Genomic DNA, 130,220 nt, shown 5'->3' with positions numbered 1-130,220 from the left:
TGAGTATCTTCACTGGTGATTTCTCTTTCTCCCATTGAACTGCCTTGCAGAATGGCTTCTTCCAGCTTTCTGTCAGCTGGTCTACATGGAGGAAGTTATCAGCTCAGTTCTAGCAGGATTTCTCAGTGGCCTTGTAGCCCAAGTATGTGGAGTCTTCAGCAATAAGGTCTTGCCATCTATTCCTGGTGTATCCCCAGAATTTTACCCATAAATATACACTCAACAAAAAAATTCTTACATAAGAGTCAGGTATGATGGCATGTTTACAGATCCAGTTGTTTGGGAGGCTTAGGCAGGAGTTTAAAGCCAGCCTGTGCAACATAGGGAGACCACATTTTAAGAAAAAAAAATAGCTGGGTGTGGTGGTGTATGCCTTTAATCCCAGCACTTAGAAGGCAGAGGTAGGAGGATCACCATGAGTTAAAGGCCACTCTGAGACAACATAGTGAATTCCAGGTCAGCCTGGGCTAGAGTGAAACCGTACCTTGAAAAACCAAAAACTAAAAATAAAATAAATTGTAACAAATCACTAAAGGACATGATACAGAATTTCATGGCAGCATTATTTGTAACAGTCCCAAAGTGAGACAGGCCCAACATGAAAACAATACAAAGCCTATTAATAAAGTGAAAAAACAAAGTGTGATACAATCACAGGCTGTGGTAGCAGGATCACAGTAATTTTGAGGCCAGCCTGGGCTACAGAGTGGGTTCTAGGTCAGCTTGGGCTAGATACAGTGAGACTCTCCTTCAAAAACAAGCACAGAAAACTGTATGGGGCTGAGGATATGATTTGGTTAAGTGGTATAATGCTTGCCTATTATGCACAAAAGCCTTGGGTTTAGGCTGGAAAGATGGCTCTGTAGTTAAAGGCTCTTGCTTGCAAAGTCTGATGGCCAGGTTTGATTCCCCAATGCCCACATAAAGCCAGATACACAGGGTGGCATATGTGTCTGGTGTTCTGTTTTCAGTGGTAGGAGGCCTTGGTGCACCCATTCTCTGTCTCTCTCTCTCTCTCTCTCTCTGCTTGCAAATAATAAAATTTAAAAATAATTAAAAAAAAAAACCCATCTGGGTTAGATCCCTAACACCACATAAATGGGGCATGGTGGTACACCCCTTTAATCCCAACACTCAGGAGGTAGAGATATAAGTATCAAAAGTTCAAGGTCATCTTCAACTACATAGCAAGTTCAAGGCCAGCTGGTATACATGAGACCCTAAGAAAAGAAAGAAACAGAGAAAGGAGAAAGAAAGGAAGAAGGAAAGAAGGAAAGGAAGAAAGAAAAGAAAGAAGAGCAGGGAGAGAAGAAGAGGAGGAAGAAGAGAAGGAAACTGGGTATGGTGGCCCATGCTTTTAATTCCAGCTCTAGGAAGGCAGAAGTAGGAGAATCAGCCATGCTAGAGAGAGACCCTACCTGGAAAAAAAAAAAGAGAAAGAAAGAGAGAGAAGGAGGGAGGGAGAAAGGAAAAAAAGGAGGGCAGGAAGGCAAGAAGGAAGGAAGGAAGGAAGGGAAAGAAAGCTAGCTAGCTCAACTGCTTGTATGACCTACTCTTTGAATGTTGTCAAGCAGCTTTCTATGATAGAACTCATACCACAAGGATGATCCTTTGAAAAAAGTTTCATTCTACTAATGGAATTTAAACAGATAATGACAAACTTTTAACACTTAGCTAGTACAGTTGTTCCCAGTAATTGCATGCCTCAATTAAGTCTGTTATCATCACATATTTTCTCTCATCTACAGAACCAAGGGGAACTACTCATATAAATATTTAAAATATATTTTAGTTTGTTATTAATTACAAGGGATGTCAATTGCTCTGCTATGTAAAGCCATTTAAAAGGAGAAACTTCAAAGGATAAATAATGTGTGATCTCCACCCTTCCACCCACACTGTGCTCACTGAATGTCTTCCTCAAATGAACGAGAGCTGAGTCACTCTTTGTTTTATAGCAGGCGTTGCATTGTTGGTGCAGTGAAGTTATATGGACTGAAGTCCACGTGAAGGCATGGACATTCAGATATACATTTATAGTCGTGTCACCCCGTCCCCCAGCCACTAGACAAAACAAACAATCAAGTGGTAGAAAGAAAAGAAGGCAGAAGAGGCTACACTGGAAGTGAGCTAAGAAAGAGCCTTCATGTTGGAAGGAACAAGGAAGCTAGTGTCAGATTCAGGTCATCACAGAGGCCATCAAGTGTGGCCATCAAGTCCGGCCCCTGCCGGCCCCTCCACCTGCCCCAGTCAGCATACCATACATTGCTGTGTATTAGGAGTAATGACACTTTCCTAAGAGACTTTTCAATGACCTCCACTCCCAATGCTCCAGTCCCAAGTGCTTAGCTGGCCTCTGCCTAATAGCTCTCACCTGAGCGAAACTGAAGTGGGGTGCCACTATGGTTGCTCTCACAACTGGGTCTGGGTCTGTGAAGAAGGCGGAAGCAGGGCAGGAACAAATGGAGAATAGCATTTCCCCCTCAGCTCACATTTCTCACAACACTGCTTATCTCTGCCAACTCCATGTGATGAAATTTGGCCCAGGGATAGTCCTCCAGGGAAAGAGATGGGAAGGGTCAGTCCTGGATGGAGGCCTGTCCATCTATTTGCACAATGGAGCAATGTGGGTTTTTTGTTTATTTGTTTGTTCTCAGTTTTTCAAGGTAGGGTCTTGCTGTAGCCTAGGCTGATCTAGAATTTACTATGTAGACCCAGGCTGGCCTTGAACTCACAGAAATCCTCCTACCTCTGTGTGCTGAGTGCTGGAATTAAAGGTGTGTGTCACCATGCCCGGCTCAATAGGGTTTTGTTGTTGTTGTTTGTTTGTTTTCTTACAAGGTGACTAATAGTAGTTTTAGTCTACTATTCTAGTTTCCCCCAAAAAACTCACTTCATTAATGTTAGAAAAGTAAAATAATTAAAGTATGTAAATACTAAAACTCTCTGCTAGTGTTTGAAATGCTCGCCTTTAGTATTACATGTTGGGTAAACTATGATCAGCTCAACTTGAAATCTGACAAAGTGCTTTGTCTTCCAAAGAATGATGAAGTATGAAGTCATTTGTTTGCAGCTAATAAACTAGTTTTAGCTCATTTCAGGGAGATTTTTAATGACCTAAATATGTTACTTAAGACCTACATTCTCAGGCTGGGAATACAGCTCAGATGGAAGAATGCTTGTCTGGCATGCATGAAGCCTTGGGTTTAATTTTCAGTACAGGGGTAGGGGGAGATCTAGACTTTCATATTTGTAAGAATTGGTCAATATCTTCATTTTATGCCAGATATCCAGAGACTGGCTATTTCATACTCTGTTTTCAGACTAGACACTGTGTGAAATGTTGATTTTGGAGGTTGTGAGGACTCATCTAAACTAAGCACAGAGAAAACTGACACTTTGATTCCTTGAAAAGTCCTGTTTCTAATGGTGGCTCACATTTAGAATTTCAGCACTCAGGAGGCTGAGGTAGGAGGATAGCTGTGAATATTAGGCTAGTCTGGATTATAAAATGAGTTTCAGGTTAGGTTAGCATGAGCTAAAGTGAAGCCCTGACTCAAAAGATAAATCCTGTTTCTTAAAATTAGTGATATTTACATTAGTTATAATTTAAATCTTTCTTTTTTTAAACTTGACAGTTTTTTATTCCTCTATGAAGTCTTTTTAAAAAAATTTTTATTAGCATTTTCCATGATTATAAAAAAAAAATCCCATGTTAATTCCCCCCCCCGCCACTTTCCCCTTTGAAATTCCATTCTCCATCATATTACCTCCCCATCACAATCATTGTACTTACATATATACAATACCAACCTATTAAATCTTTCTTAATCCTTTACAACTACAAGGTGAATTAAACATACACACAGGTAATGGTTTCATGTAGCCCAGGTTGGTCTTAAACTCCACATGTAGCCAAACCTGGCCTTTAACTTCTTATCATCCTGCCTCCACTGGCCCCAATTGCTAGAATTACAGGCCCATTTCATCATCTTTTTTAAAAGATATTTTTATTTATTTGCTGGAGATGGAGACAGAGAGAGAGAGAGAGAGAACGGGCATGTTGTCACACACCTTTAGTCCCAACACTCAGGAAGCTGAGGCAGAGGGATCATCATGGGTAGGAGGCCAGCTGGGAGCTACAGAGTGAATTCCAGGTCAGCCTGTGCTGGAGTAGAATGGGCATATTAGGGCTTCCTGCCACTGCAAACGAACTCCAGATACATGTGTCACTTCATGTATCTAGAGTTACATAAGCGTTGGAGAATCAAACCCAGGCAGGCTTTGCAAGCAAGCACCTTTAACTTAGCCACTGAGCCATCTCCTGCCTTACAACCTTGTATTTTAAGAACTGGGTTTTGTAATGACAAGTGTAGCTACTACACTAAGAAGGTTCAAAACTGGATCTTTATGCTTCACACATATTTTTTCTTGGGCTGTGTTATAGCTCAGCAGAACACTGTGCTTAGCAGGCATGAGGCCCTGGGCTCAATCCTCAGCACACACTCACAAAACATCTTACTGTATTTTTTTCAATGAATTGACAATATCAATTCTTCAGAAGTAAACTAGTAGGACTGGAGAGATGGCTTAGCCCTTAAAGCACTTGCCTGAAAAGCCAAAGGACCCAGGTTTCATTCCCCAAGACCCATGTAAGCCAGTAGCAAAGGTAGTGCATGTGTCTGGAGTTCATTTGCAATCTCTGGAGGCCCTGGCACACCCATTCTCTCTATATATCTGCCTCTTTCTCTCTCCCCCCCCCTCAAATAAATAAATAAATAATTTTTTTTTTAATTTGCAGGGATAGATAAAGGGAGAGAGAGGATATATGGGTGTGCCAGGGCTTCTTGCTACTACAGATGAACTCCAGTTGCATGCATCACCTTGTACATCTCGCTTTACATGGTGTTGCAGTCAGGTTTGCAGTGCTGGTAGAAATCACCCAACCAAGAGCAGCTTGTGGGAAAAAGAGGCTTATTTTGGCTTACAGGCTTGAGGGGAAGCTCCATGATGGCAGGGGAAAACAATGGCATGAGCAGAGGGTGGATATCACCCCTGGCCAACATAAGGTGGACCACAGCAACAGGAGGGTGTGCCAAACACTGGCAAGAGGAAACTGGCTATAACACTCATAAGCCCACCCCCAACAATACACTCCCTCTGGGAGGCATTAATTCCCAAATCTCCATCACCTGGGAACCTAGCATTCAGAACACCTACGTTTTTGGGGGACACCTGAATCAAACTGCCACACCTGGGTACTGGGGAATCAGACTCAGGCTTTGGAAGCAAGCACCTTAATCACTGAGCAATCTTCCCAGCCCTTTCTTTCTTTGTTGCTTGCTTGCTTATTTGTATTTATCCATCTATCTATTTATCTATCTATCTATCTATCTATCTATCTATCTATCTATCTATCTATCTATCTATTTATAGGCAGGGCCTCACACTAGCTCAGGCTGACCTGGAGCTTACTCTATACTCCAGGCTGGCCTTGAATTTATGGTGATCCTCCTACCTCAGCCTCTTGAGTGCTGGGATTAAAGGTGTGTGTCACCATGTCCAGTTTAGGCATTATTTTCAGAACACCCTGTTTCTAATGTTTTCTGAACATAGAATGATGGGTTTCAGAAGGTATAGAATCCTTTCCCACATCTGCTGAAACAGGCTGGATGACTCTTGGCAATGAGATCTAAACACTGGGTATATCTCTAATGAGATGTTGTTTAACGTTTCCACAAGGTACAATGTAAAGATGTAAGAATTTCAGAGTAGTAATGTAAATCCCCTTCAAAGTATAAGTGCTGAGGACATAAGTCAGTGGTAGAGCACTTGCCTAGTACACACAAGACCCAGAGGGCTAATCTTAGCACTGAGCCAGGGTGGGGAGAACAAAACAAAACAAAAATCCTGTTGTTAAGCCAAGCATGGTGGCTCTAAGTCTGGGCTACTAGGGAGACTCAGTCAGGAGGACATACAAATGTGCCTTCAAAAAAGTAAAGAAGTCAAGCATGGTGGTTCATGCCTATCACCCCAGCATTTCGGAGGTTGAAGTTGGAGGATCACTATTAGTTTGAGGGCAGTCTATACTACAGAGTGAGTTCCAGGTCAACCTGAGCTAGAGTGAGACCCTGCTTCAAAATCTGTCCTTCATCCTCCAAAATAAATAAATATTTAGCTAAGGTATTCTATATTATGATTTGTAGTGCAAGCATTATCTCCCATGTGCATATTCATTCAGTTCTGAGCAACTCAGAGTCTGTCCTCTGGGTTTCCCTCCCCTAATATGTTAGGAACCCCCTCAAATGCTCTTCATTTCAAAAGTCAGTCCTGCTTGTGCCTCACCACCAGTGCATCAGTGTCAAATGCAGCTGTCTATCACCCCCGACACCCTCTTTTTTTTTTCTGGATGCTGGGTCTCACTCTAGCCCGGGCTGGCCTAGAATTCACTCTGTAACCACAGGATGACCTCAAATTCATGGTGATCTTCCTATCTCAACCTCCAAAATGCTGGCACTAATGATGTGTGCCACCACTCTAGCAGATGTCCACCCTTTATGTCTGCCATTCCCATGTTGGAGACATTCCCATCTGAAGATGACTGCACTAGAAGATGCCACCTTGTCACTGCACTGCAACTAAAAGAGGCCTGATATCACAGCCAAACCTGGATGGTCAAAGAGATTCTTTGCTCATGTCTGCCGTTATTGCCTGGCCTTGCTTGGCACACCTGAAGCAACATGACTGAAGCTATTTCTTCTTCACTCTCTTCTGAAATACTGTACTGAACAATTTGGAGTAATGGCCATGGCACGGTCAGTCCTATGATCTAGACCTCCAATTCAATAGCCTCTTAGGCTTGTTATTAAGAAAGACTTCAGGACTGGAGACATGGCTTATTGGTTAAGGCACTTATCTGCAAAACCTATTCCCCAGTACCCATGAAAAACCAGATGCACAAAGTGGTGCATGCATCCAGATGCTCTGGTGCACCCCTTCTCTCTGTACCTTTTTTTTTTTTCTCTCTCTCTCCACTTGCAAATAAAGAAAAAACAATGACTTTAGACAATTTAAATAGTTGTATGCAAAATGTCCCCTCTAGACTCATGTTCTAATCCCTAGTTAGCAGCACTGTTTGGAAAGGTTAGGGAACTTTGAGGAGGTGAAGCCTTGCTGGAGGAAGGGTGTTATTGGGGAAGACCTTGAGATCTTATAGCCCAGTCTGATAGCTCTCTCTCTCTCCTTTCTATCTCATCCTCTTGACTGATGTGACAATGTCACTGTCTGCTTCTGCCATGCCTTTCTTCTTGAAACTTGTTACTTCCTTAAACCGCTTCAGATAGAATATTTTGTTTCAGCATGAGACAGTAACTGACAGAACAGATTCATGAATTAGGTGGCACTCAGAACCAGAAGAGATTCAAAAAAGCTCTGCTCTGGCAGCTGAAAAGGGAACACCAAAGCAAAGCAGAGACATTACCTGGCTGCTACAGCTTAGCACCTGCCTTGTTTGATTATGGTATGATGAGGCAGTCTCCCTATTTGTACATGGCTTGATGAGAGGTACTCAGTTTGATAACCAGTCAGCTGGTAAGCTGTTTGTGGTTGGCTGGGAATCATTTTTTTTTTCTTATATCTGCTCAAGAAGTGTTTCCAAGGACTAGTTTTCTTATATGTACAAAGACAACATCTGGTTAATAGAGCTTCTGTTATTATTTGGGTGTAAGATGGCCCCCATAAGTTCACGTGTTTGGCCAGCTTGGTCCCCATCTGCTGGTGCTGTTTTGGGACATTGTGGAACTTTTAAGGAGGTAGAACCTAATTGGAAGAAATGGGTTGCTGGGGAGTCGGCCTTGAGGTTTACAGCCCAGCCCCACTTCCTATCTGAGATGGTGAGGAGTCCCAGCTACAGGCTCCCTCTGCCACCATGATTTCCCAGTTTAAAAAGTTGTTTTTTTTAAGATTTAAAATTTATTTATTTATTTATGAGAGAGAGAGATAATGGGTGTGCCAGGGCCTCTAGCCACTGCAAACAAACTCCAGACACATGTCCCTAAAGTCTCTTTGGAGAGCCATTAGTGACCTCCAAAACTAATCCTTAATTAAATGTGGCTATCTGCATGGTCTTAAACACTCAGAGAGAAATGTATAACCAAAGATAAAAAACACCTTACATATATGAATGACCTATTAAGTAACACAAGAGCTTTCCAAGAGGGGAAATAAACATTAAGACAACTTTCCCCCATAGCTTTAATTCTATAATAAAGAAAAACAAATAGAGATGTTCAAAGGGTTATTTTCAAATCCAAAATATGTAAAATATGTAAATAATCTGGGAGACTGGGTGTCGCCATCACCACAAGACACTGGAACCCCACTGGAAGGGACCCTGCGTCTTCATCCTGACCACACCTACCGCCATGAAGATGGACAGAATTGCCACTTGGATTCATCACACTCACATCCGACCAGCAGCTCCACTGGCTGAACCTGAGGACTATCAGCTACAATGGAAACACAGCACCCCACTCAAGCTTCAACTCAAATGCTTCTGATCCTGACTGTGCTCCTAACTGTATGTATTGTGGCAGCTATTCCTCACCAAGTTTATAATCTGACCTGGCTAATAACCAACACTGCCACGGGGGAAAGTCTTGCCCCACGGGGAACCTGGTTTCCTGATTTGATCTTCGACCTCCATCAACTAGTGGGTGACTCATGGGACTCTGTGGCGAATCAGGAAATTTCTTATTTCTATGTATGCCCTGGGCACTTAGGGAAAGCAAGAATCAAAGGAGGCTGTGGGGGACTTAAAGCCTTCTACTGTGCTGGCTGGCAATGTGTGTCTACAGGAAGGGTATATTGGAACCTGCCTAGTAAGGGGGACCTTATCACCATGACATGGAACCAGACCAGGGACCAAAATGGACCATGTTACCTCCCTCCCTTGAAAGGAAATGAGACCTGTAATTTTGTTTCTCTCAAGTTTACAAAAAAAGGGAGGGCTGGAGAGATGGCTTAGCAGTTAAGCGCTTGCCTGTGAAGCCTAAGGACCCCGGTTCAAGGCTCGGTTCCCCAGGTCCCACGTTAGCCAGATGCACAAGGGGGCGCACGCATCTGGAGTTCGTTTGCAGAGGCTGGAAGCCCTGGCGCGCCCATTCTCTCTCTCTCCCTCTATCTGTCTTTCTCTCTATGTCTGTCGCTCTCAAATAAATAAATAAAAAATGAACAAAAAAAAAAAAAAAGGGAGACAGGTGTCCTGGGATAATGGAAAGACCTGGGGAATAAGACTGTACGCTACTGGGTATAATCCCAGTGCCTTACTTACTGTCTGGTTGGTGACATTTCCCAATGCAGGCCTGGTAGGGGTAAGAACAGGCACTGCAGCATCACCCTTCAAGGAAAGCATCAAATATAGACTTAGACATTCAGAGGCTGGAAACGTCCATTACTCACTTAGAGAAAAATGTAGATTCCTTAGCTGAAGTTGTATTACAGAATACATAGGGATTGGATTTATTATTCCTCCAGCAAGGGGGACTATGTGTGGCCTTAAGGGAAGAATGTTGTTTTTATGTCAACCATTCAGGTGTAGTTAGAGACTCAATGGAGAAGGTACGAGAGAATTTGGAAAAACGAAAGAAAGAAAGAGAAGCTGATAGAGGATGATTTGAGTTATGGTTCAGTCATTCCCCATGGTTAACAACTCTGCTGTCTGCTTTAGCAGGGCCATTACTTTTATTTTTATTACTAATCACAATAGGAACTTGCATTATTAATAGATTAGTTGCTTTTGTTAGGGAACACATTAATACAGTACAGCTTATGGCTTTAAGATCACAGTATATGCCACTAGATTCCACTCAGTAATTCAACTGGGATCCAAGACTGGCTCCTCATGGTACAAAGAGATGGGGGAATGAAGGACTCAGGAACCAGATGGACGCCCTGACAGGCTTCAGAGTCCTCAGTAGGCCTAAGTTTCTGTTTCCCGGTAAGATCTAAGGGTGGGTTTAACAGTTACTGGAAACTGATTATGCCATAAGATAAGTTCAATTCCCCTAGCTCCAGCCCACCCACCTTGCTGTAAGGGTAGGCTTAACAGTTAACCTGAAGTTATAAGATAAATTCAATTCCCCTAGCTCCAGCCCGCCAACTTTGCCCACCAAAATCCTAAACCAACCAGAGGAGTACACTGTTTAAATCAACCAATCATGTACCCATCCCCTTCTTCTATGTTCAAATCCCTATAAAAACCTTACCCTCCCACTACTCGAGGCTCTTGTATGGATCCACTGCATTGGTGAAGTCAAGAGACTGAGCTTAAGCCTGAAATAAAGCTCCTTGCCCTTGAAAAAAAAGTTTTTTAAAAAAAATATTTAAAATTTATTTATTTATTTATGAGAGAGAGAGAATGGGTGAGCCAGGGCCTCTAGCCACTGCAAAAGAACTCCAGACACATGTGCCACCATATGCATCTGGCTTATGTGGGATCTGGAGAATTGACCAGGGTACTTAGGCTTTGCAGGTATGCACCTTAACCACTAAGCCATCTCTCCAGCCCACTTTCCCAGTTTTGATGGAGCCAAAATAATTCTGTCCTCTCTGAAGTTGCTTGTTGTCAGATATTTGGTTTTGGAATGAGCAAAGCAATTCATATAACCTCCTTATTTTCTTTAGCAAACCCAATCATGGGGCTAGACCCTCAGGAGCCAGCTAAGTTCTACTCTACATGCCACACAGGCTTATTCTCTACCCTATGCTGAGGTGTCATGAGAAAGACATAGCCAAGAAATGTGTTGCATGAAGGCAGCCAGTAAAAGGAAAGGGTTCCCATTATCAGATCGAGTTAGGCAAATTTTTACCAAAATAAATATTTTTGTTTTTGTTTTGATTCTTTTGGGGGTCCCACTCCCCCTAGATTTTCTCAACATCTGGAAAGTTGCCAGTTAACTGTTAGGAAAGGGATCCTGGTACAGGTCAAACTGTGCCCACATCCCAGTCATGAGACTTCTTGAAATCTTTGCTTTCTTTTCAAGGGTTATAATAGCATCTGCTACATGATACAGTTGTAAAGATTAAATGAGATGATCTGTCAAGAGCAAGAATGGGAGGACAGAGGACATTTAATGTGTTGCAGCTATTAACCAAATGTTCTTAAAAAGAGCCATAGTCGCTGGGCATGGTTGCACATGCCTTTACTTTAATCCCAGCAGTTGGGAGGCAAAGGTAGGAGGATCGCCATGAATTCAAGGCCACCCTGAGACTACATAATGAATTCCAGGTCAGCCTGAGCTAGGAGCAAGACACTACTTCGAATCAAAAAAAAAAAAAAAAAGAGCCACAGTCATTCTCAGCCACAACCTGGGAATGTCTGAACAGGCCTTATACAATGCTAGTAATTTAGGTAGCCTTTTATACGACCTAGTTGTCTTCATTTTATTTTCTTTTTTTAAAAAAATATTTTATTTATTTATGAGACAGAGAATGGGCATGTTGGGTCCTCAAGCCACTGCAAATGAATTGCAGAAGCATGCATCACCATGCGCATCTGGCTTACTTGGGTTCTGGGGAGTTGAACCTGGGTCCATAGGCTTTTCAGGCAAGCACCTTAAGTGCTAAGACATCTCTCCAGCCTCTTTTTTTAAATTTTTTAAATTTTTATTTATTTATGTGAGAGTGACAGACAGAGAAAGAGGCAGAGAGAGGGAGAGAGAGAGACAGAATGAGCGCGCCAGGGCCTCCAGCCACTGCAAACGAACTCCAGATGCATGCACCACCTTGTGCATCTGGCTAACGTGGGTCCTGGAGAATCGAGCCTCAAACTGGAGTCCTTAGGCTCCACAGGCAAGTGCTTAACCGCTAAGCCATCTCTCCAGCCCTCCAGCCCTCTTTTTTCTTTTTTTGAAGTAGAGTCTCAGTCTATCTAAGGATGACCTGGAATTCACTATGTAGTGTCAGGGTGGCCTCTGATTTACAGCTATCACATCTCTGCCTCCTGAGGGGGGGATTAAGGGCATCCACCACCACACCCAGCTTTTCATTTTCTTTATTAACATCTACAGGGTTGTATTTTCTCTGATCCTGATCTTTAGTGTTTGTCCTTAACAAGATCAGAAAACAAAGTAACGTCATCTAGAAAAAGCTTTTTTAAATTTGATCCAGTGCTCCAATCTGACATTCCCCCAGACCACACCCTGTTCCAAAGGGCAAAACATGTATGAGGGTTTCCAGTCCAATTCCTCCTTCAAGTGTGCTGTGAGTACCCTGAAATTCCCTATCCACATTGCCTTGAATAGCTCACTTTCTGGGACTTTCATGGGCCACTTCTCTGATCCAAGAGTGGTCCACAGCACTAGTGCACTTGACCTTGGACCCAGGAGGTAGACAGACAAGAATGTAGATGGAACTTGGATACAAGGATGAGATCTTCCCCTGGGTACACACAAAACAGCTCATGACCAGAACAGGACTGAGAGTGGTAACACAAAGTAAATGGGCCAGAGGGCCGCAGTGCTGGGGCTCAATTGGCTGTTAGGGGTTTTAATAATTCAAGCTGGAGTGGACAGTGAGTATGATAATTCTAAACTGGCAGCCAGGCAAGGCTGGCTTACCTGTAATCCCAGCTGAGGCAGAATACTGAGTTTGAGGCCAGCACGGGCTACATAGTGAGAGAGATTGCTCAGTAGTTATGGTGCTTGCCTGCAAAGCTTAAGAGGACCAGGGTTTGATTGCCCAGTACTCATGTAAAGCCAGATTCACAAAGTGGTGCATGCATCTGGAGTTTGTTTGCAGTGATTAGAAGCTCTGGCATGCCCATTGTCTTTGTCTATCTTCTCGCTGTCTCTCTGTTTACAAATAAATAAAAATTTAAAAAATCAACAAAAATATATACCACTACTTCCTCAGGAAGGAAAGAAGGAAGGAGAGGGGAAAAGGAGAAAAGGGGGGCTAGGGAGATGGCTCAGCAGTGAAAGGCACTTGATTGCAAAGCCTAACAGCCTGGGTTTAATTCCTCAGTGCTCATGTAAAGCCAGATGCCCAAAGTGGAGCATGCATCTGGAGTTTGTTTGCAGGAGGCCATGGTGCACCCATATTCATTCATTCTCATTCCCCCCTTCACCTTTCTGCTTGCAAATAAATGAATTTAAAAAGGGGGGGGGGCTGGATAGATGGCTTAGTGGTTAAGGCACAGGTCTGTGAAACCTCAAAGGACCAAGGTGCAATTCTCCAGGTCCCACATAAGCCAGATTCACATGGTGGTGCATGCATCTGGAGTTCGTTTACAGTGGCTAGAGGCCCTGGCATGCCCATTCTCCCTCTCTCTCTCCTTCTCTCCCTCTCTTCCTTCCTTTCTCTCTCCCTTCCTCTCTTTCTCTAATAAATAAATAAATAAAAATAAAAATCTTATAGAACAACACAAAAAAATGGAGAGAGAGAAAGAAAAGGGGCTATGGGGATGGGGGACATAACTCAGTGCATAAAATCCTTGTCATGCAATCATGAGAACCTGAGTGTTCATCCATACACACGTGTGCCTACACACAGGAGCTTCACATACACATGCAAAAAAGGAAGGAAGGAAGGAAGGAAGGGCAAGAGGGAGTGAGGAAAGGAGGGAGAAAAAGAATTCCAAATTGGTGTCTGGAGTTTCAGGTTGTTTTGAAGGTAGATTTGTCTGAATAATAATAATTCTATCTCAGATATCTTTGCACATATAATATATATATAATGTTACAATTTTTGGGGGTGGGGTTTCGAGGTAGGGTCTCACTGTAGCTCAGGTTGACCTGGAATTCACTGGTCTCAGGGTGACCTCAAATTCACATCAATCCTCCTACCTCTGCCTCTTGAGTGCTGGCATTAAAGGTGTGTGACACCATGCCTGGCATTGGATTTTTTTTGAAGGGGGGATTTGAGGGAGGGATCTGGGCAGGGTCTCACTATAGTCCAGGCTAAGCTAGAACTCACTCTGTAACCTCAGACTGACCTCAAACTTATGGAATTACTTCAGCCTCCTCAATGCTGGGACTAAAGGCATGCACCACCACACCAAGCTATGTTTATATTTTTAAATATTTTTATGTGCTATACATTTTCACTGGAATTTTCAAGTAACTAGAATTTAATCACTTGCAGGAAAAAAGAAACAAATTAGAGATCACATGGAATTCTTGACCCTCCAGTTTGCAACCTTTCTCCACTAGAGAAAACTACTTAAAAAACAAAACAAACAAACAAGCAAACAAAAAAACCCACTTTTTTTTTTTTTTTTTTTTTGAGGTAGGGTCTCACTCTAGCTCAGGCTGACCTGGAACTCACTATGTAGTCTCAGGGTGGTCTCAAACTCACAGTAATCCTCCTACCTCTGTCTCCCAAGTGCTGGGATTAAAGGCGTGCGCCACCACGCTCAGCTTTAAAAAAAAAACAACTTTTCATCACTTGCCCAAAAACTCTCAGTTCCATGATATTAGGGTACATCTCCCCATCCTCAGATAACTCTCCTCCACACACACATACGCATGTGCATTATCTTTTCTAGATGTTGAGTTCAAGGGCCTCCTTGTGAGGCTTCAAAGACCAATCTGAAACCCACCATTTGTTATGTTATTCAGATGCATGTACATACTTTTCCCCAGTGTATCATTTAGACTAGCCGAGGACTGTCCCACCCCCTCCCTAAGGTTTCACACTATTGCCCATGCTAGCTATAACTCACAATATAGCTTGAACTTGTGACTTGTTGCAATCACCCTCTCTCAGCTAGGATTACAGGTATGAACCACCTACCCAGCTCTAGGACCTTCTCACTTATATGTAAGAGGCATATTATAGCATGATAGAATTAAGGAGAGAAAGAAAAGGAGGGAAGATGAAGAAAAGAACAATGGGGAAGGGAAAGAAAGCAGTTTATTCCTTACAAGCGAGGCTGTGTCACAGAAGCCAGGTGCAAGTCTTCGTTTTACACCCACCAGCACTGTTCTCTGCCTCGATTATTTTCTCAGGCTGATCCCCAGAAGTAAACCACTGAGAGAGCAGTATGACATTTGTTAAGTCTCTGCAGACATACTATTAAATTCTTTGGCTTGGTTTTTACACAGTTCCCCTTGACTGGATTCAGGCACTATATTGGCCACTAACCTTACCTTTCTCACACTTGTGTTCACAAGATTTTGATGGGATTAAGGAGGTTCCTACCCACCTCCTCCTCAACAACAATAAAACCCCTAAAATTAATGTGTTGGTTTGAATATAAATGTCTCCCATAGCATCATGTGATTATGATTAAGCCTCATAGTTAATCCCCAGCTTTTGGGACATGCAGCCTTACTGGAAGAAGTGTGTCATGGGGTGGGCCTTGGGATTTTATAGTCCAGTCCCTCCCCCATTGCCAGTGCCACCAGCTCATTCTCTACTTCTCTGTCACTGTGGAGATATGATGCCCAGCTCTCTGCTGTGCCCATGCTTTACCTGCCATGAAAGAAACTTTCCCTGGAAACTGTAAGCCAAAATAAACCCTTTGCTTCCTCCAGCTGCTCTGGTTGGGTATTTTGTCCCAGCAGGGAGAAGGTAACTGCTCTAGATGGCTATGGTTGGTGGTGACAGTTGTCCATGTCTTCTCATGGCATTGCCAGGCATGCTTCTTATTTCTCACCAGTCACTGCATTGGTGAGTTTTGGTTTGAGGTGCATACTTGCAACCAGGCCAGGAAGATTCTTACCCTACACTAGTCCAAGGTTTGCTTCAACTATCAGAGATTCAGAATCTGGGGAACATGAGGTAAGAAAAATCTGGCGGGATCTCCTGGAAGGCTGAAGGTCCAAACCCATCCTGAAGAAGTCTGAGGAGTAGAAAAGCAGATGTTGCCTTGAAGCTTGGAGGTTTAGCCTGTCGTCTTGATTGGACATCTAGCAAAAAATTTCAGGCTTGCAAATGTCATGGATTCATCTGATACATCAAGCATCCATCTGATATATTTAAGTTTTTGCTGCCACATTCCTACCACATAGAGCCCTACAAGGCCTCTGTGTACATACTGGTAACAGCATTGCTAATTAATTTTTTCTTTTTTTTTTTTTACTTTGTATAACATCTGTCCATTGTTGCTGGTTTTATCCTTTGGGTCATCACAACAAAGAATGCACTCTGCTTCCTCTGCCTAGAATGCTTTTGTCCACCTGTACAAGACAAAAGCGTATTAATCTTTCAGAAGTAAAGCCATTGATCTTGTCAGGAAAAGAAAGGCAGGGCAGGGCAGGGCAGAAGGGAAGGGCCAGGCTGCAGTCAAAATTATGTCCTTGAATATATCTAAGTACAATGATTGTGATGGAGAGGTAATATGATGGAGAATGGAATTTCAAAGGGTAAAGTGGGGGGGGGAGGGAATTAACATGGGATTTTTTTTTTATAATCATGGAAAATGCTAATAAAAATTAAAAAAAAAATTATGTCCTTGAAGGGGTCAGGTTGAGATTCCACTACAGCTCTCCAGATCCTGAACATTGTCACCATTGTCACTATAGGCTAGATTCTGGTGTGTCCAGCTTCTGTGCATTCACACTCCTGATGCAGTCCTTGGAGGGTCCCTGGTTTGGCTTGGGAAAAGCAAGTGTCTGGCTTTTTTTTTTTTAAAGCTAGTTGAACTTTTGTTTCTTTTTATTTTTTTCTTATTTTTTTAAAAATTTTATTTATTTATTTATTTGAGAGCGAAAGACACAGAGAGAAAGACAGATAGAGGAAGAGAGAGGGCACGCCAGGGCTTCCAGCCTCCTCAAATGAACTCCAGATGCGTGCGCCCCCTTGTGCATCTGGCTAACGTGGGACCTGGGGAACTGAGCCTCGAACCGGGGTCCTTAGGCTTCACAGGCAAGCGCTTAACCGCTAAGCCATCTCTCCAGCCCTTTTTCTTAATTTTTATTAACATTTTCCATGATTATAAAAAATGGTAATACCCTCCCTCCACCACTCCCCCACTTTCCCCTTTGGAATTCCATTCTCTATCATATCCCCTCGTGTCTGGCTTTCTAATAAAGTCCATGATGTTCTATCAAGATGCACATAATTCCACGCTGGACAACAGAGCATCCACACTACTTAGCCAGAAATTAAGAAGTGGCGGGGAATGGGGGGGTGCTTCTGGTTAAGATGGTGGTGTAGGTAGTATGCCAAAGCAGCCTAGGGGGGAAAAAAGCCAAAAAAAAAAATCTCAGCAAAAGACATTGAAAAGGCAGCGGAGAAGTAGGAGAGATCCAGAGCATCCAGAGCCCACACAGGCTGGCAGAAGCAGCTCCCGCAGGTCTGCCAACTGCGGTGGCAGCTGTGGGGCACCAGAAAGCTGCCAGGCTCAGCTTGAGCCACAGGAAAAGCCAGGTGAGGGGAGCTTCCACTCACACTGGAGGTTTCCGCAAACTCAAGAAACGTGAAGGTAGAGCGTGAAGGGAGAGCGGCAGTGAACAATGGAGGAGCAGATCTCAAGGTAGAAGAACACGTGGAACAGTGAGAGAACTAGAGCAGCATTGGCAGCCTCCCCTCCCCACTGCCAGTGCCCAGCTCCAGCAAACAGAGCAGCAGTCCAGGGACCCAACCACCCCAACTTGAACTGACAGCAGACCCAAGCAGGAGCAGAGGTAACTGGGATTACACCAGGGAAGGGTCTCACCTGGTCACAAGCTGACTTGGAACCCTCAACAGATCAGAAATTTTAACCTCCTTGTTGTCAGGATTAAGGGTGTGGGTGGGGCACCACACACCCTAAGGGACAGTTAGAGGATCTGATTATCATAATACCTACTCTTGGATAAATACTCTGAGCGGTTTTTCCTTGAAAGTGTACATTGTTTAGTTAAATTTTAGAATCTGCCTGTATTTGGTTCCACTCAGTCTACTTGAATACTCTCATAGCAGACAAACCCAACATGTAGGGTCACTTTTGTAGATACTCTGAGAGTCTTGAGGGCCACACCTAACGTCTTAAATTCCTACCCTGAAGTCATATAACATCAGATTGTCTGATACATCTAATAATACCCAGCTAACTAGAAAATCCAATCATTAAATAATCCAGGATGCAAAAATATATACATTATAACACAAGAAACACCAAAAATCAAGACAATATAAATCCACGAAAAAGTATTAATGATTCAGAAATGACCTCTAGTGAGAACGAGTTAGAGGAAATGCCTGAAAAAGATTTCAAAAGAATGATTTTAAATATGTTCGAAGAAATCAAAGGTATGAAAGAGGAAATCAAAGGAATCAAACATAGGACACCAATTTAATGAAATAAAGAGGTCAATACTAGACATAAATAAGGAAATAGAAATAATAAAGAAAAACCAGTCACAATTACTAGCAATGAAGAACACAGTTAATGAAATAAAAAACTCTGTAGAAAATCTCACCAGTAGAATGGATGAAGGAGAGGACAGAATATCTAAGCTAGAAGACCAGGTGGCAGATCTAATACAGTCCAGCAAAGAAAAGACAAACTAATAGAAAAGTATGAGTGGGAATTTCAAGATTTGGGACACTATGAAAAGATCAAACATAAGAATTAAGGGCATAGTAGAAGGAGAAGAATTTCACTCCAATGGCATAGTAGGTGTCTTCAACAAAATCATAGAAGAAAATTTCCCCCCAAAAGGGAAAGAGGTGCCAATGCAGAAATCATTTAGAACACCAGCCAGACAAAACCTGGAAAGAACCTCTCCTCTCCATATTATAATCAAACTATCAAACACATAAACCAAAGAAAAAATATTGAAAGCAGTCAGAGAGAAAAATCAAGTTATCTACAAAGGCAAGCCTACCAAGATTACAGCAGATTACTCAACACAATCTTTAAAAGCCAGAAGCAGACTGAAGAGATGGCGTAGTGGTTAAGCACTTGCCTGTGAAGCCTAAGGACCCTGGTTCGAGGCTCGATTCCCCAGGACCCACGTTAGCCAGATGCACAAGGGGGCTCATGCATCTGGAGTTCGTTTGCAGTGGCTGGGAGCCCTGGCGCACCCATTCATTCTCTCTCTCTTTCTCTGCCACTTTCTCTCTCTGTCTGTAGCTCTCAAATAAATAAATAAGTAAAATAAACAAAAAAATAAAATATTAAAAAATAAAATAATAAAAGCCAGAAGGGCATGGAGTGATGTATTCCAAGTCCTGAAAGATAACAACTGTCAACCAAGGTTACTTTATCCTGCAAAACTATCTATTCAAATAGACGGAGAAATAAGGACATTCCATGACAAATGCAAGGAGTATTTGAAGACAAAACCAGCTCTACAGAAAATACTTGAAAGAATCCTCCACGCTGAAGAAAAAGAAAAGCACACATATAAGGAACTGGGAAAAAACAAAAAATACTCAAATACTAGTTAACATGAAAGAGCAAAGGTAAAACCAGAAGAACTACAAAAAAAAATGGCAAAAATGAATTCACACCTTTCAATAATATCTCTCAATATCAATGGCTTCAGTGCCCCAACCAAAAGGCATAGGTTCGCAGACTGGGTTAAAAAGCAGGATCCTTCAATTTGTTGCCTCTAAGAAACCCACCTTCTACAAAGGATGGACACTATCTTAGGGAGAAAGGTTGGAAAACAGTGTTCCAAGCAAATGGACCTAGAAAACAAGCAGGGGTTGCTATCCTAATATCTGACACGGTAGACTTCAGTCCAACATTAGTTAAGAAACATAAGGAAGGTCACTTTATATTGATTAAAGGCAGCCTCCAACAGGAGGACATTACAATCCTAAACATATATGCACCTAACATGGGTGCCCCCAAATTCATCAAACAAACACTACTAGAGCTAAGGTCACAGATAACACAAAACACAGTGGTAGTGGGTGACTTCAACACCTCAATCTCATCAATTGACAGGTCATCCTGGGAAAAAATAAACAGAGACATCAGGACTCAATGAGGTCATAGAAGGAATGGACCTAGCAGATATCTACAGGACATTTCATCCAAAGGCTGCAGAATATACATTCTTTTCAGCAGCACATGGAACATTCTCTAAAATAGACCATATATTAGGACAGAGAGAAAATCTTAACAAATGCAGGAAAATTGAAATAATTCCTTGCATTCTATCTGACAATGGAATCAAACTACAAATCAGTAGCAAGAAAGGCTACAGAGCATACACAAAATCATGGAAATTAAACAACACACTACTAAATGATGAATGGATCGATTAAGTAACCAAGAAGGAAATCAAAAAATTTATAGAGTCAAATAATAATGAGAACACAACATACCAAAATCTCTGGGACACAATGAAGGCAGTCCTAAGAGGTAAATTTATAGCTTTAAGTGCCTATATTAAGAGATTAGAAAGGTCACAAGTAAACGACCTAATGCTTTACCTTAAAGCCTTGGAAAAAGAGAACAAGGCAAACCAAAAATCAGTAGATGGGAAGAAATAGTAAAGATTAGGGCAGAAATTGATGAAATAGAAACAAACAAACAAACAAACAAAAATCCAAAGAATCAATGAAAAAAAGAGTTGGTTCTTTGAAAGGATAAACAAGATTGATAAACCCTTAGCAAATCTGACCAAAAGAAAGAGAGAAGAGACACAAATTAATAAAATTATAGATGAAAAAAGTAACATCACAACAGATGGCAGAAAAATTCAAAAAATCATATTGACATACTATAAAAGCATATACTCCATAAAGTATGAAAATCTGAAAGAAATGGATGAGTTCCTTGATTTATATGACCTACCTAAATTAGAACAAGATGAGATTAATCACTTAAATAGACCTATAACAAGCATGGAGATCAAAACAGTTATCAAAAATATCCCAACTGAAAAAAGCCCAGACCCAGATGGATTCACTGCTGAATTTTACCAGACCTTCAGGGAAGAACTAACACCATTGCTTCTTAAGCTTTTCCATAAAATAGAAAAAGAAGGAATCCTACCAAATTCCTTCTATGAAGCCAGCATCACCCTGATACCAAAACCAGGCAAAGATAGAACAAAAAAAAAGAAAATTACAGAGCAATCTCCCTCATGAACACAGATGCAAAAATTCTCAAAACATTGGCAAACAAGAATATATCAGAAAGATCATTCACCCTGACCAAGTAGGCTTTATCCCAGAGATGCAGGGATGGTTCAGCATACGCAAATTGATAAATGTAATACATTATATAAATGGACTGAGGGATAAAAATCATATGATCATCTCATTAGATGCAGAGAAAACATTTAGCAAAATACAACATCCTTTCATGATAAAAGTTCTATAGAAACTGGGGCTAGAAGGAACATATTTCCATATGATAAAGGCTATTTATGACAAGCCTACAGCCAACATATTACTAAATGGGGAAAAACTGGAAGCTTTTCCACTAAAATCAGAAACAAGACAAGGGTGTCCACTGTCCCCACTTTTATTTAATATAGTACTGGAAGGCTTAGCCATAGCAATAAGGCAAGAAACACACATAAAAGGGATACAGATTGGAAAGAAAGAGATCAAGTTATCATTATTTGCAGATGACATGATTCTATATATAAAGGGCCCTAAAGACTCTACCAGCAAACTGTTAGAGCTGATCAAAACCCACAGCCATGTAGCAGGATACAAAATAAATACATAGAAACCAGTAGCATTCCTATATACTAACAACAAACACACAGAGGATGAAATCAGAGAATCACTCCCATTCACAATTGCATCAAAGATAATAAAGTACCTTGGAATAAACCTAACCAAGGAAGTAAAGGGTCTCTACAATGAAAATATAAAACACTCAAGCGAGAAATTGCAGAAGACACTAGGAAATGGAAAAACATCCCTTGTTCCTGGATTGGAAGAATCAATATTGTGAAAATGGCAATCTTACCAAAAGCAATCTATACATTTAATGCATTCCCCATCAAAATTCCAAAGGCATTCGTCATGGAAATAGAAAAAACAATCCAAAAATTCATTTGGAATCACAAAAAACCTTGAATATCTAAAATGATACTGAGCAACAAAAATAAGGCGGGAGGTATCACCATACCTGACTTTAACCTATTCTGCAGAGCCATAGTAACAAAATCAGCATGGTACTGGCACAAAAGCAGATATGTAGATCAATGGAACAGAATAGAGGACCCAGATAGCTATAACTACCTGATATTTGATAAAAATGCCAAAAATAATCATTGGAGAAAAGACAGTCTCTTCAGCAACTGATGCTGGGAAAACTGGATATGTATCTGTAGAAGGATGAAAAAAGATTCTTCTCTCTCTCCATGCACAAGAATTAAATCCAAATGGACTAAAGACCTTAACATCAGACCTGAAACTCTGAAACTGCTAGAGGAAAAAGTAGGGGAAACCCTTCAACATATTGGTCTTGGCAAAGACTTTCTGAATATAACCCCAATTGCTCAGGCAATAAAACCTCAGATTAACCACTGGGACCTATTGAAATTACAAAGATTTTGTACTGCAAAGGACACTTTGAATAAAGCAAAGAGGCAACCTACAGAATGGGAAAAAAAATCTTTGCCAGCTATATATATGATAGAGGATTAATATCTAGGATATACAAAAAACTCAAAAAGTTAAATAATAAGAAATCACAGAGTTAATTCCAGGTCAGCCTGGACCAGAGTGAGACCCTACCTCGAAAAACCAAAAAAAAAAAAAAAAAACAGACAAGCCAATTAAAAAATGGGCTATGGAATTCAATAGAGAGTTCTCAAGAGAAGAAATACGGATGGTGTATAAGCATCTAAAAAATTGTTCTACAACCCTAGTCATCAGGGAAATGCAGATTCAAACTACATTGAGATTCCATCTCACTCCTGTCAGATTGGCCACCATCATGAAAACAAATGATCATAAATGCTAGCGGAGATGTGGAAAAAGAGGAACTCTTCTACACTGTTGGTGGGAATGCAATCTGGTTCAGCCATTGTGGAAATCAGTGTGGAGGTTCCTAAGACAGCTAAAAATTGATCTACCATATGACCCAGCTATAGCACCCCTAGGCATATATTCTAAGGACTCATCCCATTTGCTTAGAAGTACATGCTCAACCATGTTTATTGCTGCTCAATTTATAATAGCTGGGAAATGGAACCAGCCTAAATGTCCCTCAACTGATGAGTGGATAATGAAGATGTGGCACATTTATACAATGGAGTTCTACTCAGCAGTAAAGAAAAATGAAGTTATGAAATTTGCAGGAACATGGATGGATCTGGAAAGTATTATACTAAGTGAGTTAACCCAGGCCCAGAAACTCAAGTGCCGCATGTTCTCCTTCATATGTGGATCCTTGCTACAGATGACTGGGCTTCTGTGTGAGAAGGAAAAACCTCAGTAGCAGAGACCGGTAAGTTAAGAAGGAGATATAAAGGGAAGAGGAAGGAAGGGAGGAGAGTACTTAATAGGTTGGTATTGTATATATGTAAGTAGAAGATAAACAAGTGGGCACACGCATCTGGAGTTAATTTGCAGTGGCTGAAGGCCCTGGCGCGCCCATTCTCTCTCTCTCTCTCTATCTGCCTCTTTCTCTCTCTGTCCCTCTCAAATAAATAAATTAAAAAGAAAAAGTAAGTTAGCAAAGAGGAAGGTTTGATTCCCCAGTACCTACATAAAGCCAGATGTAAAAAGTGGTGCGTGCATCTGGAGTTTGTTTGCCACAGCTAGAGACCCTGGTGCATCCATTCATTCTGATTCATTCTCTTTCTCTCTCCAAATGACAAATAAAATGTTTTTTTTTTTCTCTTTTAAGTGGCATAAGCAGACTGGAGAGATGGCTTAGCAGTTAAGGCACTTAACCTGCAAAACCTAAGGACCCAGGTTTGATTCTCCCACTCCCAAGTAAGCCAGATCGACATGGTGGTGCATGCATCTGGGGTTTGTTTGCAGTGGCTAGAGGCCCTACCACACCCATTTTATCTCTCTCTCAATCTCTCTCTCTCTCTCTCTCCTCTCTGTCTCTTATAAATAAATAGAAATAATAATAATAAAGTGGCATAAGCATCTGATGTTTATTTAGAGCAGCTAGAGTTCCTGGTGCACCCTTACACACAGATGTGCAAACAACAAAATTAATAATCAAGGGCTGGGGTGATTGCTCAGTGGCTAAAGACACTTACTTGCAAAGCTTGTCTGCCCAGGCTCAATTCCCCATGGAACATGACTGAACTAAAATCAAAGAGCCGATTAAAAATTTGGGATTGAATCTTTCTAATTTCATTTGTTAATCTCTTCTTTCTTTGGGGGAAATGCTGGTGGCAGGTAAATAGGGACCCTGCTGTCTAGTGATATTCCAGGCATTTTTAATATCCTACTTACTTGGCTGGCTGTGGTAACACACACCTTTAATCCTAGCACTTAGGAGGCTGAGGTAGGTAGATTGCCATGATTTTGAGGCTGACGTGGAGCTACAGAGTGAGTTCCAGGTCAGCCTAGGCTGGAGTAAGACACTTCCTTGAAAAATCCAAAAGCAAATATACATCTGCTACTAACTTGGTTTTGGTGATTGTTGGAGACTATGGCATGTCACCCAAACCTGCACAAGTGGGGGGCCTTAGGAGAAAGCCACTTCACGTTCGTGTTTTGGTGGTGGGGCAGATGTTACCAGAGGATAGTGTCTGATAAATTCTCTACCTAGTGGGAAAAGTTCACCTGCAGAAGAGACAAGCTCTAGTACAAATGGATAGCTAAAAACCTTAAATTAGCCAGCTATGTTGGTCTATAACCTAGTACTTGGACAGGCAGGAGGAGTGAGAGTTTAAAACTAGCTCAGCATACATGATGAGAGCATATCCAAAATAAAGGCAAAGACAAAGAAATAACCCACCCCAAACCTAAATTAAGAGAAAAACCTTGCAGTTCATCTGAGAGGTTGGATCTGTCATCTTGAAACCAGTCCTACCCTGAATGTACCAGGTACACAAGCCAATAAACCCTTTCAAGCTCACACAGTTCTATGTTGGGTTTCCATCACTTGTAACAGAAGCATGTAGACTGCCTTATGAGAAACCAGGAATATAAAGAGAGTATCCATTTCATCATCATAATATTTTAATTCTCAAATCTACTAACATTTTGATATTTATTTATTTGAAAGATAATGAAGACAGAGAGGAAGAGAGAAAAAGAGAAGATGGGACATGCATCAGTTTTTGCATCTGGCTTTATGTGGGTACTGGGAAATTGAACCCAAGCTGTCAGGCATTGCAAGCAAGTACCTTTAGCCATTGAGACATCTCCTTAGCCCTCAACTCTATTAGTATTTTTTTTGAGGTAGGGTTTCACTCTAGCCCAGGCTGACCTGGAATTCACTATGGAGTCTCAGGGTGGCCTCGAACTCACGGCAATCCTCCTACCTCTGCCTCCCTAGTGCTGGAATTAAAGGTGTGCACCCCTACGCCTGGCTCAAATCTATTAGTATTTTGACAACACATGTATGCTTCATTTAAATTACACTTCTATACTACTTCAGAGTGTAACAATGTATAAAGAAATTTGATTTTTCTTACATTGGTCCATAATCTGGCTTTTTTTCTTTTTTAACCTAAGCTGTCACTTCCATCTGTCATCAATAAATTGTGACACTTTAGTTCCTCTGCAGCTGGCAGCTGCCACAGAAAACAACTCTAAACTGTGACTTCTTGGGGGAATTTATTTGCTTAGGGGAGACTAAGCAAGGCCAATGTCAGCAGCTTTTTTCTCTACTTGGCTCAACTGCAAGGAAAATCCTGACACAGGAGGCACTCAATAATATTGAGCAAATCAAATGAAAACCCAGGAGAAACAAAATCACAATATTAAAAAAAAAATCAAGGATTTTATTATAGCACCTGTACATGAATTTAGGAAATTTATTCTCTTTGACAAATGTTTAGTGCCAGGAAAGAGTAGTTATGGTATCAGAGGCTGGATCATCATGTCTTTCAGCCTTAGGTGGGCACAGTGGGCACACCTGTACCTCACAGCTTGTGGGCTTGTCAGGTGGTGGGTGAGCTCAGAACACTTTGTCGCTACTTATCTCTGACCCAACTTTACCCTCTCAGCTGTCCAAGCAGATTATTATATTGTCTTGGCTCCTGGCCAAGGCTGGCTTAGGTATGTATTTCTGAAGCTTTGTGCCAGTGACAACCCTGCCTGAGTATGCTCAGCGATTGCTCTGTGGTATAGTCCCCACTGGGTATAAATTCCAGTGAAGAGAAGGCTCTGTGAGACCTAGTCATTCCAGCTGAAGGACTGGATTCTTTCCAGTCCTTATTGTGGTTCTCTATGTTTTTAACATTTTGGAAGACTGACTTCCAGAAAGAAAGCAATTAGGTTTTCCAAAAGTGTCTTGTTCTCCCACTCCCAAGGCAAATTCATGTAAAATACAAATATAAACATCTTTTAGCTACTTGATTCTAAAAAGTCTATACTTTTTTTTTTCTTTTTTTAAAAAAATATTTTATTATTTTTATTTATTTGAGAGAAAGAAAGACTCAGGGAGAGTGAGAGAGAATGAGTGCGCCAGGGCCTCCAGCCACTGAAAATGAACTCCAGATGCATGTGCCATCTTATGCATCTTAATGTGGGTCCTGGGGAATTGAACCTCAGTCCTTTGGCTTTGCAGGCAAGCACCTTAACCATGAAGCCTTCTCTCCAGCCCTGGCCTTGAACCCTTTATGAAGCTGAGGCTGCTTTTGAACTTTTTTAAAAAAAATTTTTATTAGCATTTTCCATGATTATAAAACAATCCTGTGTTAATTCCCTCCCTCCCCACCCTGCACTTTCTCCTTTGAAATTCCATTCTCCATCATATTACCTCCCATAACAATCATTGTACTTACATATATACAATATCAACCTATTAAGTACCCTCCTCCCTTCCTTTCTCTTCCCTTTATGTCTCCTTTATAATTTACTGGCCTTTGCTACTAAGTATTTTCATTCTCATGCATAAGCCCAGTCATCTGTAGCTAGGATCCACATATGAGAGAGAACATGTGGCATTTGGCTTTCTGGGCCTGGGTTACCTCACTTAGTATAATCCTTTCCAGGTCCATCCATTTTTCTGCAAATTTCATAACTTCATTTTTCTTTACTGCTGAGTAGAACTCCATTGTATAAATGTGCCACATCTTCATTATCCACTCATCAGTTGAGGGACATCTAGGCTGGTTCCATTTCCCAGCTATTATAAATTGAGCAGCAATAAACATGGTTGAGCACGTATAAAAAGTCTATACTTTAATAGACAAATCCTTTGGAAAGGCATAAAACTGAAACTTTTATGTAGACCAACTGTTTCTGGACATTCTTAGACCAGAAAAGAATTTATCTTTCTTTAGTGTGTTTCTCTCTTTCTCTTTCTCAATTTCGCGTGTGTGCGCGCGCACGTGTGTGTGTGTGTGTATGTGTGTTGCTTCTGAACAAAAGATAATCTTGTAGATCTGTTTTTGCAGACTGTACTGCTGTAGCCTTTTGAAGATAATTTCAATTCCCTTCTAGTGGTTGAGAACCAATCTGAGTCATATTGTATATTGTGGAAAGGTACAAGTTCCAAAGAGCCAAAATAGCATGTCAAAGCCATCAGGGCTGACATCTACCTGGGAGGTTTTGGCATTCCCTAAAGACAAGGTTTGTCATCATCTGTCTTTAAGCATCTGCCAACAAAAACAGAAAAGAATGCCACATTAGCCGGGCATGGTGGCGCATGACTTTAATCCCAGCACTGGGGAGGCAAAGGTAGGAGAATCATTGTGAGTTCAAGATCACCCTGAGACTAAATAGTGAATTCCAGGTCAGCCTGAGCTAGAGTGAGACTGTACCTCAAAAATAACAACAACATAAAAAGCCACATAAACTTGTGGTGGGTTATGCCTTTAATCCAGCAATCTAGAGGCTAAAGTCGGAGGATCATTGCTATAAAACAATCCAGAACACAAGATTCATTACAAAAATTAAAAGTGTATGAATACAAGCCAAACATGGTAGCACACATCTTTAATCCCAGCACTCAGGAGGGAGGATGAGATAGGAGGATCACCATGAGTTTGAGGCCAGCCTGGCTTACAGAGTGGCTTCCAGGTCATCCTAAACTAGAATGAGACCCTGTCTCAAAACAAAACAAAAAAGATTCCACATAACATTCAGGATGATGACAAAGAAAAGTTAAATATATTTTTAAATTTTTTTGCTTATTTTTATTTATTTATTTGAGAGGGACAAACAGAGAAAGAGGCAGACAGAGAGAGAGAGAGAGAGAGAGAATGGGCACTCCAGGGCCTCCAGCCATTGCAAATGAACTCCAGGCACGTGCGCCCCCTTGTGCATCTGGCTAACGTGGGTCCTGGGGAATCGAGCCTCGAACCGTGGTCCTCAGGCTTCACAGACAAGTGCTTAACCACTAAGCCATCTCTCCATCCCAAGTTAAATATTTTAAAGAGCAAAAATATTATATTAAGCCAGGTATAATGGCACACGTCTTTAATTCTAGCACTTGAGGGTGGAGATAGGAGGATTGCTGTGAGTTCAAGGCCAGCCTGGGACTACAGAGTGAGTTTCAAGTCAGCCTGGACTAGAGTGAGACCCTAATTTGAAAATTTACATATGTGTGTGTGTGTGTATATATATATATGTGTGTGTGTGTGATTTATTATATATATATATGTGTGTATATATATATGATTTAACTCTACTGTACTGTTTTGTATTTTTTTTTTAAATATTTTTTGTTCATTTTTTATTTATTTATTTGAGAGCAACAGACACAGGAAGAAAGACAGATAGAGGGAGAGAGAGAGAATGGGCGCGCCAGGGCTTCCAGCCACTGCAAACGAACTCCAGACGCGTGCGCCCCCTTGTGCATCTGGCTAACGTGGGACCTGGGGAACCGAGCCTTGAACCGGGGTCCTTAGGCTTCACAGGCAAGCGCTTAACCGCTAAGCCATCTCTCCAACCCCTGTTTTGTATTTTTGAGTCAGTGTCTCACTGTAGTTTGGCTGACCTATAACTCACTCAGTACCCCAGAATGGCCTTTAACACACCGTGATTCTTCTGCCTCAGCCTTTTCATGCACCAGCAGCGTGCCCGGCTTGTTGTGTTGTTTTGTAAGTGTGTGTGTAATGCACACATGGATATGAATGATGTTTGCATGTGAGTGCCACAGCATGTGTATGGAGGTCTGAGGACAACCTCAAGGTTTCTGTTCCCCCGCCCTGCTGGAGACAGGGTCTTCCTTATCATTATTTTGTTTTGCCTAAGCTTTGGGATTCTCCTGGCTTCACCTTCCACCACCATAGCTGCACTAGGATTAGAGTAACATGTGTCACTTTGCATCCTCTAGCTTTACATGGATACTGAGAAATCAAACTTGGGCTAGCAAGTCAGCTCTTGTTTCATTGAGACAGTGTCTCTTCAGGTATCCTAGGGTGACTTTTAATTCCATGTGTAGCAGATGGTGGCCTTGGACTGACTTTACTTGCAGAGCACTGACATGAGAAGCCTTTGCCAACATGCCTGACCCTCCTTCCCTCCCTCCCTCCCTCCTCTCTTTCTTTATCCCTTTCTTCCTTCTTTCCTTCCTTCCTTCTTTCTTTCTTTCTCTCTCCCCTCCCTCCCTCCCTCCTTCTGTCTCTTTCTTTCTTCCTGTTTTTTTTTTTTTTTTAAGGTGGGGTCTCACTCTAGTCCAGGCTGACCTGGAATTCACTATGTAGTCTCAGGGTGGCCTCTAATTCATGGTGATCCTCCTACCTCTGCCTCCCGACTGCTGGGATTAAAGGTGTGTGTCACCATACCTGGCTCCCTTTCTTCTTTTCTTCCCTCCATCCCTTCCTTCCTTCCTTCCTTCCTTTCTCTCTTTCTTCCTTTCTTTCTTTCAACAGGATCTCTCTAAGTAGCCCCTTGCTCTTGTCAAAGGTGAATGTCTCTGTCTCTATTCATGCCTAGCCTCTTTTGAAACATTGTCCTCTACCCTCTTTAAACTTTCTTACTCTTGTCCTTGTGTTCCACTGAGAAACATCCTTAATCTTCCAGCCTGGTTGAAAATTCTTTTTTATTTTTTCAAGGTAGGGTCTCACTCTAGCTCAGGCTGACCTGGAATTCACTATGTAGTCTCAGAGTGGCCTCAAACTCACAGCAATCCTCTTACCTCTGCCTCCCAAGTGCTGGGATTTAAGGCGTGTGCCACCATGCCCAGCTCCTGGCTGAAAAATTCTATTAGTAGGATGTAAACCTCAACTTTACACCATTATTAAAGCTCCAGAAACACTTATTCTCTGCTCTAGTTAGATTTTTTTTTTTTTCCTACCTCTGAGCTACACACCCCCGGACATTCCTTCCTCTTATCTTCTGGCAGCCTGACTCCCTTGACTCTGCTCTATCTCCTAACCACATGCTTGGACCACTTACTCAGCTGGTGGTTTTGGACATACCTCTCTGGAGACTGCTTGGTTTTGAGGTTTGGATCCACGCACATGTAAAAGAATCTCCGTTCTCCAGCCTGGCCCTCCTCCACGCCCAGAGCTGACCCAGGGCAAGTTCTACTTCTGCTCCAGTTCCTTGGGCAGGATGTGCTCATTGCCTGCCCACAGCAGCTGTCTTCATTAACTTGTTCAGGTTCTTTACAGAATGACTCAGAATTGCTTCTTGGCCTTTTGGCTAAGATCAAGAACAGAATGACTCAGATTTTGTGGTGTGTGTGTGTGTATGTGTGTGTGTAGACAGGGTCTCATTTTGTAGCTTTGGCTGGCCTAAACTCACTGTGTCACCTAGACTGACTCAAAATCATGGCCATTTTTCAGATCAGACTCTAGAGTTCATGGGTTGATTTCAAGTGTGAGTTACCATGTCCTACTCAGATCTTACTTTATCAAAAGAAAAAACAAATCCAAAATGACATAATAAATAGTATAGATGTATTTAAAGTAACTTTAAGATATTGTATTTATTTATTTATGAGGGAGAAGGAGAGAGAGGGAGAGAATGGGCATGCCAGGGCCTCCAGTCACTGCAAATGAACTCCAGATGCATGTGCCACTTTGTGCATCTGGCTTTATGTGGGTACTGGGGAACTGAACCCAGGTTCTTGGGCTTTGCAGGCAAGCAAATTAACCACTGAGCAATCTCTCTAGCCCCTTTAAAATAACTTTTATTTTGTAAAAACAAGAAGAGATTCCACTCTCTGCCCTGTGATCTCTTCTGTCTGGACACATTAAGCCTGCCTCTTTCTCTCAGCTCTGCTGAGGTGGAGAGTGTCCCTGCCCCTCAGCCTGAGTATTTTTCTGTTTTTCCTCCATCTGTGTCATGCGCTGGGGGGGGGGGGAGGGAAGGATTGTAACTTCTCACTTTGATTACATGATTCATCCTTGATCTCTGAATCTACCACAGGTCTACTTTCAAAGTCTGGATCTACTACGTAGGTATTTCCTTTAAACTCTGGGTCTGCTACATATGTACTTTCTCTAAACTCAGGGAAACCATGGGTGTGACTCTCTTCACTACCCATTTCTCATTCAAATTTCTTCTTCTCTGCTTTGGTGCTTTCCCTCTGTTATTCTTCCTTAAGTCATCGCCATTCATTCAATTCCTTAACTTCCTTCCATGTGGAGCCTCAGGGCGGATACTGTGCCTCTCAAGTGAATGCATGTTTCTTCTAAGCCACTCTACATGACTTCTAGATCCTGTTTTCCACGTGATTATGACTTTGCTCCAGCCTTTTCCTAGATTCCAATTGCCCTTAAATGAATCTCACAATTTATGATTTCTCTCTAAGTAAACTCAATTTTTCATAATTTTTTAAAAAGAGAGAGAGAAATGTTACTAATACAGATTCGGAACAAGATAGATTTTTTTTTCTTCTGGAAGGTAGGTAGCTAGGAACTGGCTCACAGAAAGATGGATGCCACCTTGCCCTCTCTGGCAGGACTAGAACACATGTCTGACTGAGTTTTATTCAAGATGGCTGCCCAGCTCAGCCGCACTTCTTTTTTCTTTTTCTTTTTTTCTAAGTAGGTTCTCACTCTAGTCCAGGGTGACCACAGACAAACCTCCGAAGCTCTGCTGCAAAGTAATTTTTCCTTATAAGTCAGTTATCTCTGGCAGTTGTTATCATGATGGGATACTGTCTTATACTGCATCATGTCTAGATTGACCTCTGAGTATTCTTTTTTTTTAAGATTTTTGTTTAAATTTATTAGAGACAGAGAGAGGGAGAAAGAGAGATAGGGAGAGAATGGGCATGCCAGGGCCTCCAGCCACTGCAAACAAACTTCAGACACATGCACCACCTTGTGCATCTGGCTTACATAGGTCCTGGGGAATCAAACTTGAGTCCTTTGGCTTCACAGGCAAACGCCTTAACCACCAAATCATCTCTCCAGCCCACTTCTTTTTTGTTACTTGTTTTTTGAGGTAGGGTCTCGATCTAGCCCAGGCCGACCTGAAATTCACTATGTAGTCTCAGGGTGGCCTCAAACTCATGACGATCCTCCCACCTCTGTCTCCTCAGTACAGAAATTAAAGGCACGTGCCACCTTGCCCTGCAGCCTTACTTTTTTTTTTTAAATTAATTATTTTTTTAATTTTATTAGCATTTTCCATGATTATAAAAAAAATCCCATGGTAATTCCCTCCCCCCCCCACACTTTCCCCTTTGAAATTCCATTCTCCATCATATTACCTCCCCATCACAATCATTGTACTCACATATATACAATATCAACCTATTAAGTACCTTCCTCCCTTCCTTTCTCTTCCCTTTATGTCTCCTTTTTAACTTATTGGCCTCTACTACTAAGTATTTTCATTTTCACACAGAAGCCCAATCATCTGTAGCTAGGATCCACATATGAGAGAGAACATGTGACGCTTGGCTTTCTGGGTCTGGGTTACCTCACTTAGTATAATCCTTTCCAGGTCCATCCATTTTTCTGCAAATTTCATAACTTCATTTTTCTTTACCGCTGAGTAGAACTCCATTGTATAAATGTGCCACATCTTCATTATCCACTCATCAGTTGAGGGACATTTAGGCTGGTTCCATTTCCCAGCTATTATAAATTGAGCAGCAATAAACATGGTTGAGCACGTACTTCCAAGAAAATGAGATGAGTCCTCTGGATATATGCCTAGGAGTGCTATAGCTGGGTCATATGGTAGATCAATCTTTAGCTGTTTTAGGAACCTCCACACTGATTTCCATAATGGCTGGACCAGATTGCATTCCCACCAGCAGTGTAGAAGTGTTCCTCTTTTTCCACATCCCCACCAACATTTATGATCATTTGTTTTCATGATGGTGGCCAATCTGACAGGAGTGAGATGGTATCTCAATGTAGTTTTAATCTGCATTTCCCTGATGGCTAGTGACATAGTACACTTTTTTAGATGCTTACATGCCATTCGTATTTCTTCCTTTGAGAATGCTCTATTTAGCTCCATAGCCCAGATTTTGATTGGCTTGTTTGATTCCTTATTATTTAACTTTTTGAGTTCTTTGTATATCCTAGATATTAAGCCTCCATCAGATATATAGCTCAGCCTTATTTCTTAATTGTCCTCTGCTAACAATGCTTAGGCTTGTTTTGGAAGAAAAAGGTTTCTTTTCTACTTGTGTGTGCTGCAGAGGACTCTGGCTGAAGGAACTGCCATTTTCCCAGGTGTAGTTGGGAGCACAGTGTGGAGGGCTGTAGTAGTTACCTTTTCATTGCTGGGACAAAACACCTGACAAGCAGCAGCTTATGGAGGAACAAGGCTTGTTTCTGTCTTACAGTTTCAGGGGAAGTTTCATTATGGAAGGGAAAGCAGATAGCCAGGGGTGGCATCTCCACAGCAACAGGCAGGAAGCAGGAGAGCAAGCTAGCTCTGAACACCCACTGGTATAGGCTGAAACGCGTCAAGGCCCATCCCTAGTGACATCTCCTCCAGCAATGCTCCACCTCCCCAAGGATCCATTAGGTGAGACTAAATGTGAGGCTTTCTCACAGACACGTGACAGTATGGGGGACATTTTACATTTAAACGAATACAAGGAAAAATATTAGCCAGATGTGGTGGCAAATGCCTTTAATTCCAGCACTCAGGAGGCAGAGGTAGGAAGATTGATATGAGTTTGAGGCCACTCTGAGACTACATAGTGAATTCTAGGTTAGTTTGTGCTATAGCAAGACCCTACCTTGAAAAACCAAAAACATTTTCTTTTATTTGTATTTGAGACAGAGAGAGGGGGAGAGAGAAAGAGAGCGAATGGGCACACCAGAGCCTCCAGACACTGCAAACAAACTCCAGACACATGTACCACCTTGTGCATCTGGCTTACATGGGTCCTGGGGAACAAATTGTTTTTTTAAATGAAAGGGCTGGAGAGATGGCTTGGTGGTTAAGGCACATGCCTGCAAAGTCAAAGGATCCAGGTTTGGTTCCCCAGAACCCACGTAAGCCAGATGCACAAGGTGGCACAGGTACCTGAAGTTTTTTTTTATAGTGGCTAGAGGCCCTGGTGCACTCGTTTTCTCTCTCTCTCTTTCTTTTTCAAATAAATAAAAATTAAAAACAATATTTAAACCACCACAAGGGCCCTCCCTGTGTTATGCATGTCACCATTTTGGAGACTGGAGTTTGGCAGGAAGACTAAGAGTCAATAACTAGGAAGGGAAAGAGACCAGGAGAGAGTCTTCCCTAAAGGATCATTCATGGATGACCTGAAAGCAACCCAATGGGGAAAGAAACCAGGTGGAGCTGGGGATGCGGTTCAAATGGAACAATGCTCACCTAACATGCAAGAAGCCTTGCATTCAATCCCAGCACCGCAGGCACCACACATGGAGGTGCATGCCTGTAATCCCTGCACTCTGCAGGAAGAAGCTGGAAGATTAGTAGTTCAAGGTCATCCTCAACCAATTATCTAGTTGGAGGACAGCCTGGGCTACATGAGATCCTGTCTTTAAACAATAATAAAACAAATGTTTTATATAGTGTGAGAGTGTCTCGCCAGGCCAGAGAGAAGATGAGCTACTTTCCAGTACAAAACTCTCTCACAGGCAGGGTGACCCCTCCCCCTAGTAATTATGGCCTCAGAACAGAAATATAATGGAAACATCATATACTATGTTACAAGTCAAGCCAACAATCATATAAAATATGTCCATCTAGCGGGGCGTAGTGGCGCACGCCTTTAATCCCAGCACTCGGGAGGCAGAGGTAGGAGGATCACCATGAGTTTGAGGCCACCCTGAGACTACATAGTGAATTCCAGGTAAGCCTGAGCCAGAGTGAGACCCTGCCTCAAAAAACAAAAAAACAAAAAAAAAAATATGTCCATCTAGGGACTGGTGAGATGGCTCAGTGGTTAAAGACACTTGCTTGCAAAGCCTGCCAACTTAGGTTGAATTCCCCAGCAACCCACATAAAGCTGGATGGGCATTTGTTTGTTAGGAGCAAGTTGTCCTGGCATACCCATATCCCTCTCTTTCTCACTCTCTGTGTTTCTTTTACACACACACACACACACACACACACACACGTGCGCGCGCGCGTGCGCATGCATGTGCACACGCGCAAATAAATAAATGTTTTTAAAGTCTGTCTTCCCACCTACCATAGACACGATTATGAACATCCCCCCAAAGCCTATGTCAAGTCTTGGTCTCCTACCTGTGCTGCTACTAGAAGACAGTGAACCCCTAGGAGGCCAGGCCTAGCCGAAGGAAGTTGGGTGGTTGGGGTGTGCCCCTGAAAGAAATACTGGGACCTTGGCCCCTCCTCTTTCTGTTTGCTTACTGGCTACGATGAGATGAGTTGCTTACTAAAAGTGTGAACTGAAACAAACCTTTCTGAAGTAGGATAGAAAGACAAGGAAGGGGCTGGGGAGATAGTTCAGTGGGCAAAGTGCTTGCCTTACAAGTATGAATACCAGTAACCACATAAGATGCCAGGTGTGGTGGCATGCCTTTAAACCCAATGCTGAGGAGGCAGAGACAGAAGGATTTCTGGAGCTCCCTGGCTAATGATTTTAGCTTAATTATTGAACTCTAGGCCAATGAAAGACCCTCTCTTTTTGTTGTTTATTTCTTACAAAGCCTAATGGCCCTGGTTCAATTTCCCAGTACCCATGTAAAGCCAGATGCATAAAGTGCATGTGTCTGAAGCCTGTTTGTAGCAGCAAGAGGCCATGGCTCGCTCACTCTCTCTCTCTGTCACTCTCTCCTTATAAATAAATTAAAATATTCTCTAAAAAATGAGTTGTGCTGGGCATGGTGGCAACTACCGTTAATCCCAGCACTCAGGAGACAGAGATAGGAGGATGGCTGTGAGTCCTAGACCAGCCTGAGACTACACCAAAATTCATGGTGGTGTCTGACATAGTCTGAACCTGTTCTTATAGATCTTGTAAAGTAGATGAGCCATTAGTAGAATTATTAGGAATACATACACAGCATTTAGCTCTGACATTGACACAGATGCCACTTTGAGTCTCCATGACCACATTAAAGCCCTGCTTCTCTGATTACCCCTATCATTTTTAAATATTTTATTTTTATTTACTTATTTATAAGAGAGAAAAAGAGAGGCAGGGGAGAGACAGAGAGAGAATGGGTGCACCAGGGTCTCCAGACACTGCAAAGGAACTTCAGATGCATGCACCCCCTTGTGCATCTGGCTTACATGGGTCCTGGAGAGTTGAACCAGGATCCTTTGGCTTTGCAGGCAAACACCTTAACTACTAAGCCATCTCTCCAGCCCTATTTTGTTTTTTAAAGATTTATTTATTTATTTGAAAGAGAGAAAGAGGCAGAGAGAGAGAGAGAGAGAGAGAGAGAGAGAGAGAGAGAGAGAATGGGTGTGTCAGGGCCTATAGCTATTGTAGGGCCTCTAGCCACTGCAAATGAGTTCCAGATGCATGTGCCACTTTGTACATCTGGCTTACACGTGCACTGGGGAATCGAACCTGGGGCCTTAGGCTTCACAGGCAAGAGCCTTAACCACTAAGCCATCTCTACACCCCCTAAAAATATTTTTTGAAAAAACAGATTCTTCTTTATAGGCCCAAGGACATTTTTCACATTTAATCAGTTTTAGTTTACTGTCAGGGACCTACTAACCCTAAACTGCCTCATGTCCCACTCTGTAGAGGGTGGGTAGAGATTTAGGGCATTGGCTAATCCAGCTTCTTCAAGCTGAGTGAGGCTGAAGGGTATAGCAAGTAGGGTACTGCTCTAGTGGATCTTTCTAAGGAACTCTGAAGGAACATTTATGGTTTTAACTATATAGTGCAGTAAGAAAATGGTTCCTGGATAAAGACACAGGGGAGAAAGAATAAAAGCAAGAGGAGTCAAAGAGAAGTAGGCAGTGACCAAATTGAGATTTAGAGGGGTTTTAGGGTTTCCATTTTTGTAGACTTTCAGGCCTTGGAGGGTGATTGAGGATGCAGGCAGATGGTGTTAGATTGTCACAGGACCATCTGAGTGGAGGCTGACTAAATGAGAGGATTTAAAGCAACAGCTAGCTACAAAAGATATAAAACTTAACAGAATTACTCTTATCAGAAATGATAAACATGGGCTGGAGAGATGACTTAGCAGGTAAGGCACTTGCCTGCAAAGCAAAAGGATTCAGGTTTGATTCCCTAGGGCTCACATAAGCCACATGCACAAGGTGATGCATGTGTCTGGAGTTCGTTTGCAGTAGCTGAAGGCCCTGGTGCACCTATTCTGTTTCTGCCTCCCTCTCTCTCTGAAAGGAAGGAAGGAAGGAAGGAAGGAGGGAGGGAGGGAGGGAGGGAGGGAGGGAGGGAAGGAAGGAAGGAAGGAAGGAAGGAAGGAAGGAAGGAAGGAAGGAAGGAAGGAAGGAAGGAAGGGAAGGAAAGAAAAAAATACATAATTTTCTTTCACCATGATCATCCAGAAATCCATTTCTAGTGCTATTCACCAAAATTCATGGTGGTGTCTGACATGATCTGAAATTGTTCTTATAGATCTTAAAACTTTAAATGACACAGCCTAAGTGTTGCAGTCCGGTTCGCATTGCTGTTAGAAATCACCCAACCAAGAGCAGCTTCTGGGAAAAAGAGATTTATTTTGGCTTACAGGCTCGAGGGGAAGCTCCATGATGGCAGGGAAAAACGATGGCATGAGCAGAGGGTGGACATCACCCCCTGGCCAACATAAGGTGGACTACAGCAACAGGAGGGTGTGCCAAACACTGGCATGGGGAAACTGGCTATAAAGCCCATAAGCCTGCCCCCAACAATACACTCCCTCCAGGAGGCGTTAATTCCCAAATCTCCATCAGCTGGGAACCTAGCATTCAGAACACCTAAGTTTATGGGGGACACATCTGAATCAAACCACCACACTAAGGAATGTCTTGTTTTAATTCCAAAGGTGAAATAATGATAGGGGACTGGAAAGAAGGCTTAGTGGTTAAGGCATTTGCCTGAGAAGCCTAAGGACCCAGGTTCAATTCCCTAGAACTGAAGTAAGCCAGATGCACATGGTGGTTTATACCATGGTGGTGGTGGTGGGGGGGATAGAATTTGAGCTGGGTGGTAGAAGGAAGCAAAGAGATGCCAGAGAGAAATCCAACTTCAAGACTGGTATCTAGACAGCACTGTGTTTGTTCAAGGTAGACAGAGTCTCAATGTAACTCATGGAGAGAGGAGCAAGAACAGATTTCAGCAAATTTAGCTTGGGTGGGCTCACCTGAGATCTCAGGCCTGTAGAGCCCAACTTGGTCCTTCATCTAAGTTAGCAAAGAATTGAAAATGCAGACTCAGAGAAGGTTTATTTTTTATTAAAAATTTTTTTGTTCATTTTTACTTATTTATTTGATAGCAACAGACAGAGAGAGGAAGAGGCAGATAGAGACAGAGAGAATGGGCACGCTAGGGCTTCCAGCCACCGCAAATGAACTCCAGACATGTGTGCCCCCTTGTTCATCTGGCTAACGTGGGTTCTGGGGAATCAAGCCTTGAACTGGGGTCCTTAGGCTTCACAGGCAAGTGCTTAACTGCTAAGCCATCTCTCCAGCCCAAGAAGGTTTATTTTTAAAGAGAGTTAGGATCCTGAGGGTGGGGTAGCAGAGAAGCCTGAGCCAAAAATAGTTCTTGCCCTTCTCAGCCCAGCTGGGGAGATGGAGAAAATTTCCTTCACATCTCTGGAGAAGAAGTCTCTAGAGAAGCCACACATGCATGCACACACACATACACACACACAAACAGAAAACAAAGCAGGAGAATATAAGCCATAAGACCTCCCTCATATAAAAGATGAGAAAGGCCAAGCATGGTGGTTCACACCTTTAGTCCCAGTACTAGGGACTAGTCCCAGCACTAGGGAGGCAAAGGTAGGAGGATCACTGTGAGTTTGAGGCCACCCTGAGACTACACATTCAATTAATTCCAGGTCAGCCTGTACTAGAGTGAAACCCTACCTTGAAAACAAACAAACAAACAAACAAACAAAAAGATAATGAAGGACTCAGAGATTAAAAAGAGGTTGCACATGTAGTGAAACAGGAAAGTACCAGACAGAAAGACCTAAAGAGACTTACATGTGTGGATCAAAAGGAGGAAGCCAAGACAGGATTTACGCACATGGTATACTCCTTCACATGGATCCAGTATCCAGTTAAGATGAGCCTCATCATCAGACTCAGGTGTACAGTATGGGAGAGAACTGACAGGTTGGTGGACTCAAGAGGCTGACTGCTCAGGGGTCCGCCCACAGATGTGATAAACCCTGGGAACTTGAGAAGCAGGAAGCTGGGCAGTCTTGCTTGGGGCCCTTTTTGAATGAGACTGGGTCAGGCACAGGCTCTCATACTTCTAGGGAAAGCAAGGTGGCATCTCCTTGTGCCTCTATCCCTGGATGACTGCCTATTTAAAACAAAAGTTATCTTGTTCCTAGTCTCCTTCATAGTAATTTAAGAAAAAAAATATCCACTTAAAATTGTTAGATTTGAACTGGGTGTGGTAACTCACATATGTAAATCCTAGCACAGAGGAGGATCTTGTTGAATTGTAGGTCAGCCTAGGCTACAGAATGAATTCCAGGTCTCAAAATAAAATAAAATAAGCCTGATAGATTTTAAGAAAGCTTCCTCGGCCTGGAGAGATGGCTTAGGGGTTAAGTGGTTGCCTGTGAAGCCTAAGGACCCTGGTTCAAGGCTTGATTCCCCAGGACCCACGTTAGCCAGATGCAAAAGAGGGCACACGCGTCTGGAGTTCATTTGCAGTGGCTAGAAGCCCTAGCGTGCCCATTCTCTCTCTCTCTCTATTTGCCTCTTTCTCTTTTTGTGTGTCACTCTCAAATAAATAAATAAATAAATAAATAAAAATGAACAAAAAAATTAAGAAGAAAAAAGAAAGAAAGCTGTCTGTCTCTCTCCACACAAGTGACAGGCTCCATCAAATGTGCCTGGAACTGTGAATCTTCACTGTTAAGCCTTCCTGTTCCAGGGCTTGAAAAAGGAATGTGGACATCCCTCCCAGCCACCACCTGTGGCCCTGAGTGGGCAAGTGGCACTCCAAACCTCACTTTCCCAAAGGGATTTCTGCCAGTGTTCCAGCAAACCCTAATAAGTGGCCATGCGACCCAAATCTAGAAAAGGAATGCTCCCAATCCTATAGGCCTGAGTCACTGTCCTCTTCACAGCCCCTTCCTTGCCATGCATGCATCCCACTCCCAGACGTCTTACATTGGCCTTAAGCTCTCTATGTGATGGAGGAAGACTTTGAACTTCTAATCCTCCTCCCTTCAACTCACAAGTGCTGGGATTATAGACCTGCCCCCACTTTATGGGATGTTGAGGAGTGAGCCTGAGCTTCATCAAACCCAGGCAACCCACAATATTTCTAGCTCCTGGTAAATATATAGCAGAATATGCTTAAGGGAAATTAAATATGTACAAAACTCTAGATGCTATATATGTATCTTTTTAAGTGTACTCTGTAGGGGCTGGAGAGGTAGCTTAGTGGTTAAAGGTGCTTGCAAAGCTCAATGGCCTGGTTTCAATCCCCTAGTATCCACATCAAGCCAAATAGTTTGATAAGAAAAAATATTACTGATCATAGCCAAATGCACAGTGATACATGTGTCTGGGGCTCATTTGCAGTGGCAAGAGGCCCTGGCATACACATAGTCCCTATCTATCATCTATCTATCTATCTCTGCTTACAAATTTAAAAAAAGAAAATATTTTTAAAATAAATAAAATACAGTATGTCACTGTGTGTGATCTTATGATATTTAATGTTTTGGTTTTCATCTATGGTGCCTGGATCAAAACTCCCTCCTTAAGACAGTTTATAAAAAGCAGACGTCCACTGGGTGTGGTGGTGCATGCTTTTAACCCCAACACTTGGGAGGCAGAGGTAAGAGGATTGCCTTGAGTTCAAGGCCACCCTGTGACTACATAGTGAATTCCAGGTCAGCCTAGACTAGAGTGAAACCCTACCTCAAAAAACAAAACAACAAAAAAAAGCAGAAGTCCTTAAGGAAAGACAGGCAGCTGCTCATTGTGCCACCTCTACCCAATTCACAGAGGTTCAGTAAAACATTCAGAGGAAGCAGCAACCTGAGTAGGTTCCCAGTGCTAGCCTAACAACCACCTTCAGGAACATAGCAACAAACACTGTGGTGAACGGAAACACATAACAGAAATACAGAGGCTACAGAGAACTCAACACGAATCCCTCACACACCAGCCAAGACTCAGGGACTGCTATGGAAGAGGGGAAGGGAAGATTGTAAGAGCCACAGGGTGGGTAGAAATATCTTGAAGCACAGCCACCCACCTCAGACAGAGACCCTAATCACACCATAGTGAACACCAATAACCTGACTGAGGAGGGCCTGCAGGGAGATGGTATGAGGATATAAGACTGCAACCTATGTAAACAAATTAATTAACTAATTAATTAATTAAAACAAAAGCAGAAATCTTTCTTCAAGGTAAGTCATAGAAATGCCAACCTTACTTGCCTTTAAAAAAATATTTTTGGGGCGGTGGAGATGGCTTAGCTATTAAGGCACTTTCCTGAAAAGCCAAAGGACCTAGGTTCGATTCCCCAGGACCCACATAAGCCAGATGCACAAAGTGGAACATATGTCTGGCATTCATTTGCAGTAGCTGGAGGCCTTGGAGCTCCCATTCTTTCTTTCTCTCGCTCTCTCTCAAATACATAAAATTAAAATTAAATTTTTTAAAAATATTTTTTGGGGCCAGAGAGATGTCTTAGTAGGCCTGCAAAGCCTAAGGACCCTGGTTTGATTCCCCAGGACCCACGTAAGCCAGATGTACAAGGTAGCCCATGGGTCTGGAGTTCGTTGGCAGTGGTTGGAGGCCCTGGCATGCCCATTCTCTTTCTCTCTCTCTATCAAACAAATAAATAAAAATTAAAAAAAATTGCCAGGCATGGTAGCACACACCTTTGATCCCAGCACTTGGCAGGCAGAGGTAAGAGGATCACTGTGCTACTACCTTGAAAACACACACACAATTAAAAAAGAAAGAAAGAAAGAAATATACCCGCAGAACCATAAAATTAAGGCCATAAAGAAAAATGAGACAGGTGTGGTTGTGCATGCCTTTAATTCTAGCACTTGGGAGGCAGAGATAGGAGGATTGCCATGTATCTAAGTCCACCCTGAGACTACCAGGTCAGCCTGGGCTAGAGCGAGACCCTGCCAAAAAAGAAAAAGAAAAAAGAAAGAAAGAAAGAAAAAGAAAACTAACCAAGACTGTGGAGATTGCTCACTGGGTACAGTGTTTGCCATGCAAGCATGAGAAATTTCAGCCCCACCACCCATTTCAAAGTCAGCCTGGCTGTGTGTGCCTGTAATGAAGCATAGATGGAAGTTTCATTGAAAATATTAAGAAATGTCAGGCTGGGGTGATGTCTTAGAGGTTAAGGCTCTTGCCTGCAAAGCTAAAGGACCTACGTTCGATTCCCCAGGACCCCACGTAAGCCAGCTGCACAAAGTGGTGCATGTGTCTGGAGTTAATTTTCAGAGGCTGGAGGCCCTGGCATGCCCATTCTCTCTCTCTCTCTCCCTCTCTCTCAAATAAATAAATAAAATATATTAAAAAATGTGCTTTAAGGTTAAAGTTGCTTGCTTGCAAAGCCTGACAGCCCAGATTCAACTCCCCAGTACCCATATAAAGTCAGATGCACAAAGTAGCTTGTATGTATGGAGTTTGTTTACAGCAGCAGGGTGCCCTGGTGCACTCATATTCTCTGTCTCTCTCTCTCTCTCTCTCTCTCAAGTAAATAACTATTTTTTTAAAAAAGAAATGTGTGTCCCGGCTTGGGAGCACCATGCATGCCTTTAATCTCAGCACTCAGGAGGCAGAGGGGGGAGGATTGCTGTGAGTTTGAGGCCAGCCTGAGACTACATAGTGAATTCCAGGTCAGCCTGAGCTAGAGTGAAACCCTACCTTAGAAAAATGAAAGAAAGAGAGAAAGAGAGAGGGAGGGAGGGAAGGAGGTAGGAAAGTAGGAAGGAATGAAGGAGAAAGAAAGAAGAAAGAAAGAGGAAGGAAAGAAGGAAGGTGCAAGAGCATGAATGTGGACTTCTTTTGTTGTTTTGTTTCTTTTTTGAGGTAGGGTCTCACTCTAGCCCAGGCTGACCTGGAATTCACTATGTAGTCTCAGGGTGGCCTTGAACTCATGGCAATCCTCCTACCTCTGCCTCCTGAGTGCTGAGATTAAAGGTGTGCACCATAATGCCCAGCCTGAATATGGGTTTCTTTAAGAGAGTCATTCAGGGGCTGGAGAGATGGCTTAGTGGTGAAGGTGTATGCCTGCTAAGCCTAAGGACCCAGGTTCGATTCTCCAGGTTCCATGTAAGCCAGATACAAAGCGGCACATGTGTCTGGAGTTAGTTTGCAGCGGCTGGAGGCCCTGATGTGTCCGTTCTCACTCTTTCTCTCTCCCTCTCTCTGTCTCAAATAAATAAATAAAATGTTTAGGAAAAAAAGAGTCATTCAGAAAAAAATTAAGGCATATCCAAGTGTGTATGCTGGCCCCAAAGGAGAGTCACACTTGATTTACTTAGCATTAGCTACATATGCCATTTTAGTTGCTCTCAAGTTCTATCTCAAAAGGTGTTATGAAGCCTTTTTTTTTTAAGCTAGGTTTGGCGGCTCACTCCTTTAGTTCTTCCACCCCTGAAAAAGAGGAACCTTTTGTTTTGCAGGTGTCAGGAAGAGGGGTGGCTGAAGCAGGATCTCAAGTTAGCCCAGGCTGACCTAGAACTCACTCTGCAGCCCAGGCTAGCCTCAAACTCACAGCAATCTATCTCCTACTGCAGTAACTGCATCTGTCACCACACCTGACTTCTTTTCTCTCTGAGGTAAGTTGAATGTGATAGTTTGAATGTATGGTCCCAGAGACTCAGGTATTTTATTAAAACTGAGCTTGCAACTTGAGCTCATAGCAGACAGATCCATGTTATAGGGGTCGTGTCACTGGGGGAAGATTTGAGTCCAGCTCTAAGGTGTGTGGAGAGGAGTTTGGAGCTCTGGTTGTTTGTGCTGTTGGTGTTTGCTTCTCTCTCTGCTGAGATATGTGCTGCAATGAGCTGGCTTATTCCACCATTGATGGTATTCCCCTGGAATTTGTAAGCCTGAAGTAAACCATCTCTTCCCAGAAACTGCTTTTGGTCACTTGTTTGTCCAGCAACATGAAGCTGACTCTAGCACTTTCCTTTTGATAAGTAAGATAGTGGCTCCAGAAGGACGTTGGATGGGGTTACAACCTGACAAGGTAAAACTAGAAGCCACTATGTTGAACAAGGGATTTAGAACATTGTCTTTTTCCTATAAATGGAGTTTTGGGTAAGATTCCTAGAAAGTTCTGCGTTTATAGGTGGGAAGGGCTTCAAGTTGTGGTTAATTGTGTTGGAATTCTTGCTTTATTGTGCTGCTGGCGAGAGATTCCACTCTGATTCCAGAGGAAAGGTCTCTTTTCCTTTCTCATGCCCTTGTAATTTTCCGTATTTCTAGCCTGCCTCAGTTAGTTTTCTACTCTTTCTTTTTTTTCTGTTTGTATGTGTGTGTGTGAAGTACATGTGTGTTCATGTAGTACGTACATGTTTGTGAACATGTGTATTGGCATTTGGAGAGCAGAAGTTGACACTGAGTGTCTTCTTCAGTTGCTCTCACCTCACAGGTGGATCAGGAAGAGATCAGTGCACCTGAGGTGAGAGAGCTGATTGGAAAGTGTTGGGGCAGACACTGAATTTCAGGAGATGGCAGGGTTATGTGATATAAACATCCACTTGTGTTCCAGGCGGCAAACAGAAATCAGTTTAAGATTTATTTTATAAGCCTTTTCCTAAATACCTGCCTAATAATCATCCAGCTGGTTCCCTTTCAAAAACAGGAGAGATGCCGGGTATGGTGGCACATACCTTTAATCCCAGCACTTGGGAGGCAGAGGTAGAAGGATCACCATGAGTTCAAGGCCACCCTGAGACTACATAGTGAATTCCAGGTCAGCCTGGACCAGAGTGAGACCCTACCTCGAAAAACCAAGGGCGAAACAAAAATAACAGGAGTGGCTGGACAGATGGCTTATCAGTTAAGGCATTTGCCTGTGAAGCCTAAGGATCCAGGTTCAATTCCCCAGTACACATGTAAGCCAGTCGTACAAAGTGGCACATGTGTCTAGAGCTCACTTACAGTGGCTAGAGGCCTTGGCATGCCATTCTCTCTCTCTCTCTTTCTCTTTGTCTTTCTCTCTCTAAATAAGTAAATAAAATATTAAAACAAAACAAACAAGAGAGACTACTTGGGAAGAAGGGATTCAGTGGAAGGAGAGTTGAAAGGGAGGGTGGTGAAAGGGGATTATGATTATGGTATATTGTCTATGTTTATGGAAATTGTCAATAAATAATTAAATAAAACCCAGAAGGCCACTGACTCAGTGCCAGCTTTGTGTGACCATTGTGCTTCCAGGATCCTAACTCCTGTGTAATTGCCTACCAAGAGCTGAGATAAGGCTCTGGCTCTCTCAAGGACACCTCAAATTTCCACATCACTGTTCTAATTGTTTTCGTAGTTAAAAATCTTGTATGTGGGCTGGAGAGATGGCTTAGCGGTTAAATGCTTGCCTGTGAAGCCTAAGGACCCCGGTTCGAGGCTCGGTTCCCCAGGTCCCATGTTAGCCAGATGCACAAGGGGGCGCACGCGTCTGGAGTTCGTTTGCAGAGGCTGGAAGCCCTGGCACGCCCATTCTCCTCTCCCTCTATCTGTCTTTCTCTCTGTGTCTGTCGCTCTCAAATAAATAAATTTAAAAAAAATTTAAAAAAAATCTTGTATGTGGGCGGGAGAGATGGCTTAACAGTTAAGCACTTGCCTGTGAAGCCTAAGGACCTCGGTTCCAGGCTCAATTCCCCAGGACCCACGTTAGCCAGATGCACAAGGGGGCGCACGTGTCTGGAGTTCCTTTGCAGTGGCTGGAAGCCCTGGCGCGCCCATTCTCTCTCTCTCTCTCTCTCCCTCCCTCCTTCTCTCTGTCTGTCGCTCTCAAATAAATAAAATAAAATAAATAATTTTTTAAAAATCTTGTATGTGAAATTCCATTGGACCTTGTCCCACTTCAACACCAGAAAAAGTTATTTTCAGGGCATGGTATGTAGAAGTTTGTGTAGAGAAAGAATGTGTACAGTCCTCTCTTTGACTTCCCAGACAAACTCCTGTGCAGGAGAGCCATTGAGCTAACTCTTCCCATGAAGGTAAAGAGTCACTTTTTTTTGTTTGTTTTTTTGAGGTAGGGTCTCGCTCTAGGCCAGGCTAACCTGGAATTCACTATGTAGTCTCAGGGTGGCCTTGAATTCACAGCTATTCTCCTACCTCTGCCTCCTGAGTGCTGGGATTAAAGGCCTGTGCTATCATGCCTGGCTCTGAGTCACTTTTGCAAGCACATTATTTTATTACTAAAGAGTTTATTTTCCCTGTAATACTGCAGGGGAGGAAAGGAAAGTTCCTGTTAGGTTTTCTGGTCCCTATCAATCCACAGATTATCAGGGCTGTAGCTACACCTTAGTGGCACAATACTTACCTAACATTCTTGATGTCCTAGTTTCAATTACCCACAGTCATACAATAGGCAAAAAACAAGGAAGATAGACCTGGAGTGGTGGCTTGGTGGTTAAAAGTATTTGCTTGCAAAGCCAAAGAACCCAGGTTTGATTCCCCAGTACTCACATAAAGTTGTTCTGGTCTTCTCAAAGAACCCTGACTAATACATACATGTACAAAGTGGCACATGCATATTGACTTCCTTTGCACTGGCAAGAGACCCTGGGGCATCGATACACACTCTCCTTATCTCAAATTAATTAACAACTGACTAAAAAGCAAGCAAGCAAGAAAGAAAGAAAGAAAGAAAAGGAAGAGCAAGAGGGCATAAGAGTGGTGGCTCACACCTATAATCCCAGTGTTTGGTATTTGCGAGGCTGAGGTAGGGTGATCACCTTGAATTTGAGGCCAGGAGTCACTCAGAGAGTAAAACCCTGCATTTAAAAAGAAGAAGAGGGCTGGAGAGATGACTTAGCAGTTAAGGTACTTATCTGTGAAGCCTAAGGACCCAGGTTTGATTCCCCAGTATCCACATAAACCAGATGCACAAGGCAGCACATGCATCTAGAGTTCCTTTGCAATGGCCAGAGGCGCTGGTGCACCCATTATCTTTCTGTGTATCTGTTTATTTCTATCTCTAAATAAATAAGTAAATATAAAAAGATGAGGGGCAGGGGGTGCTGGCACATACTTTTAATCCCAGCACTGAGGAGGCAGAAGCAGGAAGATCAACATGAGTTCAAGGCCATCCTGACACTACATAGTGAATTCCAGGTCAGCCTGGGCCAGAGTGAGACCCTACCTCAAAAAAACGAAGAAGAAGGAGAGGAAGAACAAGAAGGAGATGGAGAAGAAGGGCTAGTGAGATGGCTTAGTGGTAAGGAACTTGCCTGCGAAGTCTAAGGACCTAGGTTTAACTTTCCAGAACCCACATAAGTCAGATGAACATGTTGGCATATGCATCTAGAATTCATTTGCAGTAGCCAGAGGCTCTGGCATGCCCATTCTCTCTCTCATAAATAAATAAAATCTTTAAAAAAAAAAGCTGGGTGTGGTGGCACACGCCTTTAGTCCCAGCACTCGGGAGGCAGAGGTAGGATCACCATGAGTTGGAGGCCACCCTGAGACTACAGAGTGAATTCCAGGTCATCCTGGGTTAGAGTGAGACCCTACCTCAAAAAAACAAATAAATAAAGAATAAAGCAAAAAGGAGGCGGAGGGCTGAAGAGATGGCTCAGCTGTTAAAGGCACTTGTTTACAAAGCCTGATGGCCAGGGTTTGATTCCCTAGTACCAACAAACAGCCAGATGCACTAAGTGGTGCTCATATCTGGAGTTTGTTCTGGTCTGTCCATTCTATCTCCTAGAAAAGAAATATTTTCTATAAAGAAAAAAGAGACAAAAGCATGCTTCTTTATATATATATGTTGTTTGTTTGTTTGTTTTGTTTTTCGAGGTAGGGTCTCACTCTAGCCCAGGCTCACCTGGAATTCACTAGGAGTCTCAGGGTGGCCTCAAACTCATGGTGATCCTCCTATCTCTGCCTCCCAAGTGCTGGGGTTAAAGGCATGCACCACCACACCTGGCAATTTTTATTTATATATTTAACAGAGAAAGAGGGAGAGAGAGAGAGAATGGGCGTTCCAGAGCTTCCAGGCACTGCAAACAAACTCTACATGCATGCGCCCCTTGTGCATCTAGCTAACGTGGGTCCTCCTGGGGGATCGAACTTGGGTCCTTTGGCTTTGCAGGCAAATGCCTTAACCACTAAGCCATCCCTCCTTTTTGATGTTATTGATGTTTGCTATGGGTCTCACTCTTACTCAGGCTGACCCTGAACTTACTCTGGCCTCAAACTCACAGCAATCTACTCACTCTTTCCTCCCAAGTGCTGGGATTAAAGGCATGCACCACCATGCCCAGTTGCTATGTTTTAAGTATATTCCTCACTCCACCAAATTTACATGTTGAAATATTAAATCTTTAGTGCAACAGTGTTGGCTTTATTAGGAGTCCAGCCCTTTTTCTCTCTTCCTTCTATATGCACCTGCTTGCCCTCTACTTTCTGTTATGAGTTGGGCAGCACAAAATCCTTGCCAGATGCTAGTGTCTTGCTCTTGGACTTGCCATACTCCAGATTCATGAGCTAAAATAAACATTTTCCATTCTCAGCTATTCTATTATCATAAAAGAAAATGGACTAAGATAATGTTGGGCAACCCTGTGATGTGTGAGGGGCCTCACAGAAAAGAAGTAGAAATTCAAAAGTATGATTAGAGATTGGAATTTTGTCAGTTAAAAAAAGGAGGGCTGGAGAGATAGCTCAGTGATTAAAGTTCTTTCCTGCAAAACCCAACAACCCTGATTTGATTCCACAGTACCCATGTAAAGCTAGATGCACAAAGTGGTGCATGTGTCTGGAGTTCATTTGCAGTGACTAGAAGCCCTTTCATGCCCATTCTCTCTCTCTCTCTCTCTCTCTCTCTCTCTCTCTCTCTCTCTCTCATCTCTCTCTGTCCTTGAAAATACATTTTAAAAAAATTATGGAGAAGTAAATAGTCTCCTTAAGCAGCAGGAAAAAGTGGAACTGGTGCCAATGCATACAGGCTGCAGTGGATATGTAGAGTCCTGTCTCTCCAGTTGCTGAGCTGCTCTACCATCTCATAGACGCTAGAAGGAGTTAACAGGTGCCTATGGCTTTGTGTGGGGCAGGCAGCATAATTAAACCCCTAGTCTCTTCTGAAGTTCAGATGAAACCAATCATTTTGGTTTTGTTTAACATTCAGGGGGTGTTTTCAATTAAACTGAAATTGAAATGTCAGTAACCACCTCTAGTTTCTTCTTTAGAATCTCTATCACAAAAATAAATAATATGGTTTTTCCTTCTTTTCTTTTTTTGGGGGGTTGGTGGGATCTCAAGGTAGGGTCTTGCTCTAGCCCAAGCTGACCTGGAATTCACTATGTAGTCTCAGGGTGGACTCACACTCATAGCAATTCTCCTACCTCTGCCTCCCAAGTGCTGGGATTAAAGGCATGCACTGCCACAACTGGCTTTTTTGTTGTTGTTAAAGGCGTATCTTACTTTTGTCCAGGCTGACCTGGAACTCGCTCTGTATCCCAGGTTGATTTCTAAATCATGTTGATCCTCTTACCTCAGCCTCCCAAGTGCTGAGATCAAAGGTATGAGCCACCACACCCTGCTTCTGATGAACTTTTTCTTTTCTTTTTTTCTTTTTGGTTTTTCATGGTAGGGTCTCACTAATCTAACCCAGGCTGAACTGGAATTTACTATGTAGTTTCAGGGTAGCCTCCCTCAAACTCACAATGATCCTCCTACCTCTGCCCCCTAGGTGCTGAGATTAAAGGCATGTGCCCCCATGCCCAGCTCTGATGAATTTTTTTAAGAATTGAATTTTTAAAAAAGGGTCCAAAATGTATCATTAGTATGGCTATTAATTGGTTTCTAGTATTGTGTGTATGTATGGACACATTTAAAATTATACTCTATACAATCTCTATATAAATAGAAAACTATAATTAACAATGCCTGTATTATGGACATATAAATACAGCTGCTGGCTAGGTGTGGTGGTACACACCTGTAATCCCAACATCTGAGAGGTGGAGGCAGGAGATTCAGAAGTTTAAGGCCAGCCTCAGCAATGTAATGAGTTTCCAGCCAACCTGGGCTTCAAGAGACTGTCTCAAAACAACAACAGATGTATCTATATCTGTTAGAGTCACTATTTCAATAGCATGTCCCACTTGTTTGACACTCCACTTATTAGTTTCCCACAAATCTCATCCATCTACTTCTGATAGCTATAGGCTATGTTGAACATGATTGATCTATGTAAGACCTGAAGCAGAAAGACTGGAATCTAGAAGGCCAGAGCAACTCTGCCTGCCTGCAGTGATGCCAGAGTCTAACACTGTATCAGTAGGAACAGGATTGTTCCAGTGCCTGGACAACACCATTTCTGGTATTGACAGAAGCTCTCAGATGTAGGTCAGATGTGTAGATTAGCTACCTGCTTAGTAAATTATTATTATTATTATTATTATTATTATCATCATCATCATCATCATCATTATTTGTTTTTCGAGGTAGGGTCTCACTGTGGCTCAGGCTGACCTGGAATTCACTATGTAGTCTCAGGGTAGCTTCGAACTCACGGTGATCCTCCTACCTCTGCCTCCCGAGTGCTGGGATTAAAGGCGTGCGCCACTACACCCGGCTTAGTAAATTATTTTTATTCCTAGAGAGCATTCCTAGAGAAGTAAACATTTCTCAGGGCTCGGAAGATAGGTCAGCTGTTTAAGGTACTTGCAAAGCCTGTTGGCCTGGGATCAATTACCCAGCATCCATGTAAGGCTAAATGCAAAAAGTAGCACATATGTCTAGCTATAATAGACAAAAGAGGATAATATGATAGGAACAAATTACAGTATGTTCATATATTAAAATTTTCAATTAGGGCTGGAGAGATGGCTTAGTGGTTAAGCACTTGCTTGTGAAGTCTAAGGACCCTGGTTCAAGGCTCGATTCTCCAGTACCCACATAAGCCAGATGCAAAAGATGGCACATGCATCTGGAGTTCGTTTGCAGTGACTGGAGGCCCTGGTGTGCCCATTCTCTCTCTCTTTGCCTTTCTCTCTGTCTGTCACTCTCAAATAAATAAGGACAAACAAATAAACAAACAAAATTCTCAATTACTTTTTTAAAAGAGTCTGGGCATGGTGGCACACACCTTTAATCCCAGCACTCGGGACGCAGAGGTTGGAGGTTCACCGTGAGTTCGAGGCCACCCTGAGACTACATAGTGAATTCCAGGTCAGCCTGGACAAGAGTAAGACCCTACCTTGAAAAACCAAACAAATGTGCGATGGGCATGGTGGTGTGTGCCTTTAATCCCAGCATTTGGGAGGCAGAGGTAGGAGGATTGCTGTGAGTTTGAGGCCACCCAAGACTACATAGTGAATTCCAGGTCAGCCTGAGCTAGAGTAAGACCTTACCTCAAAAAACAAAACAAAACAAAAACAAACAAACAAACAAACAAAAAACTAGGGCTGGAGGGATGGCATTGTTTGCAAAGCCAAAGGACCCAGGTTCGATTCCCCAGGACCCACGTTAGCCAGATTCACAAGGGGGCACCTGCATCTGGAGTTCGTTTGCAGTGTCTGGAGGCTATGGGGCACCCATTCTCTCACTCCCTGCCTATTTCTCTGTCAAATAAATAAATAAAAATATATTTTCAAAAAAGGTAAACCAAACAAAAAAGAGTAGGAGATGGTCCCTGAGATTTGATGAGACTCAAATTGTTAAGGAATGTCCCCTATAACTCAAAACAGTGAGAAACAACAAAAGATGAATGTTACCCACTCCCCCCAAAAATGACATGAATGTCTTCAGCCTGTAGGTAAGAAACATTTGTGTTCTGTACCAAATCTGGGTCACAGCTTAATTTCATCTAGAAAACATTAGAAAAATGTTCTATAGTAAATTTTTTGGCCTCTGTTATTAAAATAAAAACATACACTTAGATTCTTTCAGTATCACACAAATCTGACATCAAAGTCCCATAGTTCTTTTCCAAGTTGGTTCTACTGTGTTTAAATGTAATGATGAACAACTTTTTTTTTTTTTGGTTTTTTGAGGTAGGGCTGACCTGGAATTCACTATGAAGTCTCAGGGTGGCCTCGAACTCATGGAAATCCTCCTACCTCTGCCTCCCGAGTGCTGGGATTAAAGGCGTGTGCCACCTCACCCGGCTAACTTTTTTTTTTTTTTAATTTATTTATTTGAGAGCGACAGACACAGAAAGAAAGTCAGATAGAGGGAGAGAGAGAGAATGGGCATGCCAGGGCCTCCAGCCTCTGCAAACGAACTCCAGACGCGTGTGCCCCCTTGTGCATCTGGCTAACGTGGGACCTGGGGAACCGAGCCTCGAACTGGGGTCCTTAGGCTTCACAGGCAAGCACTTAACCGCTAAGCCATCTCTCCAGCCCACTTTTTTTTTTAATATAAAACTTAACTACAGGGTATTTCCAACCTTCTAGCTGGATTCCACTTATAGCTTTCTAATTTTTGTTTTATTTTCACTTTATTTATTGATTTATTTTGATTTTTAAAATATTATATTTATTTATTTGCAAGCAGTGAAGATAGAAGAGTGACACAGAGAGAGAATGGGTGGGTCAGGGCCTCCTGCCTCTGCAAATGAACTCTACTTGCATGTGGCACTTTGTGCATCTGGCTTTATGTGGGTCCTGGGGAATGGAACCTTAATTGTTAGGTTTCACAAATAAGCACCTTAACTGCTGAGCCATCTCTCCAGCCACTTACTGTTCTCGTAAATTTTTATTTATTTTCAAGCAGATATATATGATAGATAGATAGATAGATAGATAGATAGATAGATAGATAGATAGATAGATAGATAGAAAGGGAGAGTGAGTGTGTGTGTGTGTGTGTGTGTGTGTGTGTGTGTGTGTACCAGGGCCTCTAGCCACTGCAAATGAGCTCCAGATGCATGTGCCACTTTGGGCATCTGGCTTACGTGGGTATTGAGGAATGAAACCCCGGTAATTAGGCTCTTGAGGAAAGTGCCTTAACCACTGAGCCATCTCACCAGCCCTTTTATTGCTTTTTGTTCTAAACTGGCATTGATCATTTGTTTATTAACTCTGTAAGTCCATGTGGATGATATTGTTACAAAGACCAAAAAAAAAAAAGGAAAAACAGGGCTGGAGAGATGACCTAGTGATTAAACCTGTACCTGTAAAGCCTAAGAACCAAGGTTCAGTTCTCCAGGACTCATGTAGGCCAGATGCACAAGGTAGTGTATGTGTCTGGAGTTCATTTGCAGTGTCTAGAGCCCTGGTGCACCCATTTTTTCTCTCTTCTATGTGCCCTCCTCACTCTATCTCTCAAATAATTTTTTTTTTTTAAAGTAAAAACAAACAGGAACAAGAAGTACGAAAAACTTCTTTAGGCCAGGAGTGGTGGCACAACCTTTAATCCCAGCATCTGGGAGGCAAAGGTAGGAGAATCACCATAAATTTGAGTTCACCCTGAGACTACATAGTGAATTCCAGGTCAGCCTGGACTGGAGTGAGACCTCACCTTTAAAAAACAAAAAAACAAAAAAACAAAAAACAAAAAACAAGAAAAATTACAGCAAAATGTTTTGTTTTTGAGTCAAATCTCTAGGTTAACAGGATTTTAACAAAACTATGAAATAAATGTCAGTTTATAACCAGATCACATTATTTCTCAGTCAAAATAATATTTTCTATCTGTTATTAACAGGTTTTTGTTTACTTATTTAAAGGTTCAAAAACCTAAAAGTTTTAGTCTACCTTAAATCTGTTTAATGAATAATTCCATTTGAGCTGTCTGCTGTCACAAGTTAAATGTACTCTCTCACCATTTCCTGAGGCTTTGTGGTAAGGTGCACTATATTTACCAAATGATTTTATTATCCCATTTTGGCCTTTCATCCATTGTCCAATTGTCTAAGATAGTTCTTTGTCTGAGGTTGCCCAGAGAAGCCAAGGGGTTGGGCACAGTTGAGTGAAGTGCTTTGAGAGACTCACAGTAGGTATTGGGTCTTGTATATCATTATACAACTGGCAATTACAAAGCACACAGACTCCAGACCCACCACTTATCCTGCACAGAGAACAGAGGCTTTAGTTAAGATAACAGGGGTCAGTGAGAGAGGGTATGGCACCAGGAGAAGGGAATCTGTGTCATTTCTTTTGAAAATTTTGCAATTTATGGTTTAAAGATGTTATTGAAGTCTCCCCTTGGCTTTCTAGGAAGCAAACATCTGTGGTCTGCTCTAGCCAAAGGAGCTTGGAAGGAGCTTGTGTGGGTGGGCAGAGGAGCCTAGCAGATGGTGGAGGCATGGAGAGAGGGTGGGTGTGGTGGTGGGTAAGAGTACAAATTAGCTTTTCTAGCCTCGCCAGAGGTCCCAGGGCCAGCTCTGGCTGAACACTTCATGTTGTTCTTTTTATGTGCAAGCCAGCCAAAGTGTTTGCTCCTGTGCTGGTACAGAAAGCATGCATTTATTTTTCTTTACAAAATGTGGAAGTGGTGGACACACAAAGAGAAAATTTAAATATTATATCTAAGAAAAATAGATCTTATCTCCTTCTGCCTTTTGCAATAACTAAATGCATTTTGGTATTTTGACACCAATGGAAAATGATTCATCACCACTCAGCAACCAGAGAAAGCTGTGTTTGGAGAGAAGATGACTCAGCAAGAGCACCTATCCAAGACACCCATCCAAGGCCTTGCCTTGAACACAGTGTTGGTCCCTATGGGGTGAAACTGTCGTGATCATTTCATGATTTCTCTAGAACTGGCTATAGCAGTATTCACTGAAAGTTTTTTCAATTGAGTCAAGTTACAAGTTCAATTACAATTCAATTACTTTTTGTAATATTCAATATTTATACAAATAGAGATGCTTACCAAGATAAACATTAATGAGCATGACAAAAATAACAGTTAACATTTTTGGAAAATGCTATAATAGGCATTGGCGTTCATTAACATTGGGATAATGCTATATATGCTAAGCTACAGGAATTGGTCATTGTCAAATTAGGGAATTCAGCTACACACTGATTTCGAGATCAGCTAGGGATACTATATGACCCTGTCTCAAATGCACCCACACCTCTGTCAATATATATGTTTTAATTAAGTGGCTGATTTCCTCCAATTAAAAAAATTTTTATTGACAACTTCCATGATTATAGACAATAAATCATAATTCCCTCCCCTACTTTCCCCTTCACAAATGCACTCTCCATCATGTACCCTCCCCATCTCAATTAGTCTCTCTTTTTTTTTTAATTTTTTTGTTCATTTTTTATTTATTTATTTGAGAGTGACAGACATAGAGAGAAAGACAGATGGAGGGAGAGAGAGAGAATGGGCACGCCAGGGCTTCCAGCCACTGCAAACGAACTCCAGATGCGTGCGCCCCCTTGTGCATCTGGCTAATGTGGGACCTGGGGAACCGAGCCTCGAACCGGGGTCCTTAGGCTTCACAGGCAAGCGCTTAACCGCTAAGCCATCTCTCCAGCCCCCCCCCTTTTTTTTGATGTCAACATCTTTTCCTCCTATTATGAGGGTCTTGTGTAGGTAGTGGTAGGCACTGCCAGGTCATGGAATTTGAACTCAGTTTGTGTCATGTCTGGGAGACTGCATTGTAAGTAGTCCTACCTTTCCTTTGGCTCTTACATTTCTTTCTGCCACCTCTTCCACAATAGAACCTGAGCCTTGGATGGTGTAATAGAGATGTTTCAGTGCTGAACACTTCTCGGTCACTTCTTCTCAGCACTAAAGTACCTTTGAGTCAACCTAGTAGTCAGTGCCATCTGAAAAGAGAAGCTTCTCTATCCAAAAGTGAGAGTAGTATTAACATATGGGTATGAACATTAAGAAAAGTGCTTATAGGGCAGGTTGGTGAGCATAATACATGCATCTTTAGCCAGACAGAATCAGGCTTTACACTCCTAGGGCTCATGAAATCCCCTGCCATAGGTTTTTGACTAAGTGTTCAGTACCAGGTATGTATTCCCTCCTGTGGAGTGGGCTTCCAGTCTAATTAGTGAGCAGTTGGATTTCCCCATAACAAATATACCACTATTGCAACTGTTGGCTCATTTGGCCTGGCTGGAAAAACTTAAGGCTTGCAGTGTCCATTGCTGTTAATCACAGCTGCTGACTTCTCTCTCCCATGGGGCTGCATGTAGCATAGCTTTTTCCAGCTTTCTGTCAGCTGGTCTAAAGGGAGGAAGTTTTTAGCTCAGCTTCAGTGTGATTTCTCAGTGACCTTGCAACCCAAATATATAGAGTCTTCGGCAAGAGGTTCTTACCATCTATTTCTGGTGGGAACCCAAGAGCCTTGGTAATGGCCTATAATGTTTTAGGAGCATCAGTGACCGCCCTGTCCAACAGCTCACTAGAAGGTATCCCATCCCTGGCACTGAAATTTTTCTAGTAGCAATCTATGGCTTATGTGTGCACTACTATCAAATAAAGTAGGTTTCCATGCAGCTTATTCATAACATCTTATTTTTTTTCTTTTTTGGTTTTTTAAGGTAGGGCTTCACTCTAGCCCAGGCTGACCTGGAATTCACTATGTATCTCAGGGTAGCCTTGAACTCATGGTGATCCTCCTGTCTCTGCCTCCTGAGTGCTGGGATTAAAGGCATACGCCACCGCGCCCCACTACATCTTAAATTTTGATTAACCATCTCCCACTATTCCTCTATTCAACATTTTCCCCTGACCTCACTTAGGCCATTCCACCCCTAGTAACCTTTATACATACATACATACATACATACATATATATATATATATATATATATATATATATATATATATATATATATATACATGTGTGTGTGTGTGTGTGTGTGTGTATGTGTTTTGCCATTCCCTTAAGTCCTTCCTCTCCTCCCTCCCATATAGCCCCTTTCTAGCTTACTGGCCTCTGTTACTGATTTTTACTCCAACTCACACACAAGTCTAAACATTTGTAGCTAGGATCCACCTATGAGAGAGAACATGTGGCGTTTGACTTTCTAGGCTAGGGTTACCTCACTTAGTATAATCCTTTCCAGATCCACTTATTTCTCTACAAATTTTATAATTTCATTTTTCTTTACTGTTGGATAGAACACCATTGTATAAAAGTTCCACATCTTCATTACCCATTCATCGGATGAGGGACATCTAGGCTGGTTTCATTTCCTAGCTATTGTAAATACAGCATCAATAAACATGGATGAGCAAGTATCTTTAAGGTAGTGAGAAATGTTCTTAGGACATAAGCCTAGGAGTGGTATTGCTGGATCATATGGTAAATCTATTTTTAGCTGTCTCAGGAATCTTCACACTGATTTCCACAAAGGCTATACCAGTTTACATCCCCACCAACAATGTAGAAGTGTTCCTTTTTTTTTCCTGTATCTTCACCAGCATTTATTGTCATTTGTTTTCCTGATGATAGCCACTATGACAGGAGTGAAATGGAATCTCAGAATAGTTTTAATTTGCAATTCCCTGATGGCTAAGGATGTAGAGCATTTTTTAGGATATTTATATGCCATATGTATTTCTTCTCTTGAGAACTCTCTATTTAGTTCCATAGCCCATTTTTTATTTACTTATTTTTAAAATTTTTATTTATTTATTAGAGACAGAGAGAGAGGGAGAGAGAGAGAGAATGGGCACACCAGGACCTCTATCCACTGCAAACAAACTCCAGATGCATGCGTCACCTTGTGCATCTGGCTTATGTGGGTCCTAGAGAATTCAACCTGGGTCCTTTGGCTTTGCAGGGTAACACCTTAACCTCTGAGCTATCCCTCCAGCCCCATAGCCCCCCCTTTTTTTTTAAATTGGGTTGTTTTTATTTTCTTATTTAGTTTTGAGTTCTTTGTATATCCTGGATATTAATCCTCTGTCAGATGTATAGCTGGCAAAGATTTTCTCCCATTCTGTGGGCTGCCTCTTTGCTCTATTCACAGTGTCCTTTGCTGTACAAAAACTTTATAATTTAGCCAGGCATGGTGGTGCATGCCTTTAATCACAGGCAGAGGTAGGAGGATTGCTGTGAGTTTGAGGCCACCCTGAGACTACATAGTGAATTCCAGGTCAGCCTGGACAAGAGTGAGACCCAACCTAGAAAAAAAATCTTTGTAATTTCATGAGAGCCCAATGGTTGATTAGTGGTTTTATTTCCTGAGCAACTGGGGCTATATTCAGAAACTTGTAGCCTATGTGAATATGTTGAAGGGTTTCCCCTACTCTTTCCTCTAGCAGTTTCAGAGTTTCAGGTCTGATATTAAGGTCTTTGATCCATTTGGACTTGCTTCTTGTACGTGGAGATAGATAAGGATAGATTTTCATTCTTCTACAGGTAACTATCCAGTTTTCCCAGCACCATTTGTTAAAGAGGCTCTCTCTCCTCCAATGCATATTTTCAGCATTTTTGTCAAAAATCAGATGGCTGGGGCTGGAGAGATGGCTTAGCGGTTAAACGCTTGCCTGTGAAGCCTAAGGACCCCGGTTTGAGGCTCGGTTCCCCAGGTCCCACGTTAGCCAGATGCACAAGGGGGTGCACATATCTGGAGTTAGTTTGCAGTGGCTGGAAACCCTGGCGTGCCCATTCTCTCCCTCTCCCTCTATCTGTCTTTCTCTCTGTGTCTGTCGTTCTCAAATAAATAAATAAAAAATGAACAAAAATATTAAAAAAAAAATCAGATGGCTGTAGCTGTCTGGATTTACATCTGGGTCCTCTATTCTGTTCCAATGATCTATGTCTATTTTTGTTACAGCACCATTCTGTTTTTGTTACTATGACTGTGATATAGCTTGAAATCAGGTATGGTGACTTATTTCTGTTGCTCAAAATTGTTTTGGCTACTCAAGGTTTTTTGTGCTTCCAGATGAATTTTAGGCCTGATAGGGTAATGCATGCCTTTAATCCCAGCACTCAGGAGACAGAGGTAGGAGGATCTCCACAAGTTGGTGGCTATCCTGAGACTACATAGTGAGTTCCAGGTCAGCCTGAGCTAGAGTGAAACCATACCTTGAAAAAAAAAATTTTTAGGATTTTTTTTCTATTTCTATAAAGAAGGCCATTAACATTTTTTGAATTTTTATTTATCCATTTTATTTATTTGAGAGAGAGAGAGAGAGAGAATGGGCATGCCGGGGCCTCCAGCCACTGCAAACGAACTCCAAACACATGTGTCACCTTGTGCATATGGTTTATGTGGTCCTAGGGAATCAAACCTGGGTCCTTTGGCTTTGCAGGCAAGTGCCTTAATGACTAAGCCATCTCTCCAGTCTACCATTGGAGTTTTTATGATAGTTGCATTAAATGTGTTGATTGCTTTGGTAAGATTGACATTTTCATAATATTGATTCTTCCAATCCAAGAACATGGGATGCCTTTCAATTTCCTACTGTCTTCTGCAATTTCTCTCCTGAATGTTTTAAAGTTTTCATTGTATATATCCTTTATTTCATTGGTTAGGTTTATTCCAAGGTACTTTATTATTATTGTTTATTTGAGGCAATTGAAAGTGTTAAATGAAAGTGTTCCCCTTACTTCATCCACAACATGTTTGTTGTTAGTTTATAGGAAGGCAACTTCTATGTGTTAATTTTGTATCCTGCTACATTTATCAGCTCTAGCAGTTTGCTGGTAGAGTCTTTAGGGTCCTTTATGTATTTATGTATTCCAGTTTGTATCCCTTTTATGTGTATCTCTTGCCTTATTACTATAGATGTCTTCTACTGCTATAGTGAATAAAAGTGAGGACACCCTCGGGAGGCAGAGGTAGGAGAATTGCCTTGAGTTCGAGGCCACCCTGAGTGAGACTCCATAGTGAATTCCAGGTCAGCCTGGGCTAGAGTGAGACTCTACCTCAAAAAACCAAAAAAAAAAAAAAAAAAAAAAAAAGTGAGGACAGTGGACACCCTGTCTTCTTCCAGATTTTAATGGAAAAGCTTTAAGTTTTTTTCCCCATTTAGTGTTATGTTGGCTATAAGCTTATCATAAATAGCTTTTATTATGTTGAGAGATGTTCTTTCTATTCTCAGTTTCTTTAAAACTTTTTTTTTTAATTTTTTTTATTTATTTATTTGAGAGCGACAGACACAGAGAGAAAGACAGATAAAGGGAGAGAGAGAATGGGCGTGCCAGGGCTTCCAGCCTCTGCAAACAAACTCCAGATGCGTGCGCCCCCTTGTGCATCTGGCTAACGTGGGACCTGGGGAACCGAGCCTCGAACCGGGGTCCTTAGACTTCACAGGCAAACGTTTAACCGCTATGCCATCTCTCCAGCCCTCTTTAAAACTTTTACCATGAAGAGATGTGGGATTTTGTTAAATGCCTTTTCTGCATCTATTGAGATGATCATGTGATTTTTGTTCCTCAGTCCATTTATATAGTGTATTACATTTATCAATTTGCATATGTTGAACCATCCCTGCATCTATGCATCAGGGCCTCTTGCTGCTGCAAGTAAAGTGCAGGTACATGTGCCACTTTTTTTTTTAACTGTTTATATATTTATTACATCATTCTTTACAATTTACAGAGTAACAAAAGTTTGTATTGCATTTGCACAGCATTACAGTTAACACAAGTGTGCTTACTGCTTATATCAAACTAGTCTTCAAGCCATACCATCCTGAACACACCCATCTTGTCATTTTCTATGTCATTTTACATAGGAGACTCTACTCCTGGCACATCTTGGTTTTCTGTGGGGATTTTGGTATCTTTCCCCTGCAAAACAATTACCAATGGATGACTATGCTCTGCTCTTTGGTTTGACAACTTTTCCTGGCCTTGAGTAGTTTCCTTGTATGTTTTGGACAGTTCTCACATGTGCCACTTTTTTAAAAATCATTTTTAGTTTTTTACATAGGTTATAGTCTTATATCCCCTCTCCTTGGGCCCTCATTTCCCTGAGGCCTGTCCTCAGCAGGATTATTGGTGTTCCCTGTGAGGTAATTAGGGCCTTGGTCAGTCTGGCAGGGGGCTGTGCCTCAAGTTATTCTTACCTACACCTACTTGGTCAGAATGAATGAGTTTTTTGACATATTCACTTATTTTATTTTTTATATTTTTTTAATGAGGGAGGGAGAAGAGAATTAGCACACCAGGGCCTCTAGCTCCTCCAACTGAACTCCAGACACATGTGCCATCTTATTATGCACATGTATGACCTTGTGCATCTGGTATACATGAGTTCTGGGGAGTTGAACCTGTGTCCTTAGGCTTCGCAGATAAGTGCCTTAAGTGCTAAGCTATCTCTCCAGCCCTTGATATATTCTGGTATTCCGTTTGCCAGTATTTTGTTGAGAATTTTTGTATCTACATTCATGAGGGAGATTACTCTATAATTTTCTTTTTTTTGTTCTGCCTTTGTCTGGTTTGGGTATCATGCTCATAAGAGTATGGTAGTATTCATTCCTTTTCTATTTTATGGAAAAGTTGAGAAGCATTTGTATGAATCCATCTAGGCCCCCATTTTTTTTTTTTCGAATCAGAAACAGAGGCATAATATATGGACTTGGCCAAGAAGCAGAGGAAGGTACCACCATAAAGATCAAAATAAGACTGAGGAGCTGGAGAGATGGCTTAGCAGTTAAGGCATATGTCTGTGAAGCCTAAGGACCCAGATAAGATTCTCCAGTCCCATATAAGCCAGATGCACATGGTGTCACATGAATCTGGAGTTCATTTGCAGTGGCTAGAAGCCCTGGCGTGCCTTCTCATTCTTTCTCTCTCCCTCTCTCTGTCCCTAATAAATAAATAAATGAAAATAAAATCATTTAAAAAAGAAAGAAAAGTTTTAAAAGAAGAAGAAGAAGGAGGAGGAGGAGGAGGAGGAGGAGGAGAAGAAGGAAAGTGGCTGGGTGTAATGGCACATGCCTTTAATCCCAGTACTTGGGAGGCATTGGTAGGTGTATCACTGTGAGTTCAAGGCCACCCTGAGACTACATAGTGAGTTCCAGGTCAGCCTGGACTAGAGTGAGACCCTACCTCAAAAAACAAAACAAAAAAAAAGAAAAAAGAAAGAAAGAAAGAGAATTGGTATGCCAGGGCCTCTAGCCACTGAAAAGAAACTCCAGATACATGCGCCACTTGGTGCATCTGTTTGTTTTTGTTTTTTTTTTTCATCTTTTTTTTCTGCTTCAAATGTTTATATTTAATTAATCCATGCTTTCAATGCATAAAATCTAATGCAAGTAATGTGATCAAGTTATTCACAAACAGCAAAGAAGATTAATAAAATGCATGACTTCATGGTGGACTACAGATTATGGAGCCCAGTATCAGGACAGGTACAAAAGTTCTGTAATAAATATTTTCCAGTTTCTTTTTTTTAAAGTTTTTTTCTTTTATTGACAACTTCCATAATTGTAAACAATATGCCATGGTAATTCCCTCCCTCTCCCAACTTTCCCCTTTGAAACTCCACTCTCCATCATATCCCGTCCTCCTGTGAATCAGTCTTTCTTTTATTTTGATGTTATGATCTTTTCTTCCTATTATGATGGTCTTGTGTCCGTTGTGTCAGGCACTGTGAGGTCATGGATATCCAGGCCATTTTGTGTCTGGTGGAGCACACTGTAAGGAGTCTTACCCTTCCTTTGGCTCTTACATTCTTTCTACCACCTCTTACACAATGGATCCTGAGCCATGGAAGGGATGATAGAGATATTTCAGTGCTGAGCACTCCTCTGTCACTTCTCAGTACCATGGTGCCTTCTGAGTCATCCCAAGGCCACTGACATCTGAAAAGAGAAGGTTCTCTAACCACAAGTGAGAGTAGCATTAATATGTGGGTATGAACATTAAGAGAAGTGCTTACTGGGCAGTTTGGTGAGCAGACAGCAGCAGACGTTACACCCCTAGGGCTCATGACTACCCCTGTTGTACATTTTCACTATCAGGCATGTATTCCCTCCCATGGAGCAGGCCTCCAGTCAAATTAGAGGGTGCTTGGTTTTCCCCATAACAGATGTGCCACTAGTGCACCTGTTGGCTCATTTGGCCTGGCTGACCAAATATAAGGCTTGCAGTGTCCACTATTGGGTATCTTTACTGGTGATTTTTCTCTCTCCCATTGAACTGTATGCAGCATGGCTTTTTCCAGCTTTATTTCAGCTGGTCTACATGAAGGAGGTTTTCAGCTCAGCTCCAGCAGGGTTTCTCAGTGGCCTTGTAGCCCAAGTATGTGGAGTCTTCAGCAATAGGGTCTTACCATCTATTGCTGGTGGGAAACCAAGGGCCTCAGCAATGGCCTATAATGTTTTGGGGCATCAGGGACCTCCCTGGCCAACAACTCACTAGAAGGTATTCCATCCCTGTGTCCACCTGGTTTTATGTGGGTACTGGGGAATTGAACCTGGGTCCTTAGGCTTTGCAGGCAAGCAACTTAACCGCTGAGCCATGTCTTCAGCCAGACTTTTCTTTCTTTTATTTTTAATTTTACTTATCAATTTGAGAAAGGGACAGAGAGTGATAAAGACCGTATGGGTGCACCAGGGCCTCTTGCTGCTGCAAGTAAACTGCAGGTGCATGTGCCACATTTAAAATTTTTTTTTTTATTTTTTACATAGGTTATAGTTTTTTATCCCCTCTTCTTTGGTCCTCATTTCCCTGAGGGCTGTCCTCAACAGGGTTATTGGTGTTCACTGTGAGGTAATTAGGGCCTTGGTCAGTCTGGCAGGGGGCTGTGCCTCAGGATATTCCTACCTACACTGTGGCTTGAATGTGCCACTTTGTATGTCTGGCTTTGCATGGATACTGGGGAATCAAACCTGGGCCAGCAGGTTTTGCAAGCAAGTGCCTGGAAACATTGAGCCATCGCCCCAGCCCTGGAGCAGATTTTTCTTTAATTCACTTTAATTTATCCTTAAAGATGTTGGACCCACCCCTGTGACTTGGTTACTTCCTCTTTTTCCTATGATAGTTCAGATCTCATTTCTCCATCCATCATTTTGAAATCAACAAAACTGAACTATTTTAAAGGAAGCATAGTATGTGGTAAAAAAAAAAATACTCAAGTGGTTAAGATTAGAGAAATAAAATGAACTTCTTATACATGAATTTTCTGAAGAGTTACTAGGGGGATGGTTTTCCAGTGACTGTGAATGCCAAAGTACTAGAACTTTTCTTTCTCCTTTCTTTCTTTCTTTCCTTCTTTCTTTCTTTCTTCTTGTTTTTCAAGGTAGGGTCTTACTCTAGCCCAGGTTGACTGGGAATTCACTATGTAGTCTCAGGGTGGCCTTGAACTCATGGTGATCCTCCTACCTCTGCTTCCAAGTGCTAGGATTAAAGGTATGCACCACCACACCTGGCTTGAAATTTTTATTTTAAAATATTATTTATTTACTAGAGAGAGAGAGAGAGAGAGAGAGAGAGAGAGAGAGAGAGAGAGAGGCTCAGATAGAGGGAGAGAGATTGGGTGCACCAGGGCCTTTAGCTGTTGCAAACAAACTCCAGATGTGTACTCCACCTTGTGCATCTGGCTTGCATGGGTCCTGGGGAATTGAACCTGAGTCCTTTGGCTTTGCAGGCAAGTGCCTTAACAACTAAGCTACCTCTCCAGCCCTGCTGGAATTTTTCTGCAGTGCTGACCATCATGTCACCTGTTCTGATGTAGTCACATTTTCAATATGATCAAATAGACATCTGCATGGTTCTAGATGCAACTTAGGAGTCCCAATGAGGCCCAAGTCAACACACAGTCCCTCATTTTGGTGTTCTTCACAGCAGTGTTTCATACCCCATCATCCCATCATCACTTGATGTACACAGAAATCCTATTTTCTTCTCAAAACCTGAGAAAGTCCATAGGGGGTGACGAGGTGCCTATCCTTCACATGACCAAATGAAAATTATGACTGTGTGTGTTTTTGTCTGTGTATAGTATTGTGGTATAATATGTATGTGTAATGAAGGCACATGTGTGCAAATGTGCACATTCCATGCACATGTGTGGAGGCCAGAGGAGAACATCAGGTATTCTCTTTGATCATTCTCCTGCACCATTTTCTTGAGACAGAGTCTTTCACTAAAGCCATAGCTGCCATTTTAGGACAGACTGATTGGCAAATGAATCCCAGTGATTCTCTTATCTTTGTTTCACACAGGACTGGAATTACAAGTGCATGTGGACATGCTAGCTGTTTATATGGGTTCTGGGGAATCAAACCCAGGGTGAATCAGGCCATGTAAGGCACTTATGATTGTATAGTAAGTATTTTTACCCATGGAACCATCTCCCCAACCTCCTCATAACTTTTTTATTGTGTTATTATTATTATTATTATTATTATTATTATTATTATGGTTTTCCAAGGTAGGGTCTTACTCTGGCCCAGGCTGACCTGGAACTAACTATGTAGTCTCAGTGTGGCCTCTAACTCACAGCAATCTCCCTACCTCTGCCTCTAGAGTGCTGAGATTAAAGGTGTATGCCACCATGTCTGGCTCTCCCCACAACTTAAAAAAATATATTTATTATTTATTGGTAAGAAAGGGAGAAAAAAAGGCAGATAGAGAGAAAATGGGTGTGCCAGGGCCTCCAGCTACTGAAAATGAACTCCAGACATATGCAGAACCTTGTACATCTGGTTTACTTGGTTTACCAGTACCTGGGTCCTTAGGCTTTGCAGGCAAGCACCTTAACTGCTAATCCATCTCTCCAGCCCATCCCTACAACTTTTACAAAAAGTTGTTATTGTAGTTACCTTTTTGTTTCTGGCACAAAGCACCATACCAAAAATAGCTGATAGAAGGGAAGTTGTTTATTTTGATTTACTTTCTCCAGGGGAAGCTCTATGATGTCAAGGGAAAGATGTCATGAGCAGAGGCTGGATATCACCTCCTTCCCAACATCAGGTAGAGAAGAATAGCAGGAGAGTGAACCAGATTCTAGTAAAGGAAACTGGCTATAAACACCTATAAGCCTGTCCCCAATAACATACTTCCTCTATCAAAGCATCACCTCCCAAATTACCAACAGTGGGGAACCAAGCATTCAAAACACATGAGTTTATGGGGGACATCTAATTCAAACCAACCATATTCCACCCCTGGCTCTCATAAACTGATGACCATCCATGATGTGAAATGTAATGCATCAGTCCAACTTTAGAAGTCCCCATGGTGTTTATTAATCCCAATACTGTTCCAATATCTCCATAGTTCAAGGCCTCTTAACTGTGAGCTGTAAAGCAAAAACACATGACATGGAGTAAACAGTCACACTGCAAAAGATGACATTGCAAGGAAAGATTGAACCAATGTAAAAAAAAAACAGGGCAAACATCAAATCCTGTAACTCCAAGTTCAACATCTGTAACTGGTGACAAAAATCTCTGTAGTTCCAATTCCAGCACTCCAGCTGGGCTGCTTATAGCCCAGGGAACAATACATCCTGGATCTGCAGCTCTCCTTGGCAGCCACCACACAGTTTTGGGATCTCATCTCAAGCCTAGGGTCTCCATTGTAACCCATGGTTTTTCCATGACATGAATTCCATGGTCTCTATTCAGGGACAATGTCCCTGCTCCACATCCCCTAGGGACCATGTCCAAAAAAACAAAGCAACTTGAAAACCTAATGACCCTTTCTTTCTTGTATTTTGTATACTCTGTAGTACCAAGTGGGCAACCAAATCTGTTAATCCAGCAGGGAATAAAGCCAACTTTAAAGAGCAGGACACTTCTTTATCATTCAGAATCCCTACATTCAAAAAAGTCATCATTCTTTCTGGTGTACCAGTGTAGAAAAGCTGGCCCAACCTTAATGGTGGTGATCTCTCAAATAATTGCAGCTGAATGGACAGTAGTTGTGGCCCAAAGCTTTTTCACCCAAAGCTTTCATTTCTTTCTGTGCCATATCCTTCTGCTTACACCTGTCCATTTCTTTTTTTCTTTTTTATTTATTTATTTATTTTTTGGCTTTTTGAGGTAGGGTCTTACTCTAGCCCAGGCTGACCTGGAATTCACTATGGAGTCTCAGGGTGGCCTTGAACTCACAGCAATCCTCCTACCTCTGCCTCTTGTGTGCTGGGATTAAAGGCGTGCGCCACCATGCCCGGTTCCCACCTTTCCATTTCTATGCGACATGACCCAGCACAAGTTCTCAGAACATGGGAAGAATGTAGTAAACCTCTCACACAGACTGCCACTAGTCCAGTAAGGATAAAGCTCTTTTTTCCCTTCTTTTTAAAAAATATCTTATTTTATTTATTTATTTATTTGGCTTTTCAAGGTAGGGTTTCACTCTAGTCCAGGCTGACCTGGAATTCACTATGTAGTCTCAGGGTGGCCTCAAACTCATAGTGATCCTCCTACCTCTACCTCCCAAGTGCTGGGATTAAAGGTGTACACCACCACGCCCAGCTGTTTCTTCCCTTCTTAAACCAAGCCTCACTGTTCTTTCTGACAGAAAGTTGGAAGAAGCAACTTTGCAGTTCAATGGGAGAAAGAGAAATCACCAGTGAAGATACTCAACAGTGGACACTGCAAGCCTTATATTTGGCCAGCCAGGCCAAATGAGCCAACGGGTACAATAGTGGCATGTCTGTCATGGTGGAAACCAACTGCCCTCTAATTGGACTGGAGGCCCACTCCATGGGGGAGAGGGGAATACATCCCTGATACTGAGCCTAAAACTTAAAATGGGTAGTCATGAGCCCTAGGGGTGTAATGTCTGCTGCTGTCTGGGTAAATGTATATACTATACTTATCAAACTGCCCAGTAAGCACTTCTCTTAATGTTCATACCCTTATATTATGCTACTCTCACTTTTGGTAGAGAATCTTCTCTTTTCTGATGGCAGTGACCTTAGGGTGACTCAGAAGGTATCATGGTGCTGGAAAGAAGTGACCAGAGTGCTCAGTACTGTAATATCTCTATCACACCTTCTAAAGCTCAGGGTCTAATGCAGAAGAGGTGGTGGAAAGAATGTAAGAGCCAAAGGAAGGGTAGGACTCCTTACAATGTACTCCCCTGAGACACAAAATGGTCTGGATATCCATGAGTTCACAGTGCCCAACATTACCTACACAGGACCACTATAAGAGGAGGAAAAGATCATGACATCAAAACAAAAGAGAGAGGGCTGGTGAGAAGGTTTAGCGGTTAAGCGCTTGCCTGTGAAGCCTAAGGACCCCAGTTTGAGGCTTGATTCCCCAGGACCCACGATTGCCAGATGCACAAGGGGACACATGCGTCTGGAGTTCATTTGCAGTGGCTGGAAGCCCTGGCACACCTATTCTCTCTGTCAGTCTCAAATAAATAAAAATAAACAACAAAAAAAAGACAGACTGATTGAGATGGGGAGGGGACATGATGGAGAATGGAGTTTCAAAGGGGAAAGTGGGGGGGAAGGAGGTTATTACCATGGGATATTTTTTATAATCATGGAAGTTGTTAATAAAAATTTGAAAAAATAAAAAGAATTTTAAAAAAAGTGTGTTGTAACTGATCAGCCCTATAGGAAACATAAGTGGTTTCAACCTGCTTCTGAAAAGGGAGAAGCTTTAATTTGGTTTTAGTAGGTAATGTATGGTAGTGATTTTTACTGGGAATCCAGGGTCATGGGAGGAAATGGCATATTGTTTGTGATATGGAAACACAAAGAAAAATCCACTTAAAGTAATATGAAGTAATCTAGTACCTTGAACCATTGAGCCATTGCTCCAGTCCCCTTTTTCTTTTTCATGCAGTTCAGGTTAATATTTTGCTGCATCTGATCATGTGTTATATGTTCAAAGTCTAGTGACTTCATTTTGAGGTTCTTGTGATTTCATATGCTGTATTCTTCAAAAAATAAAATTTTGATGTTTTATTAAAAAGAAAAGAAAGTATTTTCATCTGATGCAGTGGCACACATATTACATCCTAGCACTCAGAAGGCTGAAGTAAGAGGATTATTTTGAGATTTAGGCCAACCTGGGGTAAAGTTAGATCCTGCTTTTTTTTTTTTTTTTTTTAAAGCCAGACCTGGTAGTGCACACCATTAATTCTAGCATTTACGAGGCAGAGGTAGGAGGATCACTGTGAATTTCAAGCCAGCCTGGGACTACTGAGTGAGTTCCAGATCAACCTGGGCTAGAGTTGAACCATATCTAGAAATAAAAACCAAAACAACAACAAGTTTTTTCACCAAACTTATTTAAAAAAAAATACTTCTAGTAGAGAAAACTTTGGGTGAGAAATTATTTGAATGAAAAGTAGTGGCCAAGCAGAACACAAGAGTTGGGAAGAAATAGGCCATACTTAGCTACAGAAAGGTATGGGAAAAGTGGAGAGAATAAGCTAAGTTTGTACTAGAGAAGTGCCTGACCAAAAATGTGCACCACTGATTTAAATCTAAGCAAAAAATATTTTTTAATGAGTTTTTTTTTTTTCTAGGTAGGGTCTTGCTTTAGCACTAAAAGTCTTTAAAAAATTTAAAAAAAAATTTTTTTTGAGGTAGGATCTCATTCTAGTCCAGGCTGACCTGGAATTCACTATGTAGTCAGTCTTAAGGTGGCCTTGAACTCACAAGGATCCTCCTACCTCTGCTTCCCAAATGCTGGGATTAAAGGCGTTCGCCACCATGCCCAGCACTGCTAAAAATACTTTTGATTAGAGATGTTTTGACCACAAATTCTATTTAGCCATGTCTCCTCATGTGTCTGATGCATTTTTTTTTTCAGGGTAGGGACTCATTCTAGCCCAAGCTGACCCAGAACTCAGTCTGAAGTCCCAGGCTGGAGTGCTGGGATTGAAGGTGTGCACCACCACACCAAGCTGTGATATATTTTATGTAATAAATCTTTAACCTTCCCTGAAAACTAGGAATCATTCAATTTCCTAGGAAGAAACTTAGGATCAGTCCTATAAATCCTAACTATCAATTGCAAATCCTCATTTGTTTACTCCAGTGTATGTGTGGTTTCAGAAAAATGTATGCAGAGAAACTGATACAGGAATTTTGGGTTCCTTGCAGGGCAGTGCACTGATATTTTTTTTTTCCTAGATTTTTGTCCTATGAATTCGAAGAATAAAATCCACAGACCAGATGATAAGGTTCAGTAAGATTTTATTATAGCGTAAAGCTTTAGGAGGATGGAGAGAAGGGGGCTGAAGTCCAGAACATAAGAAAAGGAAAAGGAAGCTAGGTGAAGTTCTTGCCCAGGGAGGCAAGAAGGGGTTTGAGAAGCCCATTTCAGAGTTTTTATTGTTTTTTATGGGAGTGGCTACGTGAGGAAGACCAGGTTGGCAGGTTACTATGGACAAAGACCAGATTTTATAGCTTTGTCAATAATCTTAGGTATGGATCAGAGTTTCTGTCCTCTAGGAAAGATGCAAGTTTAATCTAGAAATCTTTTCGGGGGGGGGGGTGTACATCCAGGTTTCTGTAAGTTTAGTGACATTTCCTGCTTTTAGTCAAGGAATAAAAAACCATTCATGGGCTGGAGAGATGGTCTAGCGGTTAAGCGCTTGCCTGTGAGGCCTAAGGACCCCGGTTCGAGGCTCGGTTCCCCAGGACCCACGTTAGCCAGATGCACAAGGGGGTGCACGCGTCTGGAGTTCGTTTGCAGAGGCTGGAAGCCCTGGCGCGCCCATTCTCTCTCTCTCCCTCTATCTGTCTTTCTCTCTGTGTCTGTCATTCTCAAATAAATAAATAAAAATTAAAACAAAAAACCATTCACTCTGGGAGTGGTGTCTTTAATCCCAGCACTTGGGAGGCAGAGATAGGAGGACTGCGGAGGACTGCCATGAGTTGGGAGGCCACTCTGAGACTACATAGTGAATTCCATTCCAGGTCAGCCTGGGCTAGGAGACCCTACCTCGATAAACCAAGAAAAAAAAAAATCACTTCTGGGGGTTCTGTTCCTTTGACTGCCTAGCCAATTTCTGTCTCCTATCAAAAATACCATGTTGAGAGCAAGACATGGTTGGAATTACTTCACAGTCTCAAAACTTTTTTAAAAAGGAGCTGTGGGTGGTGGTTTGTGCTTATAATCCTAGCACCTAAGAGGGCGAGACTGGAGGATTGCAAGGAGTTTGAAGCCAGCTTGAACTACATAGTACCAAATCAACCAGGAATACATAGCAAGCCTAAATTTATCCTAAGCCTATTTATCCTAAATAAACTAACTGCCAACAGATCGTGGTAGTGACTTTTACAAGCTCAGGTTTTTTTATTTATCTCATTTAAATGAATCAGGACAATATTGTTTCATTACTCGTCAGGTTATTCAGATCATTTGTAAGTTGTTTTTGATTTTACAAACTCTTACGTTGTTGAACAAAGGAAACTGGTTGTTAAGAAGGCCCTTAATCCCAGCATTTAGGAGCCGGAGGCAGGAGGATTTGAAGTTCAAGGTCATTCACAGCGGCCTAGGGACATGGAGGACAACCAGGGCTGAGATTCAGTCCCCAAAACAAACGGATCAGGGAACGCCCATCAGCGCTGGCGGTAAATGATTTAAAATCAACGTTGCAGTTTTCCGGTTGACATGTCAGTTTCAAGACACTCACAGCTCGGTTTCCTCGCAGGAGGCGTTTCCATGTTTTCCCTGGAGAAACAGAAGCGCGCACCGGGAACCTTACGTAACTCCTCGGTGGCCGGGCCGCGGGCCACCCCACGCCCTCCGCGCGCCCGCGGCCACCGGCTGGGGTTCTCCGGGGCTACTAAGGACGTTTACATTTGAATTTCCCCAACCTCGGGAGTGGGTGTGGGTGGTGGCACGAACGCGCCCGGGAACTTCCTGGCTCTTTCCCGCCACTCGCAAGCCCAACCCTCCAGGGGTCCCGGGGGCGGGGGTGGGGAAGGAGGAGTCGTCGGGCGCCGCGCCGCGCCTTCGGAGCCCAGTAGTCCAGAGCGCCCCGCCCGCCCACGCCCCGGCTCCGCGCGCGGAGAAGGACGGTTGCCTGGGCCCAGATTTTGAATTTATTGGCAGGAGGCCCCCCGCCACCGGAGCAAGCTGCCGCTCCCCATTGGCCAGCGGCGGTCACGTGGGCCCGCCATGTTGGGCCGCGGGGCTGGCACCTCCTCCCCCTCGCGCGGCGGTCGGACTCCAGCCCGCCCCTCGCGGCCCTCCTTCCCGGCCCGCCCGCCGCTCGCGCTGAGCGGCTGAGGAAACAAAGTGCTCCGGGCGGGAGACGCGGTGGCGTCTGCAGGCGACCTACTCGTCCTCGGGATTGCGGGCGCCGCGCCTCTCCTCCCGTGCAGCACAAAGGGCACGTTCCCATCGATCGCTCGTTCGTCGGTAGTCCTCCCCTCTGCCCTTTGTGCCCTAACCCCGCTGCCGCCCTCCTCCCAGCCCACGTCGTCCCCGGCTTGGGTCTTCGTCGCGGCTCAGTCTCTTCGTCGCCGATCATCCCCCGCCGCCCGCCATGGCGACCGCGACCCCCGTGCCGCAGCGGTCGGGCAGCCGCGCCGGCGCCCCCAGCACGCCGCTGAGCCCCACGCGGCTGTCGCGGCTGCAAGAGAAGGAGGAGCTGCGCGAGCTCAACGACCGGCTGGCGGTGTACATCGACAAGGTGCGCAGCCTGGAGACGGAGAACAGCGCGCTGCAGCTGCAGGCGAGCGAGCGCGAGGAGGTGCGCGGCCGCGAGCTCACCGGGCTCAAGGCGCTCTACGAGACCGAGCTGGCCGACGCGCGCCGCGCGCTCGACGACACGGCCCGCGAGCGCGCCAAGCTGCAGATCGAGCTGGGCAAGTGCAAGGCCGAGCACGACCAGCTGCTGCTCAGGTGAGTGCCCGGGCGCCGCCGTCTCGAAAGGAGAAAGGCCCGGGGCTCCTCGCTGCACGGGAGGACCTGGGGAGGGGATCGAGTGGTGCACGCGGTGGGCTTGGGAGGCCCGATCCCAGATGCACAGGGCCGGCCTAAACGTGGGCCTGGGGCTTGCGAGGAGCGCTCGGCTCGGACCTTGGGACCCTGGCTGCCGGGTCGGCTTCGCGGTCAGGCCCCTAGTGCGGGGGCCGGTGTCTGCGCGCGCCCCCGCCTGCGCGCCCGAGTTTCCGGCCGGTGGGAGACAAAAGCTTCTGGTGGTCTTGTGGGGCCTGAGCGGCCGGTCGCACGGAGACGGCAGGCGGGCAGGAGAATGAATGAGCTGAGCGCGGGCGGAAGAAGGGGAGGGACCGGGCCTGGGCGTCCTCTCTCCTGGGGGTGGGTCCTGCTCTGGCGCGCTTGGGCTCGGCCCAGTGACATTTGCGAGGGCTCTGCGCCGGTCCTGGGCACGCAAGAGCGTCCTCGCTACGTGGAGACGGGCTTCGGCCCTTGGGCACCTGGTCCTTCGGAGTTCCTTAAGCTGGATTTGTGGATGTCGCGTCCTCGGTCTCCGAGTCGTCGATCGACTGCCATGCTGGCAGGAGGACTCTTTCCCCGCTTTGGTCCTTCGCTAACGTAGTGGGTTTACACGGAGAGCGTGCCTGGGAGCCGCCCCTGTGGTGTCTTGCCGTCTTCGGGGCCAGGGAAGGTGAGGCGCAGGAGAGCTCATTTTCATTTTCTTTTTCTTTTTCTTTTTCCTTTTCTTTTCTTTTTCTTTTTCTTTTTCTTTTTCTTTTTCTTTTTCTTTTTCTTTTTCTTTTTCTTTTTCTTTTCTTTTCTTTTTTTTTTTTGAGGCAGGGTCTCACAGTAGCCTAGGCTGATGTGGAACTCACTATATCACAGGCTGGCCTCGAACTCACGGTAGTCCTCCCAAGTGCTGGGACGAAAGGTATGCACCTGTATGCCCGCGGGGGTTGAGTGTAAAGGACGTTGTGCAAGGGTGAATTCAGCTCACCTTGGCTGATCATTCCTTGATTTTTTTTTTTTTTGATGCAAATTGTATAATTGTCATCAGTGTATACGACAACTACTGGTGTCACGCTTTCAGAGATTGGCTAAACTTTAGTCCAGAATTCATGGTCTTCAACGCCACTGCCAGTTGAATTTTCTAGAAGTACCTGACTTACACTGTTTTCCCTACCGACTGAATAACCCTGTTTCATTCTCTTTGATTGTGTATGTGTGCTCCCCTCTCATCAAATATTTAAAATGGTTTATAAAAAATGAATGGGCTAAAGTAAAAACGTTATTGATTGGCCTGTATTAAAAAGAAGTTCATTATTGCCCAGGCCCTTTTGTTTTGGAAGTAAGTTCTTACTCTTGTTCAGGTTGGGAACTCCTGGACCCACTCAGGTTGATTCTCTGCATTCTTTGTGACCTTGTCTTCTTAGTGACTACGACCACTGGACAGGCTGGTTTGTACTGCCCTTTCTGAGCAGGCAATAGCATTGTTTTGTTTTCATTTCTTGCTTATTTAATTTTATAACAGTATTAAGCTTATATGTTTTTTCCTTTTTTAAAAATGTCTTTTCTAGGTATAGTTTTGCTCTAGCCCAGGCTGACCTGGAAATTACTATGTAGTCTCAGGGTGGCCTTGAACTCAGCGATTCTCCTACCTCTGCCTCCCGACTAAAGGTGTTCGCCTTTTTTTTTCTTTTGTCTTTTATGATGCAGGCTCAGTCTGGCCTTTAATTCACGAAGAACCCTATTCAGCTTCCTCAAGGCAGGAGTTACAGGCATGAGCCATGTCTATCTCCAGGCTGGTCTCAAACTATGTGACTATCAGCTTCCCAAGTGATGGGATTAAAGAGGCCTACCACTATAGCCTGTTTCTAGTTGAAGTTGGTTTTGAACTCTTTCTTTTGTTTGTTTGCTTTTTGGTTTTTTTCGAGGTAGGGTCTCACTGTAGCTCTGGCTGACCTGGAATTCACTATGTAGTCTCAGGGTAGCCTCGAACTCAAAGTAATCCTTCCACCTTTGCCTCTGGAGTGCTGGGATTAAAGGCCTGTGCCACCATGCCCGGCAGTTTTGAGCTCAGAGGAAGCAGCCTTCTCACTTTACCCTTTACAGTGCTGAAATTATAGGCCCTAATGTCCTGTCGTATTAACCTCTATAATCTTAATCTTCTTTTTCTTTTTATTTCTTTTAATTAAAGTATACTTTATTTACTTATTTGAGAGAGAAGGAGGGAGGGAGGGAGAATATGGGCATGCCAGGGCCTCCAGCCATTACAAATGAACTCCAGATGCATGAGCCCTCTTGTGCATCTGACTTACTTAGGTTCTGGTGAATATAACTGGGACACTTTGGCTTTGCAGGCAGAGGCCTTAACAGCTAGGACATCTCTTCAGCCCCATAATCTTATTTTTCTTTTTGGATTTACTAACACTTGGGAGCTAATTCACCAACACTAGTCTGCATCATCCAAATTTTTTTGTTACTAAATTTCTTCAAATATTTTACATAGACGACTTTCCATTATTATGTGTATCATTAAAAGAAAAAATCACGAGACAGCCCTTCTGTTAGATCCATCACAATTTCAAAGATGTTAAAATGTAATCCAGGATGAAACAATTGTCATACACCAGTTACTGTTTGGTATATAGAAGACACAGACTTAACAATGGGCAGTGGGGAAGAGGTATAACCAGGAAGTCAACATTGTCTTGTGGGGTCTGAGGATCTGATGCTGGGTGCTTCTATAACCCCTCACAGGGTTTTATATGATAGCAAGGCTGCCACCTGGCTGACAGTAACTGTAAATGTAATGGATAAGAAATTATAGCTGGTTTCTGCAGGATAAGAAAGTGAAAACAGGATTTGGAGAGATAGCTCAGTAGTTAAAGGAGCTTGCTGGTAAGGCCTGCCTGCCTTGACTGGTCCCAGGTTCGATTCTCTAGTACCCATGTAAATCCAGATGAACAAAAGTAGCCCAGACCACTGGAGTTTGTTTGCAGCAGCAAGAGGACCTGGTGTGCTCCTCCTCTTTCTCTCTGTAACTAAATAAAAATATTTTCATAATATTTTTTGAAAACAGCCAGGTGTGGTAGTGCATATCTTTAAGCGCAGCACTGGTGAGGCAGGTAGGAGGATTGATGTGAGTTCGAGGCTACCCTGAGAATACATAGTAAATTCCAAGTCAGACTGAGCTAGAGAGTGAGACCCTGTCTGGAAAAACCAAAGCCAAAATAAAATAAAGAACATGCAAAATGAAAACAAACCATCTGTGGTGGCACATGCCTTTAATCCCAATACTCTTTCATGATTTCAGATCATCCTAGGCTATAAGAGTAAGTTCCAAGGCTGGAGAGATGGCTTAGCGGTTAAGCGCTTGCCTGTGAAGCCTAAGGACCCCTGTTCGAGGCTCGGTTCCCCAGGTCCCACGTTAGCCAGATGCACAAAGGGGCGCACGTGTCTGGAGATCGTTTGCAGTGGCTGGAAGCCCTGGCGCGCCCATTCTCTCTCTCTCCCTCTATCTGTCTTTCTCTCTCTGTCTGTCACTGTCAAATAAATAAATAAAAAATGAACCAAAAAAAATTAAAAGAAAAAAGAGTAAGTTCCAGTTCAGCCTGTGCTGTGGAGTGAGACCCTGCCTTAAAAAAACAACCCACCCTCCCACCCAACAAAGAAAAGAATGTGCTAGAATAAATGATGTGGTATATATTTTTTAATTTACTTTTATATTGACAACTTCCATAATTACAGACAATAGCCCATGGTAATCCCCCATCCCACTTTCCCCTTTGCAACTCCACTCCATCATACACCTAACCCCCTCTCAATCAGTCTCTTTTATTTTTTTAAAAAAAATTTTTTTTGTTGTTGTTCATTATTTATTTATTTATTGAGAGTGACAGACAGAGAAAGACAGATGGAGGGAGAGAGAGAGAGAATGGGTGCGCCAGGGCTTCCAGCCACTGCAAACAAACTCCAGACGCATGCGCCCCCTTGTGCATCTGGCTAACGTGGGACCTGGGGAACTGAGCCTCGAACCAGGGTCCTTAGGCGTCACAGGCAAGCGCTTAACCACTAAGCCATCTCTCCAGCCCAAGTCTCTTTTATTTTGATGTTATCATTCTTTCCTCTTATGATGATTTTGTGTAGGTAGTGTCAGGTACTGCAAGGTCATGGATATCCAAGCCTTTTTTTTTTTTTTTTTTCCTGAGGTAGGGTCTCACTCTGCCTCAGGCTGACCTGAAATTAACTGTGCAGTCTCAGGGTGGCCTTGCCTCAGTGATCCTCCTACCTCTGCCTCCCAAGTGCTGGGATCAAAGGTTTGTGGTGCCATGCCTGGCTAGTGTGTGTGTGTGTGTGTGTGTGTGTGTGTGTGTTTGCCTTGAGGCATGGTCTCTGGGGCTCCTGCTGATCTAGAACTCAATTTAGCTCAGGCTATCTTTGGACTCATGGTGATCCGCCTACTTCAGTCTCCTGAGTGCTGGGATTACAGGTGGGAACAACCATGCCCAGCTCTGTATATTATATGTCTGTCTGTCTGTATTTTGCTTTTTCCTGATAGGGTTTTGCTCTAGCTCAGGCTGACCTGGAATTCACTATGTAGTCTCAAAGTAGCTTCAAACTCAGTGATCCTCCTACCTCTTCCTCCTTAGTGCTGGGATTAAAGACATGGCCAACATGCCTAGAACTGCAGACTTCTTTTTGTATTGTATGAATCTGATTTTCCCCTTGCACAAACCAGTTTGATCTGTTTCACACTTTTATTTATTTATTTTTTTTCATTTAGTTGGAGAACATCCGTAAGTTAATTTAGGCAGAAAAGATGCAGAAAATTTTCTGTGTCTGAAAATGAATTCTCAAGCTTGATTGATGGTTGAGTGAGGCATAGAATACTATTCTGTCAGTATCATTTTGTTGCATTGTCTTGTAGCCCTACTGCTGTTGATTAATGATACTTTGTAGATGCCTCCCCCTTTTCCTGAACACTTGGGACTTTTATTCTGAAATTGCATGCTGATGGGTCTAGGCATTGATTCTTCTATGTTAAAAGTGGGTCTTTTCAGTTTGAAAGTTTGTTAGGTAGTTTTTGTCTATATTTCTTTTTTTCAAAGTATGTGAGAGGAGGAAGAAATAGAATGGGCAAATCAGGGCCTTTTGGCACTGCAAACACTCCACATGCATGTAACCACTTTGTGCATGTGGCTTTATGTAGGTACTGGGGAATTGAACCCAGGCCAGAAGATTTTGTAAGTAAACGCCTTTAACCATTGAGCCATTTCCCTTGCCCTGAATTACTTACAATTTTTTTTTTTTTTTTTTTAATTTTGAGGTATAGTCTCACTGTAGTTCAGGCTGACCTGGAATTCACTGTGTAGTCTCAGGGTGGCCTCCAACTCTTGGCGATCCTCCTACCTCTGCCTCCTCAGTGCTGGGATTAAAGGCGTGTGCCACCATGCCCGGCTTGTTTAATTTTTTTTTTTAATTTTTATTAGCATTTTCCATGATTATAAAAAAAATCCCATGGTAATTCCCTCCCTTCCCCCCCCCCACTTTCGCGTTTGAAATTCCATTCTCCATCATATTTGTTTAATTTTTTTTTAAAATTTATTTATTTGAGAGCGACAGACACAGAGAGAAAGACAGATAGAGGGAGAGAGAGAGAATGGGCGCGCCAGGGCTTCCAGCCTCTGCAAACGAACTCCAGACGCGTGCGTCCCCTTGTGCATCTGGCTAACGTGGGACCTGGGGAACCGAGCCTCGAACCGGGGTCCTTAGGCTTCACAGGCAAGCGCTTAATCGCTAAGCCATCTCTCCAGCCCTGTTTAATTTTTTTTAAAGGCATTTTATTTATTTATTGAAAAGAGAGAGAGAGGCAAATATAAAGAGAGAAATGGGCATGCCAGGCCTCTAGCCACTGTAAATGAACTCCAACACATGTGCCACCTTGTGCATCTAGCTTATGTGGGTACCAGGGAATTAATTTAACCTGGGTTCTTAGGCTTCTCAAGTTAAGTGCCTTAACCAGTAAGCCATCTATCTCTCTGGCCCTGAATTGTTTAGTTTTGACTTGAGTCCATTTATCTCTTAAATTGGTTTAAAATATTTTTCTTTTTTATTCAGAATCACAGTGTTTATAACCAGATGTAATTATCGTTTAAGTAGATTTATTTTAGAAAATATTTTTGAGAATTAGAAATTTAACGTACCTCAGGGCAGGAGAATTCATGGGCTTAGATATGCTATACACACCAGTAATGTAAACACTTGGGAATCTGATGCAGAAGGATTACTAGTTCAGAGCCAACCTGGGCTACCTAGTTTTTCAAGATCAGCCTAGAGGACATTGTCTCAAAACAAACAAACAAATCCCAAACCCAAACAATACCCCCTCTCCCAACCAAAACAAATCCCCAGAACAAAAATAAGAGTTCTGGGGCCTTCTGGAATCCAGTGACTGCTTCCAAACATACAGTTGGAGGCTGGATCCTTAGGAGAACCAGTATCATATCTAAGATAAAGTTTTTCAATTCAGTTCAAGCTTAGTTACATATTTAAGGCAGAGAGTATATGAATGGGCACTTAGTAGAAATATTTTGTTCTGGCTCAGTATTGGAAGTGGTAGTACATGAGAGATTGGCCCCATTCTTTTGAGACTTTGTTATGGTCACACATCATGACTGTTTGCTAAGTTTCTGGAAGTTCTTGTATATATTAGTAGCAGAAGTCTCTGGTAAATATTGACAGGTGACCTTGTGCAGCACAAATTTTTGAACATTTTTGCAGTCAGTAAATGTGTACAGGGCCATCAGCACACATTAAAGATATGTCAAGATAGCCTGTTCAGAGCCCTTAGTTTGCCGTGGCCAAGGAAGTACACAGGACTGAGGCCAGCGAGCATCTCAATAACCTTCTGGCTGATAGTGTCAGGTTACTGGCAAAATGTTGCCTAATTTTAATTTGCTTGATGAGTAGTAGGCACTGGGCAAAAGAAAGACTGACAGTTTACCAATACTCTGTATAGCCAGCAGTGGATACGTATTCTGTCCTGAATGGAAGAGTTTGTTTATTTATTTATTTATTTTGTTTTTTCTAGGTAGGATCTCACTGTAGCCCAGGCTGACCTGGAGTCTCAGGGTGGCCTCCAAACTCACTGGTGATCCTCCTACCTCTGCCTCCTGAGTGCTGGGATTAAAGGTGTGCGTCACAACGCCTGGTGAATTTATTTTTTACTTTATTTTATTTTGGTTTTTAAAATTCTTTTGTTCATTTTTAGTTATTTGCTTGAGAGCAATAGACAGAGAAAGAGGCAGATACAGAGAGAGAATGGGCGTGCCAGGGCCTCTAGCCACTGCAAATGAACTCCAGATGCCCCCTTGTGCATCTAGCTAACGTAGGTCCTGGGGAATTGAGCCTTGAACCGGTGTCCTTAGGCTTCACAGGCAAGCGCTTAACCCTTAAGCCATCTCTCGAGCCCCTATTTTGGTTTTTTGAGGTAGGGTCTCACTCTAGCTCAGGGTGGCTTCAAACTCAACAATGATCCTCCTACCTCTGCCTCCCTAGTGCTGGGATTTAAGGCGTGTGCCACCACGCCCGGATTTGAATGGAAGAATTTAATGTTTATTTCCGGATATTTTTCTAATTCTTGATCGTTTTTATTGAATTTATGTTGCTAACAAAGAAGTGAAAGGATTCTCCACTGGGATCACAATGTTGGTTTATGCTGATATTTTTCTTGGGCTTAGGCAGTAAGATTCCTTATCTAATGGGCTTATTCGATCTTTTTTTTATTTTATTTTATCCTTTTTGTTGTTTTCCCTTCAAGAAACTAGTGCTGGACAAAACTGACATCTAATTTGGTTTGATTCTAGTTGTCAGGTGCTGTTCTGTAAGCCTTATGATAAAATAGCCCTGCTGATGAATGAGGAATGAGGTTGTTAATGTTTGGAATTACCTTGCAGATAAATGAATGGTACTGAGTGGGTCTCTGCTGTCTGCTGGCACTGTGGTAGGAGTTATTTTTTTTAAACATATATTGTCTTATTCAGTCATAGTGCTGTTCTGGCTTACTGACAGGAAATGAGCTCACAGCTTTGTTATCTGCCATTGGACTAGAAATCTTATATAAGACCGTCTGGTCCCTTAGGTGCTGCTTTTGGAAAGGGTAGCTGTATGTTATTCATGTTGTTAGTTGACAGTTTCCAGGAAGGTAATTTGATGTGTCAGGAGGGTGCAATCATGTGAATGGTGTTTTGATTACTGAGAATGCCATTTGCTAAGGAATGAGTGAAGATGAGTCACTGAGAATTCTCTTATCTCTTCCTTTTAAAGCTGCTTTCCTGGAGTTAGAGAGATGGCTCAGTGGTTAAAGGTGCTTGCTTGCAAAGTCTGCTAGTCTGGGTTCAATTCCCCAGCACCCATGTACAGTCAAATGTTAAGTGGTACATGACTCTGTGATCCTAAGGCTCCAATAACAAGTGGCAAGAGACCCTGACTCAAAGAAGGTGGATGGAACACAGAAACCTTGAAGTTGACCTATGACCTCCACATGTGTGTCCCCCCCCCCCCCAACAAATTATGCAGGGTTGTGAAGCAGGTGAGGGAATTGAATTTGAGAATATTGCCATTATCAAGTAGTTTAGTTAGTAAGGGAAGGCCAAAGCAATGCTATAGTACCACGATACTATAACCCCAGGCTGCCCTGTGGTTCCCTATCTACATGTGAATGACATCCTGATCCTTAACTACTAAGATTACAGAAGGGTGCCAGCACTCCTGCATTTATGTGGTGCTGGCAATCCAACTCAAGGCTTGGGGATGCTAGGCGATCCTCCTACCTCTGCCTCCCAGTGCTGGGATTAAAGGCGTGCACGACGCCCAGCTCTGTTCATAAATTCCATAGGCCCAGTGGTTTGTCTCTGAAAATCTTTTGTTTTAAAATATTTTAAAAAGGCTGGAGGGATGGCTTAGCGGTTAAGGCATTTGCCTGCAAAGCCAAAGGACCCTGGTTCCACTCCCCAGGACCCACGTTAGCCAGTTGCACAAGGGCCCACATGTGCCTGGAGTTTGTTTGCAGTGGCTGGAGGCCCTGGCACGCCTATTCTCTCTCTCTTTCTCTGTCAAATAAATAGATAATAATATTTTTTAAAAAATTTTAAATATTTATTTATTTGAGAGACAGAATGGGTGTGCCAGGGCCTCTAGCCACTGCAAATGAACTCCAGACACATGTGCCACCTTGTGCATCTGGCTTACATGGATCTTGGGGAGTTGAACATGGGTCCTTTGGCTACACAGGCAAGTGCCTTAACCGCTAAGCTAGCTCTCCAGCCCTCTGCAAATCTTATTTAGCTCAGTTCTGGAGGCCTTGAAGTCCAAGAGAAGAGTGGTACTGCAGCTGCTCGGCATCTGTGTAGTAAAAAACCTTTCTTTTTGTTGCATTGGTACACGGCAGAGGCAAGTATCATACCATGAGGCTGAGCTTTCTTTTCACTTCTTTTTCTGTTTGCTTAGGTCTTTGTGTAGAAACAGAAACTTGGGGTATTTTAAACAGGATGGGAAACAACAGAGGATGTAGGTGTCTCCATTGAGCTGTCTGGGTGTTCCTTTGCTCTTTGGATAGAAGTCATGGTAGGCTGCAGTCAAGTCAAATTCAGTCCCTGTCCTGTCATGGTGGGAACTGGCCCAGATGGCTGCCACAGCAAGCTCTGCTGCTCATGGGCCCTAGGTCTCCTTACTCTGGGACCCGGGGATAAGTTTGGTTGCAGACATTGTTGAAAAGAAACCATAGGTAGGCAAGAAGTTGTTCAAATGCTACATCTAGCAGCTTCTGTTTTTTTGCTGCTTGGCAAACTATGAGTGATCAGTAGGCAAGTGATACCCTATAATATTACAGTACTTTTGCAGGCCCCAGGTAACCTACAAGCATTCCAGTCTCCATGGGATGTCCAGTGTGGGGACCCTTGGCCCTTGAAGGCCATTGGCCTTAGAGCCCTCAGCCTGGGGGCTAAAACTCTTGGCTCTGAAGACTGACAGCTCCCTGGAACTCTTTTAGTAAGTAGGGCTTGCGGTTCTTTTATGCCCTTCTAGCCTTTCATCAGCTCTCTATACTCTTGTTTTCTTTTTCTTTCCTGCCCTAGCTGCTCTAGATTTGTTCAGCTGCTTCTTAGTGCCATAACTGGAACCAAGTCAGGGTGCTTGTCTCTGAGACCGTACTGGGAGTTGGGGAGCAGACCAGTGTTTGAGAACAATCATGGCTCTGCCCCTTAGCTCACTTCACAGTAGTGCCTCTATCAGGGGGACTTGCTCCCTCTCTGTCTAAGATTCGTCTAGGTTTGTGATTGCAAAAAAAGTCTGGTAGGAGCTGTTTTTTTTAATTTATTAATTTTTTATTAACAACTTCCATGATTGTAAACAATATCCCATGGTAATGCCCTCCCTCCCCCCTCTTAACCCTTTGAAACTCCATTCTCCATCATATCCCCTCCCCCTTTGAATCAGTCTCTTATTTTGATGTCATGATCTTTTCCTCCTGTGATGATGGTCTTGTATAGGTAGTGTAAGGCACTGTGAGGTCATGGATATCCATGTGTCTGGAGGAGCACGTTGTAAGGCATCCTACCCTTTCTTCGGCTCTTACATTCTTTCCTCCACCTCTTCTGCAATGGACCCTGAGCCTTGGTGTGATAGAGATATTTCAGTGCTGAGCACTCCTGTCACTTCTTTCCAGCACTGTGATGCCTTTTGAGTCACCCCAAGGTCACTGTCATCTGAAAAGAGAAGGTTCTCTACCAAAAGTGAGAATAGCATTAACATATAGGTATGAACATTAAGAGAAGTGCTTATTAGGCAGTTTGAGCATAGCATATACATTTAACCAGACAGCAGATGTTACACCCCTAGGGCTCATGACTACCCCTGTTGTAGGTTTTCAGTATCAAGGATGTTCCCTTCCATGGAGCGGGCCTCCAGTCCAATTAGAGGGCAGTTGGTTTCAACCATGACAGACTTGCTACTATTGCACTTGTTGGCTTATTTGTCCTGGCTGGCAAAATGTAAGGCTTGAGTGTTCACCGCTGAGTATCTTCACTGGTGATTTCTCTCTCTCTCTCCCATTGAACTCCATGCAGAATGGCTTCTTCCAGCTTTCTGCCAAGGAGCTGTTTTTAATAGCCCTAGCTGGGGCTTCACTTTGAGGAGCCAGGACAGTTGGCTGTGTCTTTGCATGGTTGTTGGTAGGCACTTGTGTAATGTTGGTTGGGGCTCAAGTCAGGGCGGTCCTCTTGCTTATGGAAGCTGGAGCAGCAAAGTTGAGTAACTACTAGTTAGGGAGTCAGATCTCCCCATCTTCAATGCCTTTCCTTATTTATAGGAAAGGGAATACCAGGAGGGCTTACAGTATAAACTTGAAGAACTTACTCACTAACAAATATTTTTTTTTCTGAATAAGTCATTTTTCCTAAAATTTCATGTGAAGCCATGTGTGGTCTCACATACCTATAATCCCAGCAATCAGGGAGGCTGAGGTAGGGCTGCCTGGACTACAGAGTGAGATCCTGTTTCAAAATACAACAGCACACAATACCAACACAACATTTAAAAAATCCCAGAAATCTAACAAATAAACAAAAGTGAGGTTTAATTTGGCTGTTTGTAATCCCAGCATTTGGAAGGTCGAGGCAGAGGATAGGTATTCTAGATACTTATTTTGTTCAAAGACATGCTTCCTACCTTGAAAGACCAGTTAAGATATAGGTCCAATCTCATAATATTGACTGTTAGGATCTGTCTGATTCTTACTGGATTGTTGCTAAAGTGTTGATAAATCAGTTTATTTCACACTGGTAATTATCCTTTGCTGCTGTGGAAACTGAATAGAGCATCTTCATTCTTTGTACATATGCCAGAGGAGACCCTTGTGAATGGAAATGGCGATTGCAAAGTTTTTCTAGAGTTTGTATATTACATTTATTTAATTATAGGGAAATTCAGTAATTTTCCTCATGAGAAATACTGTGGATCATGTTCCTTTTCCCTTTGGATGGGAGGGTAACTGAATATTTAATATACAGCTTGAATCTTATGGTAGTTTAAATGAAAGCCATCCCCCATAACTTCATGTATTCTTCCTTCCTCCCTTCCCTTCCCTTCCCCTTTCTTCCCCTCCCTTCCCTTCCCTCTGTGCCCCTCCCTTCCCCTCCCCTCCTCTCCCTTGTCCTCTCCTCTCCTTTCTCTCTTTCTCTTTCTTTTTTGAGGTAGGGTCTCACTCTAGCTGGAATTCACTATGTAGTCTCAGGGTGGCCTCAAACTCACAGTAGTCCTCCTACCTTTGCCTCCCAAGTGCTGGGGTTAAAGGCATATACATACCACCACGTCCAGCTTGTTTCTTTTTTAATATTTTATTTATTTATGAGAGAGAGAGAGGTGAAGAAGCAGATGGCGAGAATAGGGCCTCCAGACAGTACAGATGAACTCCAGACACATGCACCACCTTGTGCATTTGGTTTATGTGGGTACTGGGGAATCAAACCTGGGTCCTTAGAATTTGCAGGCAAGTGCCTTAACTGCTAAGCCACCTCTCCAGCCCTGTTTTATTGATTTATTTTCTCAGTTTTTATTAACATTTTCCATGATTATAAAAAATATCCCATGGTAATACCCTCCTTCCCCCCACACTTTCCCCTTTGAAATTCCATGCTCCATCATATCCCCTCCCCATCTCAATCATTCTACTTACATACATACAATACCAACTAATTAAGTACCCTCATTCCTCCCTTTCTCTTCTTAACTTACTGGCTTCTGCTACTGATATTTTTCCTTCTCACGCTGCCTGTTTTATTTTTTGAGGTAGGATTTCATTCTAGCCCACACTACCTGGAACTCACTCTGTAGTCTCCAGGCTGGTCTGGAAATAACAGCAAGCCTCCTACTTCAGCCTTCCTAGTGCTGGGACTAAAGGACAGTGCCACCATAACCAGGTAGCCTCATACCCAATTCCCAGCTGGTAGACCCATTTGGGAGGTGGAGCCTTGCAGGAAGAGGTGTGTCATTGTGGGTGGGTCTTGAGATTTCTTAGCCCACCTTGTCAGTGCTAGATAGCTCTCAGCTGCTCATAATACCAAATAAAAGCCATTTCCCTCTCATCTGCTGCTGTTGGTTGGGTGCTTTTTCCCAGCAATGAGATGGTAAATTGCAACAATTTAGTTTTAGAAAAGATTTTCATTTTTTGTAAACAAAGTCTCAATATATAGTCCTGACTGGCCTTGAATTTGGCCATCTTCCTGCCCTAAGTTTTCTGGATGCAAGGATTGTAGGTGGGAGTCAACATGCCTGGCTTGGACTGACAGGCTTTTTTATTTTTGTTTTTGGACTATTTGAATTAAAAATGAAGTTTATTTTTCCTCGAAAAATCTTGACTATGAATAGATAAAAAAGCCATGTGAATTCCACATTCTGGGTATAAAGAAATCCTTAGAAAAGTGATGGTTATGTAAATCAATGCTCTAGTGTTGATTGGTGCTCAGCTGCCATCAAACAGCTGTTCAGAAGAATCTTACAGCAAATTAAAACACAAACAAGTACACACACACACACACACACACACACACACACAGTCCGGGCGTGGTGGTGCATGCCTTTAATCCTAGCACTGGGGAGGCAGAGGTAGTAGGATTGATGTGATTTTATAAAATGACTTATTTCCTGGCTACAGTTGGAGTTTTGGTTCTTTTATAACATATCTAAAGGGATTGATTGTCTTATAACTTGTTTACAGGAATGTGTATGTTCTAGCATTACATTAACTGCTTGAGTCGGGTGTGGTGGCACACACCCAGCACTTGGGAGGCAGAGGGAGGAGGATTGCTGTCAATTCTAGGTCATCCTGAGACTACATAGTGAATTCCAGGTCAGCCTGAGCTAGAGTGAGACCCAACTTTAACCCCTTCCCCCCAAAAAAATCACTGCTTGAATTGAAATGAAATCCAAAGGTTTCTAATTGGAGGTAGAAATAGTTGAATTAGAGCTGGAAAAAATATGGTTCAGTGGTTAAAGGCGTTTGCTTGTACAGCCTGAAGGTATTCTGTTCCCTGGTACTCTATAAAGCCAGATGCATAAAGTGATACATACATCTGGAGTTCCTTTGCAGCACAGGAGTCCCTGGAATGCCAATTTCCCCCCTCCCCCTCCAATAAATAGATAGACAGATTTTAAAAAATAGTTGTTAGTCTGGTCAATATCACTGAACAAATCCAGTTACGAAATTGTCTGTACACTTAAATGACGGCACCTAATTACATAGGGCTCCTAGTTAAATTGCTTTCTGTTCTGTGACAATGTCAGATGTTATACTGCACTTAAATGATAATAGCTAGAGTATGTACGTTGCCGAGTATTCAGGTAGGGTCTCACTCTAGATGACATGGAATTCACTATGTAATCTCAGGGTAGCCTTGGACTCATGGCAATCCTCCTACGTCTGCCTCCTAAGTGCTGGGTCTAGAGGTGTGTGCCACAATGCTTGGCTCAAATAAATATTTTTTTAAAAAATAATTGTGACTCCTTTGTAAGCTTTAAGTTCTATTCCTGTGGAGACCTAGTGCTTGAATGAACTAGGCATTTTGGCCTTACATCATGACTACGGATTATTTTTTTGGAAGGGGGGGTGGGTTTTCGAGGTATGGTCTCACTTTAGCTAAGGCTGACCTGGAATTCACTATATGGTCTCAGGGTGGCCTTGAACTCATGGTGATCCTCCTATCTCTGCCTCCTGAGTGCTGGGATTAAAGGCATGTGCCGCCACGCCTGGCTGACTACAGAGGTTCTTAAATAGTTTTTTCCCTTAATAATTTATGAGCAATCACGGAGACACACCAGATACTCTCCTGGCCTCTGCATGGGGCATGAGAGTCTGCTCATACAAGTGCACGCACCACACTACACAGATGTATGTCTATGCACACAAACCATTCTAGTTTTCAGTTAAAGCCTGCCATCTTGTGGCCAAGATATGTGTACTTTTTTTGTGGCCAAAGTATGAAAAAATTGTTACTATTTTATGTATATAGTTGCCTTATGATACTATGAATAAATTAGAGGTCTTTACTTTAAATTGTGTTGTTTTAAATCACTGGTTCAATTTGTCTTTTTGTTTGTTTCTCATGGTAGGGTCTCACTCTAGCTCAGGTTGATCTGGAATTTGTTCTCAATCCAGGCTGCTCTCAAATTTATAGCAATACTCCTACCTATGCCTCCCAAGTCCTGGGATTAAAGGTGTGTGTCACTATGCCTGGCTCATTTTATTTTGTTTTGAATAAGCACACCAGGGCCTCCAGCTGCTGCAAATGAACTGCAGGTGCATGTGCGTGCCACTTTGTGCATCTGGCTTCATGTGGGTCCTGGGGAATCAAACCCAGGTCCTTAGGCTTTTTAGGCACAAGCCTTAACCACTGAGCAATCTCTCTAGCCCTCATTTATTTTATTTATTACTTTTATTTTTATTTTTTTATTTTTGGTTTTTCAAGGTAGGGTCTTGCTCTATCCCAGGCTGACCTGGAATTCACTATGTACTCTCAGGGTGACCTTGAACTCACTCCTCAGTCCTGGGATTAAAGTTTTACTTAATGTTTTTCCGAGGTAGGGTCTCACTCTAGCCCAAGCTGACCTGGAATTCACTATGGAGTCTCAGGGTGGCCTCAAACTCATAGTGATCCACCTACCTCTGCCTCTCGAGTGCTGGGATTAAAGGCATGCACTGTCACTCCCGGCTTATTTTTTAAATACTTTTTATGTGTAATCTCAATTTACCTCTCTTTAAAAATAGAAGGAGGCTGAAAAGATGGCTTAGCAGTTAAGGCACTTGCCAATTAAACCTAAGAACACATGTTCGATTCTCCAGTACCCACATAAGCCAGATGCACAGGGTGGTGCAGGTGTCTGAAGTTAGTTTGCAGTGGCTGGAAGCCCTGGCGTGCCCATTCTCTCTCTGCCTCTGTGTCTCTCACTCCCTTAAATAAATAAATAAAAATTTAAAATATTAAAAAAATAATAAGTAAAATTTAAAACAGACACCTGCAAGCTTGATATCAATTGTTCGTTTTTTTTTTGTTGTTGTTGTTGTTAATTTTTACTTATTTATTTTAGAGCAGTAGACGGAGAGGGAGAGAGACAGAGGGAAAATGGACACTCCAGGGCTTCCAGCCACTGCAAACAAACTCCAGATGTGTGCGCCCCCTTGTGCATCTGGCTAACGTGGGTCCTGGGGAATCGAGCCTCGAACAGGGGTCCTTAGGCTTCACAGGCAAGTGCTTAACCATTAAGCCATCTCTCCAGCCCCTTTTTTGTTTTTGTTTGATACGTAGCAATAGGTTGATGACACACATGTATCACCATGCCTGATTTATGCACTTGGTACTGGGGATTGAACTTGGGACCTTGTGTCTGCTAGGCAAACACTTTTCCAACTGAGCTGTATCCCCAGCCCTGGAATTTCCATGCAATAGGCCATTAAGTTTTTATTTTCAAGGTAAGGTCTCACTATAGCTCAGGCTGACCTGGAATTCACTCTGTTTTCTCAGGCTGTCCTCAAACTCAAGGTGATCCTCCTAACTTTGCCTCCCGAGTGCTGGGATTAAAGGCGTGCACCACCACGCCTAGCACGTTTTAAAATTCTTAAATGACTTCATTATTCTCATTTTGTTTTTAATTTATCTCTCTGTAGGTCTTTGCTTATAGCATGTATAGTATTTTAGAACAACTTCAATTTCTTCAAAATGTATATTTTCTTACTATGTCTCTTTACCTTAGGAAAAAATACCTGTTTACAGAACAGATGAAATATATTCTCATCCAGGATTCTGGTGTACTGGACCTTATGGATTTCTTTGATCCAAATCCACTAATAATCATGTAATGGGAAAAAGAATGTTACCCACCTAAAAGTATGGATGTAATGGTTCTGGTTTGGCGTCTGTACTTTTAGTAGGGTTCTGTAGCCCCTGTTTAAATAGCTATGGCTTTTATTTCTCCCTAAGCAGGCAAAGAGAAGGCCTCAAGGTAAAGAGAGAATACCTGTGCTTTTCCAATATGTTGCAGTTACGCTAAGAAAGAGTCAGATCTGAATGGAGCCCAGGTCAAGCTTCGAGAATGTGAAGCGGCACTGAACTCTAAGGAAGCAGCTCTGGCTACTGCATTGGGTGACAAGAAGAGCCTGGAGGGAGACTTGGAGGATCTGAGAGATCAGGTTGCCCAGGTAAGGAAGGTGCTGTCCCTGCCCCCCTCAGCCCTGCAAGCAGGATTTGCCCAGTCAATTATCATGGTTTGATGGATTCGTGAATTGGTTTTATTTATGTTTTTGAAAGTCATGTTAGTCTGGAGACAGCTAACATGAAGATCTTGGTTGTTGTTCTTCCTGTCTTGTAGGTACATCATTCTGTCTCTTGCTCTCTAAGCCTGTTTCCATACTGTACTGAAATGTAAGGCAGGGAAACAAGATGTTGTAATGCTGTTCCATTGTATACAAGAAAAGCAAAAATAATTTGCTAAAAATAATTCACTTAATTATTGAAACGTGAGGGATAGATTTCTGTATATCTTGCCTCCCTGTTGGGAAGTGTCAATTTTACAGGGGATCCATGGGTGGAACCAGGAAATTAACTGAGTTTTGTGGTGAACATTAAGGTGAGATAATCATACATTGATAAGTGAATAGGAATCACAATACTTAGTTTATATCTTAAAATCAATTCTAAAGTATATTTTGTCATTTCCCTCCCCTTATGATAGTTGGAAGCCTCCTTATCTGCTGCCAAAAAACAGTTAGCAGATGAAACTTTACTTAAAGTGGATTTGGAGAATCGTTGTCAGAGTCTCACCGAGGACTTGGAGTTTCGTAAAAACATGTATGAAGAGGTAACTATATATACAGTTCCTTTACAAGTGAAAAATACAGGCTGGTTCTGGGCTTTATGGCTCATGTCCTTTAGTTCCCTGCCTTTGGGAAGCTAAGGTAGGAGGATCACAATGAGTTCTAATCCAACTTGGACCATGGAGTGAATTCAATCAAGGTCAACCTGGGCCAGAGTGAGACAGTGCTTCAAAAACAAACAACAAGGAAAAAAGCAAAACAAAACCACAAACTAGCTGTGTCAGAACTTCAGGGACAGAGGCAGGAGAATCAGAAATTTAAGGTCATTTCCATTCTTGGTTGGTAATGAAGTGAGAAATACATTAGTCTGGACTACAGGAGATCTTGTTGCAAATAACAAACAAACAAAAAAGCAAACAAAAAAGTGATTTATTCTCACTGGAAAGGTATCAGATAAAGGGATAGTAAGACATGGGGATAGGAGATATTTTGCAGGTAAACTGTACAAGGCATTGCTGCTAGAAGACTGTAAGTACTCAAGACACTGGGAGGTGAATAGACAGGATTTCCTACCTAGCACTGATTGGCCTATAACTCATAATAATCATCCTAACTGGGACTAAAGACCTGTGCCACCAGGCCTGGCATGCAAATAGGACTTGAGCTCATCTTTTTTACAGGCTATTGTCACAGTAGCTAATGATAAGCATTTGTATTGTTAGTTGCTGTCTAACAAATTTCTCCAGACTATTGCAATTTAAAGTCATTGGCCTTCATAGCATCTGGGTTAAAGGGCAGGAATCCAAAGGCTGCTTAAAGTTTGGTTCTGATTCAAGGTCTCTTGAGGTTGTCCTCAAGCTTTAACCTGAGCTAGAGGAAATAGGCAGTGAAAGAAATTCTTTAAAAGAAGCCAGGCATGGTCATACTTGCCTTTAATCCCAACACCTTGAGACTACATAATGCATTTCTTGCCTGGGCTGGAGTAAGACCCTGCAAAGTCTCATTCTAGCCCAGGCTGTCCTTGAACTCTCATTGATTCTCCTACCTCTGCCTCTCCAGTGCTGGGATTATAGGCATGTGCTACCACACCTGGCCAAAGAACTTAAATAAATGGTTTTAGAAATATTGTAATTTTGGAAATAGTAACTGATGATAATTTTAACCTTTGAGGCATCTCTCCAGCCCTTAGATACTGACAATAATTTTAGATTTAATTGTGGCACTTAAAAGCATGTTTTGTTTTTTTTTCAAGGTAGGATCTCAGCCTACCCCAGGCTGGTCTGGAATTCACTCTTTAGTATCAGGTTGTCCTTGAATTCAGTAATCCTCCTACCTTTAGCTCTGGAGTGCTGGGATTAAAGGTGTGTATCACCATACCCAGATTGTTCATTTTTATAACAATATTTAAGTAAAATAGGTATTGTTGGTACCAAATGCACTGGATAAGCAGTTAGACATCAGACAGCTTGAATGAGATTCTTTTTAAAATTTTTTTCTTTTCTAATAATAACTTTATTTATGGGCACAAAAATTTGGATTTCATAAATTTTTCACATGCCAAAAAGTATTTTCCTTTGCAAGCAAGCGCCTCTAACCACTGAGCAATCTCTCTAGCCCCTCCTTTGCTTTTTTTTTCCCCCTTCAACTACTTCAAAATGTAAAAAATGTCTATCCATGCATTCTACAAAACCAAGTGGTAAGTTAGATTTGGTCTTTTGGCTTTAGTGTGCCATCCCCAGGTTTAACTAGTAGTTCTCAACCAGAGACTTAAACAGTGAATCAAATCAACCAGACGTTCTGGGGATGGAGTTCCAAGAATCTTCATTTCTTTAAAAGTTCCCAAGTGCCAGGCTGGACATGGTGGCGCACGCCTTTAATCCCAACACTCGGGAGGCAGCGATAGAAGGATCGTTGTAAGTTTGAGGCCATCCTGAATAGTGAATTTCAGGTCAGCCTGGTCTACAGTGAGACCCTACCTTGATTAAAAAAAAAAAATTAAAACTTCCCAAGTGTTGAATCAGATTCTTGTTTAAAACGAAATACTGAGCTGGGCGTGGTGGCACATACCTTTAATCCCAGCACTTGGGAAGCAGAGGTAGGAGCATCACTGAGGTTGAGGCCACGCTGAGACTACATAGTGAATGAATTCCAGGTCAGCCTGGGCTCTAGAGTAAGACCCTATTTCCAAAAAAAAAAAGAAAAAAGAAATACTGATATTTTTCTTGACTGGTGAGAATCAAAGTGAAATACTGTGTTTGACAACTCCATGTAACCTAACCTACAAGGCTATTTCATAATTGTTGACAACTATTATATTATAAATGCAGATTTGAAGTTGTTCTTTTTTTCCCGAGGTAGGGTCTCACTCTGGTCCAGGCTGACCTGGAATTAACTCTGTAGTCTCAGGGTGGCCTCGAACTCATGGCGATCCTCCTACCTCTGCCTCCCGAGTGCTGGGATTAAAGGCGTGTGCCACTATGCCTGGCTTGTTGGGTATTTTGAAGTAACTTCTCAAGCCCAGGCTAACCTAACACTTACTCTAGTCTTGGCTGGCCTCGAACTCGTTGATCTTTCTTCCTTCATTGGGAATAAAGACATTCACTACCCCACCTGACCCAACTAACTTCTTTTAAAAATAAAGCATGTGTGATGTTCTTCCTTCAGTCTGCTGTGCAGAAGCAAACAACTTTAATGAGCTATAATGCCCTCTTGTGGTTTCTTCAGTTACTCTCATTAAAAACAAATCTTATTCAGTTTTATGAGTAGACTTGTGTTCTTAGCCACAAATTCCTCATTCCAGGTTTATTTGGACAGTTAGTTACAACAGTGGAGGATCATGACTATACCTTCTTCTTTAATAGTAAATTGTCACATATGCTTGATTAGGTGGTATTATTGTTACTAAGGCTGTATTAATTGATATGAATGGCTTAGCATCATATTGTAAAAGAAGCCATTTAAAATTTAAACTACCTGTTATGCCTTATTAATATGTCTAAGAGAATTATTTATTTATAAAAATGGCTGGAGGGCTGGAGATACTGTTCAGCAGTTAAGGCATCTGCCTGCAGAGCCTAACAACCTGATTTCAGTTCCCCAGTACCCACATCAAGCCACATCCATAAAGTGGCTTCTGCATTTGTAGTCCGTTTGCAGTGGCTAGAGGCCCTGGCAAACTCATTCTCTCTGTTTCTCTTCTTTCTGTCTCTGCTTGCAGCTATATAAGTCAATTAAAAATTATTATTATTATTAATTTTGGTTTTTTGAGGTAGGGTCTCACTCCAGCCCAGGCTGACCTGGAATTCACTGTTAGTCTCAGGGTGGTCTTGAACTCACAGTGCTGGGATTAGAGACAGAGGTAGGAGGATCACTGTGAGTTCAAGGCCACCCTGAGAGGCTACATAGTAAATTCCAGGCCAGCCTAAGCTAGAGAGAGACCTTACCTCAGTAATGCCCCCCCCCATAAATCAATAATAATACAACTATTTGTGCATTTCTTCTGCCTCCTAATTTTTTATTTTTTTGGTAAACTGCCTTAAATCATTTTGCTTGGGGACATAAGCCAGTAAATAAAATTTTAGAGAATGAAGTCCATTTAGTGTTTAGTGGCTAGTTATCTATGATTACATGACACATTGATTTACCATTACTGATTACTGATTATTTACAGACCATTCCTTGCCTTCAGAGAAATGAATGAAATAGCTATGATTGTGAAAAGAACTGGAGAATTCTTAGGGCTTGAATACTATCATTTAATGCCACTAGTTCCAGAAATCCTTGCCGGAAAACTAAGACAACAGTGTTTTTTTATGTCTGTCCCGTGACAATACAGTGCAAGGAGATGAGTGTATGAAATTTCAGATGTTGTGACATTACTCAGACTCCTGGAATTTGGTTTTACATTATTTTTCTCTCTGTAGGAGATAAATGAGACAAGAAGGAAACATGAAACACGCTTGGTAGAGGTGGATTCTGGGCGGCAGATTGAGTACGAGTACAAGCTGGCTCAAGCTCTGCATGAGATGAGAGAGCAGCACGATGCCCAAGTGAGGCTTTACAAGGAGGAGCTGGAGCAGACCTACCATGCCAAGGTAAGCACGCTCTTCTGCACACCCTATGTTTGTTTTATTCTGGTTTTTAAAGCTCGTTCCCTTAGGTCTCCATGAGAATAGAAAAATGAGTATATTTTGAATGTAGTTTAAATGTTAGCAGACTTTCAGAAGAAAGTGAGGTTATCTTTCTATTAGAGGTAAAAGTTTTATTTTTTGGTGTCATTAATTTAGTGTTATACCCAAACCTTCTTAAGTACTTGTCTTGCAATAACAAGTACTGCTTATGTCGTGGTGTACATTTTACTTGTGAATAAATAAATGTCAGACTGTTCTAGTTCTGACTTCATAATTATCATTATAAATAGATGTGACTCCTGTACTTTTTTTTAGTCTAAGGGAAAGTGTCTAATATTTCTCTGTCACTCTCACTCATTTAAGAAGTACAGAAACATCCCACATGTATGAACAAAAGAAATCATGATGTAAAAAAAAGTATAGACCTTGCTGGCAAATAATTTTACCCCATATGATAAAATGTTTTACAATTTTTTTAAAATAAGAAAGTCAGAGAGAGAGAGAGAATTTAGCACGCCATGACCTCCAGCCACTGCTTTCGAATTCCAGATGCGTATGCCATCTTGTGTACATGTGCCAACTTTTGTGCTTATCATAACACCTAGTGTGTCGGCTTGCATGGGACCTGGAGAGTTGAACATGGGTCCTTGGGCTTCTCAGGCAAGTGCCTTAACTGTTAAGCCATCTCTCCAGCCCTGTTTTGTGATTTTAATAATAAAAAAGGTTATCAATGGCAGACTTAATAACTCAAGGTCATAGAGTTATTCAAATAATTTTCATTTCATGATCTCAAACTGTTCATGTTGAGTTTATTTAATGCAATAATAATTCACTAGTAACAAGAGCTTTTTTAAAATATTTAATTTATTTATTGAGAGAGAAAGAATTAGGCACGCTAGGGTCACTAGCCCCTGCAAGTGAACTCCACACACATATGCCACCTTGTGTATCTTGGCCTTTATGTGGGTACTGGAGAATCAAACCTGGGTCTTTTGGTTTTGCAAGTGGTGCCTTAACTACTAAGCCACCTCTCCAGCCCAATAAGAGCTTTTTCTAAGGTGTGCCTTCAGTTGCCCAGCACTGTGTGAGTGCTGGGCATCAAGCTGAGAATAGTGAAGCCGTTACAGTAAAAATGACCACAGATTGTTGTTTAGGAAGCTTTGGAAGGATTGCAATAGGCAGTTATGAGTATTTGGAGGAATTAGGTGTTTTTACCTGAGGGACTGTTTCTGCTTCCAAAAAGAAGTTTTCTGTCTGCCATTCTTTGTTAGACTTGGTGGGTTTGGGATATGAACATCAGTATAGTCAAGTTTTGTTGCTCAGTTTCATTATTTATTTATTTGATTTTTTGAGGTTGTATCTCGCTCTAGCCCAGGCTGACCTGGCATTTACTATGTAGTATCAGGGTGGCCTCAAACTCACAGCATCCTCGTACCCTGTGTGCTTGGATTAAAAGCGTGTGCCACCATGCCCAGCAGTTTCCTTATTTATTAGCAGTCTTATCCTAGATAGAAAAGGCTTAGAAGATGAAATATTAAAGTGATAAAGTCGGGGTAATGTAATGCCCTGGGCACATTGGAATAGTTAAAACTCCTATTTTAGGAAGTGAATGTAAAAAATTTAAAGTAATTTAAAGCACACCAAAAACTTGATGATGCCTCTCTTCCTGTTTCATCAGCCAGTTACCAGCAGACTTTGGCTTACAGTGCCTTGAGGTATGACTCATGTTTCCTCATTGCTAGTTCTAATTTACTGGGCAAGACTGATTGGCTTACTGTTTTACAGCTTGAGAATGCCAGGTTGTCCTCAGAGATGAATACCTCTACTGTCAACAGTGCCAGAGAGGAGCTGATGGAAAGCCGGATGAGGATTGAAAGCCTTTCATCGCAGCTCTCCAACCTGCAGAAAGAGGTAAGGAAGCATCTTCCTTTGAGCAGAATTGAAGGTCACCTGCTTCACAGTAGTCTGCTTGTTGTCATTTTTTCCTCTTTGTCACACACAAGGCATTCTGTGCTTTTTTTTTTTTTTTTTTTTTTGAGGTAGGTCTCTGAGTGCTGGGATTAAAGGCATGCACCACCACACCCAGCTATATTTGTTTATTTAATATTTTTATTTGTTTGCAAATCAAAAGGGAAGAGACAGAATGGGCATGTCAAGGCCCATGAACTCCAGATGCTTGCACCACTTTGTGCATCTGGCGTTATGTGGGCACCAGGGAATAAAACCTGGGTCTTCAGGTGTTGCAGACAAGCACCTTAACTGCTGAGCCATCTCTCCAGCTCGTTGCTTACTTTAATTACTTAGGCAGTAGCTTCAGTTTTTAATTTCCTTAGAGGAGAAAAATCTTAGTTCTCAGTTTTTCACATGAGACTTAAACTGTTTTTTTTTTGGGGGGGGAGAGGCTTTTCCTTCATACCATTTTTTTCTCAGTAAAATCTTGTGTAACTATAACACCAAACATTTATTGTGGGATGTAGAAAACAAAGCAGAGATTGAATCATAGAGCATGGTGATAGGAAACAAGTAGTGGAGCTTTCCTTTTGGTCTAGCCACAGACCAAGACTTGCTCAGAGGCTGCAGGCTGACAAAGGGCCTTCTCTCCTTCCCAGCATCCCTTTATTTCTCATTCTTTTTGAACAGTACTTTTCTTTGTGTAATTTCAGAGAATTTGTTTTCCATTGCAAATCTGTTTTAGTCCTTTTGGGCTGCTATTAAAAAAAATGTCCTAATTGTGGTAACTTATAAACAGTCCATGCTTATTTCTTAGAGCTCTGGAGGCCACAAGTCCAAGGCCATGGGTGTGGCAGACTGAAGTGAATGTTACTTCCTTATCTCTAGGTGGTGCTGTTCCACTGTTTCTTCAGTGGGACAAGAGCAGAGAACACCCCCCCCCCCACCCACCCCCCCCCCCACCCCCCCCGGCCTATGTAGTGTTTTTAATTCTGGATAGAGATGAGTGAGTTTAAAAGGCAACACCTTTCAATACTGTTGTTGAAGATTTGGATTTTCAATATGTGAATTTTGGAGGGAGTATTCAGACAATAATACCTTACAGGTACCTTCCTAGAACCTAGCTCTTCGGCTTTTCTACACCTGAAAAACTATACTAGCTCAGTTCAACTTTTTTTTTTTGGATGTAGGGTCTCACTCTAGCCCAGGCTGACCTGCAATTCATTTTATTCTCAGGCTTCCCTCGAACTCATGGTGATTCTTCTACCTCTGCCTCTCAAGTACTGGGATTAGAGGCATGTGCCATCACGCCCAGCTTCAGCTTCACTTTTATCTCTGCTTCTTTGGCTGTTCTTGGCTTTATTATTCGTGGCACAGATGTTCTTTGGATGGCTTTCATTTTGCAGATAGGGTGACAGATGTATCTGTAGTTAAGTAGCAGCAGGTTCTGAGACTTGGTGGCCAGGTTCTCTCATCCAAACTCAATCATCTTTTTGCTTATTTGTTAATTATGTTTCTGTATTTAAAGTTCTTTGACATTTTCAAGTTATTGGATATTAATGTTAGGCTAATCCTTGGAGGTTTCTGGGAGTTAACTCCTCAGCAAATAGGGAAAAAGTACCCTCATTAGCCAAAATGATTTTCAGTTTATCTGAATGGGGGAATCTTTCCTGTATTTATTACTGGTAGCAGATTTTATGATAGCATATGTATTTGTTTTGTCTCACTATATTGCCCTGGTTGACCTGAAACTTGCAGCCTTAGACAGGTTGTGCCATCATACCTAGCTTGATCAATAATACACTTGTTAGCATAGTTGCATTAGTTGCAAGTTTCAGTTTTAGAAAAATCATCAAAAAGAAAGAAGCAATCTTAATATTTTCTGTGGTATGTCTTTCTCTCTATTTTTTTTTCCTTTTTCTTTCTTTGTTTTTTTTTTTTTTTTTTTTTTTTCTAAGTAGGGTTTCACTGTAATCCAGGCTGACCTGGAATTGGCCTTGTACTCAGCGATCCTCCTACCTCTGCCTCCTGAGTGTTGGGTCTTTCTCCTTTTTTTTTTTTTTTTTTTTTTTTTTTTTAAGCAGGGCCACATTCTAGCCCAGGCTGACCTCAAACTCATGGTAGCCTCCCAAGTGCTACAATTAAAGGGATGTGCCACCATGCTCTCTGGTATCCCTTTGTGGGGGGGAGCTCGCGATAGTCTCACTCTAGCCCAGGCTTACTTGGAATTCACTATGTAGTCTCAGGGTGTTCTCAAATTTAGGACAATCTTCCTACCTCTGCCTCCTGAGTGCTGGGATTAAAGGCAGGCACCACCACACCCAGTCTCTGTGGTATATCTTAATAGTACTTGTTGAGTCATGTCAATTTCATCATGTTGCCTGTTAGGCCATATGCGTTTCCGTTTACATATATGACTACTGTCAGTGAAGTTCTTAGACTTCACTGAAGATTGAAGTAGCTTATAAAATACTGATGCCATTTTGTTTGTGGTCTTTTTTGTTTGTTTTTTGTTTTTTCAAGGCAGGGTCTCTATCTAGCCCAAGCTGACCTGGAATTCACTATGTAGTCTCAGGGTGGCCTTGATTTGAAATCAAGGTGATCCTCCTGCCTCTACCTTCTGGAGTGCTGGGATTACAGGCATGTGTACCATAAAGTCCAGCTTCAGTTACTTTTTTACCCAATGATTTACAGTGGTCTAATTTGGATCCACAGAAAAGTTGGCACAGCAATAAAAAGACAGTACTCATACCCACGTCTGCTTTTCTTAGCATTGTATGTTATTATGGGATGTTTGTCAAAGTTAAGAAGCTGAAAACAGTGTGTTACTCTATCAGACTCTAGGCTATTTATATTTCACCTTTTTCTTTACTATTAGCTTTTGTCTGTCCCAAGGCATCACAAAGCTCCCTAGTTTCCCATGTGACAGTTTTACAGGCATTCCTGTTCTTCATGACCTTGAGACTGGAAGGCTGACCTGGTATCCTACAGACTGTTCTTTTAAAAAAAGACATATTTATTTATTTTTAAAAAACATTTCTTAACTTTTATTTATTTGACAGAAAGAGGGAGAATGGGCGCACCAGGGCCTCCAGCTACTGCAAACCAACTTCAGATTGGTGCACCCCCTTGTACATCTGGCTAACATGGGTCCTGGGGAATTGAACCTGGGTCCTTTGGCTTTGCAGGCAAACACCTTAACCGCTAAGCCATCCCTCCAGCCATATTTTATTTATTTTGAGAGAGAGAATATTGGTGTGCCAGGGCCTCCAGCCACTGTGTACAAACTCCAGATGCATGTGCCACCATGTGCATCTGGCTTACATGGTCTTGGGGAAGTTGAACTTGGGTCCTTAGGCTTAACAAGCAGGTGCCTTAACTGGTAAGCCATCTCCCCAGCACACAAACTGTTTAATCTGAGTTTGTCTAGGGCTTTTAAGTGCCTGTCTTGTGACATCACACCACATGGGAATCACTGATGCTGTGTGGTTACAGAATATTTGACAGGTTTCTTCACTAGTGAGTATTTTCCTCATTTAAAAAAAAATATTTATTTTATTTATTTGAGAGTGAGAGAGGAGGAGGAAGAGAAAGCAAATGGGCACTTCAGGGCCTTGGTCCACTGCCAATGAACGCTAGACGGGTGCCACCTTGTGCATCTGGTTTATGTGTGTCCTGAGGAATCGAACCTGGGTCTATTGGCTTTGTAGGAGAGCACCTTAACTGCTGCTAAGCCATTCCTCCAGCCCTTCCACATTTCATATTCTGTTCTTAGGGAACAAAGTATTACGTCCATCATATCCTCCAAAGCAGCCTACATTTATTGAGTGAAATTCTTCTGTAAAAAGTTTTTCCCTCCCTTTGTCCCTTCTGTCCCTTTCTCCCTTTCTCTCTTTCTTCCTTTTTTTTTTTTTTTGAGGTAGGGTCTTAACTTTAGCCCAGGCAGGTCTTGAACACAGTAATCTTCCTACCTCTGCCTCTAGAGTGCACATCTTTAATCCCTATTTATTTATATCATTATGGATTTATGGGAATTTAATACTTTTGGTTATAATTCAACGTTAAATTATTTTATTTACTCAGATTGTTGCACTTGGGGAAATGCTGCCAGATTTACCACTGTTTACCTTGTTTTTTTAGCATTTGCTTTTAGGGGGTTGGAGATAATTTCTGAGGTGCTGGTTGGGACTCTTTGCTACTGAGCTGTATTTCCAGCCTCGGCACCTTTATTACTGCCTGGTGTTACGAGTTATTCCAGGCATATCGTATATTTTCCCTGCCCTAACCCTAGAACCAACTGTTTCTCTCTGGAGCCCTGGTTCTTTTTATTGGAGTTTGGTATGCACAAGTAATATCTGGACATGGGATGTGCTTGTTGGCTCTGTTGTCTGCTTCTGGACTCTTACAGAACAAGTTAAACACATTATATATGCACGTGCATGTTGACGCACCAGAGGCATGTTTGTAACATTTTTTTATAGTATATGTTTATGATTTTTGTATTTAAGCTAAAGAGTGCACATGTTTCACTTATGTTACCACCTGTTGGATTCATTTCTGGCTTCCTTTCTCACTTAGTTGGAACTTTTCTCTGAAACTGAGGAACTTGTTTCCTTTATACATTTACCTATTTGTTGATCCTCATTATATTTTTGTGATAAAAGCAATAAAAACTTTTTGTACCTGAGTTCCTGTGTGGACTATGTTACCAGCATTAGTGTAGTATTTATTTTACAGTCTGTTTTAGTGTTACAGTCCTTATAGTGTGTTATGGTATTACGGTCCTTCAGATTTGAGTTTGAGACTCCAGGTCTTTTTCTGTCGCACTGATGGAGGTATTTGTAATTTCAAGGACATGAGCTTTATATCAACATTTTGCTGTTAATTATTGTCATTTTTCAGAGACTACTGAGATGAAATCAGTCATGAAGAAACATACAAGAATAATTATCAGTGAGCCATAAAATTTTTAAAATGAATTTGGTGGAATAATATGTGATTTTTCACTTTCTGTTTTTTATGACTTTTATATGCCCAATACTGCATCCATATTTTACAAACACCCTATATTTTACGTTCTTTATATGCTAATCAATTCTGGGATAGCATAGCAACCCTAAAGAGACACTGTGGTGCATTCTATATGATACTCAGACCCTCTTTTAGTTTTACTTTTTCACTGTTTATTGATAACTTCTGTAAATATAGACACTATATCATGATAATAATCCCCTCTCACCACTCTCTTTTTCCCCTTCTAAGTCCTCCCCCAAATCCCTCTTTTCCACCTAGTCTCTTCTATTTTGATGGACATCATTTTTTTTCTTTTATGCAGGTCTTGTGTAGGTAGCGTCATCCAGAGTGACATCATGAATATTAAGGGTACTTTGTGTCTGGATGACAGCATTGTCTTCTTACTTTTGGCTCTCCACCTGTCACTTTTTCTCAGCATGTGTGTTGATTTTTGAGTGGTGTATACCATCTGAAAAGAGAGGCGTCTCTAACCAAAAGTGGGAGTAGCATTTACATATATGCATAAACATAAGTTCTCAGAGGGCAGTTTAGTGGTTTAGCCAGACAACAGTAGTTGTTACTCCCCACGGGCTTATGACCTTCCCAGCCGTAGACTTTTTAGGTTTTCAGTACCAGCCAGGCATGCATTTTCTCTCATGGAGCAGGCCTCTAATCCAGTCAGAGAGCGGTTGGTTTCTTCCATAGTAGACATGCCACTATTGCACTAATTAGCACATTTGGTGGTACCCTTAAGGCCTGCTAGGTCCACTGTTGTTTAATACTGTTAATGACTTCTCTGAAAAGGCTGTATGCTGCATAGCTACTTCAAACATTCTGACAGCTAGTCAACAGGGAGGAGGTTTCCAGCTCAGCTCTAGCTTGATTTCTCAGTGACCTAAGCATGTGGAATGTTCAGCAATAGGGTCTTAATCATCTAGTTGTGGTAGGCAACCAAGAGCCTTCACAATGTTTTTAGGGCATTGCCTAACAACTCACTGGAAGGCATCCCATCCCTGGCACTGAATTTTTTCTAATAATTGCTTTTGGCTTCTGGGCTCATATTTATCCATGTCTATGGGATACTTGTGCCCAAACTCACACTCTTTTCTTTTTTTCTCAAAGGGTTAGAGAGACGTTCTTATACTAAGAGAAGGAGAAGAAAGTACAAAGAAGGTGGGAGGGACAAAAAGTCTCCAAACCCTCTTTTTTTTAAATGAACAATTTATTATTTTATTTCTTTTTGTTTTATTAAGGTACAATCCTTTCAAAGAAGATTTATAGAACTATACTTAATACTCAATTTAAGCATATAGTTTCATATATTTTTGGAAGTGAATTTGCTATATATATTTTGCCAGACATAAGTCATGAAACATTACTTTCATTTTCTGTATCAGTTAGTATGTGAATGAATGGTGGCCCCAAAGATACTGGTTCCATAAGGGAAGTAAGTAGTACTCTTCAGTAAAGGTTTTGAAAATGTAATTAAAATCTCCTTACTTGGGGCTAGAAAGATGGGTTAGCAGGTAAAGCGCTTGCCTGTGAAGTCTAAAGACCCGGGTTCAGTTCCCAAGTACCCACATAAGCCAGATGCATGACATGGCACATGTGTCTGGAGTTTTGTTTCCAGTGGCTGGAGGCCCTGACACACCAATCGTCATTGTCCTGTCTATATCTCTTCTATCTTTTTTAACCTACAAATTAAACCCAAACCCTCTTTTAAAAAATACCTATTATTGGCTATCAAAGAAGTTAGTTCCTATATGGCTTATTCATTACATTGTAATTTTTTAAATTATCTACTTGTGTGTGCATGCACAGGCTTGCTTGTCCCTGTCAGTGCCATGTAAAATGTGTGAGGTCAGAGTACAACTTGATAGTCAGTCCTTGCTGTCCACTTCATTTAAGGCAGGGTTTCTTGCTCTGGATTCTAGCTCTGCTGTTTTGCTGCTCACTTGCCATGGTCTTCCCAAATTCTGGCTTTTTTTCATGGATCTGGGCTTTGAACTTACATTCTGGTGTGAGTGAAGTGTGCTTTATCTGTGGAGTCATCCTCATAACTCCTGCTTCGGTGTTTTAAATATTCTCAGCAGTTATCAAAACAAACTTGGATTTATCTTTAATTGTCCCCCCTTCCTTTTTTTTTTTTTTTTTGAGATCGGGGTCTCACTCTCCTAGCCTGACCTGGAATTCACAATGTAATCTCATGTCATGGTAATCGTCCTATTTCTATCTCACCTCCGCTCTCAGGTGCTATGATTAAATGCGTGTTCCGCCATGCCCAACTGGTTCCTCTTCTGAGTGACTATTTCTAGCTTTTTAGATCTTTAATTAATTTATACTTCTAAAGTTAAATACCTTGCTGGAAAGCCAGATTTGAGTTTTACTACACCTGTAGTTAAAAATTTATTTGGCCAAGTGTTGAAAACTTAACATGTACATTTACAAACTTATATCTGAGCAATGGTTCCTTTTTAAGTCTTTCATCCTCTAAAACTTCTGAGATCTATTTGTATATTTTAAGAACTTGTGGATTTAATATCTCAAATACAGGATCTTTTGAATTATGAATTAAGAGAAACTGGGAATATATATATTGGTTCAGGAAATGGCTTAAAATAGTTGCATTGTGGTAAATAATGTTCAACATCCCTAGAAAGTAAATGTGTGTCTTTGAATGTGAAGTCTAGAGCATGTTTGGAAAGGATTCAAGAACTGGAGGATATGCTTGCTAAAGAAAGAGACAACTCACGCCGCATGCTGACCGACAAAGAGAGAGAGATGGCAGAAATACGGGACCAGATGCAGCAACAGCTGAATGATTATGAACAGCTCCTTGATGTGAAGCTAGCCCTGGACATGGAGATCAGTGCTTACAGGAAACTCTTAGAAGGAGAGGAAGAGAGGTAAGGAACCCAGGGTCACCTGACTTTATAGTCTAGCTTTTACCAAGATAAGGATTTTTAAAAGAGAATTAAAACAAGTTTGCTGTTAAAGACTTGGTACTTAGTTTATAAATCTGGTTGGTGTCTGAGTTCTTTTAACACCTATTCTCAGGAAAGAATTCCTAATGATATATACATTGTGAGCCTGAAAAGAGTACACTAAATGTAACAATTGTGGTGAGGAGGAAATGAGCTAATTCCTCTAGCCCACATGTTTTCTACACATGTGGCTACCTTACCTTTCTAGAAGACAGTTAAATTACTATTATTTATTTATTTATTTTTATTTGAGAGCGGCAGACAGAGAGAGAAAGAAGCAGATAGGTAGAGAATGGGCACTCCAGGGCCTCTAGCCACCGTAAAGGAACTCCAGACGCGTGCACCCCTTGTGCATCTGGCGAACATGGGTCCTGGGGAATGGAGCCTCGAACCGGGGTCCTTAGGCTTGATGAACCACTAAGCCATCTCTCCAGCCCAAATTACTGTTATTTTTACAGCAAAATTGATAGTCGTCTTAGTATGATGCAATGTTAAGATCCTTTTTGATACTGTCTAGCAAATAGTAGTTTCTTTTTGTTCAAACTTTATTTATTTATTTTTAGTTTTTAAGCTAAGGTGTTACTCTAGCTCATGCTGACCTGGATTTCACTATGTAGTCTCAGGGTGTCCTTGAACTCATGGTGATCCTCCTACCTCTGCCTCCTGAGTGTTAAAGGTCTGCACCACTAGGCCTGGCTCTTGTTTAAACTTTTTGTTGACAACTTCCATAATTATAGTTAATAAACCATGATAATTCCCTTCTCTCTGTCAGTTTTCCCTTCAGAAATCCACGCTTTATTATATTCCCTCCCTTTCTCAATTAGTCTCTCGTATTTTGATGTTATCATCTTTTCTTCCTATTATGAGGGTGTTGTGTAGGTAGTACCTTGCACTGTGAAGTCCTGGATATCCAGGCAATTTTGTGTCTGGAAGAGTGCATTGTAAGCAGTTCTACCCTTCCTTTGGCTCTTACAATGGACCTTGAGCCTTGGAAGGTGTGATAGAGGTGTTTCAGTGCTGAGCACTCCTTTGTCACATCTTAGCACTGTGGTGCCTTTTGAGTCATCCCAGTGGTCACCACCATGTGAAAAGAGAAGCTTCTCTACCAAAAGTGAGATTCGCATTAACATGTAAGTATAAGAATGTTAAGAAAAGTGCTTATAGGGCAATTTGGTGAGCATAATACATGCATTTAGCCAGGCAGCAGTAGGTATTACACTTCTAGAGCTCATGACCTCCTCTGCTGTATAGGCTTTTGACTGGGTTTTGTGAGCAGGCCTTTAGTCCAATTAGCATTTGGTTTCCCCCATAACAGATAGGGCGCCATTGTACCTGTTGGGTCATTTGGGCTAGCTGGCCAAACTTAAGACTTGCAAAGTCCACTGTTAATCACTGCTGATGACTTTTCTCTATCTTAGTGCTACATGCAGTGTAGCTTTTTCCAGCTTTCTGTCAGCTGGTCTACAGAGGGGAGGTTTTCAGCTCAGCTCCAGCTCTAATTTCTTGTTGAGAAATGGCTGTGCAGGGTAATTTTTAAAACACAGACAGGGTGTTCATGATTTCATTGTCAGAGCTGTCTGTTTGCCTGTGTAGGTTAAAGCTTTCTCCAAGCCCTTCATCCCGTGTGACAGTGTCCCGAGCATCTTCGAGTCGCAGCGTGCGCACAACTAGAGGAAAGCGGAAGAGGGTGGATGTGGAAGAATCAGAGGCCAGCAGTAGTGTTAGCATCTCCCATTCTGCCTCCGCCACCGGGAATGTGTGCATTGAAGAAATAGATGTTGATGGGAAATTTATTCGCTTGAAGAATACTTCTGAACAGGTAAAAGAATAGACCCATTTCTTTCAGGTGCCACTTTGCAGATTGATGGGCTGTCATGATAGTAATAGCTCCTTACCTTCAATAGGTAGTCATGTCAGAATGGTTGCCCTTCTTTGTATTTAATTCATGAAGTAAAGTAGGAAGAGGTAAAACCCTTTGTGGCTTAAGGTTTCTTAATTAACCTTCACAGTGCTGAGGCTTTTTTCCACACTTGGTACTTTGTCACAGTGACCTTCTTTCCCTAAGAGGAATTGTTAGTCTGCCATAACCAGGGCTGTAAAAAGTTTCAAAGATTGGTTAGAAGTGGTAATATTTTATAGCCATTAATAAAAGATGTATGAAGAAAGAAAATACAAGTGCAGGGTTAGTTATGTTGAGGGAATGTTTTTCTGTCTAATTGAATGGTGGAGTGAATGTCATGATCAAATATCAAAAATAGGATGAAGCTCAGTCTTGAAATGGTTTGTTTATGTGAACATAAAATATCCATAGCAGGGTTTTCTGAAGCTTAGAGCTGGGGCTTTAAGGAACTCAGTTAGTTCTTGGTGAAACTTTGAGGGAGTAGGATGACATGGGAGGAAAGCTTGTCTTTGGGGTTATGGGGATAGAGGGGAGGGAGGCAGGTAATGGAATGGGATGAGATGTCACTTCTGTAGATAATGTTTGGAGTTTGCCAAACTTTGTGAAATCACTTCCTCTCTAACTAGTGATTAGAACTGTCTTTTGTGCATGAGTAAGGAATTTAAGTCAAAGAGCAGCAGTAATTTTGGTACTCAAGAGGTTAGACTCCAAGACCTCTTAGGCCACAATGTAAAAAGCTAAGAGAAACTTCTGTTGTTCTGTTCTGTAAATCAATAGGCATAGAAGCCAGGTATGGCGCCAGCCTTAGCTTGGTTTATCCTTATTTTGTTTTCTAGATGATACAGACAAATGCAGCCCAGCTGCTCTTTGCACCTTCCTCCTTGCCAGGTAGCCTCTGGGAAGTGGTGGCTAGAGTTGGAAGCTGCCTGCTAAGGCTGGCTGACTGTATCACTGGCTGGGTTTTGAGCCTGTTGTTGGGCTTTAAGTTAACAGCTAAATGTGGGCAAAGGTGGCACAGGTGCAAAAGAAAGGACAGATTGTCTTCCCTGTCTTTGGAAGCAATGTGTCTGTATACCTTCAAAATTTATTTATTTACTTGTTTATTTATTTAGATAGGGAGAGAGAGAGAATGGGCACACCAGGGCTTCTAGCCACTGCAAACAAACTCCAGAAGCATGGGCCATCTTGTGTATCTGGCTTTATGTGGGTACTGGGGAATCAAACCTTGGTAAGTGCCTTAAGCCGTCCCTCCAGCCAAAATGTCTATATTTTAAAAGCTGAAAATCATTAAATCTTAGGTATTTCTGTGTGATTATGGTGGCTAGATTGTGCTCTAAATTTGAAAGGCCCACATGATTTAACAGTCAATATGATCCTTTTCTTTTTCTTTCTTTTGGGCGAGCCCAACCAATTGGCCTTTTTTTTTTTTTTTAATGAGAGAGAATTGGCGCGCCAGGGCTTCACCCACTGAATAAAACTCCAGACGCATGCGCCACCTTGTGCAATGTGCGACCTTGCGTGCCTGCATCTTTTGTGCATCTGGCTTATGTGGGATGTGGAGAGTGGAGCATGGGTCCTTAGACTTTGCAGGCAAACACCTTAACATCTTAAGTCATCTTTCCAACACATGATAATCTTGTTCTTGACTTCTTTTTCAGTCCACATTTGCCCCCTTTACAGTTTAAACCTGTACTAGTTAAGTTGAAGCATTGTTGAAGTTGTGCTTTGCTCAATGACAAAATGTTTCTTTTTTATAGTAGGGAAATGTGAATCATAGGAAGTCAGCCATAGAGCTTTCTTCTTCTAAAAGCTTGTTTAAGGGCTGGAGAGATGGCTTAGCATAGCAGTTAAGGCATTTGCCTGCAAAGCCAAAAGACCCAGGTTTGATTCTTCAAAAGCCATGTAAGCCAGATGCACAAGGGGCACATGCGTCTGGAGTTCGTTTGCAGTGGCTGAAGGCCCTGGCATGCCCATTCTCTGTCTCTTCTCTCTCTCTCTCTGCTTGCAAATAAATAAATAAATAAAAATAAAATAATATTAAAAAATATTAAAAACTAGTTTGATAATATATTGATTATCTCATGGCTTTCTATATCTTTGAAGTAACCATTTTGTGTTTGGTGAATAGGACCAACCAATGGGAGGCTGGGAGATGATCAGAAGAATTGGTGATACATCAGTCACTTACAAATATACCTCCAGATATGTGCTGAAGGCAGGCCAGACTGTCACAGTAAGTGGATTTGGACACCATTTAATTCAACTTCATTGCATTAAGTAACAGATAAAGTAGGTTTTGTTTTTCTTTTTAAGTTTGGCTTAAATAGAAGCTTTTGTTTGTTTGTTTTTTTCAATGTAGGGTCATGCTCTTGTTCAAGCTGACCTGGAATTCACTATGTAATCAGGGTGGTCTCAAACTCACGGCGATCCTCCCCCTTCCACCACCATGGCTGGCTGGGAGGAGCTTTTGTTTTTACTTTTTAAAAATTTTTATTAGCATTTTCCATGATTATAAAAAAATATCCCACGGAAATTCCCTCCCCTCCCACTTTCCCCTTTGAAATTCCATTCTCCATCATATTACCTCCCCATCTCAATCATTGTACTTATATATATACAATATCAACCTATTAAGTACCCTCCTCCCTTCCTTTCTCTTCCCTTTATATCTCCTTTTTAACTTACTGACCTCTGCTACTAAGTATTTTCATTCCCACGCAGAACCAATCATCTGTAGCTAGGATCCACATATGAGAGAGAACATGTGGTGCTTGGCTTTCTGGGCCTGGGTTACCTCACTTAGTATAATCCTTTCCAGGTCCATCCATTTTTCTGCAAATTTCATAACTTCATTTTTCTTTACCGCTGAGTAGAACTCCATTGTATAAATGTGCCACATCTTCATTATCCACTCATCAGTTGAGGGACATCTAGGCTGGTTCCATTTCCCAGCTATTATAAATTGAGCAGCAATAAATATGGTTGAGCACATACTTCTAAGGAAATGGGAATAGTCCTTAGGATATATGCCTAGGCGTGCTATAGCTGGGTCATATGGTAGATCAATCTTTAGCTGTTTTAGGAACCTCCACACTGATTTCCATAGTGGCTGGACCAGATTGCATTCCCACCAGCAGTGTAGAAGGATTCCTCTTTTTCCACATCCCCGCCAACATTTATGATCATTTGTTTTCATGATGGTGGCCAATCTGTCAGGAGTGAGAGGGAAAGGGGCAGATATTAGAGGGAAAGAGAGAGAGAGAGAGAGAAAGAATGAATAGGCATGCCAGACACATGCACCACATTGTTTATCTGGCTTATGTTGGTACTGGGGAATTGAACCTGAGTCCTCTTAGGCTTTTCAGGCAAGTGCCTTAACTGCTAAGCCATCTTTCTAACCCTCTCTATTTTTTTTAAATGTATTTTTTATTTATTTGCAAGCATAAAAAGAATGAGAATTGGTGTATCAGGGCTCTAGCCACTGCAAACAAACTCCAGATGCATGTGCCATTTTGTGTACTGGGGATTTGAACCCAGGTCGTTAGGTTTTGTAGTCAAGCATCTTAACTGGTGAGCCACCCCTTCAGCCTGATATATATATTTTAAATGTAATTAATTTTTTTTGTTTTTTCAAGGTAGGGTCTCACTCTAGCCCAGACTGACCTGTGTTGTCTCAGGGTGGCTGAGGCCTATAAAAATAAATAAAAGCCCTTCTGTAGCTGGGTGTGGGTCGTTGTATATATATCTGTAGTCCTACTATTTGGGAGGCTGAGGCAAACCAAAGATTGCTTTTATTTAGCAAGTAGAATTAGCAGCAGTAAAATGGGTTAGCTTTGGTATGGACTCAAAGGAAGCGTTTTCATCCCTAAATAATGTAGAGCTGACTGTCCATTTTCATAATGCATTTTTAAAAAATAGTAAGTATTGCTAGGCATTTTAATGCCTGCCTATAATCCCAAAATTTGGAGGTGGAAGTCTAGTTAAAAACCCAGTGATAAGCCGGGCGTAGTGGCGCATGCCTTTAATCCCAGCACTCGGGAGGCAGAGGTAGGAAGATCGCTGCGGGTTCGAGATCATCCTCAGAATGCAGAGTGAATTCCAGGTCAACCTGAACTAAAGTGAGACCCTACCTTGGGGGTGGGTGGATGGGGGACAAGTTATATAAGATGATCGTGTTTTGTTTTTTTTTTTTTTTCTTCTTTCTGTGCAGTACCTTGCATTTTCTTTAGTAGCTTGCTTAAAGAATGTGATAAGTTCTTTGGGACATGTAGCATTAAGGGACAATTATCTCTTAACTACATGTCCCAAAGAACTTATCGGGGTTGGAGAGAGATGGCTTAGCGGTTAAGGCACTTTGCCTGCAAAGCCAAAGGATCTAGGTTTGACTCCCCAGGACCCATGTAAGTCAGATGCAAAAGTGATCATACACATCTGGAATTTGTTTGCAGCAGCTGGAGGCCCCAGTGCACACATTCTCTCACTTTCTGACTGCCGATTTCTGTATCTCTCTCTCAAATAAATAAATAAAAATAAAATATTTTTTTTAAAAAAAGAGATAATTGGTGGCCAGGTTTGTGGGAGCTCGCCTTTAATCCTGACACTTGCGAGGCAGAGGTAGGAGGATACCTGCAAGTTTCAGGCCACCCTGAGACTACTTAGTGAATTCCAGGTCAGCCTGAGATACAGTAAGACCCTACCTCGAAAAACAATTTTAAAAAGAAATACTGCTATAAAATTGTGTAGGGTGAAAGCAATGATCCCAAATGTGAGAATTCTACATATATATATAATATATATATATTAACTTTTCTTAAGGTCATAATATGAAATTGCTTTTGGAACTGTGTTTTGTTGAGTCCATTGTCTGAGTTAATTAGTAAGTATGTTAGATTATTTTTTCTAATAAATCTTTGATACTTGGTATTTATCCTTAGAGCAAGCACATCTCAGTTCAACTAGCCACATGTGACTGCCCAGAAGTCTCATGTGACCACCATGTTGAGTAGCTCTAGGAAGGAGCTTTTTTTTTTTTTTTAAATAAATTACCCACTAAGGTTACTGACATTTTAAGATTATTGTATATCATTCCATCCATATGGAACATTGAAAATTATTACAAGAACTTAGGATAACAGTAATAATTCATGTACTCTACAAGTTGGCCCATATCCATTCCCCCTTTTCACTTTCATCCCATGAAATGCTCCAGTGTTCACAGGAGATCTGAAAGCCATAGGGAAGCTTTTAAAACCTAAGGGCCTTTTCTTAACCAAGGGAGACATAGATTCTTTTTCTCTCAGTTATAAAAGAAACATATTTGTCATCTCTACCTTCCTTTTGGTGCCATAATGTTTTATATTATTTGGCCAGCTATAGATTTCAAATGCTTCTTCTTCCTATTTTCCTTTACTCTCTGTAAGAGCTTAGGGCTGGCTGTATCCCTTTCTCCAAGAATACCAACGCTCATAGAGGTATAGTGATTTCTGTAGCCTTCATACCAGGTTTTCCAACTGCCAGTTTTCTTCACTGTGCCTATTTTCTTCTGCCAAAAATTTCATTTTAAAAAAGGCAGAACTACTATGCTGATAAAGGAAATGCCATTTTCTTTTCTTTTTTTGGCTTATTTCAGTAACAATTGTGATTTCCTTGGGACTATGGGTGATTTATCCATTTCCTGTATTCTTTTGGGGGTAATATAATATGACACTGGTTGGAGATAGGCCACTTTTCCAAGGAGTATTTCAGATAGGCTGTCTTTGGCAGGTCATCTTCCTGCTGGAAGCTGAAGGCCACTAGGAGGGTTAGAAGATTGTCACATGCAGGGAGACCAATACATAAGTTGCTTCTGCTACTGTTATTATGTGAGCCAGCTTCTCTGTATGGGGAACCATTTTCCACCAAGATCCCACCTATTCTAGCTGCCATTGCTGTCCTGTTTTTGTGGATAAAGAAAGTAAGAAAACTTGCTCAGAGTCAGTTTCTGGATAGAATAGCTAGGGCGAGTCCTGGCAGCTTTACTTCAGGGCCTGTGTAACAACAGTTCATTTATGACGTGGGGAAGCAGAGGCTTGTGAAATCTCTGTAACTTCTGGCTCCACGACTGGTTGACATAGCAGCTCGGAAGCTGAGGTAGAGTTATTAGACTGTTAAAGAGTTTAGTGTCATTGTGTTGCTGGCCTTGACATGTGAGAAAGCTGGGTTCTGGCTATGTTGATGTTCTTTTTGTTTTCCAGATTTGGGCTGCCAATGCTGGTGTCACAGCCAGTCCTCCTACCGACCTCATCTGGAAGAACCAGAATTCTTGGGGCACTGGTGAAGATGTGAAGGTTATATTGAAAAATTCTCAGGGAGAGGTATGACCATTTGTTCCAGTTGCATGTCTATTTTCACCTGTAAGTTCGTGTCCCATGACTCATGTCCCAAGAGTGAAGTAGAGTTGTGAAGAAACTGAAGGCTTTAGTTACACTAAGGCTGCTACTGCATACCTCACACTTGAGTAATGGAAACCACAAATTTGAGGAATTGGTATGAGCATATCATAGAGTACTGATTACTAGCCCAGGCTCTAGCATCCAATTGTCTTTGCCCAGCTTTTGTCGCCACTACATAATGGCTTTGCAACTTGGAGCAACTTCTTTTCTCTGAGTGATCTCATTTTAAAGTTTTTAATGAGATAATGATATGAAGAAACTGTCTCTTTCTTTGGGAGTGCTGAGAACATTTTCTGGTGTGATAGATTTATATAATAAATTGTAAGTCTATTCATAAAACTGAGTTTAAACATTATGGGGTGTTTATTGGTTTGGTATTTATGTCTTCAAAATGTCAGTCCTAAAATTCTTGTCAGAGAACCATCCCTACTGTATGTGATGTGCACACATACACAATGTCAGTCTTAGAAATAACACCACTTCATAAGCAAGCAGCTGATGTGTGCCTATATGAAGTCTTGGAAAGAACACTGCTTCAAAGTAAGCAGGTGGAGCTGTTTTGGCATAGTGAAGCCTGACTTTGTTCCTGTTTTTCCCTAGGTAATCACCTTATTCAGGTACCTCTGATTAGAATTTCAGTGTCCATCTATTTCCCACAATATGAGGTCAGAGAGGGTTACACTTCTCGTTCTCCTACTTCCTCCCTCTTTACCATGAGAGCTTTCTGTTCTGAACTGCTGTTCACTGAGGAAGCTGCAAGGAGAAAAACTTGGTGAGGCAATGGAGAAGGGAAGCACGGCTTTCTAGTGGGCCAGAAGTTTGAGGTTGGGATGATACCAACATGAAGATAGGGTCATAATGAGATGTTTGAGGTTCCCCCATACATAGGTGGAATTTTAGGTCAAGGTACTGGCTAACTGGAAAGAGCCTATCAGTACAGAGGAGGAGGCATTTCAGAAGGAACCATTAGAAAAGAGCCTCAAGGAGGGAGGAAGAAAACAAAGAGATTAAGGCTGGTAATGGAAGACAAGAAAGTATGCTGAGGAGTGAGTGACTAGCAGGTGAAGATGTTCCCTTAGGATCTCTGTGTCTGTCCCTAGAGTGTCAGCCCAGATCTACTTACAGTGCTTAGCCATTAACTAAAAGATGAAACATGGGCCTGGAGTTTAGAGTAGGCAAATGACAGTATTCATGGTGGTAGTCTGAGGTGTTTGCATGAGAAGTCGTGTTTCTGGCTTCCTTGCCCTCATTGTGAAATCTGCATGAGCTCACTGGTGAACGGCGGGAGCATGCTGGGAGTGAGTTGACAGTTCTTTCTCTCTTCAGGATTTTTTTTTAACTCTAGTCTATCAACAGCAGATTATACATTCTTTTTTTATTTATTTGAGAAAGAAAGAGGCAGAGAGAGAGAATGGCCAGAGAGAGAGAGAGAATGGCCGTGCCAGGGCCTTATGAACTCCAGGTGCGTGTGCCCCCTTGTGCATATGGCAAACGTGGGTCCTGGGGGAATCAAGCCTTGAACTGGGGTCCTAAGGCTTCACAGGCAGGCGCTTAACCGCTAAGCCATCTCTCCAGCCTGAGGATTCTTATTTAAGAGAGAGAAAGAGGCAGATAGAATGGTGCACCCAAGTCTCCAGCCACTGCAAATGAACTACATATACATGTGCCACCATGTGTATCTGGTTTACATGGGTGCTGGGGTATTGAACTTGGGTCCTTGGGTTTTGCAGACAAATGGCTTAACCCATCTCTCCAGCCCAGGATTCATCTCTAAATACATGGTAGTTTCTTAGAGTAGGGGGTCATGTTCATGTACACCTACCACCTGTATTCACCTCAGGATCTCTGTCTTCTACTTTTGGTTATAACTCTTGCTCATTGCTCACTTGCTGCCTTAAGTGCTTAGGATCCCTGCCCAGCTGTAATACGTACTGCTCCAAGTGCTGGGCTGCCTGCAGCTCCCCTGCTGATAGATAGCTCCTTCTGACAGATGAATTTGGCAAAATACATTGTGAAACAGCGATGATTACTTCAGCTCCAAAAGCACTGAAGCTAGGTTCCCTTTTAATTCAAACACTGGTTTGTTTTATGTATCCATTCTTTTAACAAATGTCTATGGTGTTCTGTTTGCTAGACTATGTATTAAGTGACTTCTGTTGCAAGTCAGGAGATAGAGTACTGTTAATAGAGTTCTTATTTTTTTTAAGTAACTAAAACTTTTAAAAAAAAAATTTTTGTTTATTTTTATTTATTTGAGAGCAACGGGGGCGGGGGGGGGGCAGAGAGCAAGCGAGAGAATGGGCACACCAGGGCTTCCAGCCACTGCAAACGAACTCCAGACGTTTCCCCCCACTTGTGCATCTGGCTAACGTGGGTCCTGGGGAATCGAGCCTCGAACTGGGGTCCTTAGGCTTCACAGGCAAGCGCTTAACCGCTAAGCCAACTCTCCAGCCCAGAGTTCTTATTTTATGTGATCATCACCCAAGGCATTTATTCATTAAGTTCTATAAGACCATGTTGGTTTATTAGTAGAAATATAATAGGAGCAGTCTGTAACTACCATAAAGACCTCATTTCTGTAGATAATTGGCTTAAATATGCTTAAATTTTTTTTTTTCCTGGTTGGGACATTAGGAGTGTCAGAAAATTAAATTAAAATTTGATTTAAATGGGAATGTTTGGGACAGATGGACAAAGTGGCACACGCGTCGAATTTGCTGAAGCAGAAGGCTCTGGCCCACACATTAATCTCTCCATCTTTCCTTCCATCCATTTGCTGGTTTGTTCATTCATTCATATCCTCTCTGTCTGTTAAATAAATAATTTTTTTAGCAAAACAAGTAAGAGGTAGTGTACTTGATCTCATGCCCCTTCTGAACAGGAGAGAGAGCTTGAGCCGTCTGGGTTTCACTGCTAGATTGTTCTTAGCTTCTTGTGCCAAAGGTGTTACATGCTGGGATGCATGATAGACTTTAAAGATGGGGTGGTGAGTAAAACCAGCAGATGTTACCAAGATAAAATGTTTTTCTATGAGCAAAGTAAAAGTTAAAAGCAATCCTATATACCTCTCAGAACAGACATAACTGAATTGTATAAGCAAATGTTACTTGTACATATAGAGATACTGTGTGTGTGTGTGTGTGTGTGTGTGTGTGTACAATGTACATAGTTGACTGTCAAAAATGCGCTTTGTTAATAGTATCTTCTGATTTCATGCTTTTTTATTTTTTTTTGAGAGAGAAAGAGGCAGAAGGGGAGAGAGAAAGAGAGAGAATGGGCACAGCAGGGCCTCTAGCTACTGCAAACGAATGCCAGATGCATGTGCCACTTTGTGCATCTGGCTTAACTGGGTACTGGGGAATTAAATCTGGTTTCTTAGGCTTCACAGGCAAGTGCCCCTATTTCATGGTTTTTAAGAGAGAGAATGTGAGTTTATGGACTCAGCCTTGGCCTCTCGCCACTGCACACACGACAGTGCATCTGGCTCTCTGTATTTTTATTGTTTAAAAATATTTTCAAATGAGGCCGGGTGTGGTGGCACACGTCTTTAATCTCAGCACTTGGAAGGCAGAGGTAGGAGGATTGTCATGAGTTTGAGGCCACCCTGAGACTACATATTGAATTCTAGTTCAGCCTGAGCTAGAGTGAGACCCTACCTCGGGGAAAAAAAAAAAAAAATTCAAATAAGAAGTACTTAATAGCAGGTCTTCCACTGTGGAGTTACTTGGATGCTTGGCAGCACTGTATGACACACTCACATACCAGCTGACAGATCACCGTTTTAGCTTTGCACTTAACCAAAAACCCTTCAGCATAATACGAGTTCAGTTTTCTCTCCAGGAAAGTAATTTGTAGCTGAGCCTTTCAGTATAAAGTGGAGTTATTTTGTCTTGTACCTCTAGCAGTTGATCAGACATCCATTTCTGTACACAGTACATTGTGACCTCATGTTATTAGTTATTGGTGCTAATTCATCTTGCTTCCATTAACTCAGAGCAATCTGTGCTGAAGGAATGGATTAACAACATGATAAAAAGCATTGGAAGCATCTCAGCAGGTATTTCAAATTGGGTACAGTAGCTACCCAGAATGGAAAATTGAAGGTCTACCAACTGTACTAATTATGCAGAAAATTATGAAATGTCTTTTAAAAATATTTCTAGCCAGGCGTGGTGGTGCATGCCTTTAATCCCAGCACTTGAAAGGCAGTGGTAGGAGAATTGCTGTGGGTTTGAGGTGAGTCTGTGCTAGAGTGAGACCCTACCTCAAACAACAAAAATAATTCCTGGGCTTGAGAGATGGCTTAGCGGTTAAGGCGCTTGCCTGCGAAGTCTAATGACCCAGAATTGATTCCCCAGTACCTACGTAAGCCAGATGTACAAGGTGGCTCCTGCATCTGGAGTTTATTTACTGTGGCTAGAGGCCCAGGCACACCCATTCTCTATCTGCTTTTCTCTCAAATAAATAAATACAAAAAAAAAATTCTGATACAGGAGTGCCTTTTCTCTTTTTGAGGTAGGGTCTGGAATTCACTATGTAGTCTCAGGGTGGCTCAAAGTTAGAGCAATCCACATACCTCTGCCTCCCAAATGCTGGGATTAAGGGTGTGTATAGTTTTGAGCTCTTGACAGACTCTTATTTAGTTCTTGGGTGAGTATGGAGGCTCTTCAGTGTCTACCAACATCAACATAGAAACACTTCTTTCTTTTGTTGGAAGTGAGAGTGGCACTCATTCTTAGGAATTTTATGTCTTCAGGAAAGTAGCGGTAGCTCTGTGATTTTAAGCATTGGTGACACTAAACTCTCTTGTTTGTAGGAGGTTGCTCAAAGAAGCACAGTATTCAAAACCACCATACCTGAAGAGGAGGAGGAGGAGGAAGAGCCTGTGGGAGTGGTTGTTGAGGAAGAACTTTTCCACCAGCAGGTATCACTTTATTCCAACATATTTGTTTAAATTCTTATTAATAGAATTGCCTGAAAACCCATTTGGTGAGCATTAGTCCACCTGTTACGGCTTGTATTTCCAGGATTGAAGGCAAAGTTAGGTGGGAAAATGTTAGTTGTTTTTGTAATTGCTATTTTTTCTCTATTAAGTTCCTTGCTTTGCTTTTTTGATGTAGACAACATGTAATGCTAGAATATGCATGTTACATATAAATGCATGTGTTGGAACCTATTTTCTGTGAAAAATAGAGCAAGAATTTGCCTATAAGCTAAAAACAATAAACAAAAAACCCACAGTAATCCTCAGCTTCAAGATTGAATCATGATCTAATTGCAAGATGGATTTTAGCTGATGTTTGGGTTTTGGAAAGCTCTTGAAATAAAGAAACTCCAAATTTGGTTTTAATTAATTAATTTTGGAATTTTTTTTGGGGGGGTAGGGTTTCACTGTAGCCCAGGCTGACCTGAAATTCACTATGTAGTCTCAGGATGGCTTTGAACTCACAGCAATCCTCCTACCTCTACCTCCCTAGTGCTGGGATTAAAGGCGTGTGCTGCCATGCCCAGCTTGCAATTATTATTTTTTAATTTTTAAAAGTATATTTTTTATTTATTGGGGGGGGGGGTGGCTTACATGGGTCCTGGGCAATCAAACTGGGATCCTTTGGCTTTGCAGGCAAGCGCCTTAACCGCTATGCCATCTCTCCAACCCCTGTGCTTGGAATTATTAATGTAACTAATGAACCTTCACTTTATATGTTCAAGCTATTTGAGTATAGTCATGAATCAGTCTCTAAGCTACCCAAGTACTCATTCATCTCAGTGTTTCCAGATTTATAACCGAAGTTTGCTTTGCTTCATTAGCCCCGGTCCTTCTCCAAATAAACATTCTTACCTGTTTAACCCCAGGGTTGAGTGCCAGGTGAGGTGGGTTATATGAGGTAGAACATTTTAAACCTGTGTATCATTCTGGCAGCTTGACACTTTAGTGAAAACAAGCACAGGATCAGTTTCCACCCTAATTAAGGGACCTAAGAGCCAGGAAATAAAGTAACAGTTATTTTTTTTAAATAAATATACATTTTTTATTTGCAAGTAGAGAGGAAGAGAGAATTGAGAGGGGTGATGGGTGTGTCAGGGCTTTTTGCCAATACAAACTCCATATGCATGTGCCACTTTGTGTGTATGGCTTTACGTGGGCACTATGGAATCAAACCGAGCCATTGGGCTTTGCAGGCTAGCATCTTTACTGCTGAGCCATCTCCCAGCTTTAAAATAACATTCTAAGACAAGTGATTTGGTCTGTCAGACACTAAAGAAGGCCTTCCAGGCTACTGGTGTGTTTGAGAACAACTCTGGGAAAATGATACTTAGCATTTTGATAGAGGAAAAGTTATTGAGTGATAGAGAAAGGGTAGCTGATGGTGTTTGAACTATGTGTCACGACCATACACTTGGTAACTTAAACACAGCTTTAAAAAAATGTTTTATTTATTTATGAGAAGCAGATAGAGAGTGGTCATGACAGGGCCTCCAACCATTGCAAATGAACTCCAGAATCATGTGCCACTTTGTGCATCTGACTTTATGTGGGTATTGGGGGATATAACCTAGGTTCTTAAGCTAGCGTCTTAACTACTAAGCCATCTCTCCACCCCCAGTTATTTCTTAGTTCTCATGATTCTGTGGTTTGTGATTTGTGATTTTCATGAAGTTACATTTAACTGGGAGTTCCTCTAGGGCTGGAATATTCTCAAATTCTTGCCCTGTGATTCTCTTGTATTTTAGTCCAAGCTGATTTAAATGGCACCAGGCAAAGAGAATTAATGATGGGGAGCTAGTGCTCTTTTTTTTTTTTTTAATTTCCTAGGTAGGAATTATGAGACATTTATTCTTTTGTTTTCTTTCTTTTAAGTTTTTTTGAGGTAGGGTCTTACTCTAGCCCAGGCTGACCTGGAATTCACTATGTAGTCTCAGGGTAGCCTTGAACTCATGGCGATCCTTCCTACCTCTGCCTCCTGAGTGCTGGGACTAAAGGCATGTGCCACCATGCCCGGGTATGTTTATTCTTTTTAAAAAATATGTATTTGAGAGAAAGAAGGAGAGAGAGAGGGAGGGAGGGAGGGAGAGAAAATGGGCATGCTACTGCAAATGAACTCCGGATGCATGCACCCCCTTGTGCATCTGGCTTTCATGTGTCCTGGGGAATCTAACCAGGGTCCTTAGGCTTTGCAGGCAAATGCCTTAACCACTACGCTATTTGTCGAGTCCACATTAGGCCCTTTGAGCTGGCAGTGTTCTCTTGCATTTTCATAGAATAGCCAGGACTCCCAGTGGTGACAGCAAATAATCTCTACTTTGTACTGCTTGTGTGGCTCCATGGATGGGACTCAGGGCTTGCCGTATGCTAGGGTTGTGATGTAACATCGGACTCCACTCCCAGTGCTGCACTTTGAGGTGTTTAGAGGACTACAGAGATGTGTCAAGATATGTACACATGTTCATTTATTTATCTAGTTGTTTAATTGGGTTTGTGTGAGAGAGAAATTAAGTTGAAAGGTTGGTGTTAAGTTGACAAGGTCTGTAATATTTAGGTTCGTAGCATTTGCACAGTTTGGTGGTTTAGAATATCACTGTGCAAACTAAACAAGAGGTTGACTCAGGAGACCCTAAGGAAGTAGCTAAATAGAAGCCTACGGTTTATGACAAAACTTAAAACAGAGACCAAAAAGAGACCCCAAAAGTATGAGGCTGGTGTGATCAGAGAAACTACTGGCAACAGCGTTCAAGAGAGAAGCAAAGGGCAAAGCAGTTAATAGCGCCTTGGATGATGAATCTATGGCCTTTTAAAATCACTTTGAGGTTTTTTGGTGTCCTTCAAGAAACTGGGTTTGGTCTAGCCCAATGGCGAACCACAAGTCATAGTGTGAGGCTGGAAAGAATTAACAGCTATAAAGACATGAATGAAGGGCCATTTTGACTACACATTAGAGGATGCATCCAGTGAAATGTGTCAGGAGGTAGACATTCAGGACCCAGCTTATTGTGTGCTGATGTGGTTGTTTAGACTGGAGTCCCCAAGCTCTTTAGCGATTTTGTGTTGTTGTCCCTAACTGGGGATTAAACTTAGTTCAAGCCTTCATTCATCCTAGGTAAGAATTTCACACTGATCAGTATACCCTCCAGGTTTCTTCCTAGGTTGGAGGAGAAATTTTCACTTATTTTTATTAAAAATTGGGGTCATCAGCAGGGAAGATGCCTCAGTGGGGAGAGTACTTGTTGAACAAGCTTGAAGACTCAAGTTTAATCTCCAGCACCCACGTAAAAGGCATAAAAGTTGAGGTGTGGTGGCACACACCTGTGATCCCAATGCTCAGGAAGATCCCCAGGACTTACTAAATCTGTCATTTTAGCTAAATCTGTCAGCCCCATGTTTAGCAAGAGGCCCTGTTTCAGAAAATAAGGCAGAGAGTGACTGACGAAGATACCTGACATTGACCCCTGCTCATGCACACTGCTTTCCACACGCATATACCTGCATGCACACCTATGGACATGCATATCATACATGTAGGCCAGAAAAAAAATCAGAAAAGGTCTTCCTATGTAGCCTAGGCCAATTGCAGTTCTGTGAAGCAACAGTGGCTTCCACTTTCAGCTGCCTAAGAATTATTTTTTTAAGTATTGATTTATTTTACAGAGAGAGAGATTGAGGGGTGGGGTAGGTAGGAGGCTGAGAATGGATGCACCAGGGCCCACAGCCACTACAAACAAACTCTGGACACATGCACCACCTTGCGCATGCTGGCTTACATGAGTACTGGGGAATCAAGCCTGGCTTCTTAGGCTTCACAAGCAAGTGCCTTAACCACTAAGCCATTTCTCCAGCTCATGGATTATTTTAACATTAGAGTTAAATGATAGATTTTTTTTTTTTTTCAGCTGTTCTATGGACCTAGATGCTCCCCTGCGACCTTTGCTAAATAAACAAAACCTGTGTAGCCAGAGCTGAGAAATTGAGAATCAGTTTTGGAAGTTGGATTATTCTGATGCATCCCTTAAGAGAAGGGTTAAAAGAATAAGTGAGAACTGATAAGGGCCTATTCTTAAAGGCAATGCAGATTTTAAATATGACTCAAATTTTAAAAAATTGTGTATTTTTAGAATATTGTAACCCATCTTCTTAACACTAACTTTTCCTTCTCCAGGGAGCTCCAAGAGCATCCAATAGAAGCTGTGCCATTATGTAAACTCTCAAGTCAACTGTCTTCCTCAAGAGAGAAGTATGGGAATCCGCACCTATAGACAGTGGAGCCTTTTCAGAAGCACAGAATATTTTTGTATTTCCTTTATGTGAATTTTTAAGCTGCGAATCTGATGGCCTTAATTTCCTTTTTGACACTGAAAGTTTTGTAAAAGAAACCATATCCATACACTTGTTGCAAGATGTGAATTATTGACACTGTGTGCTGTTTGGAAAGGGCCCCTCAAGTTTCTTTTTCTTTTCTTTTTTTGGGGGGGGGCTTTTTGTGTGTGTGTATGTATTTTTTTAAGTTCTTATAAGATGGGAGGGAGGGAGGGAGGGAGGGAGGGAGGGAGGGAGGGAGGGAAAGCAAACCACTGTGTGACTGGGTATAATTTGAAGTTTGCCCCATCTGCTCTTGATCATTCTGTTATATATAAAATGGTGCTGTGAGGGAGGGGGAAACATTTTCAATATATTGAACTTTTGTAGGGAAATTTTTGTAATAAGTAATCATGGTTACATTTTTTTAAATAGAAAAGAGAAGGCAATATTAACCTAATCATCATGTAAGCACTCTGGATGGAGGATCCCACTAAACTTGTTTTTATGGTTACTTCTCTTAGATTCTTAATTCTTAAGGAGAATGGGGGATGGGCAGGGTTGTGGGGTGGGGGAAGGGTTTCTCTATTAAAATGCATTAGTTGTGTTTTTTTGTCATAGTGTAACATGCTTAAATTTCTTATGTGACATTAACAAATAAAAAGCTGTTTTAATATTAACCTACTGATTTTTATAACTTGTGACAGATTTTGACTAGGACATAAAATGTTTCAGTCATGCTTGATAAAAATAATTTGGCCTGTTAGGACTGGACCTTTTTACTAGTGCTTTTACAGTTGAGGAAGATAGACAAGTGATTTGGAGACTCCCTATTAACAAATTTATTTATTTAAGAGAGGGATGGCTGGAGGGATGGCTTAGCGGTTAAGGCGTTTGCCTGCAAAGCCATCTCTCCTGCCCAAGTCTCCCATTTTTAGTCTCTTTTGTCACTAATAGCAGTTTTGAGCCAGAAACATTCAGTACTTAGCTTTCAAGTTTTCTTTAGGGAATTCATTTAGGGATGGTGGAAGTAGACACTTAGAGAGGAAGTGTTTTTATTGATGGAGAAACATATAAATATTTTAAACTACATTTTTTAAACTATATCATTTATGTATTGAGAGAGAATGGGTGTACCAGGACACCTAGACAGTGCAAATGAACTTTAGACACATGTGCTGCCTCGTACACTGGCTTTACGAGGGTTTAGGTGAAGCAAACCTGGGTCCTTACTTCACAGGCAAGTACTTTAACCACTAAGCCATTTGTCCAGCCCTAATGTATATTACTGGAGAGAGGAAAGAGGCAGATAGAGAGAATGGGCACACCAGGGCCTTCAGCCACTGTAAATGAACTGCAGATGCATGTACTACCTTGTGCATCTGGCTTACGTAGGTCCTGGGGAATTGAATTTGGGTCCTTTGTCTTCGCAGGCAAATGCCTTACGCTAAGCCCCATCCCTCCAGCTCCTAGAATATATTTTTTACTCTAGTTTAAAATAGACAAGGGAGTGGATGAAGGGATTGCTTAGCAATTAAGGCATTTGCCTGCAAAGCCAAAGGACCCAGGTTTAATTCCCCAGGGCCCACGTTAGCCAGATGCACAAGTGGGCGTGTGTGTCTGGAGTTTGTTTGTCATGGCTGGAGTCCCTGATATGCCCATTCTCTCTATCTCTCTTACTCTCTCTCTCCTTCTCTGTCAAATAAATAAATAAATAATGACTAAATGACTAAATATTTTAAAATAGACAAGGGAAAGAAGATATATATATATACACACACACATATAACTTCTTTCCCTTGTCATATATTGACAACTTTTATACTTACAGACAACAAACCATGGTATTTCCATCTTCCACTTTCCCCTTCATAACTCTGCTCTCCGTTATATACTTTCCCTCTGTCCATTAATTAGTTTTTTAATTTGACGTCATCATCTTTTTCTCTTATTATGAGGGTCTTGTGTGGGTATCGCCAGGCACTGAGTTCTTAGATATCAAACCAAATTCGGTCCGGACAATTGGATGTAAGGAGTGGTACCCTTCCTTTGGCTCTTATATTCTTTCTGCCACTTCTTCCGCAATGGACAAGGGAAAGAAGTTTATTAACACCTAGCTCCATCTGGTAGGTGTGAATAGAAATGATAGGGAATACAAGAATGCTATGGCAGGTGGCTTTGTTATGTGTGGTGATAATTAGAGTGTCCCTGGTTGTGGATTTGGGAAGTTTCTATCTTATGCTTGCCTTTATCTTGTGGGAGCTTCCCTAAAGATATCCTAATGATATTCCAGAAGCCAACCCTAAGCCAGTGTTTGCTTTCCTCCTAAAATGTTCCTACAGTGAGCTGTGCAGAGACTACCTGCTTTCAATTGAAAATAACTCACAAAGCCTCAAATGACTGCGCACGGCAGATTGACTGTGTGCCCTGGTGTTGTCCAAGACACAAAGATGAATGTTGGGTGAGGAAGTCTGTGTGGTGAAGCAGATGAAATGATAACGTCTCATCACCGATTTATCTTCTGAATGAGAATAGCAAAAACATGTTTGTGAGACATTTTGCAACAAAATTGAATTGTCAAAACACTTCAGTAAGGCATTAAGAATAATTAGCAGATGTAATGCAGTAGAATATTGTGTACTATGACAAAATTTACAACCAAAATCCAAGACTCAATTAACCTAAAGAGTTTAGAGCCACTGGATGTGAGGCTGGTAATCCCTTGACTAAATTGAGGTTTATAGGCTGCACCTAAGCCAATTTCCCGAACAACATGGGAGACCTTGGAACATGTATCGTCTCCATCTGAGGCTATGTTGGTCCACTACTTAGCCAGCACAAGTTCCTTTTCTCCCCTTGTTTTGTCTTTAGCATTCTACTTTGCCCTTTGTATGTTTTTAGCTGTGAGCTTATTTTTATTCCCTTTTTGTTTTGTTTTCTTTTTTTGAGATAGAGTGTTATTCTAGCCCAGGCTGACCTGGAATTCACCATGTAGTCTCACAGTTGACTTGAACTCACAGTGATCCTCCTACCTCTGCCTCCTGAATGCTGGGATTAAAGGCATGCACCATATGTCTGGCTTATTTTTATTCTTTTAAATTAATTTATTGATTTATTTATTTGAGAGAGAGAGAGAGAGACAGAGAGAATGGGCATGCCAGGGCCTCTAGCCACCACAAATGAAGTCCAGATGCATATGCCACCATGTGCATCAGGCTTATGTGGGATATGGAGAATCAAAGCTGGATCTTTAGGCTTTACTGGCAAGCGCCTTAACCACAAAAGCAGCTCTCCAACCCTATTTTTATTCTTATCCAGTGTCATCTTGGCTCTTGACTAAGAAAATTGTGGATGCTCTTACCTATCTCATGAAAACTGTCATGGTTCTCCGTTCTTCCATCTGGGATTTCTTTCTGAGTAGACTCACAATGACTCTCGTTTTTCTGTATGCAAATTTCTCTTGGTTGTATTTTTAGCATCTCTCATGCTTATCTTGCCATTGCTGCCCTCAGCCATGTCCATCCTAATTGTATGTCCAGGCCATGGGCTTCTTGTTTCATTTGACTTCACTTCTGAAGTAGTCTTTGATTTTTTATTTTTTTTTTAGGTTCTTGGCTTTTTTTTTCCATGCTTATTATATCTTCTATCTTTTTTGAAAACTTTTAATTTATCTAACTACTTACTTACTTACTTACCTACCTTACTTATGTAGATGGGCCAGGATCTCTTGCTGGTGCAAAAGAATACCAGATCTTTGCACCACTTTTTATGTCTGGCTTTATGTGGTGGTTGGGGAACTGAGCTCTGGGTCAACAGGCTTTCCAAGCAAGTACCTTTAGCCACCACATCATCTCTCTAGCACCCTTTGAATAATTGATTTTATAGTCCTTTTTTTTTTTAATTTTTTGTTTATTTATTTGAGAGCGACAGACACAGAGAGAAAGGCAGATAGAGGGAGAGAGAGAGAATGGGCGCACCAGGGCTTCCAGCCTCTGCAAACGAACTCCAGACGCGTGCGCCCCCTTGTGCATCTGGCTAACGTGGGACCTGGGGAACCGAGCCTCGAACCGAGGTCCTTAGGCTTCACAGGCAAGCGCTTAACCGCTACGCCATCTCTCCAGCCCCCCCCTTTTTTTTGCTGGCCATCTTTCCCCCTCCCCCACTATGTAGTCTTAGGCTGGCATCAAACTCATAGCAGTCTTCTACCTCTGCCTCCTGAGTACTGAGATTAAAGGCATGCATACAATTCCTGGCCAATTTTATAGCTTTGATTTTTTTTTTTTTTAAATGGACATAGTCTGGATGCATCATGTGTTGGTACCATCCTTTCCCTTGCCCCTGACCCCCATTTTGCGGGGTCTCAGTGGGGTTGCAGGTATTCCTCATAGAGGTGTGGGTTATGTGTTGTGGGAGCAGCAGTCAGTTGCTGTTTTATTGAGTTCTCAGGATGCTTATTTTTCTGTTGGCTATATTTATTGACTGTGTAGTAGTGGTTTTCCTCTGTTTTTATGATTGTGATCACCTCTGTAGAGGTAACTTTTGTGAGAAGTCTATGTCCCAGGATTTTGACGATATTAACTAGTTGTACAGATTGCATTGGAGTGCCTCCTTCTTCTCAGTTGTTTTTTCACCTTGTGGTGTTGTGAATCCATTTCACCATTTGTGCACAGACTCTGCTCATCTCAGCCTCCATGCTCTGTCCCAAAGCTCCCACAGTGTTTTGTCTTTGCTCTGGGCAGCTACATGATGTTCCTAAAGTGTGAAGATGCAGGATGTACCTTCGTCTTGTCTGCTATAAACCATTAATGCTTAGGGCTTATTTAAACTTGAATTCTTAAATTTTATTTTATAGAATTACAATATGATTAATATATATATCTTTTCTCGCCCCTGCTCTCATTATCCTGTGGACATTCCTCAGTGGGGATATGGTGGTATTCACTATGGGTTCATGACAGTCTCTCTGTCAGTTCCTTGTTAGGTAGTGGGGGGGCATGCCTCAAGGTATATCTACCCACTCTGTGTTTCTTACAATCTTTCTGCAATGTTTTCTGAGCCATGGCTGGCCTGTTAGCAATCTGATTTAGCGTTGAGTTCTCTGTAGCTCTGGATTTCTGCTTTGATGGGTTCTGATTGATCATTGTATCTGTCACCATCACCTTGGTTGTCAGGCTAGTAGAGAGAGCAGTATTCATGGTATCACTTCCTATGCTATTAATTTCTGTGCTCTGGCAGATGTGGTACAGATGTCACATACGGTGGTGGGCAGTCAGCTATCTTTTTGTCTTATTGACAGATCTTTGTTCTCCTAGGTCTTCTCTGTCATCTGTGAAATAAAACATTCTTCAACTAAGAGTCAGAGCAATTTGGATTAAAAGGAGTATGCAAAATTACATAAGAGACTTTGGTGATACAGATGTCATATTCCATTCTCAACTTCTCAGCCCTTTGATGAGTTTTGAGTCTCTCCAATGGGCCCTGCCGTCTGAAAAGAGAAACTTCTCTACATAAAAATGAGAGTCTTATTAATATATGGGCGTAAATATAAGAATTTTGAGGGCAGTTGGTGGGCATAATATATCTGTTGCCGTCCGGTTCGCATTGCTGGTAGAAATCACCCAACCAAAAGTAGCTTCTGGGAAAAAGAGATTTATTTTGGCTCACAGGCTCGAGGGGAAGCTTCACTATGGCAGAGGAAAATGCTGGCATGAGCAGAGGGTGGACATCACCCCCTGGCCAACATAAGATGGACCACAGCAACAGAAGGGTGTGCCAAACACTGGCATGGGGAAACTGGCTATAAAGCCCATAAGCCCGCCCCCAACAATACACTCCCTCCAGGAGGCGTTAATTCCCAAATCTCCATCAGCTGGGAATCTAGTATTCAGAACACATAGGCTTATGGGGGACACCTGAATCAAACCACCACAATATCCATTTAGCCACACAACAGTAGTAGTTTGTTCCTAGGGCTTCTGCCCTCCCCAGCCACAGGCTTTGATTAGGTTTTCTATACAAGATTCAAACCTAGAGCCTTGCATATGCTATGCCAGTGCCTTTTCAGTTTTGGATCTGTATCCAAGCAAAACGGAGCACTATATCATCTTTTTAAAAAAAATAAGAGAGAGAATGGGTATACTAGGACCTCCAGCCACTGCCAACAAACTCCAGATACATGTGCCACCTTGTGCATGTGGCTTAGGTGGGTCCTGGGAAATCGAACCTGGGACATTTGGCTTTTCAGGCAAGTGCCTTAACTAATAAGCCATCCCTCTAGCCCCTATATTATCTGTCTTACAGTGGAAGGGCTAATCCACATCAGTTTATGTTATCTGTATATTTGTGTATAGGTGTATGTATTTTAAAGCCATTATCATATAACATCATGCCTCTGGCATAACATCCCTTTTATCACATTTTACGTAATAAAGGATTTATTTTATTGCTTCTCCATTTGCCAGGGTCTATTATCTATGAGATGTAATGGCAATGCCAAGAGTTCTAAAGAGGAAGTACTTAGAATACTGTACTATTTCTGTTTAGCTTCCTTACTTAAGGCAGTATTCAGGGCCACATTGATGAGAATGGGACAGTTAGGACCAAAAAAAATTAGCAAAACTTATAGAAGTCATATTTCAAGTTGTTTGGGGTCAAGAGCGTCACTTTAAAGTTATTTATTTTTTATTTATTTGAGAGTAACATACACACAGAGAGAGAATGGGCGCATCAGGGCCTCTAACCACTGCCAATGATCTCCAGACGCGTGCGACCCCTTGTGCATCTGGCTAACGTGGGTCCTGGGGAATCGAGCCTTGAACTGGGGTCCTTAGGCTTCATAGGCAAGTGCTTAACTGCTAAGCCAACTCTCCAGCCCAAGAGTGTCACTTTAATGTGTTACATGGGAAGTGCAGTGTGTGAGGGGGAACAATGCTGGGAGTGGAAGCAGGTTGGCTGCTGTGCAGGTTCAGGGTGAGGGCAGAGTGCAAGGCAGAGATAAGCCAGCTGCCAGCTTGCCCTGGCATCTACCCAGCCCAGTGTTTTTTCTTTCACTTTTAATAGCACAGTCAGTACTGTCCTAGATTGACATTTCTCCAGACACAAAATGCACCTCTCACTTTAAGGAGACAGCCTGTTCTGTCTCTTAATTACTTTATAACAACAAAATACATTCCTCCAGATTCATTATGTGCATGTTTCCTCCAATGATCATAGTTGGAAGTCTTTGTTTT

General features: G+C 42.0%; 1 protein-coding gene, 1 long non-coding RNA gene and 1 other non-coding gene across 4 annotated transcripts; 2 read left to right on the top strand and 1 right to left on the bottom strand.

Moving 5' to 3' along the window:
- Positions 1–71,814: 71,814 nt before the first annotated feature.
- LOC123453773 lies at positions 71,815–72,501 on the bottom strand. Of its 2 annotated transcripts, none has more exons than XR_006632968.1 (2): positions 72,346–72,501; positions 71,815–72,216 (listed from the first exon to the last, which is right to left on the bottom strand). It is a non-coding gene; the product is annotated as an uncharacterized LOC123453773 (long non-coding RNA). The 2 variants fall into 2 exon arrangements; XR_006632967.1 differs by having other exon boundaries at positions 72,363–72,501.
- A 240-nt stretch (positions 72,502–72,741) lies between these two features.
- Lmnb1 (lamin B1) lies at positions 72,742–123,079 on the top strand. The gene is made up of 11 exons (XM_004669180.2): positions 72,742–73,395; positions 90,523–90,679; positions 91,213–91,338; positions 95,218–95,388; positions 97,210–97,335; positions 105,073–105,293; positions 106,965–107,190; positions 109,400–109,504; positions 113,505–113,624; positions 118,519–118,626; positions 122,855–123,079. The coding sequence occupies exons 1-11, from the start codon at positions 73,037–73,039 to the stop codon at positions 122,894–122,896; spliced, it is 1,761 nt and encodes a 586-aa protein (XP_004669237.1). The 5' UTR covers positions 72,742–73,036; the 3' UTR covers positions 122,897–123,079.
- Positions 83,065–83,201, top strand: LOC123453912. The gene has a single exon (XR_006633082.1). It is a non-coding gene; the product is annotated as a small nucleolar RNA SNORA5 (small nucleolar RNA).
- Positions 123,080–130,220: the final 7,141 nt, after the last annotated feature.

The sequence above is a fragment of the Jaculus jaculus genome, chromosome 12 (assembly GCF_020740685.1).
Source record: "Jaculus jaculus isolate mJacJac1 chromosome 12, mJacJac1.mat.Y.cur, whole genome shotgun sequence".
Classification (NCBI taxonomy): domain Eukaryota; kingdom Metazoa; phylum Chordata; class Mammalia; order Rodentia; family Dipodidae; genus Jaculus; species Jaculus jaculus.
The sequence above is the reverse complement of the archived record's forward strand: the minus strand, read 5'-3'. Positions and strand labels throughout refer to the sequence as shown.

What these genes read in the sequence shown, in the direction of transcription:
- Lmnb1 (XM_004669180.2), top strand. Translation starts at nt 73,037, where the DNA reads ATGGCGACCGCGACCCCCGTGCCGCAGCGGTCGGGCAGCCGCGCCGGC. An exon ending in AGCAGACCTACCATGCCAAG is followed by an intron (nt 95,389 to 97,209) that starts GTAAGCACGCTC and finishes ACTGTTTTACAG; the next exon opens with CTTGAGAATGCCAGGTTGTC. An exon ending in AAGAACTTTTCCACCAGCAG is followed by an intron (nt 118,627 to 122,854) that starts GTATCACTTTAT and finishes TTCCTTCTCCAG; the next exon opens with GGAGCTCCAAGAGCATCCAA.